Source organism: Falco peregrinus, chromosome 7 (assembly GCF_023634155.1).
Source record: "Falco peregrinus isolate bFalPer1 chromosome 7, bFalPer1.pri, whole genome shotgun sequence".
Taxonomy (NCBI): domain Eukaryota; kingdom Metazoa; phylum Chordata; class Aves; order Falconiformes; family Falconidae; genus Falco; species Falco peregrinus.
The window spans coordinates 91,077,372-91,221,550 of NC_073727.1; the positions used below are offsets into that span (position 1 = coordinate 91,077,372).

Here is a 144,179-nt window from a genome sequence, read left to right on the forward strand (position 1 = left end):
GGGGTAACAAAAAATCTTCCAGTTGAAAGTGGGCTGCATTGTACAGGCATAAGGGGTTTCATTGCCTACTCAGAACAGATAGATGTGGGGGCTTTAATGTAGGAAAATCAGGTGTTGAAAGGATAGGAAACAAACGACTGGTGGTTTCTGCCATTTAAGAGTGAAAGGGGCACATGACAAGGCACTGATTTCAGCCACGCTAGGCTGAAGGGTAGGGGCTACTCACATTAGTAAGGCTTTGGAGGACTGGGCTTGTAAACTACAGCCGCCTAGACAAAAAAGAAAAAGGGGCACCTTTTTCACGAATACCTAAGTCTGGTTTTCCAAAGGACCTTCCCCTCTCTATATATAGATATATCACTTGGGATACATCCACCCCTTCCAGCAGAGCCTTGGTTGACAGAGGGACTTTTTGTGGGCTAGCAGGGGAAGGGATGAGGGAGGCTGCTGGTGGGGCTGTGGCCGAAGCAGGACCTCAGCAGGCTGCTGGTGCGGGGCTGGCTTTACAGGTGCGGCTGGCATACTGGGGCCCACGCTATCCCACACTTTTCATTCCCTCAGGCACTTTCAAAACTGTTACCTTAAGCCTGTAGCAGGCTTTCAGCAGAGGTCTCCTAGGCTTTAAGCAGTTTCCAGCTGTATTTATGTGCTTTATCCCTTGAGTAGGATAAACAGGTTAGCAATTAACTCTAGCTTCCTGACCTCTAGCTGGATAACCAGATCTCTAATTATATTTTCAGTGGCAGTGAATCTCAAGAGTTGTGTGACACTATCTGAAAGTTTCCACTCCCGTGTAGCATCTGCAGCTCTGTGTGGAAACTGGCAGCCAAGGAAGTATTGGCAAAACAGAAAGCCAATTTTTTCCCTCCCCGGTACTTCTGCCTCCTCAGCACTTCCAGTCCTTCTGCTCTGTTCCTTGGAAAATACTTACCTGATAGGCAATTCCTGGCATGCCAGACAGCTCACATTAAGAACCAAAAGATTCTAAGGAGTATTTTATTCAAAAATCCCTTTTCTTTAACAGGAACCTTGTGGTAGAGAATATTCACAAGTCTTAAGAAAATGGAGGCAATGACCAGCCCCATGTCCTTCATAGGGAGCGCTATGTTGGGAGAGAAGGTGGTTTTATTTCTTGGTAATGCCACAGAATTATTTATGAAAAGGGAAAAAAAAGAGAAAAATTATAAGGTACCACATACTGTAGGAGCATAACTGACCTTCAGAAAGGTAATATAGTTGGACGGCCAATGCTGGAACTGGCAAAGCACATCTCAAAAACAGTATCTGGATGGCCTAAATGCCAGAACCTAACAGTGACAAAGCAAACAAATTTGGAAAATCATCTTGCTGTCACCCTGTATGCATGTAACTCCTGAAATAAAACAGTGATCTAATATAAAGGAAGTATATGGATTTACTCTGACAGCAATGCCAAGCATCCATTCTAAACAAATGCCACACATATTATCTTTTTAAAAGGGGTAAAATACACAGCAAATTAGCTGTGTTCACATCTTCAGAATGAGTGCTTGTTGCACCAGCTTTTTCTATGTGGTTTCCCACTGTGGAGAGAAAATGTGTGCCTGAATCTGGCCCCTCTTCTTACCTCATTACCCATATGAATCATCCTTTCTGAAGACAGATGTGGAAGAACTGTTCAAGACCTGTACCAAACCAGCAGAAAAAATAAACTACTTCTTACTTACATATATCATGATAGTTTATTGTAATAGAAGGTGGTTTGGATTCACACCACAGACACTTCCATACTTCAGGCTTCTGTGCTGCAAACAGATTAGTTTGGAGAGCTGCACTGCATGCCCCTGCCATCAGGGCAAATGGGCATTGGGACACTGGTAGATTCCTTCTCAAGAAGGCAGAAACTAAAGTAAGATGTCCACAACAGAGAGAGATAATAACCTACAAATACAAAGGCCAAGAGAAGAAAATACAGTTTACGCGTCAGCTGGAAAGTTAACTACACAGGTCTTAGAGGACCATGGCACAGTCATTTTAGAAGTCTCATTTTCTTTCCCTCAATGGAAAAGAAACAGTGGCAGAGATTAGTTCCCGCTTAGATTTTTACCTTCTCAGTTGCTTCCTCGCTTCTCATGAGTGATCACCGATTCTGTGCAGCAGGAGCCAGTGGATTACACACACGGCACCAGCCAAGTTCTTACTTTGCCTGCTCTACAGCTACTACTCCTCCAAAGCAAATATAACAAACAGAAAGTTGTAGTGGTTGCAAAGCACTTAGGGGCAGCCCCCAGCACATTTCAGGTGGCCTATTATGAGCTCCAGGTAAGGTATGCCTTCATATCTCTGGCCATTTCACTTTCTGGGTTACCTCTACACGGAAGAAGGCAGCAGGCAAAGCAGACTACAAAACACAGCAGCATTTCATGGAAAGAGAAAAAGCAAACATGCACCTGAGGCTATAAAGAAGGAGGAGATCACAGAAAAGGAGGAGAAGTAGCAGTCTTATCCCATCTATGCAGTCATGATATTTTTTGCTCCCCACAAATTCCTTACTCGGCCTGTCTCATCCACATAGCATTACAGCTTCTCCTTCAGACACAAAGGAGCATTGTGTGTGGTGCTTGTGTTCTCCATGTGCGACAAGGCAGACTAGGCTCCAGGCTCCATGGGTAGCATTTTCCAAAGCAGCCAAGCTGTTGTGGTATAACCCCAGCCAGCAACTGAGCCCCAGGCAGCTGCTGGCTCACTCCCCCCGCAGCAGGATGGGGGAGAGAACCAGAAGAGTAAAAGTGAGGAAACCCGTGGGCTGAGATAAGGACAGTTCAACGGGGAAAGCAAAAGCCATGCACATGCAAGCAAAACAGAAAAAGGAATTCATTCGCCGCTTCCCATGGGCAGGCAGGGGCTCAGGCATCACCAGGACAGCCAGGCTGCATCACACCTAACAGGTACTTGGGAAGACAAATGCCATAACTCCGAACATCCCCCGCTTCCTTCTTCTTCCCCAGCTTTACATGCTGAGCAGGACGCCACGTGGTATGGAATATCCCCTTGGTCAGCTGGGGTCAGCTGTCCCAGTCATGCCCCCTCCCAGCTCCTTGCCCACCCCCAGCCGCCTCGGTGGAGGGGTGGTGTGAGGAGCAGAAAGGGCTTTGGCTCTGTGTCAGCACTGCTCAGCAGTAACAAAAACATCCCTGTGTTATCAACACTGGTTTCAGCCCATACTAGCTACTCTGAAGAAAATTCATTCTATCCCAGCCAGAACCAGCACACAAGCATAACAGCAGAACTGGGACACAGAGGTTCACATCAAGAAGAGTCTCATCCAGATGTTACCTTCATGAGAAGGAAGGAGAAGTAGGGGAGGGAACAAATGGCTAACCTACTTTACTGGAAAAGAAAAAAGCCAGACTGAAGGGGGCCATGACAAAACCAAGGCTGAAAGAAAGAAATTCATAGCAAAGGTTACCCATGCAGTGACTCTGGAGAAGAGATGCCCTACGGGCCATAGCTGCTGGAAATGGGCATCTCCTGTATTTGTACAGAAGGAAACCAGTGTGATTGCTGTGTGGAAAACAGGTGAGATGCCTTCAGAGATAGGTATACCTCAAGCAGTGTGTAGGAAAAGAGGAAGAGAGAGGAGACCAACTGAAATTTTAATTGGTCTTATATTTTAAAGCAGTGAAGTAATTTTTTCATGGAAAATTGTGGGACAAAGACTTGAGGAGGGGCCTTAAGCATCCAAATAAACTGTGTGGAGAATGTACTTAGGAGTCAGTGCATGTAATACAGTTTAGCAAGGGATAAACTATGCTGAGGCCAGACTTAGAAGCACAGAAGCACCTATGAACTTCATGTCCATTCCTGTGCTGAGCATCCAACCAATACAGTGTCTGCTCAGCTCACATGGCACAGCTGGAGCCATGCAGCTGCCTGCCTGTCTCCCATGTAGACAGAGACAGCCACGTGAGGAACAAGAACACAGGAACAAAACTGTTGCAGAGCACAGATTCAGGGCACAAACCATTCTGAGTGCTCTAAAAGGTTTAAAAGAAAAAATTACTATTTTGTATAATTTATACCTCAAAGAACAAAAAGGTGGGGATGATTCTGTTCTTCGAATGCCTGAAAGACTCCAAATCAGGCAAGAACAAATAAGTAGGCAGGCTATTCGAAGCTGAGACTGAAGGGTAATATGCAAAAAGAGCTGTATCATGAGTGAGACAACCCAACAACCATGTCCTCATCCTTTCTAACCTGCATCTAGGCTAAAAAACAGACCAGACATCCCTCCTGCTTCTGAAAGTTTTTTCCATTTTCGTACTTGGCAGAGGTCAGAAAGATTAGAGAGGTTAGAAAGGCTGAATTCTGCAACTACCTGACCGACTGCAAATACTTTTTCTGCTGTAAAGCAAAGGTGGGGGATCCAGTGGTTGCTGTTGAATAGCCAGCCGTAACAAATAGTGTGTGCTCTCCAAGAAGCTTCTTGATTTCCCTGTCCCTAGAATGGAAAATAACTGCTGCATGGAAGTGTTGGCTTTTTAATGGCAAGTGATACATACACCAATATTCAGATAGTCTGAAGATTACTACTAACCTTTTGGGTAGTTTTAGAGATTTATTTTACCCTTTCGAGTTTGTGTGTTAGCTTTCATAATCCCATTAACAAAACTAGAAAACTAAAAGTGATCTATACCTAGATTAAAGGTAGCAATGAAAAGTGACACTCGTCTATTGACATGATCCAAAGATGTCATCACACATACTCATGCTTTTAATATATAATAAAACAATACTTCACACATTTATGGAGTGGAATAAATCCAATCTATTACTGGTGCCTTTTAGTTTGGTTTAGTTTGTTCAAGAAACAATGATTTAATAAGAGCCCTCCTCACAGAAAGCATGCAGGTCTGAATTAGGAGTGTGAAACTGAATTTATGAAATAACCTTGGAGGTAAATAATAGCACATCTCAAACCAGGATTCATCACACACCTGTATGGTAGCAAATGGAAGTCAGCTTCATCACACTTAGAGTATCAATCACTCCCAGGATGCAAATTCTGTGAGATTCAGAAAGATTACTTTACATAACCTGCAGAAAGTAATTGAATCAATGTAATAAAAGCTTCAGCACAGCATTGTACAGCCTACAAGTGCCCTTAAGAACACACTTTTTGCACCATTTTACATATGAGCAGAAGTATGGCTGTACTAGCCCGTAGATGTAGACATACCAGCCTTCATTCAAAGATTTAGTCAAAGCTTTCAGTAATGAATGTTGACTTTTTTGGTCAGAAGAAGTTTATCCTTCAGATTAACAGCAAAATTCCCATGGTCTTCACTAGGGGTGGGTCTTCCACCCTAAGTGTACTTTCAGTCCTCTGCTTCTTTCTAACAACCACTGGCATTCATGAACGCTGCCCAAAGGACGCTCATCCAGGAGGACATGCGGCCCCATCCATGTGTGTCTGCTGTCTTGTCTGGGACTGCTGCTTTGGAAGTGTCCCCCAGGGATGGAGGTAACTTCATGACCTGCAGCTCTCCATAGACCTGCCCCTGCCTCTGTCTCTGCATAGGCACCCAAAGGCAACATCTGGATTTCCAAGCAGCCCACCACCCAGGAGCTAAGCTCTTATGAAAATCCAGCCCCTGGGTCAGGTATCAAATTCTTTTGAAATATCTGTTCCAAGAGGTTGGCCAAACCCTTCTGAATGGCTGTCTTTGGTGGCCATGCTGGGCGCTGGGGCAGGGGGAGCTGGCACAGCATGGTTACCCCAGACACCCATCACTCAGTGTGGTCTGTGTGGCAGGCAGAAAGGTAACCAGGTGTTCTGCTGTGGAAGGCAAACACTGCAGCCAGAAGGAGACAGACTGTCTTATTTTTAACTTCTACTACATAATATAATACTTAGGTTCCATTTACTGTACGTATAGTCCCCTGTTTACTCTGTTATTTGGTAAAACTGTATCATGGTAAACCCCTGTATCATGTATATTGCAAGTGATTCCTGACACCAGGATGCTTTAGAAAGAAAGATGCATATAAAATGCATAGGAGAAAAAAATGAAGATCTCTTTTTCATTCTCATGTTTTTTGCTCTCATCACAGAAGTATAAGCACATATACATAAAACCATAAATCTTAAAGCTCATTTTATATGCTTTTTATATATTAAACAGAACTTATTTACCTTCAGTTTCTTATTTTACTCCTTTTGAAAAGATATTAATATGAAAAAGTTTCAAAATGGGGCATTCCACTGCCACTTCTTTTCTATTGCACTATTTATTACTGGTTTGAGACTGTAGAAAAGAAAAAGGATGCAAATGGAACTTTATTCTGTAAGTCTTTGGGTCAAACTCAGCCGCCTACCATGCTGATCAGATTTCCTTTTTTTAATTTTGGCAAGGGCTAGATATAACCCATCTTCATATTAGATCTTGCAATATAATCCTTGTTATCTATGCCCATCTACACCTGTCAGCATACAGCTTTCAATTTTTCTTTTCTCGTCATTTATTTCTTTCTTTCCTTTTTTTTTTTTTTTTTTTAGATTGACACATACAATCTCCACCCTAACTGATGTATAAAACATCAGGGTAAAGATAATAAACTTATTTTGCCTGCATAAGCATTTTGAAGTGAACTGTTTATTTTATAGGGGTATCTGTTTTCCTGAAACAAGAAACATTGGAAACAGTTAAAATGTTATGTTTAACGGTGACATACTATTTAACTTTTTATAACTTCAAATCCTAAACAGCACGCTGAAGAAACACTGGAGAGGGACAGGAGCTTTCCAGCACAAGAGCAGTCAGATTCAGGCAGCAGCTCTGCAAAGCCTGCAGGGGAGCACAGGGCCAGCGAGCTGGGGGGATCCGGCTCCTGCAGTCACATCCAGAGCTAATGGAAGTCACCACCAGCCCCGATATAACACAACTGAAAGGCTCACTTCAGCACAAAAAAACCTTACAGGCGTGCTTAATTCAGGGTATGTCAGATCACTGGCATCATCCACCTGCTGGAAATTAGGCACATATCTAAATCTTGAGAGGCGCATAGCACTCATTGCTGTTACCTTTCCATCAGGGCGGGAGGACGTAGGGCTGCACTCCAGAGCACAACAGCAACATTCATAACAGCCTTCATTCCTCCACAATAATTCTTCTTCCTATGTTACACAGAACAGTCATTTAATATTTGTTTCTAGGTAATTAATTTTGGAAATGCCCTTCATTAATATTGAACAGATCACCATGTGTTCTGCATGTACTGCAGGCACCCGGGTAACCTAGGGCTTATGCTGTGCAAAGATGGAGATAGAGGAGCTATAGGTAGGACGGAGAGAATGCAGATGTATAAGATTGTTTTTAAAATGTGAATGAACTGACAAATCTAATTTTACTCAGTGCAGCAATGGCTCATGTCTACTTAAGAATTAGTAGACACAGAACAGTCTGTTGAATATTCAGTGTGCAACCAAAACTTCTGCCTTTGCCATGCCCTCACTGAAAATTATGAACCATAGAAGGCCAGAAAAATAATAAACCTCTGTTCCCAAGAGTTACGCCCACCCTACCCACCACAAATTGTCATTTGGGAGCTTGACTGAAAAGCAATTGAGGAGGAGGAAGACAGCAGTCAGACCAGGGTGGCCATACAGCTGCTGCAGCTGCTCTGTGCCCATTCACATGGACAAGTTGGGCCACTGGAAACTTCTCCAGCCTATTCCAGCAACCTCATGGCTCAGAGAGCCAGGAAGGTCAGGGTGAGCGCAAGCCCTCTTGACAGGGAACAATATGACTTTATCTGGTGTCCGTGGCACATCTACACCAAGTTTTGGGGCACCCAGTGAGGATAACTCAGAATTGCATTGCACAATGCTGTTCTTTATTCTCCCCAACAAAATTAAAAGGTGATGGTTTCTTTTGCTTCCAACCAGAAGAATGTAATGAGCTTGTGCTCCAGCAAATAACAGGTCAGATTTCCTACCCTAGTAAGGGCTAATTTTCAATGACGAATGAATTGTTCCACCCACGTTATGAGGGAGGTTTTGGGATGAAAATAATGCACACACAATGTGTGGTTATTATCTATCTCTGCCATATATGCAATGTAACCCTCTTAAAAAGCATTTGATCATTTGATCAAACTCTTCACAAGGGATCACTCAACTTTGGACATCCAGTCATAGTCAAGTGGGTCTAGATATGTGATCACACAAGCACATTTTAGTTCATATACGCAAGAGAAGAAACTTAATTCTGACATGCTGCAGCTTTTGAAGGCTCAATTATTCAACCTTCATACCCCTCAGACAGATGGAATTCAGGAGGAGGAAAACTTTATTACTTGTTTTAAACTAAATGTGTCACTGGGTAGGAGAATTAAGTCCCCCACTCATAATTAGCTCTGTAGCACCATTTTTTTCTTGAAATAATGGCAGTAATAGGCTGTTGTCTTTTAAGAGGTGCTCACCAGAGGTGTATGGGGGCATGTCCAAGGCTAGCATGTCCACTGCTACTTGCAAGTCAGAACACAAATGCTGAGAGGTGGCACCCTTGGATCCTGCACCAGGTCCCTGAAGGAGCTATGTGCCTTTTGGTGCCTCTCCCTCTATCCCCTTTCAGGCTTATATTCTGTCCTGCTTCTGGCCCTGATGCTTCCCTCATTCTCTTAATCTCAACCCATTCCTGCTCTACTTCCCCCTTTCCCCTCCTTTCCCTTGTCTGAACCCCCATCATCCCTCCACCTTTTTGCACTTCAGCTGGTTTCCCCCTTTCCATACCCCAGCCTCATCCCATAAGATGAAACATGTAAGATCACAAGAGAGTTACCCTTACTGCAATTGCTTTACCCAGAAATACAGAAATATAAAGTCACCACAAAGACAGGTTGCCAGAAAAACCTCCTCCAGCACAGTCGCTTGGGATCTCTTTCTCTATCCATGAACTGGTCATGACCAGGTGAGGGGAGAGGCTGAAGCATTTGAAATGCATATAGAGCCTGTAAAGACCACGTCTGGCCCAGGCTAAAGAAGCAGCTGTAAACAGACATTTCCAGAAATATTAGAGTTTAGTTAAAGGCACTTCCCTGTCCTACAAAATTCTGAGTTTCTGTACCAAAGCATCTTGTGCTAGATCTTCCCAAAGAAATAATTGTAATAATTGTTTAGGATGTTCAAATGTATAATTTTCCCTTAATTTCATTCACTGAAATGGTTGAACCATACATCTGACTGCTTCCAGTACAGTTTGCCTTGAGTCAGAGACTAGCTGGAAAAAAAGCTCTTTCATTGTTAGAAGTTTGGCAAAGCTATAAATAATACTGCCAGTCCTGAGCATTAAGAAACTGCAAATCAGGCCATGCACAAAAAGCCTCATAGATTAGATCTAAAACCATTATTTTTTCAAATAGCAGTAAAAGCAGGCACCTGCATTTGAGGTGGTTTCACTTTCCCATTGCATTTGCAAGGCTTCTCTTGCAGATTTTGCAACGTTGCAAACTCAAGAAGCTTTTCATTTGAAATGAAAGATAGGCTGCTTATGTTTTCACTTGTCTCCTGGATCTTGATCTGGATGAAAACATCAAGCACTCAAACACTCAAATCAAGACAGATGACAAAACTATATAAGCAAGAGGAAGCAGAATCTTATGATGAAAAGCATCAAGGAAGTATCTATAGCTGGTAGCACCAGTGTGTCTATCACGCTCCTCGTATCTCTTACGATAAAATTCCAGCCAATGAATCTTGACTCCATGGTTAGTTATGTGCTCCTGTTCACAGCTCCGGATAACATTTAACGGCATGACAAAACAAGTGGTTTAAGGGCAGCAGTACTCAGTATAGTGAGAACAGAGTTCAGCTTTTTGCCCTGATCTTCCTGCCTTGCAGTATGCCTATTTTCCTACCTAAAGCTACGATAAAGTTGTAACATTTCTAAACTAGCAGCTCCCCTAACAAGTCCCAGTGAAGTCTATAGGGGTGCACACGAACACAGGGATCAAGGATGAGCCAGCAGCTGGCATGAACAACACCTGAGAAGGGTCACATCTTTCTGGGGGCAGGCTCCACGGGGATGTATACAGCAGCAAGCACACTTATGTGCAGCCCCAAGCATGCCAGGGGATCACTGGTAGCTCCAGGCTGCAGCGGGGACAAGAAGCGTGCTCCTGGCTGCCATGTCAGCAAGGATAGACACAGCAGAGCTCGCCGGGCAAGCTGCTTCCAGCAATGCCACACTTGGCTGCCCCGGGGAGCAGAGTGAAACTCCCTGGAAGAGGGACCACAAAGGGATGTTTCCTGGGTATGCTGCTCTCCAGTCCCACCCTCCTGCTCTCTGGGGCTGTCACGCTACCTGCGCTACAGGCACTTTGGCTTCTGCTGACTCTTTTCCCATAAAGTGAACCTATGCATAACATAATATGTGCTGACTTGATGTCCGGAGGATTGGTTATGAGAAAAAGAGAGACACGGAAAAGACAATTAGTTGGATACTTGTTCCTGGACTCCTATATTCCTGAAGCTTCCAGAAGAGTTTCCTGAATATGTACCTAATCCCCCCCCCGCCAGACAACTTTCTAAATGGCACACCAACTTTAACAACTGTAATGCTTCCCAGGGCATATATTGCATGGAACTGATATCACTGCCAGCAAGATATGGTCCAGCGGTCCGATAATAATAAACTGAGCTATATAGGCATAGAGATGGAAAGAGAGATGCAAAATGTACAGGGCAAGAATCCCAAATCTTCTTTTTTTTAAAAAAGGGGAACATTTCAAAGTGAGTATCAGGCACCTGTTGTTATGTGCTAAAGGGGAAATCTTTCCACCAGATCCACAGGGCAGGTCTGAGATAAGCAGCTGGAATGATAAGTTATCTCTGTTGTGATTCAGGAAATATAGATGCTTCAGATGCTAATGGTGTGTCAGCAGGGAAACAGACACAGAGCGGACTGGGGTTAAGCAAGCCTAGGAAGGTGTTTATTCATGTATAACATTTGCAGAGAAGGTGACTCCCTACCTCGCTCCTGGCTGCCCAGAGGAACTGCTTATAACCAAAAATATGCTTGGAGAAGTCAAGCAGAAAGGTCAGGCAGGGCGGGGGGGCGAATCCCAGCCATGACAGCCCTCCCACCAGCACTGGCGCTCCCCACTGCCGCAGGCGCCCCAGAAGGAGGGCAGCCCCTCCGCCTGCACTGGGGCCACCACCCCTAGGCACAACCCGCCAGGTCCCTGCACTGGTGCCAGCGGAGGGGCTGCTGCCAGCTTCCAGGGAGCATAATGTGCTGCGGCTCAGAATTAGAGGTCACTTGCGCATCCTTTCGCACTGGGCTGGATCGACTGTTGCTGAACCGTTCCCAGCAGACATTTGTCCAATCTATTTTCAAAATCCTCCCACTGCCACTCTAGGCAATCTATTCTTGTGCTTTCCAAGTGAAAGTTAGAAAGCTGTTCTTAATGTCTAATCTAAATCATAAGTCAACTTTAAAAATGACAAGTACAGTTAAAAGTTTCAAGATTTTTCCTAATAATATATTTGGTTTTCATTTTATTTCTCTGTTGGTTGCTGCACATTCAGGGTACTTTCAAATCGCTTTTTAAAGCATCCCTCTAGAATCATGATGTATAGAAACCGTATTTTTTATTTTTCACAAGAGCTGAGATTGTCATTTAATTACATAAATCCAGGAGTAGGAGATTTAAGGAGAAAAAAAAAATTGTGATAAAGTCCTGTGAGAGATGCCAACACTTAATTTAGCTGTAAAAGGCTTTTTTTTTTTTCTGTATGCCTCACAGACCCATTGCCCAAAAATGTTCTGAAGTGACAGCAATGTCAAGCAGAAAAGACATCTCACCCATAACTAATACAGAAAAATACCTCAGGTGTGGGAGACACGTATTCCTGTGTATACACATACATATCCCTTCATTTACCTCTCATCAAAATCCACTTTAACTATCCCAATCATATGAACACAGCCTTTCAGTAGACACTTCACATGATCACACTCAAGTAAGTTAATAGCAAGAGGGGTAGCTTCCTCCTGCCTCACCAAAGATAAGCCCGTAGAAAACTTCCCTTTGCTCTGGTGCTTGAATTCAAAAATATTATTCAGAAATAACTGGACTCACATTCTGCTTCAAGGTTTTCGAAAGAGCAGCCTCGAGTTGCTTACCAACCCCAATACAAATGCAGAAACCCAATGAAAACACAAATAGGAGCCCTGGTCTTGTACGTCAACAGAACCAGATACGAAGGAAAACTACACTGCCTCAACTTTCTAGATACACATGGCTGGGCATTGAATTGTCCCTGGAGACGACGTCATTCAAAATTTACATCCTCAAAGCTTGTTATTTATCACTGGAAATGCCTAGCTTTTTAACTAGGGTGTCACATTAATTTTGCTTAACTTTAGCATCCACAGTGTAGTCAGCTATATCTGAGTGAGTTACCCTAGGCACTGCCTTTCATCCCAGAGCAGACGCTTAAACACAGCAGATGAACTGTGCCTCCTGATGACTGCAAATGGTCCCTGCATTGCAGACATCTGAAGTTAGATGACTGGATCCCCATCCTCGCTGCCTGCATCCCTCTTTCCAAAACTACCCGGGGAAGAGAAGAGAACAACTCTTGATAAGAGAAGAACTGCCTCTGCTTACCACTTTCTGTCAGCAGGTGCTGACATGGCCCCTCCAAGGTGGCCCCTTATCAGGATTGCAATTAGTGGAGTACAGTCCCAGGCTGAGGATTCCCTTGGAAAGCTCAGTATCTAAAAATCAGGCATTGCAACACCGAGCCTCAGCTGTCTTCTAGGTATCTAACCTAAAGTGCATTCCTGGTCTCTTTTCTGTACCTTCAGCAAACATAAGGGTGGGAAGAGGGCTAGTGACTATCCTAAGCAGTTTAATTATTATTTTTACCACATTACATCTAACAACTGGCATGCAGCTACCATCTTTGCATGTCTCCAAATAAACAAATTTATATATATTTATATATATGTAGCATATGCCTTTTTCTTTATGGACATAATAGCAAATTACATTAAAATCAAAAAGCACTATCTCTGGTCTTGGTTTTTGCAGGCTAACCTAAGACAATAAATATGGTCCAATGTAAGGTCCAGGAAAGTTACATTTCTAGAAAAGAGGAACGATCCATATTCATTGTGTCAACCATGCACTTACAATGTGAAGGTATGTGATTTCCAAACGGCCTGTTTCCACTTTCCTATGTCTACAGGACATATAGCACCATGCTGAAAGACTTCAGCTATGTCTGGAAGAGCTAGCTCTGCTATGGTACTTACTCCATCAGAAGCCTGTCCCTCTCAATCCATTCCCCGCTCCTTGGACTTTTCTCTGTACTCCACCATAGATGAAAATCCTTCCTGTACCTTTCCCACTATGCCCCAATCCTCCCTGCATGGCTCAAAGAAGTCTGACTCTTTTACCCAGCCAGTCCTAGGTACTCCAGCTCCCCACACAACTTCTTGCTTACTCAGAGTGCCCTCAGTAAGCCTTCCTTTTGTCTTTCAGACAACAGGATCCTCCTCTCAATCCTCAGACCGAGTCATCTTTTTCACCCAGCTCTAATTTTTTCTCCAAACCATTCCTACCCCACTTTTCTCATTTTCAGATCTCCTAATCTGAAGGTCAAGTCACAGTTTTTCTCTCCCTTCCAACTTCCAGAGGTGAACCCAAACCTGTGTTTTCATCTTCTCTTCCCCTTCTTTTTTCATCCTGTTCCTTCCCCTCCACCTCCGTGCCAGGGAGCTTTGCTATGTGGCCCATGTGCCTGACACTAAGGAGTCTCTCAGGAAGCAGCACGGAGCAGCCAGGAGGGGAAGATGCAACCTGTTGCACTCAGTTACTGAGGGGCCATGCATGCATACAGAGAGGTGAGTGAATGGTTTGTCAGGGAGGACAGAACCTCCAAAGATGCCTGCTGCTGCATTGCTGCATACATCCAGCTTGTTTGGCTGGAGGTTTTTCCCAAAATCTTTTTAACTTGACCGAACCAGCATAATGGCTTTTCTTTGCACCTTGGAACTTAAATGTCATGATCTTCATTCTCAGTCCCAAAACTCTGGGCGACAATAGAAAATTTTGGCATTGTTGATACAATCTAGCAACATTATAACCAAGATTTTTAGCTGGAAGCATCAAGCAACTATAACAAGGGGCAGATCTCCCATTCCCACTTTTAATAACCAGGATGCTTTTAGATAGGAGGCAAAGAGAAGAGTGAGGTCTTCATCTGTTACCCTTAAAACCAAAGCATGTGGAATTTTAGCATTTTTTCAGCAGCCATGAATATGGACCTCTTCTAAAATAATGTATGAACACTGAATGTTGACCAGACTTTTCTGGATGTTTACCAAATAAATATGTTGGCTTTGTGTTAAACATGGCTATAAGAAAAAGCAAGAAAGGAAATCATGAGGAAGAAGCACAAGAAGCCCTGCAAGAAATATTTGAGGACTGGTAGAAGCCACTACAGCCACTGAAGTGCCCTTGAGTAGTAGTCCAGCCTAACCGTGGTGTACCAGCCCAAGAAGTTTGAACAAGCAATGCCAAAACTTTGGAGCAAAAGGACTAAATCAGAGACCCTTTTGGCTGCATAAAGATCTTCTCTTTTGAGAGGAGAGTGAATTGTCATGAAGCCATGGCAGGGAAAGCAGACTGACACAGGGTCCCCCAGGATTATCAGTGCCAAATGCGAAAAATACTGTCAGCTCAGGAAATGCTTTGCTGACACGCCTAAGATAAAAATCGTGTATTGCCAACCACCCTCACCACGCATCCCAAAACGTGTCATATGGCCGAAAGTACTACAACTGATTTTGCCATTCCTCAGGTTCTGGTGTGAATTGACAATGACTCTAACATATAAATTACATCATCTTTTAACTTTTTGTGATGTATAACATTGGACAGCTTTGTCTGGGACAATCCATCATGAACTAGTCTTGTTGACATTTTGGATTCTCTCTTCTGACCTTGTCCTTTCAGCACAGGCATAATTGTGCATATGATAATTTGATTCCCAGTTAGGCAGTGATTTTGCACACCTTTGAGTTACAGAATAGCTAAGAAGCCAGTTCTCTCTATGACTGCTGAAATGAGGCACCTTGAACCAATTTACACTGAAGCACAGTCCGGTGGTGTAGCAGTAAATAAAAGTGGGTAAACTCACCTCTCTTGGTGTGCATAAGTAGGTTAAGCCTTTTTAGTTGTATTTACTGTTGACTATACCACAGGTGCAATCTCAACTGGAGGCTCCCTGCTGAGGAAAAACCAACCATATGTTTGAGCAGCAGACAATGGGGGCAGGGGGGAGGGGGCAGTTGTACAACCCAGTCCTCACCTTACAAAGGGTCTAGCAGGCAAAGGGGAGGGATCCAGGCTCATTTCTGCCACCCAGCTCACATGCAGAGAGCCTCCCATTTCAGCCAAGGAGCTCTAGGTTCAGGAACCATCACTAATTTGCCCCTACTTACATATCAACACGGGGGTTTAGGGATTTTTTTAGATATGTAACACTTTAGCAATCATCTAGGGTGATGGGCAAATCTTTTTTCTTGAAGAATCGACTTTTCAGTGTCATTTCAGTGGGAATATACAATTATTATGGTACATGAATTATCTGAGCTGTTCCCTTCAAAGAGTGATTGCCTTTCACGGGCTGTGTGTGGGAGCGGCAGAAAAATCCCTGCTGTTCTAACCAGTGTCGGCACCCCCAGCATGTCAAGCATGGCTGCAGAAGCACAACCATCATTTCACCTATAGCAGGGCTCAAGCCAAGGTCCCTGACCACTCTGCTCTCAAAACAAGAGTGATTTAGCTTGTTTCAAACCACCAGATTTAGACAAATGTGAGAAAATGTGCTGGACGGCAGATATCTAAAATTACATTTTGAGCTATCAGTCACCCCAGCAAAGAGAGATATCCCACCAACATCCATGTCTGCATTTTCAGGGAAGAAACGGCTGTGTCAGCTGCACCCTCCTTTCAATATAAAACTTCTAGACTGGTTATTAGATTGTCACAACAAATAGGCCGTTACACTCCTAGTGTGATAACTGGGTAACTAGATGAGTGCAGGTGTGTTTTAGTTGAAGATCACAACTTCACAACATCACCCACTCACTTAGGCTCTCTTCAACAAGTTTTTCAGCCCCTTCAATCCTGCCACTAAGGCCAATGGGAGGAGATGAAGGGACAGACGTCGATTTGACCAGGGGATAAAGTGACCTCCTACAGAAACAGTTATTGTAAAGCTGGAAGGAGCAGCAAACAGCGGGAGCTCTTCGGGTAGCTACGGTTTTTTGCTGCTTGCCACAATATTCTTTTGTGTTGTTTCTGGATCTGCTCACTTTACATATGTTTTTCAACTGTTTCTGGCTGGAGGTTGTCGTTACTGGAGTGTGGATATGTTGCTGGCGATGCTATGTAAGTTTACAGACTGCTTGCATGCTACTAACTTCCACTGCCCTCAGCTCTGTTGTCCCCTGTCAATCAGACTTTATTTGCCATCAAATTTAAAATAAAAGGTGTATGTTATTTATCAGAAACACTAGCTGCCTGGGGAATAGTGACTTGGTTTTAGCATTGGTCTGGCTGCATGGCCTAGGCTTCACACCTGAAGGAAGGGTGCTTCTGGAGCTCAGGGAGGCAGCCCAAGAACAAGACAATTTCCTTATCTCCTCCACACCTCCTCATCTACTCCATTGCTGGAAGCTGCTACTTAACATAGCATTAAACGTAAATGGTTATCAACCCAGTCCAGAAAGTGAGGAAGAGACACTAATAGACAAGACATGGATGTTTTAGACAAATGCTGAAGTTCATGGAGGGGTCATAATAGCGCAATAACAGAAACTGAGTTTCAATTGAGTTGAAAAAGCAATTATCTGGTACTATGGAATGAAGTGAGAACAAGGTAACGTGTTAGGATGTTATGATTCCTCTTTTTCGTAGCTTTGTCAAGGTGGGGAAGGGTTTGCTGTGGCCTTTGCATTTAACCGTGAGGCCATCAAAGGCCACCCCAGCTCTGCTGTGCTCATCCTCTCCCAAAACAGCCTCTGGAAAGCAAGGCTTGGTTTAACCCTGGCCTTCTCCGGCCTCTCTCTGAGAGCTGCCCGGGAGGCTCAGCACAAGTACAGACCCGCAGAAGGACCATTGAGGCACCGGCAGCATCCCCCCACCAGGCCAGGGATGCTGCCGGGAGGATGAGACCCCCAAGGCCGGCAGCCCTGGCATCCTCTGCCCCATGGGTGTGCAGCCACGCATCCCCCTCCCACACTCTCCCGGCACACGCTCACGCCTCTCCTTTTTCTTCTTCTTCTTTTTTTTTTTTTTAATTTATTTTTCCCTTTGCAGAAGTCGAGGTTAAAACCCTGAAACCCGAAGCCCTGAAACCGAGCTGCGCGGCCCCGCCGGTGGCGCGGCCCCGCCACTCACACCCGTGTCCGCTCCGTGGCCCAGGCGCCGTCGGGAGTGGGGGGGCGGAGGGCGGGGGGAGCATCAGACGATCGCAAACAGCAGGCGGCTGCCCGGGGCGCCCGTGCCCCGTGGGTTACACGTGGGTGACCGCGGAGCCGGAGGACCGAAGGGGCAGAGGTGGGACGGGGGTTTCTCAGCGATTCCCTCCCGAGCAGGAAAAGGCAGAAACCCGCGTGTCTGCGGGGGGAGGGAGGGGGAGCCGCTGAGGTTTTATTCTTGAGAGAAGCAATTAAACACGAATTAGCTTCACCCGCGCGGAGGGCAGCTAGCCCCCTCTCCACGTCCCTGTCCCCTCGGGGCGGCCCGTGGGCAGCGTGGGCGCCCGGGCCCTGCCTCAGAGCAGCTCCGGGCGGCGGGCGAGGCGCTCCCGCACCCGCAGCCGCTCCCGCACCCGCGCATCCTCCGCGCCCTCCCGGCCCCGCCGCCGCGTCCCGGGCCGCGGGCGGCAGGCACCCCGGTCGGAGAAGTGGCTGACCCGGAGCTGCTCCCCCGCCCGCTGCCAGCCCCCGCCGAGCCCCGGGGCTGCGAGCAGCGGGCCGGGGTCGGGAGCGCTCCGTGCGGCCGGCGGGCGCCCGTGACCGAGCCGAGCTGGTCTTCCCAGCCTGCATTTTAATCCTGAAATCTGGAAATGGAAATTGTTTGATGTATGAGGAGACGTTATCTAATTAGGGCGTAAGAAATTTAATCTTTCCAGCAGGCAGGTCATATAATTAATGTTAATTTAACGCTCAAATTCTCAGTCATTAATTTTTATTCTCTTAAACGTGGTTTGGCAGGGGCCCCTGATCCATGGCAATGGATTTTACTGAATGTAAGAGCACACTTGGTCTTTGGAGTGAATTACTGCAACCCTTCCTATCCCAATAACAAGATCACATCATGTATGCATTATTAAGCCATGTAATTGAATGGTCCATAGTTTGCATATCAGACTATTAAAGTAATGTGTTTTGCTTTTCTTCCAACACGTAATGTTAAAGCCTTTGCGAATATTTGGTGATTCTGATAATTATCACCAAATTACTACAAATGTTCTCTTCATTAACGTGATTTCTCTCAAGCATTTTTTTAAAATGTGAATAATGCATTAAGTGGTGACTTGTAAAGTGTTTTTGAAATAAAACTTGTCAACTACAATTCGAAAATGAGAGCGAGAGAGAGAGGTTTAACAGCTGCACGGGAAGAGAACTATTCTCCTATAAGATTGGAAAAAACGACTTGCCTTTTTTTCCTATTTCAGATAAGTGACTGTACACCTTTAAAGTTTCACTTCATCGGGAGCAAAAGTGCATGCAATCTAAAGAACTGTCGATTGCAGATGATACAGAACAGATGGAGGAACAAAGTTGGAGCTTTTCCCTTTACAGGGAATAGATGGGGACACAGGCAGACAGACAGAGAGATTGATTTGAAAAGATACTGACCTCTCTCCTTCAGCTGCAATTTAACTTGTCCTGGAAAAAAACCACAAGTGAAATCTGCCTCCTCCCCTGCCTGCCTACTGCCTCCTGCCTCCCCCCGCCCCAAGTTCGCACTGTCATCTGAACAAACTGCTGCGCCGATCTCAGAAGGTGAATAATTCTCAATTAACTAAGTAACTAACTTTCTTTGTGCCATCTTGAGTCACTCACTTAACTAAATCTTAAGCCTCTGAGACCCTTCATTATTGCCTTCCCCCGCCACACTATTTTCAAAGTTCAATAGCAAGGCAACAAAAAACACCGCTGCAAAATAAGAGTCTCTTTTAAAATTAAAGAGCTGTTCATTTGCATCGGAAGAAGTTTCCCCCCCCCCCCTTTAAATTATTTAGAGAAAAAAAGGGGGGGGGAAACCGCTACGAAACCACCCCACAAAACCCCACGCAGCTCATGTCAGGATCAGTGTCACGGATGCTCTGCGGGGTGCGAAGCCACTGTGACCAAGTGAGTAGGCGCTGGATCAGGTGTGGTGTTGGGCTGTATGACTCGGGGCAGCCCGCAGCTCTACGTGTTTGCTGCTCCGCAGCCAGGAGCCCTCGGATCCCGCCGGGCCGGCCCCGCTGCTCCCCGCTCCCCGGCGGCGGGCGCGGTGCGGTGCGGTGCGGTGCAGTACGCAGGCCGCTCCGCTGCTCTCCGCGGGGCCGGGGCCCGCGCCGGGGCGGCCCCTCACCCCGTCGCGTCCCGCCGGGAGCCCGGGGCAGCCCGCGGCGCGCTCTTATTTTGGTTGGGAGCGGGCAGCGCTGCCGGCTGGAGCCGGGAGAGCGGAGGGAAGCGAACTGTGCTCCTCTGTCTGGTTTGGGGTTGGGTGTTTTTTTCTTTCCCTTTCCCTCCAATCTCTCTCCCCTTCCCTCCTCACTATAGCAACCAACGCCAGCCTGACAAAAATGCACCCTCTGTGGACAATGGCCCAGCCTTCCTACTCGCCTCGCTCCTCTTCTTCCTCGCCGAGCGAAAGAAAGTTTCCAGCCCCCTCCCCTTCTCGCCTCTCCCCCCCGGGGCAGGCTCCGGCGCAAACCCCGGCGCGGGGCGGCCGCGCCACGCTCAGCCCCGCCGGGACCGGGGCGACCCCCACGTGGGACGCGGGGGGGCACACACGCGAGTCGCCCCCCAGCCGGGGGCCCCGCTCCCCCCAGCCACCCTTGCCAGCGGGATGAGCGAATTCCCTCCTGCCGGGGGGGTCTGCCCCCCGTTGCACTGGGCTGCAGGGGTTTGGGGCTGGGGAGGGGTCTAGCAGGACCCCGCACCCCGGCCGCCCCCAGCCCCGTGTCACTGCGCGGCTGGGGCCGGAGCGGTGCCTCCCGCAGCCCCGGCGGTGCTCAGCCCCGGCCGGCTCCCGGCTCCCGAGGTCGCCTCTTTGGTGGCGAAAAACAGCGTCCCCAGCCCGGAGCAGCCTCTTCTTCGCACCGCGAGTGGCGGAGCGGGGCAGTGGTGGCCAAGAGCCCTCTGAGAAGGCGTTTCGGGAGAAGAGCCGGAGTTGTGCCCAAAAGTGCCCCGAAAGCTGAAAGGGGGGAGGGAGGATCGTGTCCCCCGGCGAAGCAGGGACACAATTTATCTGAGCTCTTCCCGGGGTGTCTGCTCGTCTCCATCAGACGTGATCACTGAACGAAACAAACAAAAAAGCAACTGTTAGATTTGTCAGAGAAAGCTGGGCACTTTTCTCTCGCTCTTCCTTCCCAGCCCTCCCCCCCCCCCCCTTTTTTTTTTTTTTTATTTTTTTTTTTAATCTGTTGCTGTGTTTCGTCCTGCACAGTTCTCCGGACAGCGCAGGCTTTGGAAAGTCCCGGCTGAAACCGCTCTCCCGTGCCGGAGAGGCTGGATCGCCTCCCCTCTCCTGCCAATTCACCTGCTTTTCACGCCAGAAGAAACGCCCTTCCAGCTAGATCGCGGGCGGTCGGTTCCCAGCCAGGCTTTTGAACACTAAATTGCGAACTCCGCAGCACCAATCGCATCTGGGTCTGTCTCCGAGAATTCAATAAACAAGCTGTATTAACTCCAACCAGAATTTATCTCGTAGACTGATGGAATTTGTCTTTTTTTTTCCTGCTTCTTTTCCCCCCAAGGCCTCATATTCACCACTCAAAATTTAGCAGCCTGCCTTTGATAAATTACTCAAAGTAATCCCTGCAACAGCTAAGTCTGACTGGTTGACGTTGTGTTAGAAGTCTTCATAGCGGTATCTGTCTATAAAATATTCACTTGTGGACTACAAAGGGTGGATCATTTTTAATGACAAGATTCAGAACTGCAGGATGAAGGGAAAAGATTAATATCCGTGAATTCAAATAATGTAATTCAAATACTGAACTTAGAACATTATATCCGACTAGTTTAAACAGTGATGCAGATAAAATAGCAGAGTCTCTGATGAATGAAGTGGCCGGAAGAATAGAGTTGTGGGGAAGGTTGGAAATGAACATTAATACAAACTTTACAGGAACTTTTTTTTTTTTTTCTCCTTCTTTTAATTCCACACCTCTCTATCTTCTGGGATAATCAGTATTCTAGCAAGGCAAAATGTATATGATATTAAATATATGTGCAAGTATATCTATATATGCAGGTAGAGAGATTTCTTTCCTCTAGAGATAGGTGAAGAAATCTATTTAGATGGCGGATTTTAATTTCAATGGGTAATGTGAGCTTGTGCAATCAAAGTTATCAATTTCTGTCCTTTTTGTTTAGATTTCTTAGTTAAATGTGTTTGTTATATCTACCCCGAGGAGAAGCAACTTGAAAGTGTAGCTTTTGAGTCATCTTATAAATACATCCCTGAGGCTGCGGTTCTTGCAGCTTTAAGCAGTTTTCATTAAAGCAGCCAGCTGCCTCTTTGTGTAGATTGGTTTTTTTTAAAGCAATCACTTGTGAAGCCCCGGCCTCAGTTTTGTCTCTCTGCAGGCCCTTAAAGTTGAAGTTTCATTCATGTCTTGGGTCTCTCCACCGAATCAAGACTCCTTGGAGCAACACTGGAAAGAGCCACACGAAAGCGGAGGCTTGAATACCTCATAGAGAAAGGTTAAAAAGGAAGCAGAGATCAAAACAACCCTATCTCACAAAAGGTGCATTAAATGCGCCCCAGCAATAAGCACAAATCTTCCAAGTTGGCCTTTAAAGGGAGCACCAGGAGCCTCACGTTTATTGCACCCAGCAATTCTCTGAGCAACTCGCCGCGTCTTTGCACTCCTGGCGCATTTCCTCCTAAAACAACATCTAATGGGAAGATAATAGAGAGGCAGAAAGGAAGCGCGGGGATTCCCCCCCCCCCCCTTTCCTTTTAGCTGCGTGAATCTAACTCAAGGCTTTGAGACCAGAGTTTACAATAAGCTCTTCACTTCTACTTCGAACAGGCATATGCGATACATACTACCCCCCCCCTACAAGCCCACGCACTCAAGCGCAGGCAAGAGCGTGTGTTCGCAGAGCGCTGCCCCAGCCCCAGAGCCGGGGAGGCTGATGAGCAGCGCCTGGGAGCCGAGGCTCGCTAGGAACGAGCCGTGCTCGTGTGTTGCTGCTGGAAATGCAGCTTTCCCTCCGGCACGTGAGGAGCTGAAACGCCAGGGAGCCCAGCACCTCGCAAGCCGGAGCCCGCCGCAGCAGCCCGAGGCGGGTGGCGGGCAGGGGACCCCCGGGCGGCGGGGTGGCCGGGCGTGGGGCGGCCGGAGGGCTCCCGGAGCCCGCTAGCGTCCCTCTGCATGCACCTGATGTGTATGCAGCACCTCGCCTCCCAGCCAGGAGAGAGCTGGAGTTAAGTGGCGCTCTATGTATTTTATAGCGAATATTCTCGAGTAGCTGCACTGCAATGAAGGAGATATCAAGGAGGCCTGTCAGTTCAAAGCTTTTGGGGTTGTTTGAAAATCTTCTTCACGTCAAAGTAAGCAGCCCTAGTATTTGAACAGCTGCTTTGAACAGTGAAAAGGGCTGAGCTGAATCAAAACACTGCAGTGTCTGCCCAAGACACCGCATCACCTTCAACCTGCTTTTATACGAGCAGAAAAAAAGGAAAGAAAGGCTGGTGAGACCTCTAATCCCGCGGGGTCAGCTCCGCCAGAAAGGGGCCCCATGACTGTCTCTTTCACATCCCGAGCGCCTCGGACCCGAGCGGTGGCCGGAGTCGGAGCCCAGGGAGGGCAGCGGCGCGGCGGTCGGGCGCTCGCTGCCCGGCGCTCCCCTCCGCGGGGGGAGACGGGAGCGAAGGATGCTTAAGGAGCGGTATTAATGACAGGGCTAACAATGATGGGGAGGACGAGGAGGTGGAGTCTGCGGCGCCTCTGAATGCACCGGTCGCGCTCCTCGCTGCTCCCAGCTGCGACTCCATAGGCGTGCGCTCAGCCGGGGAGGGGGCAGGAGGGACGGCGAGGGGCTTTGCTGCGGGGCTCGGGTTTTGTCCGCCTACTAATGCCGTGTTGCTACTTCGGTAATTGTGTGATTACCGTTAGCCTTTGAGATCTGCCGCTGGGGCGGCAGGCGTCAGAGGCACGCAGGACGGTGACGGCAGGCATCACCTGCCAGGCAGCCGTGCAGGACGGAGGGTCGGAGGTGGGGGGGAAGAGATGCACGACCGGGGCAGTGCCGGAGGGGGTTTCCCCCCAAAAAAAGTGATGGCTGGAGCTCGCTGACCCCTGTATCCCGCCTCCTCGTCGTGGCGAGCCGCGGGGAGCGCGGCGCTGCCAGCACCCCACGGGGACCAGCTGTCCGTGGGGTGCGCACACGCCGTGGGTGCCGGAGCACCGGCGACTTCCCTCGGACGGTCACCGGGGTAGGTCCGTGCTGGCCGAGCCCCGCATGCCGGAGGCACCCGCGTGACAAGCTAGCCCTGAGAATGACGAGTGGCGTGGCCCCTCGTGTGGCGTCCACGCACAAACTTTTGGCAGCGGCCCTGGAGGCGGCGGGCGGGAAGGGCGCCCCGACAGCGCCCCAGCGGCCCCGTGAGCGGGGCGGGAGGGCTGGCCCGGACGCGGGGAGCAGGGCGACTCTCCCAGGACGGTCCCCGCGATGCTCTGGTGCAAGCCTGCTGCGGACTTCCCGCGTTGTTGTGTTTCAACTCACTGGTCTACACCTAACTGGGAGGAGAGAGACAAGAAAATGAGCATCAAATTATGAAATTCCTGGATGCTCAGTTGCTTCCACACTGGAAACAAAAGGCAGAGCTTCACTACAGAGGCACTGACTTCCCTCCCCGCGACACTCGCGGAACAGGCAGTATTGTTCTTCCCTGAGCCTGCACCTCGAAGAAAGAGGGGCAAAAAAACCCCCAAAACAAACAACCCTTAAGAAGAATCTCCACTCTTTCATGGACAAAGTTTGTTGTTGTGTCCCCCAGTCCCGTCCCCCCCTTCTCCCTCCTTCCCTCCCTCCCTCCTCACCCCCCGGCAGAAGGAGCTCTTGATACGCCGCTAAACTAACGAAACGAGGTAACTCCTGCTGCGCCCCTTGTCTCAGGGCACTGGATATCCTGTTTATGCTGCTTCTGTGTATATGTTTATGTGCAGGAGCCCATCCCCCCGCTCCTCCACACCCCCACGCAGAGGAATATTTCCAGGCAAGGAGCCTTTCCAGCGCTCATGTTAAATACGATGATTTATAAACAACTCGCAGAAGAAAGCTGTTTCTTGTTAGTAGTAATAAATTCCCCGGTCCGCCCTATTGTATTATTCCGATGAAGAGAGCGGGAGCCCGCGAGGCGCACCTACCCCCGTGAGCAGTTTATTTTCGAGACAAAGCTATGGCTTCCAGCTCAAAAATGGGCAGTGAACTCTTTTCGCCGCGGCCAGCCGGGCTCTGCTCATTCCTAGGCAATCCGGATCCAGTTCCAGGGTCTCCTTCCTTCCTGTCCGGGCCGCAACTTCTCCCCCGCCCCCCACCCACACCCCCCCGCCGCTATCCCTCTCTGTTTTTCTAATTTTTTTTTCTTTCTCCATCACCCCCGCTCCCTCCCCCCAGATCTTCCGTACCGATGCAGAGCCGCTAGCGCTGCTGAGGCGGACCCGCGGGCACCCCGTCCCCCCAGGACGGGACAAGCAGAACAATGCCGCCGCTGCGGTGCCGAGGTGCGAAGCCCCGACACCCCCGGCGGAGCGGTGCGCTCCGGGCAGCGCCGGCAGGCCGGGGCCGGCAGGCAGGGAGGGGGACGCCCGCTCCCCGCCCCCGGGGGCGCGGCACTCCCCGGCCCCGCCGGGGGGCCGGCTGCGGGGCGGCGCTGCGGGCGCTCGGCCGGGCTGAGAAAGTTGGGGTGCACCCCGGGCGGCACGGTCGGGCTCCGCGCAGGGACCCGCGTCGGGGTGCGAGCAACAGGAGCCGGCGGGCGGGCCGGCAGCGGCAGGCGGCTCCCGCCAGCGGCGCGGTGCGGTGCGGTGCGGGCCGGAGCGGTGCGGGCCGCAGCGGAGGCGGCCCGGCGGGGCGGGGCCGGCGGCGGAGCGCGCCCCCTCCCCTCCCCTCCCCTGCCGTCCCCGCCCCTCCCGCCCCGCGCCGCCGCCACCGCCCCCCGCCCCGCGGCCGCCGCTCCCCCGCGCCCCGTTCCCCCCTCGGAGTTGGGTTCCAGAGGGCGGGCGGGGGCGGGGCAGGGGGCGGGGCGCCGCCGCCGGGTCGCGCCAATGGTGGGTGGCGGCGGCGGCGGTCGCCAGGGGCGCCCGCGTCCGTCAGGGCGCGGCCAGCCAATGGTGTGCGGCGGCGGGGCGGGGCGGCCGCGCGTGCCTTCGCTGTGGGCCCCGCCGCGCGGGCCGGGGGGGCGCGGGCGCCGCGCGGCGCCCGAGGCGAAAAAGTAGCTGTCAAATGCGCGGCGCCTTTAACCGGTGCGATCAGTGCGGCTCGGCGAGTCATGGCGACCGCAGCCTCCAACCACTACAGCCTGCTCGCCTCCGGCTCCCCCATGGTGCACGCCGAGCCGCCCGGCGGCATGCAGCCCGGCGGCGGCTACCGCGACGCCGGCGCCCTGGTGCAGGCGGACTACGCGCTGCAGAGCAACGGGCACCCGCTGAGCCACGCTCACCAGTGGATCGCGGCGCTGTCCCACGGCGGCCCCGGCGGCGGCGGCGGCGGCGGCGGCGGGGGAGGCGGCGGCGGCGGCGGCGGCGAGGCGCCCTGGTCGGCGGGCGCGCTGGGCCAGCCCGACATAAAGCCGGCGGTGGTGCAGGCGGGCGGGCGCGGCGACGAGCTGCCACCGCCGCAGCATCCGCCGCCGGGGCGGGCGCCGCACCTGGTGCACCACGGCGGCGGCGGCGGGCACCACGCGGCGGCGGCGGCGGCGGCGGCGGCGGCGTGGCGGGCGGGCGGCGCGGCGCACCTGCCGCCCGGCATGGCCGCGGCCAACGGCGCGCAGGCGGGGCTGCTCTACTCCCAGCCGCCCGGCTTCACCGTCAACGGCATGCTGGGCGCCGCGCAGCCGGCGCTGCACCACCACGGCCTGCGCGACGCCCACGAGGAGCCGCCGCCGGGGCCGCCCGGGCCACCGCACCACGGCCCCGAGCACCCGCCGCCGCCCCACGGCCCCCACCCCGGGGCGGCCGGGCCGGCGCCCGCCGCCGCCACCGCGCCCCCCGGGCCGCCGCCGCACCACGACCCGCACTCGGACGAGGACACGCCGACCTCGGACGACCTGGAGCAGTTCGCCAAGCAGTTCAAGCAGCGGCGCATCAAACTGGGATTTACCCAAGCGGACGTGGGGCTGGCGCTGGGCACCCTCTACGGCAACGTCTTCTCGCAGACCACCATCTGCCGCTTCGAGGCCCTGCAGCTCAGCTTCAAGAACATGTGCAAGCTGAAGCCTTTGTTGAACAAGTGGTTGGAGGAGGCGGACTCCTCCTCGGGCAGCCCCACCAGCATAGACAAGATCGCGGCGCAGGGCCGCAAGCGGAAAAAGCGCACCTCCATCGAGGTGAGCGTCAAGGGCGCGCTGGAGAGCCATTTCCTCAAGTGCCCCAAGCCCTCCGCCCAGGAGATCACCTCGCTCGCGGACAGCCTACAGCTGGAGAAGGAGGTGGTGAGAGTGTGGTTTTGTAACAGGAGACAGAAAGAGAAGCGCATGACTCCCCCGGGAGGGACGCTGCCGGGCGCCGAGGACGTGTACGGGGCCAGCAGGGACACGCCGCCGCACCACGGGGTGCAGACCCCCGTGCAGTGAACTCGCGGCGGGGGCGCCCGGCCCCTCCTCCTCCTTCTCCTCCTCCTTCTCGTCCTCCTCCTTCCCCCAACTTTTGATTGTCCTCCTTTTTCTCTTTTTTGTTTTACTTTTTTTTAATTTTCTCCTATCTTTAAAAAAAAAGACAAAAAAACTAAAAACAAAAAAACGCTCAAAAAAAAAAAAAGAAAACAAAACAAAAAGCGAGCGAGCGAGAGGGCGAGCGAGCGCGAATCACAGCAGACAGACAGACAAAGCACCTGCACCGGACTGTCCCTTAGACGGTAGCAGGTGCGATGCTGTATTTCGACCTTTCCAGGCGAGTGCCCGTGCACCGGAGTGGAGTGAGTACCGCGCACAGGCAGGCAGGCACCGGCAGGGCAGCGGCAGGCACCGGCAGGGCAGGCGCAGGGCGAAAGCGGTTCGCACAAAACTCCCTTGCTCGCTGGCGAAAAAATACGGCGCTGCCCGGCCGGGGAGGGGGCGGGAGGAGGGAGGGGGGGGGGGGGGGAGCGCAGCCGCCTCGGGTCCCCTCCGCAGCCCCCTCCCGCCACACAAAGGCAGATTGCATTGTGGAATGTCGCTCGGTATTGGCACATGCTGCTGTGTTTATTTTCTGTGGATCCCCTGTAGGAATATACGAAAAAAAAAAAAAACAAAAAAAAAAACAAAAACCAAGAGAAAGGAAAAGCTATCCCTTTTGATGTAGACAGTATTTAACCGTACCAATTTGCACTGCAAGAAAATCGAAGTTTACATAAACAAATTGTTTTTTTCTTCTTTTTTTTCCCCCTTCCTTTCCGACCTTAATTTTGCAAATGACTTGCATTTTCCACGGTGAGCGTTAGTCAACCAGTGACCGGTCTACAATATGTTACTGTGTTTCAGCCTTTGCTTTATGTGTATATGTGAACTTTTGTTATAAACAAGTCTTCTTAAATATGTGTAACGCTTATTTTCTCCTTTTACCGTAGCAAAAAAGAATGCATATATCTGTATGTATGTATACATATGCATGCGTGCATAGACGTACATATATACACATATATATAATATCTATATACACATATATATGCACCACCAGCTTCCATTCTCCAGAGACGTGACTCTCGTAATTGCTTAATGTATGCCTTCACGGCAAGAGTCGAGTTCGGAGAACGGAGAATAATGCAAATCGACAAAGTAAACTTCATTTTCGGGCAGTGTGTCCAGGGGCCGAGGCACAGCCAGAGGGGGAGGAAAAAAATATATGCAGCCCTTCCAGACTGTGCCAGTGTGGGCGAGCAAGGCCCAATGTGGGAAAGGTGGAGACGAAACAACACCTTTCCAGAGTTTTCCCGGAGAAAGTGGCACTCCCTTGAGAGGGAGAGGGGATTATTTAGCTTCACCCCCACCCCAGCCCCCTGCCTTTCCCCTCCTCCCCCCGAGGCTCCCCGTGCGTGCCTTTGGCATCCCCGGTCCCACTGCCCGGGCAGCCCGGGAAGATGTCAGCCTCCAAACTTTTTCATTGAGCAGTTTCGCATCAAGGCAAGAGCCAGGGAGAGCCCGAGGAGCTGCTGGGCCCGAGGGGGGGTGGCCGGGTGCTTACACCTGCGTGTAAACACGCTGCCTCCTACTCTCCGCAGAGACCCTGTGCGTTCCTTCTTTGCTTTTACTTTTCGTATATTTTTTTTCCTGTTTGTATCTAGCCCACACACACACACGTACGTTTTAACTTGGATAGCCTTGTGTCTTTCACTGGGGAATGAAATGAAATGGGGCGAAAAAATATGCCATTTTTCAATGCAGTTTTTCCCCCCTTCGTTAGTAGTTTTAAAGTGCATTTTGTGACATTATCTTGATGGGAAACGGTTAACTTCCCCCCCCCAAAAAAAAAAAGAGAAAAACCCACGGGGAAAAAAAAAAGCAAAAAATAAGGAAAACAAAAAGCTCTAAAGGGAAGCAGAGGAGCGGGACCTTGGAGCAGCGCATGTATGTGCGTGTGTCTGCGTGCGTGTTTGTGTACTTATGCACACACACAGCTATGCATATACATTAGAAGAACTTTAAACTATGATAGTTATAAATTCATAAAAGGATCGTTTAGTCAGCACAAACGGGTGCTATAGAGACAAAGCATTTTTATAATCTAAAAGTTTACTTAGTTGAGTGTTGGACAATTATGGAGAAAAAACAGTGAAGCATTCTCTCGCAGAACTCTCCTATAAATATTGCATTCAGTAGCTAAGGCTTTAGAGTATGTTTCTCATTGTCTTTTAAAGCGCCTGTGACATTGAGTTTTCTTTCCTTTTTTCTTTCTCTCTCCCTTTCTTTCTTTCTCTCTTTCTTTCTCCTTGGTAAGACAGATGATGATTTCTAAACGGCACATGCATTAGCCTTTTTCCTAGTTTTCCAACAATTGTCACAAAGATACGGGCACCAGGCTTTTCTCTTTTTTTTTTTTTTTTTTTTTTTTTTTTTTTTTTTTCCCCATGTATTGAGCTGCTTGTTATTTAAAGTGTTGAGGACTAGCGCCTAGTGAAGTGAATCATATCAGGGCAGATCCAGTGGTAAAGGGAGGAAATGAACTTTCAGACACTTATTAATACGTGCGTAAGGTCAGAAAAGGGAGTCGAGAGAATGTTTGAGAAAAGTCTCAAACTCCAAATAGGTTTACTAAAAAAAAAAAAAGTTACCACGCAAACCTTACCACTATGTATATATGTTTAATATTTGTCCTTTGAAATGCAGAAATAGTTTCAATGTTTTCTTTGTCTATTTTTCTTTTTTTTTTTTTTAAATGCTACCCAGGGAAATATTTTCATATCATTTTTAAGTGGCCTGCCTCAATGTATATTTATTTCTTTTAAAGCAAACAGGTTCTGGAAACTGTTTTTCTGTAGCTTTAAATGAGTAGGTGAACAAAATCTATATGGGATGTAATTTTTTTTTTTTGGTTCAGTCTCTTTAAAAATACTTTGTTTTGGTACATTTGGATGTGCTTGTGGGGAAAAATAAAAGCGCAGAGATCCTTATATATTTATGTTAAAGTAATATTTTATTATCTACATAAAACAGAAATGCACAATACCTTCATAGTTTGTTCTAATTATTGAAAAATCTTTATTTTATTTTTAAAGATAGGACAGATTTGCAAAGTTCTTAAGATTTGGAGGGAGAACACCGCAGTACTTATACTGAGTTGAGTTCTGTGTAACAGCACCGCCATTCCTTTATATTTCATGGAATTTTTGGAATAAATTTGATGCCTATACAGAGAGGTTCCACGCTCATAACTTCCAGGGTCTTGCAGGAATTGAGGAGCGGTGTTGGCTGTGTCTCCCCGCGGAGGAGCCCAGCCGTGTGTTCTGGAGCCTTGGTGTGTGTGCGGGTAGGGGTGTCACAGCTCCTCCAGTGAGTTGCGTGTTCTGGCGGGAGGCGCGGGGAGAGGCTCGGCTCTCCTTCTTCCCTTTGAGAATTTAAGGTCTGACTTCTTACAAAAAGAAAAACAAAAAGGCGGGGCTTAGTTATGGGGAGCACTGTTCGAAAGAGGGAGGCAGGACCCGGGGGCCCAGCGGGGCCGCGCACCCCGGGCCGGCCGGGCGCTCCCCGGGCCGGGCCGGGCCCCGCGGCGGCGGCACCCAGCCGGCAGGGCCGGGCCTCCGCGTCAGGCGTCTGCGGCTCCGTGCTCGTAACGACCGGTCGGTTCTACTGGAGGGGTCCCGGCTGGGGACCCGCGCGGCTGGCGCGGCGGCGAGCGGCATCAAACTGAGCAGCGTTCGCACATGCGGCGGTGCGTTCGGGTCTTTTCTGGCTGGCTCGGTTTGCCGAGTGCAATACCCCGCTCTTCTCCCACCCCCACCCCCTTCACGATAGTTTCTGGGCTTATTAGATTTAATCATCTTTTCTAACTCCTAGTCAATATTACACTCATCCTGAACAGATTCAGCTAAATGATCTTATCAATAGTTTCGAAGGGAAGTGACAGAAAGAAGAAGTGTTTTGTGACCGCAGACGTGCTGACGGGTAAAATGTTGAAGCTGGGTATGGATTTGAAAGTCCTTGGTCAATAGCCCGCGGGACTGGCGGCGGAAAGCGAGCAGCCTCTGCCCTCTGCAGGACACTCGGGTGGGCGCCGAGGGAATATTTCGGGTTTGACGACTGGGCCGTGCTACCGGCGAGCGCTCCCGCGCCGGGTGGGCAGGAGGTGACGGGGACGGACGGTGCCGTGCTCGGCGGGGCAGGCCCGACGCGGCGGGGATGACCGCCGGGAGCCGGTGGCGGGGCGGCCCCGCCGCTGCTCGGGGTCGGGCCCCCGCTGTGGGCGCCCGGGGGCTGCTCCTGCGGGGCTGTCCGGCCGGCGAGCAGCTGAGCGGGCGGAGGCGACTTCTCTCGTCCTTCCCGGCTTGTTGCAGGGAGGCCGGCCGGCCGGGGGGTCGTTTCCCCCGTTTCCTTCTATCTTTGTTTTAAGAGAAAGAAGAGGGAGGGGGAAATGGAACCGCCGTCGGATACACCTGCCGGTGGATGTCAGGGTGCGCGGCAGCTCCCAGGGCTCCCCCACCCGCACTGCCAGCAGGGACTCCCGGTCGTAGATCAGATGTCCACAACAAAATCCCCCCTGTTTCCTCCGCTCGCTCCCTCTGATGGAGGCCGAAATTGGCAGGCGGGAGGAGACTGTGTCCCGAAGCCCTCGAGTCATGATTGCCTCCCGCCCGGTACCCAGCTCCGCGGGGAAGAGAGGCGGCAGTCGGCGCCGCTCGCCTCAGGAAGCTCCCGCCGCCGCCCAGCCCCCGGCGGCGGGCGAGGGAGGTCGCGGCTTGGAAAGAGAGAAGCGGGGGAAGGGGAAATAATCCGGCAAAGCCCCAGGTTGCGGAGCAGGCCGGGGTGGTACCTCGCCAGCTGATGCTGTCGGGCTGGGCAACCTGCGAGAGCCCCGACGGGGGCAGAGTCGCCCCCCGGCGCCGCCCCGTCGTCTCTCTCACCCCCCTCGGGTTTTGTTGGCGGGAGCTGGGGGTCGTCATCCCCGTCCCCTGCCCCGTGACCCCCTCCCTCTCCGGTGCCCCGTCTCCCGGGCGCTCTTCTGGCCGGCGGCTCTCCGCGAAGGTCCGGCCGGACGGGCCCGGCTGCCTGAGCCTCCCCAGCCTCCTGTTCCCGGCCTCGACCCTGGCCCCCAGCCTGAGGCCGCCCCCCGGCTCCGGCTGCTCCGCCGGGGAAAACCCGCTCCCCGGCTGCCTGCCCCTGCCCGCCGGGGAGGCCCCAGGTCTCGAAGTTGTCCCAAAGCCCCGTTGTTGGGGGTTTGATGGCTCTTTGTTTCGGTGCCGTCGGTGCAGGGTTTCTCCGGTGTGGAAGGAAAAGGACGGGTGGCCCTCCCTGGGAGGGGAGCCGGCGGCCCCCGGTGGGCAATGGGGCCCGGCGGCGGCGGGGAGAGCAGCCACCGGCGGGCGGGCGGGCGCGTCGGGCTTAGTCCGGTTTAAACCTCAGGGCTTAGATAAAGCCGTGGGGAGGGTCGTGCACGCGGGGTGTCCCCCAGCCCGGGCAGCGCCTTGCAGGGCAGGGGGTGGGAGCAAGGGGGAAACTGTCCGCGGCTTCTCGGAGGTGGACAGAGCAGCGGCGGCCTTCTGCTGCCTCAAAAACAGAGGCTGGGCGTTGTGGTCTCTCTTGGAAAACGTGGCTTTCCCGCGTCCTCTGCTCCTACGAGGATTGTCTTTTTATTTTGTGTTTAGGGAGAGACGAGGGCCTGGGCTGCCGCTCCGGCTTTAAGCTCGGGATGGAAAAAGGAAAAAACAATTTTTCAGAGTTGCGCGCGCTAAGTTGATATTTTGTGCTCGGGGCACGGCCGCTTGTCGTCGGGGCTGTAGGAAGATGCTCCGAAGAAGGCGCGTTTCACCCTGGCTCGGCCGGGCGGCCGGGTCACCGGGCAAGACCGGGAGCAGAGGGTACTTCTTCGGGGGAGAACAGTTAGAGCAAAACCAAAGCGTGTTTTAGTAGATACCGTAAAGTAATAAGCAAGAACTCCTTCTCAGACCCGACTTCTCACCAAATTACAAACCAAACAAGTGGGCTTTTCCGCAGGCGAGTCCGAGCCGCAGTGCGTGGATTTGCATGCCGCACCCGGTCCCAGCCCGCAGCCTGACCCACGCTGCAGGTCTCCTCCCTCCTTGCGAAGCCCGTGTAAATACCCCCGAAGCTGGGCCAAGTGTGCCGGGGTCTCACGCAGCACCCCCGGGGCCGGGGAGCCCGCCTGTGCCGGCGCGGAGCCCCTTCCTTTGCACCTCGGCCCTCCCCCGGCCCCGCGGCCGCCGCCGCAAGGCCGGGCCTCCTTGCGGGACTCAGGGCTCGGATCTTGCCTTCCCGTCGGCCGGGCAGGGAGCGGGATGGGGCCCGGGCAGCGGCGAAGGAGCGGCAGGAACTCCTGGCAGGCACTGCCCAGCAGGCGCGGCGGGGTGGTGGGCGCTGCGCCCCTGCCCGGGGAGGCGGGCGGCCGGGAGCGGGGGCGCCGGGCCCCCTCGCCCCGGGGAGGGGGCGCGTTTGGACGGGGTCTGCCCCGCCAGGGGAGCGCCGCCGGGGCGGGGCGGGCGGGCTGCCTCCCCCCGGCCAAGGGCGCCGGCCGTGGGGGCGCGGGGCCGGCCCGGGGCGCGGCTCTCCCGGCGGCTCTTAGCGCTCGCCCGGCCGCGCCGTGCGTCCCCGGGCATGGCCGCGCAGATGTCATTTGTAAGGATGAAAAAGAGAGTAGGCCCGTAGGAAGTTGGCGGCCGATGTTGCTTCCCCTCCTCCTCCTCCTCGCAGGGCGGTAAATCCTGGCAGCTCGTAAAAGTGATGGCGAGACGGCTCTCCCCCTCCTCTTCCCCATCCCGTCCCTTCCCGTCCCGGGAGTTGTAAGAGGCGCTCGTCTAAAAGTTAGGACTTGTTTTTAGCCAGCCTGACTCATTCATTAATTCTCTTTCCCTCCTTGATTCATTCATGTCTACAGTCATTCATTGCCAAGTCCATGGAGGAATCAGCTCCTTGGTCAGTAGGGGAGACGTACAAACAAGGATGATGCTATTTATTTCCCTCTGCCTGTGGATTTCTAAGACGTTCAAGCAGGCACAATCATTAAACTAATTTGTATTTGATTGTTTGGGCGGACGGGGGTGAATTTTATTGCACTAAGCATTCAAGCACGCACGCATCGCTGATTACCAGTATACATTAAATAAAGTTGTTTGTACACATTGTCTTACCACATATAGGCAGTCTTATTATTCTAATTACTCTAATTAGTGTATTGAAATGTTTTCTACTTGATTTGAGGAGACAGTGATTAGTTCTATTACTTCTTTTAACTCTTATTTCATGGAAAACTGTTGATGCATGTTCCAATTACCTTGTTTTTCTCTTTAATATAGCACGGGCCAAAAATATGATAAAATGATACCGTTGGTGGGTAGAAACATTCATCCGTTTTCCCTTTTTAAAAGAACTTCAATTTTTTATAGATCCCACCACCAGACAGACACTTTCTCCACCCCCGCCCCCCCCCCCCCCCCCCCCCCCCGGCCCTTCCCAAACCGTTCGCAAGTAATTATTTGTAGCCAAAGCAGCACCTTTCTTCTTTACAATTTCTTCTGCTAGTGCTTTGGTACCTCATGGTTGTAGCATTTAGCCCCCCACCCCCCCCAACACACACGGACTGAGGTATATTTCATGCGAATATATTTCATGTTTTAAATTAAGGTTACTATTAATTGATAAGATCAATTCATCAAACATGTTACTTCGATAGGGACTTGTAATTAAAACCTTAATCCCGTTGGAGACTTAATTTTTCCTTAAACACTTTCTTGAGGGATTCCACCTCCCCCCACTCTCCCCCCCCCCTTTCCCTTTTCCGTGGCGGTTGCCGCTGTCAGCACGGCGGAGGCACGACGCGGAGCCCAGAGCCCACCAGAGCAGGGAGGTTATTTCCTTATCAAAATACCCATCTTTCCTATTGAGCCAATAGAGGTTTTGTGTGGAGTTTTGGGATGTGTGTGTTTGCCTTTTGTGTTGATGTGCCGGCCACTTAAACCCAGCCGGTGACAAAGCAGGCGGCGGGGACAGAATCTCGCCTTCCTCTCACGTTACAGCTGGGGAGACTGGCTACCTCTCGGTGATAAAAACACTGCTTTTATTGTTGGTGTCTTCCCTCTCCTCTTTCCTGCTAGTTTGTTAAATAAATACGAAGGGGTGGGGAGGGGAGTGGGAAAAAAAACCCTAACACAAAAAAAAAAAAAAAAAAGAAAGAAAAAAAGAAAAGGGAAAAAGAAACGCAAACCGTCCCGTAAATTCTTAGAAGTCCAGGTCTGGAGGGAAATCTACGGAGTTACATGGGCAAATACTGGGGCTAGGCTGCTTATACTTTTAATATTTAAACTGGGATTATAGGGGATCTGAAGACGCCTTCCTAACCTTTGCCAATTGCCTATGCAAGGAGAAATCCCGCAAGATGCACAAAGGGGCGAGACGGCTTCCCGTTGCCTCTGACAAGCGACCCGCCGCTGGTGCGGCTGGGGACCGAGCTCCCCCAGGGTCGAGGTGGGGGGCGCGGGGGGGCAGGCGGGGACAGCGGCGGGGCTGGGGTGTGCGCCCCCGCTCCTCCTGCCCGCAGAGCCTCGTCTCGCCCCGCACCGCGGACCAGCCTCAGCGCCCGCAGCCCCTCGGCACAGGGAAGATGCTGTCGGCTCCGACTCCGGCTCCCGTCTCGGCCCCGGCCCCGGTCCCGGTCCCCGTCCTGGCAGGACCGGGGCTGGGGCTGGGGCGGCGCGTGGAGTGCGGGCGCCCCCAAGCGGTCGCCGCCGCCGCCGCCGGGACTCCCCCGGGAAGGGCAGGGGAGCACCCCCCTCCTCGCCGAGGGGTCGCGCTCTCCTCGGGGCTGGGCTCCGGGGCGCCCGGCGGAGGGGTCGCTGGAGGCCGCGGCGCCTCTGTGGGAGGAAGGAAGTCGTGAGCACGCTTGTTGTCCTTCCCCTCGGGTTTTTGGGTGGGCTTTTTTTTTTTTTTTAATATGGTGTGGTTTGGTTTTGGTTTTGTTTTATTTTAAATATACACACAGCAGCAGCAAAATCCCGCGTTAAACGCGCTGCTTCTCCCGCCGTTTGTCTGGGATTAAAAGAGCCCCAGCAGCGCCCCGGTTCACCCGCCAGCCCCGACGGCCGGGAGCGAGGGTGTGCTCCGCCTCCCCGCGGCGGGCGCAGGGCCGGGGACGCGTCCTGTCCCTCCGACTGGCCGCCCCCCTCCCAGCTCCGCCGCCCCTGTCGCGTCACCAGACGAGCCCATGCCACCCCCCGCCGCGCGAGGAGCCCAGCCTGGCGCCCGCAGACCCTCGGCCGCCCCCGCCGCCCGTGCAGAGGACCCCGCGCGCGCCGCCGCCGCTGCCGCCCCGGAGCGGCGGGTCCGACTCCGCGGTCCCAGCCCGCCGCTCCCCCCGTCCCGCTCGGCCAGCGGGGCCGCAGGCGGGGCAGCGGGAGCGGGGCGGGTCCCAGCGGCCCCGCAGGCTGCAGCCCCCACCTCCCCGGGCGCCTCTGCTGGCGCCTTCCACGCACCCGGCTCCCTTCTTCGGGGCGGGGGGGTGCGTGTCTCAGACCCTCCCTCTCACCACACGTCTTCTGCGCCGAAGCCAGATCGTTCCACATGCCAGACCATCACCAAAGGCCTCCAAAGAAACCGACACCCACACCTGAACCCCCTTCCCCTTTAGGTGAAACCCCCACACCCCAGGACCCCCATTTCCTATAATGAACCCCCCATACCCCAGGGAATCGGACATGGCCCTGCTCTCCGGTGGGACCGTGTGGTGCAGGCTGGGTGGCACGCTCGCTTTTCACCCTGTGCCACGGCAGCCCCCCAGTGCCACTACGACACTGTCCCCAAGCCACCTGGCAGCTGCCAAGGCTTCGGCTCCTTATGGGATCCAGACCCCAGCAGGAGCGCTGGCTGGTAAGCCCGTACAGGTTTTTGTCTTGTGTTTATTTTAGTGCTACCGGTTTAGTAACTACTGCTTGCCATGCTGTGTAAGAAGGCGCTGAAAATGTTGAAATATTGTGAATATCAAGAACCCAAGTAACTCAGACATTCTGCTACAGCAGACTTGAGTGCACTGAAAACAGAAGTGACATATCACGATCCCAGAGCCTATTGCTAACTCAACAAGCAAATTCAGCTGAAACAAAACAAAACGCCCAAGAAAGATTACGTTTTAGGAAGAAATAAGCGTTTTGCGCAGAGCTAATCACACTACAGACAGCCATGAGCAGGCATGGGAGAAAATAATGCATTTTTCAGCTGAACACCACTTCTGGACCTGTTCAGGTAACAGAAATAAGATGTCATGCATACGGCTGGGGCTGGAAAGGCAAGCTGTGGCTACCTGGGCCACTATAGACTAAGCCTGTGCCAGCCCTGGCTGTGGAAGCGCCTCTGTTCGCAGCAGGCAGAAAGCCACAACGAAGGTTCAGCCTCTAAAGGGAAAAGCTGGCTTTGTTTCAGGGACCCTTCCTAAACTGGCAGAGAAGTGAGGATTGATTTATTTGCTAATAGGTCTGGGGAGCTGGAGAACATTGACCTTTTGCATACTAATTTTGCTGAACACCCTCAGTGTATAAATCATATCCCAAACTAGACAGTTTTAATTTTGGGTGGAATCTAGGCCCTTAAGTTCAGCAGTTCCTTATTACAATCACGCACATCTGGCCCTTTAAGTTGAGCGAGAAAGAGGATGAAGAGCCCAGCCTGGCCAAGTGCCTTGCGGAGCTGCTAAGGGAGGGAGGGGATTCCAAGGACCTGCGGAAGGGCAGCTGGTGCTGCGACCTCTCCAGCCGACCGTTCAGAAATACAGGCCACCGGCAGCAGGGGCTATCCGTGACACCTATCCGTGGGGGTGGGCTAGCCTCCACTGCCTCTTGCTTCCCACGGGCTCTATCTATCCACAAGACTGAAATCGATCTCCCTCTTCCCTGCCTGGCCCAGCGCTGTGACTCCGCGTTCCTGCCTGTGCACAGCAGGGGCTCAGCCCCCAGCGCGGACCATAAAGCAGTGGCTCTGCCTCAGCTGTGCCTCCAGTTCCCCGTGGCCCCAGCCCAAGGCTTCCCACATCCTGGTGCTGCTCTGCTGCCAGCCTCGGACCTGACGCCTACCAAGGTCACATCAGGTTAGCGGCAGGAGGCGCTCAGACCTACTCGTCCTAAACACACGGCTGCAGGCTGTTAACAGGCAGTGGAAAGCCCTGTTGGTTAGATGGCTCAAACATAACTTGAGATTGGATTCAGTAGCGCCCAGAGACCCTGGGCTAAGGAGGGATGCACTGTGGAGTTTGCTGTGACAGCCGCGAGCGCTATAAAACGTGGCAGCCTCATTGAAATGCCACAACCCCAATCTGCTACCCAGTACAGAAGAGCACTCTCTGTGAATACAGCCCATTTTCTTATTTCTGTTAGTCCTCAACAAGAGGATGTGGCCTCCCTGCCTCCCCTGGATGGATCCTGCTGTTCTGTGCGAGTGGGGCCACAACAGGTACCAACTGCCCAGCAGATGGAAAGATGCTCCTGCTGGAGTTCCCTCACTCTTCCAGATTTAAACTCATCACCTGTAGGAGGAGACTTCTGGCAAAAAGTGTTTTTACAAGGAGACAGGTGCTGTTCTGAGGGAAAAAAGATATGCTAGGGGGCAAGGTAGTACACTTTCTTTCTTGCAGAGAGGAGTGTACGTTTTCATTTAGTCTCCTACAGCACTTCAGGAAAAAAATCCCTTTATTAATAAAACTGCATTCAACAATTTTAGCTACCTCTAACGTACAGATCTGATGTGTTACCACATTGTGGTAACATTGAAATTATGGTATGATACATGCCACAGATCAACTGCACAGACAAAGATGATCCATCTACTGGTGCTTGGCATTAAACTCCTCCAGTCCAGAGCCACAGCTGGTTATGGCAGCTCTAGCTGCCAGGGTTCAGTTCCTGCCAACTGAAATATGTAAAAACTGCCTGAAGACAGTATATCTAGGAAAATGCAAAAATGTGGGTCATCACCCCACCCCCTCGCAACTGACTGTGCCGTCAGGTGACAGCACCTCATCATTAGCTGGAGATGGTTAATCTCAATCTGTGCCTCCTTTCCGAAGATCTGCCACTTTGAACAGAGAAGGCACAGAGGCAAACGCCTCTGTGCCTTTTGGAGAGCAGCAGAACACCCAAGGATCAATACTTTAACTTGAAAGCTGCTGTTATTCTCTGAAAAGACTGAATTATTTAGAAGTATATATATAAAAAAAAATCAGAGCGCCATTGTAGGTGTCTAGGTTGGAACTGGTACCCACCATAATTCACTCTCACAAACCCTCTCTCTTAGTCAATTCGCAGATAATGATTTACTCTTGCATAATGTTTAAGTTCTCTGTGAATCTCATTAGTATGAGCTACAGTAAATACTACCTGATCACACACAGATGGGAAGTGAATTACAAATTTAGTAATTCATCCCCAGGTCAATCGGCAGGCACAGCACTGGCAACGACACAGTCCAGGGCACCCACCTGATGGCTCTGTACATACCCACCACATTCTTCCCCTTCCCCAATCACTTAAAAAAGATGAATATCTTATGCTCAACACCATGTAGTGGTTACAGACCTTAAAGAAAAAACGTCTGCTGGAGGAATGAAAGTTTCTGCAAAGCATCCTATCTGGTCTATCAGTACATTTTATGGAGAAAAATAAATATAAAAATGCTGAAAACATTATGTCATCACCTTCAGCAAACTCTCCATACTATCATCAGACAATTTTGCACATAACCCCTTTGCAATTACTAAACAGAGGTGACTGCAAAAACAGTACAGATTTCTCTAAATAGAGATACTGCACAGTACATTCTTTAAAGTTCATCTCAAAGCGCACTCATTTTACATATTTTTAAAATGCCCAATTAAGCAGTTTAGCACTCTGACATTTTGCTGCAGTCACTGCAAGGGAACAGCTGCTTCCAGCATCATCATCCCGGGAACAGGTGTTCGAAAGCGACAGCAGACACCAGACCCAACCATCTTCAGCAGTATCTTGCAGCAAGAATGAGAATTGCTTACATCAATCACACTTTCTTAGATGTAATACAACTTTTAATTCCCATTCCAGCTTTCATTAGCTTTGAGCCGCTTTTGATAGTTTTTAGCAACTGTTGAAAGGACTAATTTAGACAAGGTGCTCTTGATTCTTCTATGAGAGGCCTCCTGCACTGAACTAACAGGTGCCCGAATTGTTACCTTTACTATAGATACTGGTACTGGAAGAAAGAAACTATGTGGATTGCCGATCACATCTATCACATTCAGCATAGTTTTAAAATATAGACTATTTAATGCCTACCATCTTAAATTTTTTTTATTATTTTTTTTATTTTTGCCTGTGGTGGACTCTGAGCCCTGAGCCTGCAGCCAGTTAACAAGGCCAATTCCAAGCATGATCTAACCTTTCCACAGGGGAACCGCGTGGACTGTATCATGCGGGTCCAGCTACACTCAGAGACCTGTTGGCCTAAAGTTGGAACTGAAATTGTTTGTGCATTTGCACCCAGACAGATGGACATGACCTTGTTACAAAAATGCTCCTGCACTTAATTTTAACTCCTAAAGATACCTGGCGGTTCAAAACTGCCTGGTCACTGCGTCAGGGCATTTGTATTTCTAGCTCTTCAAAACTGCGAGGGAAAGCATAATGTTAAAATCTGTCTGTAATAATGAATTCCTGCATTGTGTATGATGACATTTGACTTTACCAGTGAATAAACGATTGCAGTGCGCATGGTATCAGATCTACAGTGTCCTGTTTACATTCATCCAAGATTGCCAGTTGCATCTTAAAGTAGCAGAGAAATGTTCGCATTGTTGAATGTTCTCACAGAACACCAAACTCCTCCCTCCCTCTGGACATACAACATGTAAAACTATGTGAGTACGGAGAACGTGTAACCGCTTTCACTTCCTCAAATAATAATGCACTCCTGCCAATTAATAAAGCGTATTACAATCTCTCAGGCACCGAAGCCTGGAAATCTGAAATATTTTGAAATCTGGCCTTATCTGCATGGTTTTTAAGCCCTCTGCATGATCAGAAGTGCCACACAGAGGAAGAAAAACCTGACAATTTTCAGTCTTACGCATGAACTTTCAATCCTGTGAAAACAGCACTGTGAAACTGGTATCTGTCAGAATCAGGGCCATCAGAAGGGACATCTGAAACTCTACTTAGCATGTATCAAGTCAGCTGCATTTTGTCCAAGATGCACAGAAGCTGGGTCCAGTCTCTCCTTATGCTACTTGATAATCAGAAGCGCCAGCAGCTGTAAGTTGGTGCTGGAAGGTAGTTTCAGCACATTTGAAACTATACTGGCCTGAGGTAAAGGTGTGATACAAAAGCCAAATGCTTTGGTAAGATGCTGGAGATTAAAAAGTCTTATGAGAGATGCAAGAAAACAACCCAGGGTGTTCTATTTGTTTTAGTAGAGGTGTTGTCTTAAGCAATTAAACAGGATCAGGCAAACCCAACACTTAACCTACCTTGTCTAGAAGAAAACAGGCACTGATCAGACCAACACCAATTTCCGACCCAATAAACAAATTCTTCAGTAATTTATGAAAAAGAAAGACAAAGTCTAGCAAAGCACTTACTCATTTCCTGTTCAATACTTGGGTTGTTCCAGACAAGTCAAGTCCAGCAGATCACCCGTCCCCTTCTGGTTCCCATTTTCAAAGCTGCAGAACTCTAAAATTTTTGCTAAATTTATCGTTGTTATTTAAGTTCCACAACATTTAAACACAACTGTATCACTACCTTTATAATTGAAGGGATTAAGAAATACATTATGCTAACATAATTTGCACTAGAGTAGGAAATTATTCTTGAAAGAAATTCAAGAATTATTTTTTTCCTGGAGGTCTCTCTTTACATTGTAATCACCATATTTTGCTTTCTATTCCGTCTGTCCATATGCATCTGCTGTCTCTTGCTCTGTACTTAGATTACAAGCTGTTTTGGGCAGCAAAGCATCTTTTTTGTGTAAGGCACTTAGTTCTATGTGCTTTCACAGGGCTGCTTATTAAACAATAACACATTTTCCTAAAAAAAAGTTCTCACAAATTTAAACATACAGGGTAGTTTATTTCAAAATGAACAGTGATAAAAATATGACCAAACTGTTCCTCTGAATCCATCATATTTTGTGTTTTAATTCATTGTTTTTTAAAATGAATGCACAGAAGGTCAATGAATGTAGATAAATAATTTATTTTTGTTTTATTTATTCATTATTTTATGTACACTTGGTATTTTGCAACACTGTCAAAGGGAAACAAATTAAGTTCAAAGCAAGATAAATATTATAGGTGGAATATATTTTAACACATTTCTGTCATCTCTGAATTAGCAGACACTGACAATTCAGTGAGGTCATTAATTTCAACTTCTTTATACTGGCAGTAACAGAATAAAACTACAGAACACAGTATTATGACATCTTAAATTATTCAATGTGTCAGAATAAAACAGACTTAATTTACTAAATAGAAGTAATACGTGTGTGAATATGTAACTTTTTAAGAGAAAAAGAAACTATTTTTGAGTTAGCAATATAAGGCATTAGATGATTTTTCCATAATAAATTAAATTGTTTATAAATATTGGGCTAACATCTCTTGTTTTGTGTGTGTTCAAGGAAACCCTTACCTTATACCACAAAAACCTATCAAGTGGCATGAGTCAAAGGTATTCAAACAAGGAGCCGCCAAGTATCCATGCCTGAGCTGTGTCTGCATAGCATAGGCACAAAGACCTTTGGGTTTACACAGAGAGAGAAGATGCAGTAGTCAAATCTGAACAGAAGTGATACGCTAACAATGTACCTTCCATTTACTATTGGTCAAGCAGAATACCAATGGGGGAAAAACCCCATGATTTTGAAACATAATCAAGTACTGTAAGTACAAAAGAAATCAACAAGCCTCAGAGGAGAATATTAAAAACAAATACACAGAAGACGCTAAGGTCTAGCTAGTACTAACACTGCTAGTACACTAAGAGGAGCACAAAACAAAAAAATGGGGTTAATGCTGAATGTGTACAACATTGAATGACAACACAGAGAACAGATCTGGGATCCAAGATTGCACTTACAGACACAGCTCCTGGAATACTGACTATATTTAGGACAGCAGGGGTGCAAAGTAGTGGATGTTAGCTTTATGGGCCCATGCAGCTTAACATCAGGAAAGAGTCCTGAAAAGGCATCCAGGAACGGCCGCCTGTGTCTCTCACTTTTGGTTTTGCCAATTGCTGCCTTTGCCATGCTTCAAACACGCTCTTATGAGCCTTTCTAACCTAAACCTTCCAACGTCTGTTTCTCAAAGGACCTTAGTTAGGACATTTATTGAAGCCAGTTACAACTTGCATGTTCCTGTACGTTCGCAGCCGCATTTTATACTTTATGGCTGGAACCACCATTACTAGGTGAAGATAACCAACCTCTGTTTGGACATCTCTGCAACACAGTACTGAGATGAACCATCTAAAGGTTAAGGAGCCTGGCAACACAGTCAAGAGCAGCCATCCTCATTTATGCTAATATGAATTAAAACATTTGTACAACCAACGTGCTCCCACCTGCTGCTTGTTACTCCTTTGACTGAAGTTAAATACCCTCTTCCTTCTGCTGGCTTTAATACCCAACCTGGGAGGGTAAAAAACCCCCAACTTTAAACACTCAACTAATAGAAAATAAAAGGTTTTCTACTTTTAGCCAAGATATTTTGTAGGAGCAATCAGATACAGTCCAATTAACAGAGCAAAGAAAGTGGTGGTCTTTGAGAGCAAAGAAAGTGGTGGTCTTTGGTGGAAACAAGAGAACCTAGGGCCTAACAGGGAGCACCAAGGGGTAAGTGACGTCTTGCTCTGAATCCACACGTGCCAGGGCAGCACGCGCAGTTCGAGAAGCTAGTTTCCAGTAGAAGTTTTATGTGGTCTACATAGCCCTCAGCTTCTCCAGAGATCAATTCAAGACCTCAATTTAAGACTGATCTTCTGATCTGAATTACCCTATGGAAGAACCTATGTACCCAGAGTGAAGGGACCCTGGGAGACTAGTTTCCTAACTTTAGTACCTACCCAAGATAGTTAAAATTAGATGATACAACTATCCTCCAGCTATAGAAAATGTGCTTAGAGGCAATTATCCCTTTCGTCCTTCTTGACTTGTTATTAAAAAAAGGCATAATTTGCTTCTAGTGCTTACTGGCATAGCATACATAGCAGAGCCATTTACAGACAGTGTCCAGAACTGTTCCCTCTATTGCTGCTCTGCCACCTTTTACAGAAATTAGTCCCTCTAAAAGGTAACCCTGTAGAAGTTTGTTGTAACATTACTCAAACTCCTACCATTCCAGCAGAAAACAGAGCATAGTATTAAATTATAAATACCATGCAAGTATTCTGTTGCTGGTTATTTAAGGGGGGGCAGGGCAGGGAAAGACCTATTATTTTTAAATAAATCCAGATGTTGGCTTCAGGTATTTAAATTTGAGGGCCTGGAGATGCCATTCCTTCTCACCCACACAGAGGAATAAATGTGAGCAGGAAATTTCCCCAGGCAGTTCACGCACCTCACTTGCAGAGATCAGGCCAGCTTCCACACACCCCAGTTACACGCTCTGCCTGGTAAGGAGATGAATGCAGAGTGCCACAAGGCGCTGAAGAGCTGCAGTGGCTTTATGCTCACCAGGAAGATCCAGAATGAGACCATCACATTGATTTGACTAAGATGGCTCAAGGGACAGCTGGTAGTTACAACTTGTCTGTATGCAAAAGTTAAATCAGAAAGCGTCAAGTCCCCCTGCAAATGCACCAATTCCTGGTTATTTTAATTCACTTTCAGTAACTACTCCAATGTAACTCCAAGCACAGACTACCCATTAGTTTCCAAATTACAACCAGAACAGCTGTTTTTAATTTGCCTCTGTTAGTTTCAGAACAGTGTATACATGCAGAAATCTGTGGCACTAAAGAGACTGAGGTCTGAGAGAGCCCATCCCCTGACGGTGAGCAGATGACGGTACTACCCAACAGCTCCTGACAATGGTATAATAGTAAATAAATACAAAAAAGATGGGAATTCACCACAATTATAACAGTAGCTCCCTTACAAGCTCAGACAGTTCAGTGTTTCATAAGCTTTGTTCTCTTTTTCACCTGAATTCAAGTTTTCATGTTTTGATACTAGGAACAGTTAACTGCTATACTCAGTTTCCAATAGAGTAAGCAGAAACAACTAGCATGTAAGCCATGGTAATCCCAATTTATGGTAAGATCTATGTAACTAAATACTAAAAATATGCAAACTAATCTGTTCCTGATGTTTTATAGACAACACAGTTTCTAAGCAGAAACTGCTGTCAGTACCCAACAATAGGGATATTTATCTTAGTCCTTGGTCTTTCAGACTTAGGAGGGATAGTAATACTTCCGTAAATTACTAATGTGTTTGGCACATGCATGTCAAGAACACCACCACCATTTTATTTTAGTAAGGTACATTTAAATTTTCTTACTAACCTAAACCAAGGAAAATGTTACTTCTCTTAAAATAATAAAAAAAGAAAATTAACAATGAGCTTGTGACTGTTCTCAACATCACAAGTTTCTTAGAACAGGTATTATTTCTTTTCCCTCTCCCTACCACCTTCAGCGATCAGTACACTGAAGCAAACGGAACAACCAAAGAGCAAGACTCAGGTCACAGAACATAGAACACACAATAATGGTTGAGGTTGGAAGGGACCTCTGGAGGTCACTGCTCAAGCAGGGCTACCAACCCAGGACCATGTCCAGACAGCTTTTGAGTATCTCCAAGGATGGAGATTCCACAGGCTCTGTTGGAAGACTTGTGCTAGAGCCTGGCCACCCTTACTATAAAACATGTCATCTTGTGTTCAGACAGAGTCTCCTGTTTCAGTTTCTGCCCATTCCCTCTTGTCCTGTCCATGGGCACCACTGAGAAGGATCTGGCTCCCTCTTCTTCATTCCCTGCCTCCATCAGGTATTCCTATACATTGACAACATTTCCCCTGAGCCTCCTCTTTACCATTTTTACCCCAAAACTGCAGGGTTTTGTCTTCCAAAAAGGACCAATTACAAACGCAATTAAGTCTTATATGTGTCTGTGTGTGCACACACAAAATCATTTCAGAGTTTAACAAAAAATGCAGCTGGGCAGTGGTAGGTGAAAAAAATATTTTCGTGTAGTTCATAAAAATGAAACAGACATCAAGAATTACTGTATGAGCACATACACAAAAGGTCACTATGAAGTGCATCTAAATGCTAAATCTTGACTTAAGTATGAGCATGCAAAATTATACGGGAAACTGAATTTCTGGGAAGGTAACAGCTGATTAGAACAATGCAGTTATTTTCCTCATGTCTATAAATAGCTCTGGCCACCCTTTCATGAGTTTCCACATAAATCTGCTTAAGTCCCCTTTGTTCCTTTCTCAACTTTCTTGACATTTGCATTTCTTCAGTATCCAAGGGAAAAGAGAGCGCTTTCCAAGAGCTGATGCTTTTTTATTTGTTTGTTTTTAGAAAAGGGGAACAAAACATGCAAGAGAAAAACGTCGTTCCTCACAAAGGATCCCCTCCAATTTAGGATGTCTCCCCCATTTATCATTCTTAAACAAGAACAAGACAGCAAGAAACTACAGCTACATAACTCAGCGTAACACCGCTTAGTCGATTAGCTAAAAAGGAAAAGCTCACCACTGCCTGCTGTTACTGAGGCTGAAACTTCTTAAAAAGAGCCACCTCTTGCCAAGGCCCTTCTCTGAAGATCATGAAGATTTGTAACACACACAAACTCACGCCTCAGCCCTTCCTAATGTCAGTTATCACCAACTGTCCCATGCCTGGTAATATTTAATAAAGAGCCCTTCTTGGATTTCATTACCAAGTCAGAAACCTAAAAATCATAGAAATCCCCTCAGTGAAGGGCAAATAACTTCATTTGGGAAAAATGCTGACTGTGTCTAACACAGCATGTACAGACACGTTAAACCAGGAATTTCTAGCCTAGTCATTTCAAAAGCCACAACTTACGGAATCATTGCAAAAGAGTAATAAAGAACATCTAAATCAATGTATAAAGTCACCCCCACACTCCATATAATAAAATGCTACATTTTATCTAGTTCTTGTAAATTTAGTAGTCCTGCAAATGTAACATGGGAAACATATCCCGTAAGATGCAATAAGTACACACAATAACCAGGACTAAACATACGCTTTTTGCAAATGCACAGTGGGTAACATTTCTGATGACAGGAGAGCAGTTAAACTAGTCATAGTCTTAATCATAGCAATATGAAAGATTATCAAAATAGCTGTGAAATATTAATTATGTTTGCTTATTAATTTCATGTATTTACAGAACTATACATATAGCCAGTTAGGTACATGAGATGTCAGAACAGGGAAAGGGGATGCATTTCCACATTAAAAAAAAAAAAAAAAAAAAAAGATATTCTACAGGTACTGGCAACAGACTCAGGGGCAGAAGTAGATCCTGGCATTTAAAACACTGACTTTTCAAGTTGTCAGTATCTCTTCTAATTTGCTTCTCTCCGTAAGGATTTTGGAAGATTTTGAGCTTTGGGAATGGATGTTGTTCTGGTCTTGTTTTTTGATATTCCAAGACAGGTAGTACAGTGCTGGATGGAATTAATCTCAGTCTAGTATTCTAAAGCCAAGTATCTAACCTGAGCTAAATCATGGCTTCCACAGCCTTCAGAGATGCTCTCCAGAATATGATACATTCTACTTTCCTTAAGTATCTACCTCAGGAGGAGATTATTAGCTCTCTAGATTCCTCAAACTAGATTTCTAACTTTCGGATAGCTGACATTCTGCTCACTGTGTACCACAATTATGAGAAATCTTGTATCCGGAAAAGCTGGCATGAGAGCTCCAAGGAAAGAATCAGGCAGTAAATACAGGGCTATTTTTTCTTTTTTTTTCTTCCCCTGAAACTTGGAACTCCAAGTACATGGGAATTATAAGGTCCAAACTTCTATGCAAAACTGTTCTTCCTGCTCAGTCATGTAGTTAATCATGTGCATAATTAAAACAACAGAAACCTCATCCATTTCTGTAGAGCTACCTAGCCAGACAGCTCAGAATTATGAATACAAGTACACTATTGAATGAAGCCTTCAAGGGTTGGGAAGATGCTTTCAATGGCAAAATAATCATATTAATTTTTTAAATGACCAAAAGAATGACATATCTAGCTACATGCCATCCCACACCGATTTCATACAGATAGTATTGAAGCTCCCATTCAGTTTAAGAACAGGAGCACTTCAGAGAAAGCTTCTTTTTTTCTGGACACATTAGCAATGTTTTTTTTTAACATCTATTGCCAAAGTGCATCTTTTACAATGCTTCAGAAAGACAGACAAGATTAAAAAAAAGGGAATATCCTTAAAAGCAGAATTTATATAACATGACTGAGGGATGGTCTAGTGTTGCAGATGACCCAATTCCAGGATGATTTAAATTCCTCCAACCGAGGAATTGCCATCATTCATTTTGGATTCAATGAAACTAGAAGTTTCCCTCTATATGACTGCTTCACAAGGAGACAGTCCACAGCAGTTATTGGACTTTGCATTCACACTCTACCATACCCTGTAATACCTTTCACATTTAGACAAACCAAAAGGCACTTCGGCAAAGCAACAGAGGAACTCAAGCACACCTCCCACAGGCTTTTCCTGCTGCATGGGTGGAGAGGAACTCAGTCTCCAGGTACAGTAAAACAAGAGCTGAAAACAGAACTGCTATGAAACATCTTTTGCTCTTACATTCACGTCACAAAGTAATTCCTACATGAAAACCTTTGAGATTTATACATAAAAGTACCTACACACATACAAAAATTTTTCATGTATATACATGTGTGTGTATATAATTTATACATACATATGTATAAATAGATATACACACAAGTATAAAATAACAGAACTAAAAAGACAGCAATCTACTGTTGCTTCTTTGTGATGTATAAGGAAGGTCTAAAAGCATGTTCTCTTTATCCTGGATATTAGAAATGTCAGGTCTGGTCTGTCTTCTCATTGCTGGAAGGCTTCTTGGGTGTACAAAGCCACACCTAAAACAGCTTCTTACCCTCTGACTGAAGGTTAAAGCCTGCAACTATAAATGGAAGTCTTTCACAATTATTTCTCAGGTATTTGAATTATGTGTTAGCAATAGCTAATTTTTAAATAGTCCAAACAAAAAGTAGACTTCAATTTATCTTTCAAGTGACAACAGAGAACTCCTGACAAAACCAAACAGAAGGCACAACATAAGAAAAAAAAACCCCTTTAGTATGGAAAAAAAAGTCAACTTAAACCTCCTTTATACTACCTAAAAAGCAACCGAGAATTAAATCCTTTACACATACATGATTACAAAAGCACTTATTTGATTCACTGATGCTGTAGAAGTAAAACTGCATTATTTACCAAGTTTACCAGTTTGAAGGCACAATGGCTATCACTTCATCCACATCCCATTCTATTTACAGTGAAAACCAAAGATACATCTCTAAGAAAAAAAGGAGATAAACACAGATGCACCCTGAGAAGTGAAATTTCACAACAAAAACATTAGTTTTGAAATACTGTTCTTTGTAAACTCCCATTACCTAAACCTGTGTTCTCCTAATAACTAGAACATTTATATGCAATTACAATGAAAAATATTACTTGTAAATAAATAAAAAAAGTTACAAGTTAAATTCCCAGAAAATCAACCCAAACCTGATTGAAAGAAATGAGGTCTCACAGAATTACACCAAAGCTGACATCAATGTGGTGGGGGAAAACAAAGGTAAATCAATCTATAAAAATCTCCAACAATGTCCAGTTCTCTGATTTAAAAAAAAATATATAAAAAGGAATGGAATGGCATAATCCTGTTGGAAATCCCATAGTGCCATCTGTGTGGAGGAAAATTCAAAAAGCCAACTGTGCATGCCCTTCTTTGGGTTTGGAATTCCCAAAAGATTCTGTAAAATTTAAAAAAATTGAAGAAAAATGTCTTCCTATAAAATTGATAAATGTTTTGTAGCTGATTCATGACATGGTTTACAAAGTATTGGCACCAGCACAGAGTTCAAAGCATTCATACAGGAGTCACAGACATTGTCAAATCTTTAATGATTTGTAGCAGTCCTCTAGTAGCAGTCGGTTATTTACTGTGTAAACTGAAGTATTCTTTGCCAGTGATCTTCAGTGTAATCTTTTATTTCTGCCAGAAAAATATTTTCCTTCTTATTCCAGTAGCTAGTAAGTGCCATCAATACAAGAACAGTGGAACAAATATCAAATGGCAGCATGTATTTCGTGGTCCGTACTCATCAACAATGGCTAAAAAGGTAAAATTCTAAACTCAAACTGTACATAGCAACATACTCTATCAGTGGCACTCAACAAGGAAAAAAAAAAAAAGAAAAACTTCATCCAAGAAAGTGCAAAAGGAAGAAACCTCCAGAATTTGTCCATCAACACAGTTTTCCTTCTCTAGAGGCTAAACAGTGTTAAAGAGAGACAGTGCAATAGTACTTTGAGCGATCGCCTTTTGGAAAAGCAAAAAAGACCCCACAAAACCAGAAAAAATCCAATACTAAGTTTGGTGATTATTAAATCACCAAATCATATTGTCCTTGTTACAAACCCACTATATTTTCATTGCTGTTTTACCGAACAAAGATGTTTGTTTTAACACTTGACAGTAGATTTGATGTCAGTGTAAGGGACAGTCGGTAATTTATTATCCTACATTCTATTTTTTACGGTACTCTGCATGAAAAGCAGATGTATCACAAATCAAGTCTTGACCGTGACAGAAATTTGAAAAGAAAATTGCTCTGGGGTTTTCTACACATTACCAGTTACAACACTAAGTACCTGGCTCAAACTTTATATCCAATACCAAGAAGCAGCTGGCAATTTTCCCTTTCATTTCTGCTCTAAGTTCAGGTGGAAGGTTCTTGCATTTATCTGTTGTGTCACTTAGGCTGGACTTTAAGACATCACTACATCTATCCCAGGTGGAGGAAGGGAGAAAAATGCATCAGGTACTTTTGTCTTCTTCATTTTTTTGGAAATCAATTGTGTCTTCAATCCATTCTTATACAAGTTGAAGAGGTTTTTAAACAACTAATTATAGGTCAGATCATAACATCTTATGCTGCAGGCCAAACTAGTATGCTACAGTATCTGTGTACGTATATACAAATAGAACTGTATACATTTACGTATACACACACAAACATACATGTAAAAAGGAAGCACCCATCTTTTCCTTACTGGTAAATATTGAACTTCTGCTTTCACCTGGATATTAACATAGTTTATTGTGTGTAACACCTTATATAAAGGGACATTTAAGAAGATGTTATTAATTTTCTTCTCATTAAAGCCACATATATGGCTGCTATAACATACAGTGCCACCAATTAACACAGAGTAAAACAATTCTTAGGTACAATATCAACTCTTTAAGAACTCCATCATACATTTAAATGTATTTTACCCATTTGTGTAGATAATGAATATTTTCCACTATTTCACAGTGGATTTATAGTCTTCTTTAAAAGTCAGCACAAATTTACAGGAAACAACTCTGTCAAACAAACTCCACAGCAGCATATGTAGTGAGTCACTGGGTGAAACTCTTTTTTATGAACACATTAGGGAAGTTGGCATTCAGTTCCAGGACAACTCTACTATCAATCTGTGAACAGAAGGACACATCGAGTAAAGAGAGATCTTTACAAGACTCCAGCAATTTTCTTAAAGATGCAGGGCTTACCATCCTCGTCCCTGTTAAAAGAACAACAAAAAAAAAAACAAACCCAAAAGAAATTGTAAAGTTACTGAGAATAGTCTTTTTTGTGTTTTTTTTTTAGCTGCTAATACTATGTCATGAAAAAAATGCTACCATAAAATAATTTTTATTTAGATCACGGTCATTGTTTAACCCCAGCTGGCAACTAAGTACCACACAGCCACTTGCTCACTCCCCTTCCCACCCCCAGTGTGATGGGGAGGACAATCAGGAAAAAGGTAACACTCATGGATTGAAAATTTTAATAATTGAAATAAAATAATATATGGTAATAGTAACAACAATTGTAATGAAAAGCAAAGAGAAGGAGAGAAAGAAAAAACCAACAAGTGATGCACAACACAACTGCCCACCAGCCACTGATGCCCAGCCAGTCCCCGGGCAGTGATCGGCAGGCCCCAGACACACCCACCCCCCACCCAGTTTATACACTCAGCCTGACGTTCTGTGATATGGAATATTCCTGTGGCTAGTTCAGGCCACCTGTCTGGGCTGTGTCCCCTCCCAACTTCTTGTGCCTCTCCACCTTTCTCACTGGCAGGGCCTAAACAACTGAAAAGTCCTTGACTTTGTATAAACATTACCTAGCAACAACTACAAACATCACTGTGTTATTAACATTATTCTCATACTAAATCCAAAACACAGCATTGTACCAGCTACTGAAGAGAAAATAAACTACCCCAGCCAAAACCAGGACAATTATTTCAATTAGATTTCAAATTAAAAGCTTCTCCTCTAGAGGCAGCGCAGAATTTTTACCTTTAAGACAACTATTGTATTTTCTTAACTCAAGTGCTTAAGTAACTTAATCATTTTCTATTGGGGTCAACTTTACAACTTCAGGTGGAAACTTTGAAGCCAAGTACTCAAAGCCACAAGACCTCCCAATGACCAAATGATGGGCTTCAGCAGCAAGCAACGCAGTATGCTGCACTTACACTCTCACAGCTCTCCTGCTGACCGCACTGGTGGGTCAGCACAGCACAGGAGCTATTGGGGGCTACTGCAATTCTAAACACATCAGCAAGGCTTCCAGGACTCTACAGTGCATGTGGGTATTACACACATGCAGGGGCACCTGTTCAGACTACCAGTCATACCTATATATACACTAAGTGTAACAGAAAACACACTATTTACCCTTGCTATAAACAAGACCATAGTGACTGAACTTGTAAGTGTCACACAGGGTCAGACTAAGCATGGGATTTGGCCAGAAATCAAATAAATAGGTGTTTATAAGCATGCATCCACACCCCCATTATAAATCTGATGGAAATCTAGTCAGTACAGTCAATGGTGCTTAACACATGATTCAGCTGACTCCGCACTGGTGTATGATTCAGTTGCCTGAAGTGCCTAGCGCCCCTTGGGGCTCCTTACACCGTGTAGAACATCAGCGAGCTGGCACACAGGACACTGTACCCAGAGAAGGAGATCCATGCCTTATTAGAACAGCTGGAAGCCAGGCAGGTTACTCTAGGCAAGGAAACCAAGCCTGGATGTCTACAGTGGGCTGAACTGCTCATCAAGCTCTCCTGGCTCTAAAACGAGTTTATACATCCAACATGACCATGCAAACCTGCTGGTAGACACTTCAACTTATACTCATCTTGAGCTGAACTGCACCCCAAAAAGCCAACTAGTCCAAGATTTTGTCTATGGCCAGTGCTAATGCTGCTCACCAAAATAAAACCCCAACAAACAAACAAAGTAGAAACAGATTTTTAAAGCAGCTTTTCACTGGTAGATCTTCTCAACTGCCCAAAATTATCACTTTAGGGATTGTTGAAGTTACCTTTCATGAACGCTACTACTTTTCTGAACTTCTGTATACTTATAGCCTCTTCACATGAGTTCTACAGTTTAATTATATAATGTTAAAAAAAGAAAAAAAAAATCAGCTTTAAAACCACTACCTATTAATTGCAATAATTAAGGGGCAATGAATCATAAAGCAGCAGTGAGAGATCATTCCCAGTTCACTACTTCCACATCACTCATAATCCTATAGATATCTCTTCTGTTTCCTCAAGGCTGTGTTTTCCAGACCCTTTTGCATCTCAGATGACCCCTGTTGTCTTCTTTCTGCACTGATTTACTACTTTTGAAATCAGATGACCAGAACTGTACAGTGCACTAAACACAAAGTCATTAATTGTATAATGAACTCTTACGGCATTTTTCTACATTTCTTTCCTAAGGCATCCTAACTTTCTCTTTGTCTGTTAGAATGAAGCTGAGCAATGAGCTGATGTTTTCCAAAAACTGTCCACAGATCTTTCCTACAAAAGAGTTAACTAATATAAAGTCACCTCTCTATATGCTTAGTTAATGCAACTTGCACTCAATGGAACAGTTTTCCTCCTGCTTTATCATCTGTTCACTAAGTATCTTAAGATCATTCTGCAGTTTTTCAGTATTAAAATTCTTCGGCTTGAGATTTTTCTACCCTGACTACTTGTGCATGACACTCTGGTACAGCATTATTCACCCCTTTGCATGGATTACTTATAAGCTGATTAGTACTGACCCTTGGTGACCACAGACATACAGTGTGAAAAGAGAGGATGCATTCTTGTCCTGCCATCTTTCCCTTGAATCACTCATAAAGACAGCTAAGTTATAAAAGCAGAACCTTGTCTAAAGCTTTTGAAAAGTCCTCTGTGGACTGGATCAGTCCTCACCTTCACCAAGAACTCCAAGGAATTCTAAGACTAGAGAGGCATAACTATACTATCCTCACAGGGATGCAGCTCTCTCAAAATACCATAATGGCCTTCATGTCCACTGACTGACTGACTTTCTTATGGTTGCAACTGGTTTACACAGACCAAAAGACAATTTTACTGTTTTGTAGCTTCCAAACTGTGCCCTTCACAGAAGACTGTGCCATGTTTGTAACGCTTCACTCCTCTAGCACTGAGGCTGATTTAAGTGCAGATCACACACCAGGAGTAAGACTTCCACAGCCCTGTATTTGAGCTCATTTAGAACTGCTGCATAAATACCATTTAGTCTTAACAATTTATTATTGTTCAATGTATTGATTTGTTCAAAAGCCTTCTGTATTGGCATTCTAATTTAAGGCAGCTTTCCAGGCTAATCTCCTGGAAAGAACGGCTCTGATGTAGCAGCCTACTTGATCCCCCTTGCCCTGAACACTAATGAACGGACAACAGTCCTCCTCCAACGACCTTCTTGTATCTGAGTGATCCTTCACAACTGGAGTATCTAATAACCCCAGTAACTCTCTTGTAAACTTCTAACGTATCTGAAATACATTTTTAGCATTCACCTTCAGCCAATGGCTCCTTAATATCTCATACTGCCTTACTATGATTTTGTTTCACTTTCTAGAGTTCATCTTCCTATTTTCCTTCTCTGAACGAGATTAATTTCCAGAAAAATGCCTCTGTTTTCAGTTGTCTCCTGTACTTTTCTGCATAAACAAGGAGGTATCTAAGTGTGGTCTTCACTTGTTCCATGGTAGGTTCTCAGATTAGTTGCTTTGAGACATCGTTTAACATCACCCCAAAGCAGTCTTTGCTATCATATATAATCATAAATTTTACCTCACTTACACGTAGGTAATAAGATAATAAACATTATTATTGCCATTTTTAATACCTTATTATTATAGAATCACTGTCACAACTATCTGGTGCTTGATGAAACAGTCCTATGGCCATACATAGAAATTCTGTAATACACTTTACTTATTCACTTCACTTGATCGTAAGTTTTATTATTGTACCACTGTCCTACCATCAGGATCTATTCTACTATTCCAACTGAAACTCTAGGAACAACACATTATGCTACTCATCTTTTTTCCACCAAGCCTTAAAATTGCTACTGCATCAGTACCCTCATTTAAAGCCACTCTCATTTACTCATTACAGCTTATACGCCTCAAGATCCAAATGCGTGTTTCTACAGAAATGCTAGATCTAGATGCCTTGCCACAGAATTTTTGTGTAGGATGTTCTGCATTCCTTCCCACCTGAACTTCAACAGTTCTCCTACCATTTCAACTAACATTAAGATTTTTAATAGATTTGTAACTAAGTAGGCCATCCTAAACTACATGTTTTACTGCACCCATTTCTTTTTTCCTCCTCAGACTTAAAATTATATGTTAGAAAAAAACTTTTTCTAAAAGCTAAGAATGCCAGCAATCTGGCTGGGGTTTTGTCATTAATACCAGAGGACAAACAGACATGATCCACAGTCTTACTTTCATTTATACAATGTACAATTAGTGATATATCTTTCTTAACAGCATATTGAAAAGCATTTCAGAAATTTAATACAGCACATTCTCTTCTGCTTTTGAAAGACTGACAATGTATTCTGCTAGTTACCTACATAGTGCATTTTTCTAGAATCCAGAGGCTTTTGGACCTTTGTTATTTACTACAACTTTTCCTACCTGGACTAGTTGTCCATTTTTCAGAATAAATACAAAGCCAATACATTAAAAGCTGCTATTTCATTTTTTTTAGTTCATTCTCTGGAAAAATTCTCTGGTATCGCCTCTGCAAAAGGCAATTCTGAGTATTAATTTCTTTCCTAGAAAAATTATGTTTATTAGCTGTAAATGCTTTAATTTATATCTAATCAGCAATCCTGGCGAACTGGGGAGAGGTCCCAGAAGATTGGGGGTTAGCCAATGTGATGCCCACCTAGAAGGGCAGGAAGGAGGATCCAGGGAACTACAGAGCTGTCAGCCTGACCTCGGTGCCAGGGCAGGTTATGGAGCAGGTCGTCCTCGGTGCCGTCATGTGGCAGGTACAGGACAACTGCAGAATCAGGCCCAGTCAGCATGGGTTTATGAAAGGCAGGTCTGCTTGACGAACGTGATCTCCTTCCATGACAAGGTGACCTGCCTAGTGGGTGACAGAAAGGCTGTGGATGCTGTCTGCCTGGACCTTATGCTTAAATGTGGTGCTTCGGGATGGGCTTGGCAGTCCTGGCTTAATGGTTGAACCTGAAGATCTTAAAGGTCTTTTCCAACCTACATGATTCTATCACATATGTAAGTCTTCAAATTCTAGACCCGTTCAGGAAACCTGTGTATGATGACTATAAAAACTGCCAGAGCACCAGTTTCTAGGGCAAGGAATACTACTACTACTACACCAAATAATATTTAAGAGTAGAGACCCTGAAAGTAACTAGCACTACTCCCTCAAACATTCTTACTTTTCCTTTCCTCCCCTAGACCAGCCAGATTAGTTTTTTATTCTTTACATTTTATTTGATCTATTGCACACAACTCAAATTCAAAATTTTAAAACGCTACACATTTTCATGTTTGAATTGACTAACTTACATGTTGATGCTCTCAAGATAAAGCTGAAAATTTTGACAGCTGGCAAGGGGGCAGTTAGGTTTTCTGTTGTTCAGGAAGGTGTGGGAGGTGTTGGTATGCAGATAGGATTTTTGTGGTAACAAGGGTGTCTACCTTTCATTACTCTTTTTGTGAAGGACAAACAATCAGGACTTTTGAGGAGCAAGGTTAAGATGATTTATTCTTCACCCTTGCCAGCAGTTGGTAGCTCCACAGCAACAGAACTGAGCAGCTGCTATGATGTACAAGAAAAGGTTTTGACACTGCCAATTTAAGTTGTCATCCAACTCCTCACGTTGGTCAATGCTGATCACAGACTGAAGACTAGTTTTTTAACTGCAGGTGTAGATGTGTCCACTTAGCTTTTGACAGCACTGGATGAGGTACTCCATCACTACAAAACTGTCAGATGATCACAGCTGGATCATTCTACTGCAGGGTAGAAACCTGCCATGTCAGTCACTGGAAAAGATATGGGCAGAGAAGGAAATGATACTTGTAAGGAGGCAACTCAGTATGTAATGGGCAAAAGAAAGCTCAGAACTGTGGTTTGAAGAAGCACACCCTCACGTACTCAGTGACACATCTGCATCATGCTTCCTCTTCCAAATTGTATTATAACACAGCGGGGATATGGATCCAACCCATGATTTATCTTTTTAAACAGAAGTTTACTTTCCAAAGTATGTTTTACACACCAAAAACACAGCTACCCATCAAACAATGCTTTACATGGACCAGTAAGTTTATGAAGCCCTTGAAAACTGGCAATTTTCTAGAGTCCTCTGATTACCAAACCATAATGGTAAAGGACAGATGGGTAGCAAGCCCCAGGACCTACCCCCTGAAAACAGCATCCAGGGTACAATAACATTCATTTTGTAATACTTAAAGAAACAAGACACAGTTCAACCAGATTTATTTCAGAGGCTTAGACTCCTCTAGTCCCGAAGCTATTGTGATGATAAATAACCTGTAACTGAAACAAGAAGTTTTCCCTGAGAAGTTTATAAGTTCTAACAACTGCAGAGAGAAACCAGCACAGTATTGTCAACACTGGTGACCACAGTGCAAGGTAAGACATTCTGATCCCTACTTAGGTAAAGTGTCTGCATGCAGCAAAACCCCTCAAGCTCTTACACAGCTTTGTTGAAGCAAAAGAAGTTCTCTTACAGCATGCACTGTTAACCTAGCAGCAATACTTCTACGCCCTTCACAATGCATGTAAAAGCCAGACATTTCTGTACTTGGGAGATGACAAAGGATATAATGAAAGCACCACTCATTCATTCATATCACAGGGAAGACCCACTGTTCAAGGTGACTCTTGCAAAGCTGAGCACTGACCTCAGGCCTTGAACAGCTTCAGGCCTGTTGTCACACTTCTTCAGAAGGACAAAAACACATTAAGCATTTATGTAGCTTATAGTGACTGGATGGCCCTACATCAGCTGCCAAAAGTTAGAGCACACAGAGATTTATTACTTTCTTGGTACTCGTGCACTGTGAGAGACTAGCTCTTCAGATAACAGAGACTTCTGCACTTACATGGGAACACCTGACAACTCCAGCTCCAGATGACCCGATGTGGTTTCTACTTGACAACTCTTTCTTTTAACCACAGACTGTAATGGTTCCCACAATCAGACAAAGAAATGAACACAGTTTCCTTGCTGCTGCCAAAAACACGGGGTAACTCCATCACATATATCACATAACCTAGTAGTGACTCCTTTACAGCAGAAAACAACCTTTTTTTCACCATACTAAGTACTCCTCTGAAGGAAGAAAGTGAGGTCTGGAAGGTCGGTATTAAGGTTTTCAGTAAAATCTTGCAGGTAATTCAACTGTATATTCCCTGGACAGCATTTATCTGAACCTAACACGTAGTCTCACTGGGAAAGGTTGACTACAAATCCACTTGACTCAGGAATACTCTTAAGCACCCAGGGAACAGAAAAAAAAATAAATCCCTTTTCCACATTCACATATTTTTACACAAAAACATCAATAAAATGTCAAACTGAATGAAAACATGAATTCAAATACTGAAGAAGTATGGCAACAAGCCTTCACTGCTGGTAGAGAGGCAACAGAAGTAGTAGACTATCTGTAGGCTTAACACAGCCAAGGTATTCATTTTGGGCAGCCTCTGGTGTAATGAAAAGGTCAGACCACTTTGTGAGCAGACACAACGCCATTGTAACAGAAAAGCATGGAAGTGGGTGGCCAGGAGAACATACATGTTTATGAAAGACTTCATTCACTACACTGTTTGGAAATTTTTCATGTCTGAATAGGGAAATGTGCCCTTGATCTAGCTACAAAACAGATTCCCTTAAGGATAGGCAAAGCACATTACCTCCTGTGGACATCTACATCAAATCTCTACAATTTGCACTAGGTGGAGTTAAGTTTTTATCTGTTCATCCCCCTTTCCCATGTTGGTCAGAAGGCAACTTTCTCAGTCAGAGGTCAGTCAAACCATATTTCACGATAGAATAGTGTACTAGCTATACTGGAGTGACAATCCGAAGCCATATGGTAATATTTTTTGTAACCAGATATGCCATTAAACAAACTTGCTTGGAACATTATTCGAATTGAGGGCCTTCAGTTCTTTTCAGCATCTCTCTCAACCTATATATAATATTTTTGTTAAAATTAAGTATTAAAAATACACAGTGCAGCTACTTTATTCCCTTTCATTTAAATCTTCCTTTTTCAACTAACCCTGTGAAAATAAGTCAGTAAAAGCATAAAGATAGTTCTCTCATATTGAGTCACAAATATCCCTGCTGTCCTACATTATTTAAAAAAGAAAACCTCATGTTCCACCACAAAAGTAAGTTCAGTATCATGCAAAACTACTTTTCTCAAAGTCCTTACTCAAGAGTCTATATTTACTTTAGATTTCTAAAAATATTTTAAACTATAGAATCTGCAGAGGATTAGAAATTTCAGATTTGCTATGCTTTTTGCCCCTCATCAGTTCCTTTCCACCTCACTAGGAAGTCCAAGTTTTGCTGTTAATTACCTTTTCCTCTTTAATGAGTCAAATTCACTTCCTGGTAAAAGTGACAAAGAAATTCAATATTGCTTGGTGTATCTGTATTGCACAAAAGCAGAAATCTGTTTCTTGATCACAGACTCACACTGGAAATATACTTTATCAGACTTCACAGAAATAAAACAACAAACAGAAGCAGAAAGAAGGATAAGAAATTGGATCTTCTGACAGTCAAAAAAAAGATTTCAATTAAAAAACCCTAATGGTCACGAAACTAAAAGTTATTGGAAAAATCTTGCACTTAAATCTCAGTTTAAGCAATTCATACTAGAGTAGTCAAATTACATGGTTGGTACAAATCAACTGGATTCTGAGTCAGAAGCTCACTGTGAGTAAAAACTCTGCAGTGAGTAAAACTTCCCTCTTTTTATATGCTAAACCATAATTTTAAGAAATAATTATTTAGAAACATGTATAGAAGACATTTTGTCTTAAGGACTCCTTTTTAATTGCAAGGCTTTTGAGACACAGTAAGATAAATACCGATATTCCCACATTTTCTTACCCAATATATCCAGCTGCTGTAAATGCGTACAGTTAGCAGCAAGCTCCTCAATGTCTGTGTCACACACAGACCTGTTGGCCGTAAGAAAGAGCTTTTGCAAGTTCGGGAGTTTACGTGCAAGGTTTGTGAAACAGCCTGTACTGCTCTGTAATGTAGGGCACCAGCCAAGATCAAGTTCTTCCAAAAGCTGGCAACCTGAAGCCAATTCTGCTATTCCACTTTCAGTTATGTTTTTACATCTCCATAAATCCAGACTGCGAAGCTTTTTGGACTTTGCTCCCATCATGCTTGCTATAAGATCATAGTCTTCAATCTGCAAGGAAAGCAAACACTTTGTTATGTATACCATCTTTCCAGACATACCTAGGTGTTTTAAGATTTACTTGCTAACACACCTACATATTTGTCTTAAGCATTTGTCATTTCTAAAGAGCTCTGAAAATTATTTACTGTAGAATACAGTGAGGTCTACTTTTACTAAAGACAAAATAAATTTCCAATCAACTCCCAGACACAGGTGTTTTTAAATTCACTTAATACTAAATATCAGTGAAAATGCAGTGAAAAGCTTACTTTCATTGAAAATCCCTTTTTTTTTAAATAGTAATTTTTCCTTTAAAAGATGAATAAAACTGTTTTTATGACCATAGGCACTGCAACCATAAACACATGCAGATTGAGGAATGTGCTTATTTCTGTTCTAGGTTGATCAGCTGCTGCATCTCCTTATGGAAGTCTTATTAGTTACCTTGGGCAAGCCAAAAAGACTGAAACAGGGTCTCACTATACAGGCAGAAGGAATAAAATCCACCATCAAAAAATGTGGGAAGACAAAGACTGTTGGAAAAGCATAGTCATACTGACTTCCTCTTCTGCCCATGAGTCAAAGCAGGGAAGGCTGAGATAATTCCGCTTTACTTGCTTCTTGGGACAAACCCAAGCACAAATACAGGGTGGATGAAGAATGGATTGAGGGCAGCCCTGAGGAGAAGGACTTGGGGGTGCTGGTGGACAGAAAGCTCAACACAGCCTGGCAATGTGTGCTTGCAGCCCAGAAAGTCAGCTGTATCCTGGGCTGCATCAGGAGTGGCCAGTGTTGAGGGAAGTGATTCTCCCCCTCTGCTCTCGTGAGACCCCACCTGGAGTACTGCATTCAGCTCTGGGGCTCCAAATCTAAGAAGGACATGGACCTGTTGGAGCAAGTCCAGAGGAGGGCCACGAAGATGATCAGGAGGCTGGAACACCTCTCCTATGAAGACAGGCTGAGAGAGCTGGGGTTGTTCAGCCGAGAGAAGAAAAGGCTCCGGGAAGGCCTTCTAGCAGCCTTCCCGTACCTGAAGGGGGCCTACGAGAAAGCTGGAGAGGGACTTTTTACAAGGGCATGCAGTGGTAGGACAAGGGGTAATGGTTTTAAGCTGAAAGAGGGTAGATTTAGATTAGATACAAGGAAGACATTCTTTACTGTGAGGGTGGTGAGGCACTGGAACTGGTTTGCCCAGAGAAGCTGTGGATGCCCCATCCCAGGAATGTTCAAGGCCAGGCTGGATGGGGCTTTGAGCAACCTGGTCTAGTGGGAGGTGTCCCTGCCCGTGGCAGGGGGGTTGGAACTAGAGAATCTTTACGGTCCCTTCCAACACAAATCATTCTATGATTCTTAAGCTATGAGGAAGGTCAGCTAAGCCTCCGTGATGAGCTATCTGGCTTGTGTACCACCAAGGACAGCCGCAAGCCAGAATCCCCCTACACACAGCTCTGACACACACATGCAGTACAGCACAGAGTAGTGTCCTGCAGGAACTGCTGCAGGAACTGCTGCTGTCCCTGTATTCTCTTTCTTTAAATCAATGAGTGTGCCCAGCTAGTCTATGACTCAAATGGTTTTTGCTGAAAATATTTCTCTCATGATTATTACTGTAGGGCCAGACACAAGCATTAATCTGCTAGGAATGATGATTTGGTCTGAATAAAATAACTAAGTCTTGGTTACTATTTTTGGAAAGAAAAAGCGATCATACATATATAGAATGCTCAGAAATTTAGGAAGAGGCTGAAGAACTATGAGAAAGCCTATGAGCTATGTTTTAGGCCTGCTAAACCAGTACGCAACCCTTTATCATATGACTGAGCTGCGTTCATCTCAGACTTTTTGAAAGAACATAGTATACTATCAGCCTGGCACTTAACATGTCTTTGTGAAACATAAACCCAGACTGAGTTCCAAAGCAAGTGTGTGCGCACACATACACCCACGCACATCCCGCGTGGTGTAAGTACTCACCATGACACAGCTGCCCAGGCTGAGGTGCTGCAGCTCGGAGCAGAAGTTCAGAATACTGAGCAGGGCTGTTTGCTGCCACAGGGGAACACATCAGAAGGAAATATGGAAAAGTGAAACAAAGAGAAGAGGTCAATTAGACATTAAAGGCTGTCACTGCATTTCCTGAAATAGAGCACAAAACTCTGTTACAGACACCACAAATGCCACTTAATGAGTCCCTGGGTACTCTACCCATTGATTGGCTTAAAGCAACAGTAATCGTTACAAACCTTTATGCAAGTCACTTTGGATGTGGTTTTGCATTGCCCTGAAGATACCTACATACCCATGACCTATCAACTCATTTCCCACAGGAAAGCTGCTGAAGAAGTGTGGCAAGTTCAATAAGAGGCAAGGCCAGCCTGAAAACACAAAGGGCTGGTGACATACCCGAAGAACAGCAGAGGCTCTGACATTCACTGATCAGCGGCAGTCTGATGGAACTGCCAATATAGCTGCACAGCATCAGGACCAAGCTGGTGACTTTAATGTCAAAGGAGTCTCTGTGCTGACAAGGATGCTGACAACCATTGAGCACCTGTCACTACTAGCATGCAGACTGAAACAGATATAACGTGTATTTTACAGCCATGTTCCTGCCATTTAACATGGCCATTCTTCTCAGTAAGTACTGAACATTGCTCAGCCTGAAATTAGACTGGAACATCAAATGCATCAAGTACATAGCTGTTCTGTTCCACAAGGGAAACTTCACAGGTTTAGGTGTGTTCCTAAGATACAGAAAAGACACTTCTGTCTTGTTTGTAGCCATACTTTGTTTTGTAGTTGGAAATACACGCAGTGCAAATAAGGATGTAGCCTGGGATTCACATCACAAACAGCTGTGCAATAACATCACAAATACTTAAAACATCACTTTGTTAGGACTTTGTAATCTGTATGAGCTTGAAAATGGGAGTAAGTTTCACAATGTATTAACATCTGTGGATTATTACAGAATGTATAACAGCTTCTAGCAGAAAAAAACCCAAGCAATAAACAAGGGGCAAAATAATCTACTGCTATTAAAGGGAATTCCTATAAGAACACTAATCAACATTTGTACCCACCGTTAGTATAATTTATACAGTTTTTAAAAAATATGTTTACTTGTTTTCAGAAAGCTTACAGTTAAATGCTTTACTTAGTTTCCTCAGTTTGTTATATGAGACTAATAAAATGAAACTTGGCAGGAAAACGATCCTTTGTCCTACCACCATGAAGAAGTATATGATCCCTTGCATGAAAAAGGCTGGCAGACACAGAACAGAGACATAGCATGGGGTATTCATGGAGACCATTTCAGACATCTAATTTAGGTATCTCCAGGGAGCAATTAGAGACATCCAACACTTGACATGTATGGAACCTCAACTTCCAACTTGGCCTTCTAAGATTTGATTTCCCAAAGGCAGCCTAAAAGTAGACACTATGAGTAAGCCTTCCTCACACGTATCTTTGCAGAGGCCTTACAAAGCCACTGCCCATTTGCTTGCTCTACTTTCATTCATGTTTTTAAACAAAAATGTAGCTAGGGAATTAAATACAAGAGCATAAAAAGTCATTATTAAAAGATAACACTTAAGAACACTTTAAAGCCAGTAAATGTGTAAATACCCAATATGTTTTAAATAATGTACTTACTAAGCAAATACTTCATTTGGATCTTTCAAGCCGAATAAATGAGTAACTCCAAGAGAATGAGACAGTCTTTACTACTGAACTCAGTGAAAGCTATGAGCTTTAGAACCTATTCAGGTGCACAAATTAAAAACAAGATCCCCAAACCCCTCTCTACAAATCTTAAATACCGGAGCTAAATAAATCAGTCTGACTGCACACACAGTTCCAGCCAGGGCTTCTGTAGGTATTCGGGTGACTCCACAGGCAAGCTGAATACCTTGCTGCATTCCACCATGTTTTTTTAGTAATGGTTTCCAGGCTGGGATATAAACATTGGCCTGAAAGGATGATTAGAAGCAGCAGTATCTCTCCTTAATTGACATGAACAGTGCAAAAGTAAACAGTCACACTGAACAGGTTTGTAGGATGTGAGATCAATTCCATACTTTCTCTTCTTCAGACAGAGGTGAAATAGGTAGGAAGACTAACAGTCATAGTTATCTTGATTAGGTAACTGAGCTACTTTTGTTAACTTGGACAGCAAACTGATGCATCTCTCAATACTTTTTTTAGTTCCTCTCTAATTTGAGACAGTCCTTTTTGTATTGATGTGCAGCAAGCTCACATTTTCAAAGGTCTTTTCACAACCTATAAAACCTGAAGTATTATTTAAACCAATTATTTTTAAAACCCCAAAAAATTTAAAAAAACCATTATGAGCACGGGTAATAGAAAGGAGCTTGGTAGAACACCATGTCGTACTACCACAAATCATGCCAAGTCAAGCCCAAGAATGAACAACTGCTTACTCAACATTAATTATACTGCCTATTTGAATTCTTCTTCTGGGGTGCATACATGCCTACATACAACAAATCAGTTTTCTTTCAGAAGCAGTGTCTGTTCTTCTGTAACAGGTGGGGTTTGCATATGTCAGGAAAGAAGAAAAAACCCTTTGTGCATGCCTAGTTGTGCCTCTGTCAACTAAGAATCTAGGTGGCAAAAGACATGAAAATAGCAGGAGAGAATGGCAGCTCACATGCCTTACATCAGAATACATATGCACTACATATAGAAGGACTATCATTGTAATAACCTGTTTCAAGCCACCTGTACAATTCATCTCATTTGCAACACAAGATGAGCGGTCCCTATTTAAGCAAAGGAGAAGAGCAAGGAAATCATCTGACCCTGAAGCTGAAACATAGGCCAAACTTCAGATGTTCGAGTGCTTTACAAGAGGAGCTGAGGGGCCACCTAAACCCTGATTCTGTGAGCTTTTACCTGAAGAGAGTTCGATTTCACTTTCTCAGCCAAATGGAGACAGTCAAATCAAAGACTACCCATGTAATAGCATTCTTGAACCTAGTAGCCAAGACATGTATAGTTTGGCAATTTTTTCAGTTTTCCCTGAAAGGAAAAACTTTATAAAGGTAAAGTTTGGCTTTGTACCTGCTCCCCTTTACAGAGATTGAGAAAAGACAATAGAAAAAGAAAAGAAAGAAAAAAAAAATGTTTAAAATCATAAACAAAGCCACAAAAGACCACGAAACAAAAAAAAAATCCTGCTCCGGAAACAAACAAGAATTCCTTTGTCTTTGTGGAGTAAGGCATGGCATGGCTTCAGTGGTCTACATTTCTTCTGCCATCCAAGATGAAACAAGACCTACTAAAATAATTTTTATACAACAGCACAGACAGCAGGAAGAGTCCAAAGGGGCCAAATAAAATGGTCTACCCTACCTTCCATTCCCAGGCAAGGTGTTTTCAGATGAGGAAAACATACAGTGCAGGACTCTCTAAGAGAGAAGACTGACATCAAGCTCATCAGATGGATATGATACTGTTGCTAAACACAACCTTACAGAGCAGACTCCATAAATATTTTATGGCATTGCAGTTAGCCCCCAGAAAAGGGAAGCATACTGCCTGAGGAGCCTCTGAAGTCTTTATGAACGTGTCAGACAAACATCTGTCAGGAAGGACATCAACAGAATTGATCCTGCCTTGGGCAAGAGAAGAAATCCTTACTCCACATGAGACAGGTGAGAAGTCTGCCCAAATATTAAAGCCCTCCATTCTGTAATACAGGCCAGCACAGAAGACATTTATGTGTTGTGAATACTTCAACTTAATAGGTGACACTGGACTAACATGTATCCTACCTGTCTTTGTAAAGACCTTAGACATCCCACTTAAGTTTTGACTTACATATTGCAAGAGTATTGCTGGTCTGAACAGACAACCCATCAGTGAAGAAACCATACTGATGCCAGAGTAATACACTTGGCAAGATTGAATCTCACTTGGCCTTTTTCAGGACTTTTTGCATTCATGATCCAGCAGGAAGTGCAAATCATTTCTGATGATACTACGGTAAGGAAAACATCCAACAGATAGCCTGAGCTCAGTATCGGTTCAAACAGAACCCCCTTCTGTCCGTGGCAGATGTGGCTCACCTGTGAAAGATACAGTGAGTATTTGACCATTTACTCATTGCAGTTTCATTGCCAAGTGGTCCAAGATTTAAAAAAATAAAATATAAAAGGTTTAAAAAATACAAATGATGCACTGTAATATTACTATCATGTAATGGCTGCACAATAATAAAAGGCATGAGAGTAAGTGGACCACAGCGTGCCTCAAAGATGAAAGAAAGCTTAAGAAAAACAACAAAGTTTTACTTTTAGGGTTGGGATAGGGAAGAAAGTCTGCACCTTTTAATAAGCTTTCTTTTTACAGAGAAATCTTAAAAACTACTTTTAAAATTGTTACTTTTTATGCTGGGAACAAACAACGGGCTGTTTTTCCCCTTCTCAGAAAAACTGACATAAGCTGGGAATTCTTCCAGCCCCTCAATGAAAAAAACTTGAGAGCCTAAACTTTTCACAGGACTTTCACCCTTCTGCAATTTTTTCTTCAATTTTTTCTGTGAAGTGAATGCTGAAAGTAATCTTAAAGTCTCATTAAAGACTGCTTCCTTCCTTCTGTTTCCCTTGCTTGCTATGTTTTTAATCACAGTTACTAATTTGCCAGTTAACCTTTTTGTTCAAGAAAAAATGAATTATGCAGGACTTAAATTTTGGGGTTTTTACATTAAAAATTTAAGTTAGGGGTAGAAAAAAAAATTCCTTTAATACCTGCTCTCCCAACTGTACTATATGAGAGGACAACTAAAGTTGTATTATTTTCGCTTTTCATTGCCAAATGACATCATCTCTAGCCCTCCCTGCCCTATTCTCCTCAAAGCCTGATGTCTCCACTTACGTTCAAATACTTATATAACATCAGTTGCAGGCAGATATCAGATAACATGCCTACATTTGCAAGCTCACCACACTAATATTTCATTTTCCTACAAAATCAAAGAACATAACGAAGTTCCTAAAAACCACAGTTTCTTTTTCATATTTCAGTTACTTATCTCTCCATCAAAAAGTGCATCTTGAAGAGTCTTTGCAGCGAGTTGCCTTTGCATACAAGTTTATGAGGTTGTTATATTTAATAACAGTTTCTATCGCAGTATTTGCCCATGTTTCTAGGTAGCAGTTTCATCTTACTCTCGAGATCTATGTTAAAATATTGTAAAAAGTATTTGCTTTTAGGTTAGAATCAGAGTCTTTAGGACTATATTAACCAATCGTACTGGATAGCATATTTAGACAAGCTTATTCCACAATCACCTTTTCATAAGACAAACAGGAAAAGCATCAAAAGATTCAATCACTGGTTAGTAAAGAACTGTGGAACCCTAGAACATCCAGTACCCAATCACTAGCTGTCAAATGCTGTTTGTGTATAAATCAAATTTACATTTCTCAACAGTTAGCTAAAAGTTGATACAGCAATTAGGCAATTACTATAGGATATCAAATAGTCTGTATACATTTGAAACAATGCAGTTATATTTTGGGAGCCTATTTATCTGACAGAACACATGACAATATTATTCCATTTAGTAACATCTAATAATCTAAGTGAAAATCCAAGACAGAAAATCCAGCCTGAATGAGGAAGGGTAAATGTGGTAATAAGAAGGTAACTCTGCAGGGTACCCTTAAGTATTCTGTCTTCCTAATAGAAGTCACAGTCAATGACTTTTGAATGAATTCCTTAAAATTCTTGGAACCTGAGAAGCAGACAGAAAGGAGAACTGGAGAACTGCAGACTAAAGCTAGGCCAATGAAATCTTCCACACGTCCCTCCGCCCAACAATCACATCCATATTCGTGGAAAGTAATCCTTCAGCGGAGATATCAAAATATTCTCAGAACTGCACAGAAAGGTTCCTTTGTTCATGGATCTGGGCAGCAGCTTTCCTGTTGTTTCCCAAATGTTTAAATGTACAGCAAGGGAGGCCGGGACCAGCTGACTCAGCCAAACACACACACACAACTGTGGGAACAGATGAGACCAAAACATCTCAAACTTCAGCACACACATCATGAATGCTACTTCTATGGCCACAGGGGCAAAACCCCTTCCTGCACACCTGCTGTGTCCTGCACACACATTACTGTACAAAATGACCTTGTGAATTTTCCTTATAGGTAACACAAAGCCTCCAGCATGCCACAGACTAGAATTAACCTTTTGGAGAACAGTGAGACATACCACACATACAAAAGACATGAGAAGTCTGAATCAACATCTTTCTGCACACAGTCACAAAGTAAAGATGATATAGAAATTAGGTTAAGAACTCATTCCTTAAAGTAATAATGGAAAAGATCTGCCAAATTATCACAAGTAAAACCAAATGCTCTTAATGTTGAGCATACATGCACAAAGAACCCCATGGTGAAACAAAAAGCTGACAAACGGGAAAACAGAGAGGAAAGGAACCACCACTTGCTTAAAAAAAACTACAAACAAGCTCTTGGCAAATGAAGAAGAGAAATCACACATGTGGTACTTACCACTTGACAGTGATGTCTTACACAGAATGACATGACTACCGGAATTGAGTCCAAACGCTTTGGAAGGGCAGACTAGCAACTACAAGTTTATCCTTTTCCCAATTTTATATGAACACCTCAACCATTCACTCCTTTGGTAAGACCCATCCTACTTAAGAGCAGCCACATCCCGCTTTTCACCGAGGATGTGTTTCTGAAAAACGCAATGGTTAGTGATTCCATGGGCAGCAAAGTAGTTCTCCCCACTAAGAGCTAACGTAACAGAGGGGACACATGCAGGGACCTAAGAAATACATGCTCATTTAACACAAACATGTCACACACACGTGATCATCACCTGAAAGATGTGATTGCTTTTAAACTGGCTTTAAAATATCATCCACATCATATGTGGTCTCTGAGTTATTCCAGTGATGTGCATTAAGTCCCTGTGTACATGCACCAACTCTGAATTCTTACAAGTAATATTGCTTTATCAAACTCAGCTGCTTCATCTGCAAAACTGAACACCTGACAGGAACCTCCTAAGGGGAACACCCTCACTGCCTCTTTTGGGGCAGTTACATCTCCATCATTATCATTATCCTCCCTCAGACTACTCAAAATCAGACAAACCAATCAAAGGTGAAGGACGGAAAAACAGACGTAATGACGGCTACCAGGTGACTGGCAGCAAAGCCTGAGCAACAGCCAGAGAAGTTACAGATAGCAGAGCATTGCTAAAGCTGGGCACAGCCTCACCACCCAGAAAGCAAACCCTCCTGAAGCTCTTTCACCTCCCCTGGGGCAGGCACTCTCACGCAATGGCTGAAGGAGTTTTCCTGCCAAGCCCCACATCTCTCAACATCAATCCTTCAGACAGAAAAAGGCTGCTGTGGTCTACTGCTGAACCTTTGGATAGCGAGCCCTTCCTCAAAAGGCCAACCAAAGGAAGCATCCTGAACTGTCCTCTTCCATATGGCAGCTTGCCTTCTCTTTACTACAAACTGCCATCTACAACTTTTGCCAAAATATTTCAGAAAACAAAACTACTTCTCATTTTAGGAAGAATAACTGAGACACTTAACTACATGTCAATTCTGCTTTAGGACTTCCAGAAATACCTTAGTGAAAAGCAACTGTGCCATGTGTTCCTGTGTAAAGCGGAGACAAGGAATCTTGATGGCAGCACATCACTGGATTCATTTTCTTAAGACTACACTGTGACTAAGGTATCTTTGGAATGGCAATTTATTTCCGTAAGTAAAACTAGACAAAAGGAGCTTCTAGTAAGACTCCTTGAAAAATAAAAAAAACAACCAATCCTCTCCCCCTCAATAACACAGCTCAGCAACAGAAAGCTCTTCCCTCTAATTTTGGCTTCTAGTAGCAACAATACTGCAGAAACATTGTTATTTGTGTTGTCTACCAACTATTTGAAAATACACAATTATAATTTAACAGTCTTTATCTTCAGCCAGTGAAGTTCCATTTTGTACATATCACACACAAAAAAAAGTTTTACCATACTAGAACTACTTGTGGTAAAAAAAACCCCAAACCAACCAAAAAAAAAATAATCTTGAGATGAAAGCAATCTCATTTCAATCTGAGTGTCAGTACTGCTATAACTATTTGTAATTACAAACACCTCAAGTAAACAGAAAAGGTAATCTTGTCATGAGTGCCAGAAGTAATTAAAAATTATATAAATTCAGAATACTTCCCCTGCTGCCGCCTTTGGCATTACATAGCACAAGAAGAAAGCCAAAAATCAACTGTTTTGGGGGGTGGGATAGGTTTGGTACAGTCTGGGAAAGGACTATGTCAGAAATTACTTGGCATCTGCTATGCTAATACAGTAATTAAAAAACACATCAGATGCAAAGCCAGAATTCTATAAACTTAAAGCAATTCTTCTCACAGAAAGAAGAATGTAATACATTAATAATTCAGAAAAAAAAGGTATAGAAATGGTGAAATGCAATTCTTACCTAAATATGCTCCAGCAAAGAAACTGTAAAACATGTTTCTGGTCTTTTTTTTTTTTTTTTAAGACATCAGGATAATTTCAGTTATGTACTTATTGGTACTATGATACTTTGAAACAGTATGTTAAAAATACAAGGGAATTTGAGAGGTTTAGAGAGATGAGATGATATGCACGCTTACAAACATTGGAGAGTCATTGGTTTAACCAGTGGAAAAACACCCCACAAAATGCATTTTAGATATTTACACAGTGCTAGCTTTAGCTTTCAGGAAGTGTACATACCTGTTGGCTTCCCAGAAAGCATTCATTTTCAGACTACTACTAAAATTTTGAGTTCTAAGGATGAATACTGATCCTCAGAACTTTATTTTTGATAAATTATTTTTATCTTGGAATAGTACATAAACTTTCAGTAACACATGAACTACATAGTATACCATTTCTGGAAACTAAAATTGGGTCTAGAGGTCTACAAACCTATTCAAGTTGTTCATCATCTTTTGGTTTCAGCTATTTTCACTTCTTTGTATGTTAGTTTTCAGTTAAACGAAAACGTTACAGCAAATGGCAATCACATGCTAAAGTGGTGGCCAAATTTGTTTTATGCTTAAATCCTTCAGTTCTCTGAGCTATCTGGTGCCATTTTATGAGAAAGCAAATAGAAGAGGTCACCTCATCCTTTACAAGGTAGTTTTTGTGGCCTTTAAGAATAAGGTACCCACATAGTCCCAGACAGAGATAACTGCTCAAAGTCTCCAGTCATTTAATTCACAGAAATTATTATACCTCTTAAGCAAGCTTTCTTTGGCATTACTTTTCTCCATTTTTTCCAGAGGGAAAAGGCTAAACTTTCTAACTAATTGAATTTCCTGTGACTTAGAAAAGCATGTTATCGAGGTACAGCATATCAAGTCCTTATACACACCTCTATGTAGAGTACCCTATATAGTACCATATGTATCAAAGAATCTCAAAGTCTTCTGTATATCTATCCTCATACCATAGCTACAAAATTAGAAAGTTGCAATTATGCAACTTTTACTGACGGGGAAAGTGTGGCATACATAAACGGTGCCTCTCACAACCGGCCATTGTTCCCCTCACAGATCAGAAGAACAAAGCTCAGGGGTTAAGTCCTCAGTTAGTACCATCAGCACCAAATCACAGAATCACAGAAGAGCTGAGTGTTAGAAGGCGCTTCTGGAGCCTGTTTAGCTCAGCCCACCTGGCCTCTCCAACCAGACCATCAACAGATTTAGGAGCCACTCCCTTTCACACCTTCTCAACTGATGTTTGCAGAAGGGGATAACCCCTCACCCTGCCCTTTACTATCACAATCACAAGTGTATTTAAGTGATGCCTTCTGGATAAAGATATTAACACAGGTAATTTTCATTTATAGATTCAAAATAAATATGGCAGCAAAAAGACTCTCCTCTACAGTATAACACATAGTCTATTCTCCCTTGAGCATCCATCAGCTACTACCATGGAAGACACAATATGGGAAGACACATGATGAAAAGGGTTAGTATTGGAATATGTTTTTTTAAAACTCAGCTCCCCCCAGCAACGTACTTGGATTGTTGGACCATTTTTGAGATTAAATACTGGACAGCAATAAAACATTTGCCTCCAAGACTATGATAGGTTTAAAAACAGATGCAATACAAACACTGCATGAGCATCAGGTGAGAGAAGAATGAGTACGTGGAAATGAAGACAGAATTAACCTTAGTATTGACTGCAGGTGTAGCCTTTTAAAAGTCAAAAACACTTGACTCCTCACAAATGGGCACAGTGTAATTTCCAAACTGAGATTCAGGATGTACGCAGGGGCACCATTTTGTGTTCTACAGCTACTTGGCAGTGCCAGGGACACAGCAACACAGTGATTACTGAATTAATTCAATGAAAGTAATAGTCTCTGTAATGAACTGAATTACTGTATTTTGGTTTTGCTTCGTCAAAATGATGCCCTCCCTTATGTCTGCAAATGTGTTTTGCACCTCACCTTCATTCCCCCCCCCTCACTCTTCACATTACAGGCTCAAATGACCAAATTCAGCCCTATGAGCCTGATACAGGATAAGGCGGCACCATCAAGGCCCTGTGTATTACATGATTATTTGTCACCAGCTCAACCTCTTTCCAAGAATCCACTTTCTAGGCAGAGGCTTTCACTTCCCCCCGCCCCCATTTGCTTGCAACTCTTAATCCTAAAGATTTGTGCTCAAGCCAATGAAATTTCGCCCAAGCTGAAAACCCTCAGACAATAGCTCTCAGAAGCATAACATAACCCATAACAGGTTATTTCTGAAAAATCTGTAGAAAAAAATTTATGGCAGCATTAACTCTTTCATTGCTTACGGCAGAACAAAGTATGAACCATTACATTTATTACTAAGATTATTATGCCTCCTCTTGGTATCTAAAATATCCAGTGTTCTTGCTTACAGCTGCCCAAGTTCCAAATTTGTTCTTGGTCAAAAGGTATCAGAGATAAAATTTATAAATACATTTGATTTAAAATGTGTGCAAACCAAAGTCCTCTGTCCATTGTAATTTGATTTAAATCTAGTTAATTTTGTATTTCAACTATACTTGTACTCTAAACTTCAGAAACTTTCTTCACACGTTATAAAAAATACAGATACTATGCAACATGGAATATATAATCTTACATTAAAATTTACACCCAGCAATAAGGAGATTGTAAAATTCTCCTACTGTAATTTTGACTTTGGTTTCTTTAAAATACAATTTCGGCTGCATTATTTGTATGGATGGAATACTACATGGTAAGCATTAAATCAAGATAATATTCATACTCAAACCATAAAGAAGTGCATTGCCAATTATTATATGCAATAATACCTCCATTGTTCATTGTATTCTTCAAATATATCAATGCCAACAAGTCTTAAATTATGCTGTGAATACACTCTCAGTGAATAAATATTAAGGAGTCATATATCAGTAAATACCAAAACCACGAGCACAAAGATCCTCCAAGTACAACAGTGGTCTTGAGGTAGCAGAAATTACATTTACAAAATGCTGAAATTAATTTGTAACTTTCTTAGAGAAACTATTTCAAGCATATACATAATCAAACAGCCTTGAACTATGAAACCTTTAATAATTAACTTAAAGCACTGGGAAAATGAGCTACATTTAGTAGGCAGGAGTATAGTGATACAGGACATTTTTTTTGTTGTTGTTGCTTTTCAGCCTAGAACAAGTTACTGAAAGTCACTAGACTTTCCTTCTTGTAGTAGAGAGGTTGGAATAATTCAGCAGTGTTGGAAGCTTCAATTCAAAGGTCTGAAACTAATTTTGTACACAGAAACTTGCACTCAGTAAGTCAAGGCAATAACATTACACATGACCTTAATCAGCAGAGTTAGGACCAAAGAGCATAAACTCCTCCAGATAGTACAACCATGTTCCAAAGCAGCAATGCAGTTAAGCAGAACTGCCCATTTCATTAAAAATGTACACTTAAAGATTGGAGTTTTGATTGCAGAGACAATGGGAACATTTTAAAATACAAAACCTATTCAAAGAAAACAGCTAAAATAACAAGAAACTATCAAAACAATTGCTCAGATAAAATTGGCAACCTATCACGTAGTTAAGTTTGTTTTCCTCAAAATCTGTTTTTCTGTACCTGACAAAAATCATTAACAGTAGTCAATTTTCTGCAGAGAATTCATTAATTAGTATCACAGTAATCATATAAACAGAAAAAGTGCAACAAATACTTTAAATTTAATGTTAAAAGCAATTATTTTTTAAGCATTAAAAACAAACAAACAAAAAAAGGAACGAGTACTGCAAGACATAGTCTAAGTAAAGAAATCCAGCACCTGGGCAGGTACATGGGAGTTTGTTTTCATTTAAACAAAACACCATTTCTTTTACTAAAATTTTAAAACTGTACTTCATAAAGCATCACACAAAAACCAAAACAGCTTTATCACATACTGACAAAAAGGCCTGAGAATCTTCATCCCATATTCTATGTTATTTAATCACACGCCCAAATTCACAACCAAAAGAACAAGTTGTACTGTTTACCCAGATATGCTCTAACACAACGCTGCATTTTAACAGATTGACAACCGTGGAGTAGGAAAATGACCCCTTTTTCACTGGCATCATAAACAACATGCAGAGAAGGGCCCTGCTTTAAAAGTCTTTTCTTGTTCTCTTTAGCATTGCCTCTTCTTAAAAATATGATCACTTCAGTAATTCAACCCAAGTGTTTACTTTGATCAGCCATAACAATAAATTCATCAGATTGTTTACAAGCATAAAAGGCAGTCTCCTAATTTAATCTAATTCTCCTGTGCTTCAATTCCAGTGACTGCCTCTAATTGTGCAGAAAGATACACAGAATGAAAATTACAATACCCCATTGGAGAACTAGTTTCAGTCAACTTTTTACCTGTTTGTTCTCTGCATATTCATTCCCTCTTCACATTTTGGCAATTACTTTAAAATGTCCAGTAATATCAGAAGCACATCATCCCATTTTTACATGAAGGTGGTTAACACAGCATGAACAGGGATGCCATCTTTCTGTCTCAAAAGCTGACAACACACTGATACTTACGATAGGACCTGTAACTTCACCATTCTAGAACAAGATGTGAGAAGAAAATTTACATCAAGAGACTTGGTACTTGCTTTGTTTGGTTTATTTTTAATAAACACACCAAACCACTGATTTATTTAGGAAAACGGTGATCTAAATGGAAAGAGCTGATTTTTCTTCCCCCCCCCCCCCCCCCCCCCCCCAATTTTGAGATGGAACTTTTATGGAGGACATGACACACACACACCAGCTCTGTCCTACTCATCTTCCTTCTTACTTTCTACTAATAATCACATACTTGTTAGCAGTTAGGAGTTTTCCTTAGTGGATTCACAGCCTCAGATTCTTTTCTCCGAGCAGCTCCAACTGGCAACACTACAATACCAAGCTCCTGATTAAACATTAGCATTGTTCCAATGTTTGCTTCTTAGAAGATCCAACAATGAAGACTCAGTAGTAGAAGTTGCACAAAACCCAAGGATGCTACTATATTACAGTTCTTTGAGTTTTAGAAAGGTCTAAATCACTTCAGAGCATGCTTATTAATCTACCCTGTCCTTTTTGCACCTAGCACCTCTGTACCAGCTGAAGAGTACAGAAGGAAGAGCAGCCTGTTTTGTACAGAAAACCAAAGATTTGCACTATGAGAAGCTAATGTTAAGAAAGGTAATGCTAGTTCTACAAATTTGTGACTTTTGTTCTCTCTAATCCTCTAACTCAAATCCTGTGCTACATCTTCATTCTTTCCCTTTTACTTTTCTACCTATGATGTGCAACGTATATTGTTAAGTAGCTTCATATTAACAAGTAACACAAAAGCCACCCTCTCCAATTCACCTATTTAAATTTATAGAAATTTCCATGGTTTGTTAGGAACAATGCCTTTTGTTTACACTTATGTATAAAATGGAAGCACAATCTTAAGTGAACTTGATTATGAATGAATTTTCTTGTCAGCTACAAGCAGATGCATGTCCATACACAGGAAAGGCAGAAATGAATCTTCACGATTTAAGGGCTTTAAAGTCGGGAAATCTTTATCACCTACGTTCAATCTAATTTCAAGCTCTGTTCAGCAAAGTGATAGCTGAGAAGTGACAGTTACTAGTAATTTTCAGAGTATACCTCAGCTGCTGCACTACACTATTACAAGCATGAAGTTTCAAACTTTAGAAGTTACCTGAGTAGAATCAAGAAGATTATAATCAATCAACAGCAGAAAAAATATACAGTCTTTACCTCTGATACAATGATCTTTCTTGGATCTGAAAAAGCCTTGTGAATTAGAACCCACAGTCAAAATGAGGAGATTTATTCAAGATTTACAGAAAGACTACTGATCTAGAAACAGAACAGATACACCCAAGGCACCAATTCAGCTCTACAAAAAAGGCACTTAAAAGCAGGACTCATCAATTTATTTTTTAGCTTAAATAAAATAATAATTGTTTCAATACACAGAGCAACTACCATGAAGTAGCGAATTACTGAGGGGGACTGGCTTCATGGTGACTGCCTGCATATCCCACAGCAAGTGCCAATCATTCCAGGCAGCCTACCCTTTAAACACCTTGCATTACCAAATCATCATTACACCTGTCACCACTACACCAAGCTAGACCTTGGATACAAATGCACATGTAATTTACTAAAAAAAGGGCAAAATGCAACTAACTTTGAGGCATGTGTTAGATGGGAACTGCTTATGAATGAAATAACGTACTATAACTTCAGATGCCTCTGGGACATCCAGTAGCCAGACTCTACTGTTCCAGCTCTTCTATTACACTACAGCTTAACACCCCACACAGTGTCGTAACCTGACTTCTGCGTAGCAAAAGCATAAGCAGAAGTAACACACAGAAGCAAACTCTTCTTAAAATGTTTAACCTAGAACTAAAAGCTAGAAAAAAATTGCAGACATGTTTTTCCCCCCATTTTGGGGCTCTACTAAATCAGTAGCTTTTGCAACAAGAGAAGCACACTTGGTATGAAAGCTTCCATGTAAACCAGCATAGTAAGGTTGTAATACATGAGTAATGCAGATAGTGAGAAGGAATGGAATTGCTTCCAATTCAAACTGCTGAATTTATTATGATACAACACTTGTAAAACGTTGTAAACTACAACACTCTTCTCAACTGTGTATGTAAAAACATTCCATCTTAGACAGGAAATGTGTTGCTGCAAACAGTAATAACCCTGAGTCATGCAGCTGAGTAACTGTCTAAAGTAGCAATTTCTACACTGTAAATCAGAAGTTCTTTAAAAAAAAATTGTGTTCCACATCTCAAATACTTCTAATACACAAAGGCAGCAGGAATCTAGTAATTGGCAAGCCTTTCTAAAGGACAGAATGTTGAGAATTACAGTAAGCTACTAAATGTCGTAACTTCCCAATTGTATTGCCAAATACAGTTTGTCTGGAGTACACTTCAAAACAAGAGTTTCACATCTGTGATTATATTACATTGCTTAAAATAGCTGATGAAAGGTCACTGATCTTCCATACAAGTTAAAACATGCAGGCTTTTTATTTTTGCTAAATCCAAAAGCTATTTTGAAATCCTCCACTTTTTGAAACTACCTTTGAATTTACATGCAAAATTTTAATTCACTTCTTTGTTAATGAAAACAAAACAAACACAGTGTTACCAGGATTGAAAGTATTATTGCAAAGGTTAAAAATACTTGTTCCTACCTCCACTTTTGTTCGGTAGAGAATGAGACGCTTGAGGCTGGCCACTTTGGCTATGTGGTTGAAAGCCTGAGGTGGTATTTTATCACACGATGAGAGATTTAACTCCTGAAGATTTGGACACATCTCAGTAATGACCTCCAAGCATGTTTCATTGAGGAAATGGCCACAAGACAACTCAAGACGTACCAGTTCAGAGCCACAAACTTTCAAGAACCTGTAAAAAACCCCCACATTTTGAATGAAAAACAAACATACTTTCAGGTGAGAGTCCGAATACTGTCAAAACCTTAAGCATGTAAACCAGGAAATAGTTCCTTTTAACAATGAAAAGCCGACAGACCACAGCTCTTTTGTCACCTCATTAAATGTTATATAGAGAAAACATGACTAGGTAAAAGTAAATTAATCATAACCACTCTGAAGAAGTTACTTCTGAGTCAAATCTATACAAATCCAGAAGACACCAAATCAATTAGGTGCTGAGCTAGAGAGCAGTATTAAAAAAACAAAGGTAGTCCAAGAGTCAAGGCCATTTCATCAACGTTAACTTTATACTGTACATAACCTAGATACTATACAATGTTTTGTACAAAGGAATAGTTGACTACCTTTTAAGCAACACAGAAGGCTATGTAACACTGTACATGGCATAAGGAGGATAATGTCACTACAGCGGTCTTAAACAATGCTACCTTGAAAATGAATTGCAGAAGAATCATTGGAGGCAAGAACAGTACAGAGAAGGCTTTTTATTAAATTAACATATAGTCTTGAAAACTCCGTTTCAGTTTAGAAGTTGGAAAATGCTTTGTTCTTGCCATTTACTCTGAGACAATGAAGCAAAGGACAACACAGATAATGTTTCAAATGCTTTTAAACAGTCCCCAAAGCCAGTTTTGACAATAGCCTGCAAGTTTCCACCAACAATTTCATACTTCTCTAACTCGGAAAAATCTGTAAATGTAAAAATGAGGTTAAACAAATACTCGTAAATGGGATGGCATATTCAGGAGAAGAGTTTTAAGATTTTCAGAAAAATGTCATTTATTGCATTAACAAGTCAAAATCTTCTTCGAAGCTGTTCTAGAACACAGGGATTCCTAAGGACTATTTCATAAGACTTTCATTGGAATTATAAAAATTTATGATATTTAAAAGACAAAACATCCAAAATTTAGAAGCTTTGATGGTCTCTGCATGAATTACATCTTCTGTCAGAGATTGTGTGTCAGAAATTCAAGCTCTTTTATATCTAATCCAAGCTTTATACACACACACATATCTCCCTTTTTATTGCAAAGATAACCTTCAAATCGTAAATCAATCACTAGGCTTCTAAGTTTGATATTTAATAGGAGAAGAAACCCCTATGCTATGCTATGATTTTGTTACACTTTTACTAGTTTTTCCAGTAGAAAAAACTAGGTTCCTAACTATGGGCTGCAATGAGTTCCCCTTGTTACTTCCCAGAATAATGGAGCTACTTGTGAGACAGCATGAATTAGTTTCACATAATAAATATTCTGATCTGCTGTGTTACCAGTTCTATTCTACAAAAGTCTTCATGCAGGCAGAGCAGCTTTAGAACACTTTCACTGCAAAGTTAATATTACTTCTTGGGTTTAATGGATACAATAGAAATGCCAGAGACACATCAGGCATCTGCTTGCACAAAAACGCCTATTGCTACAACAGGTATTGGCCTTCCCAAGACATTTCTCCTGCCGAAACTTAAGATGATATAGCTGTTGGTCTTAAAAGCAAACACTTTCAGGGAGGCATTCCTCGACGACACGAACAGTAGCACAGGACTTGAAGTCAGTCTTTCAAGGTCCAAGTTTTCAAACATCCTTTCTTTATTTTTTCATTACTCCCAAGTCATACTTGCCATTCATCATTACCTTTCTTTCTTCTTTTCATGGTGCACATTACACAGCCTTAGTTTGATTATGCAGATCCTATGCAATACAGAGGGGAAAGGAGATTCCAGGGTGGCATCTCCATCCCTGGAGGTTTCCAAGTGTCACCTGAAACCTTGACTGACCTGATCTACTGCAGGGGACACTGGCACTTCAAGTGGGAGCCTGGAGTAGATGACCTTCAGAGGTCCCTCACATCCAACATTTCTATGAGCCTATGCAAACAGGAACAAAGAGGGGGTCTGAGACATGAAAAGGGAGATACAAGCCCCAAAGCCACAGGGGTTCTGCCAAGTATGGCCTTCAGATTTATTCTTCCACTATTTTTGCCTAACTGCAGTCTCTCTTTAGAATCTATTTTAGCTTCTAAACCCAGAGATTAATCAAAACACCAAGGACTTATTTGCTGGTTTCATACTGGATACAGTAAATTCACTTAGACTAGTAGGCCTTCTTATGGGAGTGTCAGAGCTGAAATGACACGACCATTCACAACGATTAATATCAGGTATTTAAACATTAAAGAGCCATTTTAGACTAGCAATAGAGTTCAACACTGCCATGGAAAAATGCAGGATGGAAACGCCCTGGAAATCAGAGTAGAGACATACGGATTCATTGCTTATTACCAATTGGCCAATTCCTCTATTTAATTTGTTGATGAAAAAAGCTGTATTGCTAAAGCACTCATTATCAGGTTTTTTTGACTGGTGAAATTTTCCATAAAACACTGTCAGTCTCCATTTATTATACCTCTAGCTTTTAATTTGCTAACAGATAAATATTTTATGAATTATTCCATTACAATAATAGATGGTAGGTTAACTGCCATATAACTTAACAGGGCTTGGCTGTTACAAATGTTGGTACAAAACTAACGGTTTTCTCCTTTCACCACTATTAAAAGTTAACGTTACCAGGTCAGGGAAACACTCAGTCAACCCCCTAGTCTCAGAGAACTCCAGGCTCACCAGCTCGAGAAGTTATTAACCTTGTAACATTTTATTTAAATTCATTACATTTGAAACACACAGGCAGAGTGAACACAGGAACAGAAGAGCACTGCACTTCACGGCTTTGCTGACTTTTTGGGAAAGGTTATTTAGGAGACATTAAACAGAAAGGTAAGGGGGATAAAGGACATGCAGCAGGGTACAGGAACAGGCTGACATGCATAAAGTAAAAAGATGAAGAGAAACAAGAGGAGGATTTGAGGAAGTTACCAAACAGCACAGGGCAGAAAACATCAGGCAAAACTGCAGGAGTTCTCTGAATGATCAAGACACCCCAGTCTTTGCACTAAACAGGCTTGTCAGGACAGAGGTATTCACTAATGTCTTTCTACATGGATCTTCAAAGCCATATAGCTAAGTTAAACATAGGTTCTCATGCTTTCAGAACAAATGTGTCATGGCCTTTATACTTCTGGGATTTAACAGACACTGCATGCCTGGTTCCGATTTAGCTTATTTGAAAATAAACCACCCCACCGAAAGCACCTTCTACCCAAATCAACATTTCTTCACATACCTCTCCTTTAATCACTAAGGACTGACTGGTACCTGTTTTTAGTATCTGCTTTCTGCACATTCATCCATCCCTTTAGTTTTGCTTTTATTACCATATTTTATACACACAATTTCTGAAATATTTCCTTTTGTCCCTTCATGTTTGTTATGAAACATAAGGAACCTAGAATAATGTGAACATCTACATTTATTTTGCTAGACACTGGACCAGGCCTTTCCCTTAAAGGTTATCTTCATTCTAGACTGCTATATTTCAGGGGTTTGTTTGGTGGTTGGTTTTTTGGGGTTGTTGGAGGGGGGTAGGGGGCATTGGTGGGGTTTTTTTGGTTTGGATTTTTTGTTTTGTTTCCTGGTTGCTTTTTTTTTTTTGGTAATAAAAAGAAGCAATCTTACTTTCCATCACCCGCTACCTGCTCTGAAGAACTGCTCCTTATATTCCCCTGCTTCAGGGGGGAATTATTTGGGAAATAAGTTAGTCCTAACAGAATCCTTCTGATGCTATTTGCTCATGCCTATGCTAAACCTGTCATGATCATAGAATCACTTAGTCTGTTAGCAACTTCCAATCTTTTAATTCATGTCTGTATGATAAGCATATCCCAAGAGCCAACAAAGATCCAAAATTAAAATACCAAGGTACAAGAGATAGCACCCTTCACGCCAAAACTGTCTGCATAAGACCTCCCAAATGAAATTCTCAAAATAGCTTTAGATATATGCTTATGAGGGTAACTAAACATATCACATTTGCTGGAACTGCAGTGGATCTAAAACCTACACTTCAGTTAGCTTAGTGATCCTCACTTACTTGATATCCTATGGTTCAAAGTTACTGAAAACTCTACAACAAGCAAGGATCACAGTCCAGTGTTGCCTCATCTACTAATCCTTCCTAAACACAAATAGCTACCTAGTTTTATAGTCCTTTATTACCCCAATAGGTTTCAATCACACTGATTTTACCAAATCGATTTTCAAGGGAAATCTCAGGTACTCAATTTGTAGTCATTGACATAGCAACCTCTGGATGTAGTGCCCAAAGGCAGGTGGGGCAGGGGAAGGAAACAACTTCCATTTATGAATAACATAGTGTTGCATAAGTTGTGGGGTTTTTTTAGCACTTTCCCTTGTAGTATTATTTTATGTTAGCATCCAAATCAGGAATGTTACCTCCATTACTTGACAGATATAACTGCCCTATTTGCCTAGCCCTACCCTGGTATCTCCCTCTTAGGAACAGTATTTCATGAAAACAACCATTTCAGCTTGCTTCAAGCCAACTACACACTCCCTCCTCCTTCGTCCTTTCCAGAGCCTACCACCAGACAAGAACAGTGTCAAACAAACATTTGGCTTTTATTCCTCCTCACTTCACTTCTAAGATCTTGAGGTCTTCTCTTTCTTACTGTAGCTCTACCTATATGAGTACTTGCACAACCTTGGCGGAGGACTTCATAATCCCAACCTGTCTTGCATTTAACTCAATGGCTTGCGGAATTACATTTTAATATACTTCTAAAAGTTTTGTTCAGATATTTTTATATTCACAGTGATGGTTTTCCTTTCAGGACTGCTGCAGCAGCATCTCGTACAGATAACTGTAATAAAAGTGTTAAGATTGGTATGACTGGAGAACAAATGGGTATGTGCACGTGTAGAAGCACGAGAAAAGAACAAATGACAATACAAGGGCTAGTATAGCAGTGTGTGTTGGTGGAAGTCAGATTAACAGGTCATCAAGATCCTTGAACATATATATGTGCACTTTCTCAGGACACGCAGATTAGGAGATGGAGGACAGAAGTGGCACAGGACGGTGAGACTACATGCTAGATAAATTGCTTTTGATACACCTCTCAGTTGTCTTGGTGCACATGAGTATGCATGCTTGAGAGTAAGACTGAGTAAAGTAATTTTGTTGTTAAAATGAAGTCACCTTCCCTTCCTCTAAGATATTCTAATTGTTACAACGTTATTTTCTACTCCAGCATGTATTGCATTCATCAGCAAATCTTAAAAACATGGCATTTATGTAGGGAGAAAATAAAGACCTGATCTTGTGCTTTCTCAACACAGATTAAACTGTTTCAATAAAAACATGCAAACTAAACATCATTACTTAACCTCAGTTTCAGTAATCCTAGGTTTCACTAAAAAAAAAAAGAAAATTAAAGCAAGAGACAGTCACGATTTTTAAATTGAGAATGTCACACAACACCTATTTTCTGTATTTGATATGTTTCAGTAATTTCTCTGACCTTCCTGCTAGTCTGACTCATAGCAAAGCTATGTTATAACATAATATATATACATTATAACAAATCAAGTTAAACATTGTCAAAGTACACTTCTATTATACAGCAACTAAACCCTTCAAACATTAACAGCAACAGAATTGTTAATTCCTGGATGTGCTTGACATGCAAACACTGCATCAGTAATCTGAAAATAAAACAATATTAATTCATTTTCACAGTATGAAATATTAGAAGTAAATAAAAATCCTAATACTAGAGATATTTAAAGCAAAAGAGCTAATGACATTATCAGTGATACAAAGAAATTTGAATGCTGAACTCAGTTTTTAAACTGTAATTGTCCTTGAGCTGTTTAAACCTCAGAGTATTTATTCAGCATCTTGATATTTAGTATACCTCCAATCAACATGCCTCACTTTTCTTAAATAGGTCTTGCCCTCCCACACTGACACTCCCCTGGCATGAAGAAATTCACCATACCTCTAATGCCAAGAGAAATACAGTGTTGCTTATGTAATGCTTGCTGCGAGATCTTTGCTTATTCTCTGTCACTTTGCATTCCAGACACCTGAGACTGCTCGGATACTCATTTGTCTCACTTTTTCATATACTTTTAGTTCAACCTAAACAATAAAATTTACTTAATTTATATTATATGCTGAAATGAAAAAATTATGATAGTTATTTTCAGCCCTAGAGGAGTAGATGTTATCAATAAGTTAAAATACCTTCAGCTTTGCCTCGGGACGTTCATATGCCTGAAGCATTCTGTCTTCTCATGATAATACAGCATTTTCTTCAGTCACAAAATTACTTTTTTTAAAATTTCCTACTTTAATACATTTTTGCAAGAAAATATGTATTTTCAATTATTCCTTAGAATCATGTCTATATATACGTTTTAAAGCAACACACAAGTGTATACATACTACTTCTTTTAAGACTGTCATAAGAAACCACAGGTAAGAACATTTTTGAAAGATACTTGCCAAAATAAAATTTAAGTAGCACTTAAATGTGCCCTGACTTGTAGAAATTATAACCTAAACTGTATAGTTGTAAGAATAAAACTGACTCCTCCAGTTTTGAATTCAACAGTGCCAACTACAACACCAAATGCTGAGAAAAGTGCAAAAATAAACAAAAAGCAGGTCCTATAAAAGCGAAACGCTGTTATCTATGAGGATAAGGTATTTTGGGTCTAGCATTTTGCTGTTTCTGTACTGCAGCAATCTGTAGTGTTTTTAAAGTTATTTAAAAATTTTAAAAAAGCGTAACAATCCTTCAAATTGTTACAACTATTAGGCAGAATTCTCTACACCTCCAAGTAGCTGGCTTGACAGCCCTTTCTGGTCGCTTTTTTCAGCGACTCATCACAAAATTTATAAACCTGAAGTATTACAACAAGCAATTCAGGCTCACTTTGACTCAAGTTACAAGAAGACTCTTTGACCAATTAAATCTAAAAGACACAGCTTGGTACTCTATAGGCACACCTCACTGCCTTACTTCAAAATTTCCTTTGCAGAAAGTGATAGAGAATACCAAGACCAGAGAGGGAGCCAAAGGGAGCAGAATAAAGAGAAATCAACAAACTAATTCAGAAACATTCATGCAGCAGGCAGCAAGAGACTTTACACTAATATACATAGTGGTACACGTCTTCTACCATTATGTATAAAGACAAAAAAATACATAAATATAAAATTTCTGCAAAGGACAATTAGAGTCTGAAAATCTGATTAAGTTACTAGCAACAGTCAACATCAGCAGGTAACTGATAAAAGCAGCATTGCACTCCCCAGCCAACTGAGAACCTCCCCTGCAGTAATCGTTCTGAAGAATAAACAGGAAAAAAATTTATGTGTGAAACAGAATTCCTAGGGAAGTCAAAATACCTCCATTCTTTGGAAACTCTGTTTTGCATAGTATCTGCAAAAAGTCGGGCTGGGTGAGGAGCATCTAAAAGTTCAAAAGGAAAAATTGTGGGAGTTCATGACCACACATCTTGGATGCTGCAACATCCACACGGTGGTATCTTAATTATAGCCAGCGCAACAGAACTAACAGTACTTGACAGATTTCACCTTTGAGGAACAGCCTCTCCTACCAGGAAGCTATTTGTTTATAAAGAAAATTATGTTAAAGCTTTTGAAAAGCAAGTGTTGTTTTAGTAAGTCTCCTGTATTAATAGATACTTCCATAGCAAATGAGCAGCAAATTCTCCTTTCCTGAATGCCAGCAAACTTGACAAACTTGCTGATGAAGAATGTCAAAAGAAAAATTTGTGTTTGGATGTTTTACTAGAAGACACTTCCACAGAACAAGGAGTTGCAAAATTTCTGTATTAGAAAAAAAACCACTTTCAAAACCAGACCTAGTTACAGTGGAGAATTTTTGATTCAGAAATGAAAAGTCTGAGCAGAAGTCACACCTGAAAATTATTTAGCTTCCAACTTTTTTTTCAAAAATTTACAATTGAACTGCATTTCCCATCCCCTGACTACATGTATCTCTTCCAAGAAATACAAGTTAACTTCAAAATTGTATCAATGTCCAACACTCTTCCCCCTTTTTACAAAAAAGTATCACGTGTTACAATGAACTTAATTTGACCATGTTTATTCACAGATTGAGTCAAACAATGAGTATTTATTATTTTAGAAATGCCGACTACACCAACTGAAAAGTTGTTAATTCCCTGAATTTGAACACTCATTTCTTTCAAGACCACAAACATTTTTTAGCAGTTCTGCATGTTCAAAAAAAATTATGAAAACTTTTAAAAATTGCCATGAAGTTGCACATATTTTAAGTTTTTGTAAGGCAGATTCAATAGTTAAGCATCAGGAAGCAAGCACTTCATGATTTCAGAGTCGAATTCTCAATTAAAGCCTGCATATTTATCTTCCGTATAATGAACCTAATATGAAATCCAAATTTAGGATAAATGTTTGTACCCCATTCGACAACTAGCTGACATCTATCTCCTTTTTCTACCAACAAGCACAAAAGAGCATAGGGCTCTTGGATTATACTGGAAGGTCAGGAAAAATAGAAGTGACATTCTCATCTTTATAAAGTATTTCTTCAAATTATTTTACTTCCCCAGGGAAGGCACCCAGGCACCAAAGGAAAGAAAATGCTTGAATACTTGATTTAACCTTTTTATTCAGAAAACAGATGAGAGTTAAGACAGGTTTTTTTAGATATATTAAACAGTTCTGTTTCTTATGAGTCAAGTTCTGCTTTCACCTGCCACTGCTGATTACTCTTAGTTGAAGCAGCAATTTTTGCTTAAATGAAATGCATTGATACATGCTGTTTAACTAATGCAAATGAGCAAAGAAGCAAGAAATGATATCTTAAGAAAGCAGAGAACACTGCTGTTATACAGAGAAGAATCCCTGCAAATTTGCTATTTTAATGACCTACAGCACAGTCATATTTTCAGCCCTGGGAAGATGCACATGCAAACCCCCTGTTTCCCAACAGGACTAATGTTTTAAATCATTTTTATGAAAATATTTGCATTTACATTGCACTCCAGTGATTACATAGGGCCCATACCTTGTAAGCATGCACTGTAATCAGTTTATTACTGCATCCACTCTAATACAGTCCTATTGATGACTCACCTGTACAAAGAACAACCACAAACATTTTCTTAGCGAGATGGACTTTTGACAGCTTGGTTCTAGTAGAGTCTTTAGAAGCCCAGGAGAAAGCAAAACATTGCTCCCCCTGGAAGAAGTCTTTCAGTCACAGGCAGCCTGTCACATGCAGACTACATACCGAAACAGACTTCTGTTGCTTTATCTAACATCTCTTACTGTTTTAGCTGTTGTTTTTTTCTACACCATAACAATCACAGCCTTTATAGTAAATCAAAGACATTTCTTGTCTTTTAATAAGGTTCAAAATACTTAGTGAAACTACAGCAGCTCTGCAAACAGAGCTTGTGATAACACTTCCGTATATTTAGCACTGACCTGCTAAATCCAGAAACAGAGATGGCTCCCCTGTTTCCAGTCCAAGATAAATTCAGCCACTGGATGAGAGTGCAGCGAGACTGTAGGTATTCCAGAGATGTGTCATTAATTCTTGCCCAGTAAGGTTGTAAACTGAGATGAATGTACTGTAGAGGGTCACAGCAATGTTGATATAGTAGCTTACAAGTCTGTGCTAGTCTACACAGGTCTGGTACTGTAAGGTGACTCAAAATCAACTGGATGAGCTATATTAAAAACAGAAAAGAAAAGTCACAGATGGTCACACAGTGCTCAAAACATTAAGAAAAAAAACTGCAAAAGAATAAGAAAAGATGTCCTAACTTCAAAGAGAAGTAAGTCCTTTCACTTAAAAGTAAGTTCTCAAATCATTAACTATTAAATAGGACTGCACTGCCTCCTCAATTTGACAATATTGTGACATTAAGCTTTCAAATTAGAAGTTTCTTTACCCATGCTAATTTAAACAGTGATATCTATGTAAACACTATGTTTACATGTTTCCCTTCACAATGTCTGCACTGCCATTGATCAGAACACTGAACTGGCATCCTCTTTCTTCTCTGGATTTGGTTTTTCAGATGGCAGCATATTTGCAGAGTACATGGAAAAAATGTACCATGTCCCAGTTTCCCCACACCTTGAACTGATTTTAGTTTTATTCCTCTGCTCCCTGTTTTAAAAATCAGTGATTTGTCTTCTACCTTATATCCTCTCCCATCCATGCTGGACTATGCAACTAGTTAAAAAATTTAACATATTCAGATCTTCTTTTACAAAGTAATCTCCTCCTTTCTGTAATACTAGAGAGCACTTTTGTTCTACGCCAGAGTCAAACCTGAAAGGCAAATCCCCTTTTTACCTTTACCAGACTGAATCATCTCTGCTTCAGAATAATCACCAGCCCTTCAGACTAGCACCACTATATATGTTTTCATAATGACTTACATCTCACACTCAGAAATTAAGAAATATCCCATCTCCTATCATGCTCTTGTTTTCCTTTCTCAAGGAAAATCAACACACACAGACACATAAATACTCACATAAGGAAATAACAAAAACTCTTAATAAAAAAAGATCTCCTTAAGCTTAGAATCTGAGAAAATAAACGCACTTGAAACATGCAATCTAAGACCTATTTTACCAGGGTTGTCTTTAACAGCTCTAAGTACCTGCACTCAAGTTATGTAACTAAAATTGACTGTTTTCAAGCAGAGTGGGAAATGGTAACTGCTGAAATTAATCACCGTAAACAACAAAAAAACCCCACCAGACACCACACCCCACAAATCAGCTTAGACTGAAGGCAGTCTTGTGGCCCTTTCAAAATACCATGTTTCATTTTAACGTTTTAAGGATTCTCAAGACAAAACCACCAAAAATCAGAAAAAAATGCTTAAGAAAATGAAAATGAAGCTTTTCATGAGATCCAAACAGACTGTACTTCCAATGTACCAGTTTATTACGCAGCTAGCTATCGTCTCCCCTTCTCCCCCCTTCATTTCTAGAAAGAAAAAGAAAACAAGCCAACTTCCTGCAAAATGAAAAATGTTACTTCCTACTCGGCTCCAGATTTAGCATTTGAATTTCAAACATGATCTACAACTCTTCAAAAAAACCCGAAACAAACCCAAAACCCCCCCCAAAACAAAACAAAAAACCCCCGCCCCCCCTTTTTCTCAAATGCCAAAATACACTGTTTGCATATACTCCGGTTTCTCTCAAGCTTGATTTCAAGCCTTCCCACTTCCCTTCTCCTCGCTTCTCCTTTCCCCTAAAAACAGCCCAAGCTTTTTGTCTCTGCGGGTAACTGGAACTCTCACCTCAGCTTGATGCAGAGGATCTATGTAGACATTCCAATGTGACAGCAATACATATATATATGGAATACATATGCATATATAATAACTGCAATTAATGTATTATAATAAAAACGTTTGCTTCCAACTGACATTTAGGTTGTTGGCATTTTGGTATCCAAGAAAGAGCAAAGTAACTAGGAAATAGCATAGATATAATCCCAAATTAGTATCTTGATTATTGCTTGGCTCAGATCCATACTTAAGCTTAGAAGTTGCTTAAGTTTTGTTTGTCATTCTAATAGCAGATACCTAAACATAGTCATTTTTCTAAAACCATCAATACACTTTAAATAAATTTCAATATTCTGAAAGACATCTTCAAAATATTTTGCAATCTTTCAGCTATTCCACACCTTAAGCCACCTAAATATCTATTTTATGAATGTCTTTTCCCTCAGATTTTCCCATAATTACTTGGTAAGTTTTCTAGAGCAGAGAGCTCAACAAGAAAGGCTGCACTGTTAGCTAAATTTATGTCTACAATTAATGTGGCATAATAATGTCTGATAAGAACAAAGTAACACCAATTTTGTTCAATTAAAGATAATGGTGGATAAAACTACAAATACCTCACCAACATCCCTTTACACTAACTGATGACTTCAGCGAGTATTTCATAACATATTGTCCTGGTTTCAGCTGGGATGGAGTTAACTTTCCTCTTAGCACTAGTACAGTGCTGTGTTTTGGCTCTGATGTGAGAACAATGTTGACAGCACACTGATGGTTTTGGTTGTTGCTGGGTGATGTTTATACTAAATCAAGGACTTTTCAGCTCCTTGGGCACTGCCAGCAAGGGGGCTGGAGGGACATGGGAAATTGGGAGGGGACACAGCCAGGACAGGTGACCCAAACTACCCACAGGGATATTCCGTACCATGGGACTTCATGCTGAGTATATAACCTGGGGGAAGAAGAAGGAAGGGGGGGGGGGGCATCCAGCATTATGGCTTTTGTATTCCCAAGTAACTGTTACACATGATGGAGCCTGGCTTTCCTGGGGATGGCTGACCACCTGCCTTCCCGTGGGAAGTGGTGAATCGATTCCTTGCTTTGCTTTGCTTGTGTGCAGCTTTTGCTTTACCTATTAAATTGTTCTTATCTCAACCCTTGAGTTTTACATTCCTTTCCGATTCTCTTCCCCATCCCTCTGGGTGAGGGTGAGTGAGCAAGTGGCTGCGTGTTGCTCGGTTGCCGGCCAGGGTTAAACCACGACACTTGCAGGACACTGCAATCTTTCCACACCTGAGATGAAATCTCTTACCACATGAATGTCTTAATCAGAAAAAATAATCCTTATTTTTTACTGACATTATGCTACTTCATACTATCTAGAATGGAAAACCATAATGAAATGTCATTACTTGACATTAAGAATCAATTTTTTTTCTGGCTTTCAATTAAACAAAGACAACAGGTTCCAAATCTACAGGCTAATAACCATTAATCACTGTTAGTCTGGAGTCTGGTGTCTGTCAGAAATTCGCTTTTTATGTATGTGTATCCTAGCATAAAGTACAATTTGATACCATAATGAATATGTGACACGATGTGTTGCATTGCACTACACAGTGTTCATGGTGATTCCAAGAATGTTACAGAATTGAGTACCTGCTTTGAAAATTAATTTTGTAACAGTTTCTCACGAACAACTTTTTACTCTGCATTTATGAAAAATTATGGCAACCGTTATTTTTTCACACCTTATAAATTGATCAGTAAAACCAAGATTACTGGAAAAAAAATACAAAGGAGTATAAAGAGGAAAACAAAATACAATTTATACAAATACTGATCACCCTTTTAGGTTATGATGGACCTAAAGTACTTCGTCTCCCATTTCCAGGGCAAACATGGCACATGCCAGCTTTAGAGATGTGGCAAGATCAACACCCACTACAGTTAAAAACTTCAAAAATCAGAGGTTTTCAAGTCATAATTCTCACAATTCAACAAATAGCAGTATACAAAGTCATTGTGTGCTGTCTGAGCACAAAAAAAATCCTGATTCATTCCTAAGCCATGTGTTTTATTATCGTCGTAGTCCCTGATCGCAGTGCATTACATACATATTTATCATTAAAAAAATATAACTTCTTAAAAAAATAAGACATCTCGCCCACTGTAAAGTTCACTTACAAGCTCAAACAGGATCTCCATCATACTCTTCAATACACAGGGTGAAACTTACTTACCTACCCAAAAGTTTATCCAGCTTTTTAAAGCCTTTTTTCTGAATAACCATTTGTTGTGGTTTGAGGGTTTTTTTGTTATTGCAGGCAATAACCATTTATGCCCAATAAAATACTTTCTGTAGTTAGAGGACAATAACAGAACTTAAGTCAGAAAAGAATACTTGGATGCTGGCCAAAGCTGAATATCTGCACTTTCTACATGTCTACATGACTCCAATATGAAAATACATTGGCCTATACAAACCACTCATTCAGAAACATGCAAATGAATGACTTGCAATTTTTTCATTCTGTAGCTAGAGCTGCCAGGGCTTAGCTTTTAATTAATTAGAATTTATACTAAGACATGCTCAGACAAAGGACAAACGATATGTGCACAAAAAATCAAAGAGAGAAGGCAAGAAGAAGATGGTATTCTAGGGATTTTGACATTCCTCAACCTAGTTTAAGAAAACAGAGTCCTTAATTCCACGATCGTATAGCTTGCACCAGCAAAGGCATACACATTTAACAGGACACAAACACATGAAAAGTGGACCTTGCAACTGTTTGACAAAACACAGCCATTTAAGTCTCACTTCTCTTTATTCTACTTGCGTAACACACTTTGGAGGAGTGGGCTTCACATCACCAAGCTATAGGCTCTGATCCTCTCAGTAATGAAAGGCTGTAAAGGTTTTAAGCCCTTTCTTGATTGAAAGAACAGAAAAAGGATCTTACTGACAGACTGTATCATCAAATAATCGAGACTCCAGGAGGACTAAAGCTGGAGAGATCTCCACATGCCATCACTCAGAGCCTAGCCTGCTATAGCAACTGGCAGTGTATTGGCCGTTACCTGAAGGGAATCTTGTGCCATATGGCTATTAGCTGTCAAGATTGCTTTTAAGACCCTCATGATGTTCTCTTTTCAAAGAGAGGCATAAAATCTCCTTGATTATCTGAAAGCCTACAAATACTTGTTCTGGAAAGATGTAAGAAGTTTACTGTTGAGCAAAAAAGTATATGACACTTAAAAATGCTCCTGCTTATTGCTCTGACTTTTAAGTATCATTTAAGGGATGCAGATCTTACATGCAAGACCCATTTTCCTGGAACATAGGTGCCAAATCCACATTTAGCAGTGAAATTCACTTCCCCAGTACCCACGAACAGCTCATAAATCTTGTAGGCAGCTTTAGGAAAAATTGGCTTCAAGGAATGACAAAGATGTCATTTATATCTTTCTTATACCAAAATTTATATAAAAATTATCTTTTGGATGGCAGCATGCAGGACTCCTCCTGACTCTCTTCTCTGGAAAAGAAAATTTAGGATCTTGGTAGCTGGCACATCTTGGCAAGTCCCACACTGCACAAGTACACAGTGGCAGGTATGCCTCACCTTTCTCAAAGGCTTTGAATTTGCTCAGGCCTTCAGGTCTCAAGCATTCTTGCAGCGTCAACTAAGACTAAGACGTTACTCCTTCCACTTTATAAGCAGCACCAGTTAGTCAAAGATAACTGGGCAGACAGACAAGCACATGAAGTATCTCCCAGAAAATCCTCTCTAAATTTTAAGGTAATTCTGAAGAACTAATGAAGTACAGGTACTTCACAGCTACTAAGGGCTGTTTAACACCATCCACCAGCAAGAAAGGAAAATTCTCTCACCTAGTTCATCCAAGATTTCACACTTTCTTCTAAGGAAGTCCATGCCCCAGGAGTCAAGCATTTTTCTCTTTTGTCATCAGAAGCAATCTAGACTCTTACAACGTTTTTAGAGCTCACACTGCAGCAAGCCATTCCTAATGCCATTTTGAGGAACAACACAATCTATGAAAGGGTAGTCTGTGGAAGTTTCAGAAAGACAAGGAAGGCAAAAGAAAGGCTGGAGGAACTGCTGCCTGCTTTAAGATCAGCCCAGAAGACCATACAGCCCGTTTATTTTGTGAATTATGGAGGATAGCATGAAAAAAGCCTGAAACAGCTCAAATAAGGAATAGGCATTCATATGAAGACATAGGACAGTTACATGTTTGCAATCAACCAGAACATATTGATATGGAGAAATAATGTGAAATGGGGATAATGGACATGGATTGTGATTGTATGTGTCTGCTTAAGGAATGTGGGTATGGTGACTAGTCATGGGTGCGGTGACAACTACAGTTTTGAGGAGACGCCTGCCCCTCTTCCTCTAACAAAGGGGAGACGGGGAGACGCCTGCCCCTCTTCCTCTAACAAAGGGGAGACGCCTGCCCTTCTTCTTCTAACAAAGGGGCTATTTAAAAGAGAATAAGAAAAGATGAGAGACATTCAAATGCTATCTAGAGGGAGGGAGTGCTAAGTCTCCTTGCTGGAAAAGATTGGGTGGTCACAATCACCTGAAGAAGATCGGGTGGTCACAAGGACATGAATCACCTGAAGAAGATCGGATGGTCACAAGGACATGAATCACCTACAAACCTGCAAGACCACCACATTCCAGGAAACGGACTGATAAGCTAATTAACATACGAAGCGGGGTTTAGGTAACAAATATGTATAGGCGTTAATTGAATATTCATTTGTTCATTGTATAAATGTGAGATGGTTCATCACTTCGGGTATGCACGCTTGTGGAGGAGCGATCCCCCGTGCATCTGCGCGCAATAAACATACCTACTTTATAACTTTCGAGTTATAGAGTCTAATTCCGCACGTCAATATAAAAAGAAACACATTTTTAATGTAACGTATCAATCAAAACTAGAAGGAGTCAGTGATTGCCTTATTTCATCATTACAAGGTTCAAACACTTCTCAGAAAAACCTGACACTTGTCAGTCTTTAAGACAGCAAGCAGAATACTGTTCTCCCATATCTGATGCAACAAAAAAACCTGTCATGCTACAGAAGTACAACATTTTTGTCATTCTAATACCCAAATCTTCCAGCTGGACCAAGAACGTAGTAGACTGGGATTTCTGCTATCACAAAACCAGTCCAGAAATAGTTTTTTGTAGTTTTCCTGATAAATATTCCACTTGTATTTTCAGTTTCTTTAAATCAAAGCAGAAGAAAAAAATATATGCTTGTATGGATAGATCATATAAACGCATTCATGAAACCAAACATTAAAAAAAGGATAAAAAGGGAAGCTGGTACACAAACAGGAAAGCAGAAAAGCACAACAAAGTACATGAAGTTCATAGGAGTAACGGAACTACACAAATGGTTCCCAAATTACAATCTTAGTATGTATAATCATGAACAGAAAAGAGATTAATCAACCTCTCTGGTAGTCTATTATACCACAAATAAATTTATCCAGCCTTTTCTAACAAAACTTCCTAGACTTAAATCAAGTTTCTTCTACAATCAATTCCTTTGAATGACTAAAACCAACAAATTTTCAAACTTTCAAACTGTTATACATTTTACGATGTTCTGGAATCAGCTGCACCTTTGTATATGCAAAGTACTTGCTTTACTTCATTACTGATATACAAGCACCAACAGTAAAATATATTAAACATTATATGGACTCTGGGGAAAAAGAAAAAACCACTAGAGCTAACTCAGGATGAAGTTAGTATCCTCATTTATTATTCCACTGCAGCAACAAAAAACCCCAACAAACTCAAGAACGAAAAATGATTTAAAAGACAAGGTAGGCAGTAGAAAGATGGAGAGAGTTGTTACATCCTCTTCCTTTCTCTTTACCTCTTTACAGGCACAGCAAACTTCTACAGGTTACTAGGGCACACGGTCAACCAACCAGAGCTTTCAGGTGCCAAACTGGGGTACTTAAGAGACAAAAGATGTAAAAACCCCAAAATACTACTTGAATAGATCACCTATTTCTGAAAACCAGTCAGTGACAGTATCTCCCACTATCCTCCTTTCACTTTTAAGAGCAAGTCTGATTCAAGCCACAAGCACTGAGCATTTGATGAGTTACCACAGTAAACAAATATTTGCTTCTTTTGCCAGACTGCAGTACACTGAAGAGCAGGAACAACCACGTCTCTGCTCAAGTCCAGAGGTCTGACTGGCAATTAAAGGCTTCTTTCCACTATGTGCAAAACCTGTTTATTTCAGAAGAGGTGAAGACAATTACTTTGTCTCTCAATTCTTACTCTAATTAGGGTACTAGCCTCCATACCCTGAGCCTGAAATACTGAGCATTTCCTGGCCTGCACACAATATTCAGCGGACATACTTTGCATTCTTGTTATACTGAAAATTACAGGAAGGAAAATATTGACTGACTCTAAGCACTCCTGCAACTGCCCCACTGCCAGGGAATCTGAAAGGAGTAGTTTCTTCACAACTGTTTTCTGTGCTAATGATAGAATAAAAAATAGCAAACATAAAAAAAGAAGTCCAGCTGTTAACATTTTTACCTGCACTTAGCTGCATGGAAGAAGCTTATTTCGTAATAACATGAAAATAATATGGCAGTTTCAGGAACAAAGTTCTGGGGTTTTGTAAGAGAAGTAACAGGAAAAGAAACATTTAGCCTATTACAAACTATTTCCACTTCCAGATCTTGATTCAATCTTTTCATATCACTTTTATAGCTCTTCTATCATTAAGCATGAGGACTAAAATTACTGGAAAACTGCCAAGAGCTTCTAAGTTCAAGAGCTAGAATAACTGGTGTAAAAACTACGTGCAAACGGACAGATTACTGAGAAATAAAAGTGAAAACTATGCAAATAACAGCAAAGTGGCTCGCTATTACACATCCATGGAAGTAAAGAGACTTACATAATTGAGGCGCAACTATAAAATAACTGCAGGAGATTCACAAAACAATGCAAGGAAATCTAACTGGAAAAAACAACAATCTTGACCAGGACCCTATAAAGCACCTTTGCATCCCTAATGATCAAGATAAATACACTGAGTATAAACATGCTTTCCTTACCTCATAAGGCAGTTTATCAAAATACCCATTAGTTGGCCATTCCCTGAGGTTAACAATGCTGAACTGTTTATTAAGAGTGTCCATTCCACAGCCATACTTTTCTTCATCTTCATCTTCATCAATATCATTCATATCAATCATCGAAGTCTTAAGTGAAAGCACAGGCCTCTCTTTCACACCATGCAGTACTACTGCATCCAGTTCAGTGTAATAGTCTAGAAGAGAGCTGTTCACTTCCAGACGGATTAAGTTTGTGGGAAAGTTTATCTGTTTGATACAAGGTGTGAACTGCCGAGCCTGAGGACCATTCACCTTTGTAGGTGCCTCGGACCAAAGGATTTCCCATCTGTGAAAGAAAAATTGCACATACAGACAGCATAGCGATTAAAATCAAAGTTAGTAAAGCAATTCCTGAACACAGTAACAGGGCTTCTCTGTCAGAAGTATTTAACAAGTGAGAAACATGGTTGAAAAGACAGTGAAAATCATGTTTTCCTTAGATATGGTAAGTATCCTAAGGGTGAATTTAACTGGGCATACTATGACCTTAGCATATCTTCTCTGCATTGCTAACTAACAAAACAAGCTATATACTCAGTCACACATTTGTTAAGAGTACTGCTATTCATGCACAAGTTGTTTTTAACATCTTACATGTAAGGTAATCATAAGAAATGGATTGCAGATGTGTTCACAATGATGCTGTGTTAGTGTAAGTATGCAGGGAACAGCCTCGGCACATAATCCAAACATACAGTCAGCTGACCTCTTATTTCCCACAAAGGTTTTCACAAAAAAAGAAAAAACCCAAACCCACAGCTCAGACTCCTTAACATCAAACCTGATCGAATTGCAGCATTGCAAATTACAAAAAAAAAAAAAAAAAAAAAAGCAAGCAGCAAAACCCCAGAAACTTTACTTTATCTGTCTGGGCAAGCAAACTATTCCTTTTAAAAGTAATTCACTTTCAAATCACCAGAGAAATAAAATCTTCAAATCACTTTTGAAAGGGTCCTTTGCAAAAAATGTTAAAATGTCTACATTACTTTTAGTCCACTGACAGAAGGACGTTCAGAGCATGCATAGAACTTCCACAACTACACCCTTACTTTCACACACAGACCTCAAATCTCTTCCAGAAAATGACAGTGAAACCTACTGCCAACTGAGGAAGCTGGAGAATCAAGTCTTACAATCATTAGGTCTTCAGTGCTCCCAAACTTGCCAAAAGTTCGGAAACATGCTCTCTACATGGGTCCTCATCCAGTGAATGCATTTTAGAGTCCTTCAGTCACTGATGCCCACCTTTTTCTCCCTCGAGTCTAGTTAATTCCTAAAGAAGCAACCACTGCTGCTACTCCCTTCAACAGTATGCTTACAGTGATCTCTGCATCCTGTGTGCATAACCCAGGCACTTCCATATCTACCCCATCTCTTTCTGAGCACCCTAATTCCAGCTTCAAGGATTTCTCTCAGGCTGCTTGTCTCAGAAACACCGTATGTGCTTTCCAATTCCTCAGCACCTTGGCTTTCCCTGCCAGACACCACTACTCAGAAATTACAAGTATTCCTCTACACTGACATATACTACAGAACACACACACGGGGGTGTGTGGGGGTGTTATATATATATATAAAATTAAAAGTAAGTAAATAATCAAACATTCTTTGTTTTCTAGAACCAAATGCTTACACTTTGTTTATCATGACAAAAGACATATACAAGTACTTCCATCAAAACATAGCGCACAGTATAAATAAGGCTTAGAAGCTTGATATTTGCTACTATTTCAAGGATAGGAAAATTAATCTTTATTGGCTGAAACTGCCACGTCACAATGGACTTTTTGCGGTATGTGAGGATTAATTTTCCTATCCTCGAAATAGTAGCATATTTTCCTATCCTACACCATGCCATTCTCCACAGATACTTTATGGGAGGCCTGCAGAACTCTTATGTCAAAGGAGAGAAAAAAAAAAGTAATGAACTAAAAACAAGCAAGCAGGATTGGTGAATATATCGCACATCAGAAAGTACCAATGTAGGAGTGGACAACTCTACCCTAAGGTTAACAGTTCTTATAAGAGAGACTTACTACTAAGAGAAGATTTCATTCATTTAGGAAATGAACATCAGCTCATGGCAAAAAGGAACAGATGTAGTCCCACTGTCATGCCCTCTCACATAGGTCGATACCCTAAGCAAATACTTAATGTTAGCAATGCACATGACCTTTCTTGAACACATCCAGATCACCATCTAACATTTTGCTTAGACACTTTCATATACCTGCTCAGACTATCCTTAGGGAAACAAAAAGCTATTTTTTCACTAGTTTAGCACATGCCAGACCAACAACTTTTAACAGAATGTGTTTCAGTTATTGACTTCTCCTTTAGTGCCCTGGAGAAAGGCTTATCTAGCAGTAGCAGAACTCTGGAGGTCTAGCTTCATCAAATTGCAGAGCAATAACCTCATTCAGCAAGCAGTGTCTCTAGTTTCCGGTCTTTGTAATAAACTAGAGAGAAGGAAAGACACGTAGCATGACTTCACAATCTTGCGAAACTCCACATTATATATCAAGTGCTGATGAACCAGACCAGTGGCTATTTTCCACTGTCCTTGTCATACTGCTTTCTTTTCATCAATAGCCCACCAATCTAACTTTAAAGGACTCAGCTGTCAGTTTAACTGGAAAACCTCAAGTCTACCAGGTTGATTTGATGTTCTCTGCTTTTATGGTCTCTTCTTGTGTGTGGTGCCATCCCAATTGCTCTGAGTCAGGGATGGTGAATTCTTCCTGAGTATAAGCATACTCTGAATATACCCATTACTGCACTTGGAAGCTGTTTCTTCATCTACAATCAGCACTTTGACACTTAAATGGGCTACATGTAATCTGAAAGGGAGTGAAAACTCCACAGCTGGAAATGGATCAAAAAAGTCTAAATTACCAAGAGGCTTCACTAAGAACTGTATTTCTTCTGTTCTGGAGCATTTTTTGCTATAGTCACCCATTATGAAATCCTTCAGAAGACAGGTATTTTGACAGTCAGTCCTGGTTTGAGGGTGTGTTCCAAAATCAGCTTTCTTTCCTAACAAGGTTGCCTGCGTTTGTTCCAAGCTTAAGATTCTTGGTAAACTATTCAGCCCAAAGCAAAGAGAAATTGAATCCCAACAAATACCTGTAAAAACGTCAAAGGAATTTTCACACACACACACACCCACCCACCCCCCCCCCTCTGGCCAAGTTAATTAGGTAGCTCTCACAAAAATTAAGCAGAATCAGATCACTGAAGGTGGGACATTGTTTGTCCTCAAGTCTTGCAGATACACAGTAACAGCTGATCAAAGATGTTGCAATGACAGCGCTTTGATAAGGTTTCACCAGCAAGGCGTCAGAAAGCCTCAGTCTCTATACTGCCATGCAAAGCCTGAATGAGAAGTACGAACATCTGTATTATTTTCTCTACTGATTAATGGGAAAACTGAGTCCATTAAAGCTGAAAGGAAAAACTTAATTTTCTTTAGATTTCCCTCTACCTTATGAAGATAGCCAGGAACTCATTCTGCTCAAATTTCTGATGCTAAAAACTCAATATACCTATGTGATAAAAAATAAAAAAATAAAAAAATAATTCTCATTCTCCTTCCCTCACCGTGAAGGAAAACACAGTCCAGTGATTTTTAGGCTGAGGAACATACTTGCAAGGTTTGTGGCAAATGAGAGCACATATTTAATGTTTAATTTTTTGTTGGCCTAATGCTGTTGGAAAGCTTTTTAATGGCTAAGATGATCCCTGAGTAGACCTGATTACTTCTGAAGAAATTACATAAGAAAGATTCTTCATAGAAGTGGCTCCTAGGAAAAGTAACCAGATTTCTCTCCAGTGATACAAAACTATGCCTGCAATCTGCTGAGATTTCTTGCATTGTAAAATTGAGATTGGTGTAGAAAGCAAGTCTCACTCCATGTGATTCAATCACAAAAATTAAATTCCCTGTCCCAAAAAAACTTACAGCTGTGTTAAAAGCCAGAAGTGAAGTTTCATACAGAACAATGAGGAGAACATAAGGCAACTCAGAGAATATTATGACCACACATTTGCTGAAATGGCAACTTCTGCAACAATTATAATCATGATATGTGATTATAATACATCCCATCTGCACTTATCCAAGCAAGTGCTCAGTAAATAATCTTTAGGCTACAAGAAAACATCTCTTACCTGCTAACATGCCAGGGATGCTTTAGCCCACGATGTTCAACATAACCTGGAAAGTGCACCCCTGGCCACAGATGTTAAGTTGATAAATACAAAAGGCAAGGAAGACCGATCATGAGACCAGTATTGGAACCATTCTGTTCTAGGTGATAAGCAGAGTTCACAGCAGTCTAATACTATGGGGGAATACGCAGCAGATTTTCATTTCTACTTTGAGAGTTCAATTCTGGAATACCAGAAAGAGCAGACAGGACTCCCAAGAATGCTCAGGGCATTTTAAATACCAAAAGATATTTCAAATAACTGTCCTGTTATCCACATGAACTTTTTATGGGTTTCTCAGAAATGACTGTCCCACATGGACCCACAACTCATTCTTTTATGACAGTCATCTGGATGAGAAAAAGCTGTTCCCCTGCAGATGTCAAAGTAAGTTATAAGTAAGGATGCAAATGGTAGAATTCAAGTTGTGTGTTACACATAGGTGAGAAACAGCCCTGAAGGTCCCTTATCACACTCTAATGTGTTGATGGTATCAGCAGTGTTTTGGGTGCCTTCGTCTGAGATTCACAGGGAACAAAAGGTAAAGAACCATCTAAATGCTGCTCTATAAGCAACAGACTCACAATATTTACATTCAGTATACTGCCTTTCTGGTTTCATTCTATCAGAAGGGGGGATTTTTTTTTCCATCAAACTTTTGATCCCCATCCTGGCTGCCAGCAAACAAATCTGCACAATTCCCACCCAGATTGGCATTGTACTGCCTAAATACAATGAACTTCCCAACGGAAGGAGAGGGAGCCTTTTACTTTGCCCATCTTCCTTAGCCTGCTCCTCTGGCTGCAGCGCTTCTGCCTCTACAGGATTCAAGACCTTCAGAAAGAGAAAGGCTTTGCATCCAGCAAACACAGCTATGTTGGGAAATATTGAGCCAAGCCGTTCATCTACAAATCAAACTCTGAATTTTGCTCAAAAGAGCATCTAGCAAAATTCTAAACAACATGGAGAAATTAAATTAAATAGCAATAAATGGTGGGAACACACAAAGCAGAATGGAACTGCTCCCAGTCAAATAACCATGCTATCTCACCTGTGATAAATCACCTAACCAGTATTACACTTTATCTACAGAAAATAAGAAAAAAATAATCCCCAAACAATCTCCAACCCACTAATGAAGCAATCATTCCACTGCAGTAAGGTTATATGCTGTGAAACATCACCCAAGTATGGGCACACATCCCAAACTAGTTAGGAATCTCTGGTTTTGAGCTTTTATAAAAAGCACAAGTGGTGTCACTGTAACGTACATGAGATAAGAGAAACTGTCAAATTAAGTTAAAAAAAGACCATGACAGAAGAACATGGACGAATTTTTTTCTTTTATATACTAAATCTAAAACACAGAGTTATTTTTGTTAAAGGAAAAAGTTGAAAAACTTCTGAAAAATTATTTTTGACTTGAAAGCTCCCATTTAAACACACACAAACACTTCCTGTCTGACAGCAGCTAACTATTAGGTGCATCAAAATGTTTCAAAAGGGCTAAGCACTAAAGAAGCCATTATGGAATCACCAATAGTAAGCCTTCTGGTTAAATGAGGAGGAAAAAGAAACAGGAAAGAAAACATTTTCCCCATCACAGGAGCTAGCTATATCTTATTCTTCAATCTAATACACTAGGAGAAACAAAGAAAATTGTCTTGGTTGCGTTCAGCTCACATCACTACCACAAGCAGTGTCCTCATCACACCTGTGCAAAACCCTGCCTCTTCCACTGACTGAGGGACTCATCGTTCTCACCAAACTCTTAAGTACACAGAATGTGCACAACAGTCAAAAATCAAGGCTACACCAGTGTAATAACCCCAGCACAACACAATACAAAAAAGGGAGGTATTTCTTCACCACATAAACCCAGAAACTATAGGCTACGATGTTCCCATTATCTCTAATTATTAATTTTTGTTTGGATTTTCTGCACTCAGATAATTCCTGTAACAAATTTGTACATGGATACTAACATATGTTAGTATGGATTTAAGAAATTACCAAACAGTTCTCACCAGCCAAGGTGTGAGTGGCACTAATGAAAAGCATAAAAGGTCTCCGTGTGTAAAGACAGCAGTTTCTCTGACTTTTATGGTTTTAAAAATTGTTTTATGCAGAAGAGAGCAATGTAGTGTCTTCTGTGTTTAAAGCAGCAAAATATATGAGAGGACAGAGAATCCTCAAATTGCTGAAAGCTGGCTAAACCATAATGGAAAAAACTTCAAATTAACTGTCATGTTTTAAGCATTAGAATTATTAAAGAACAATTACATTCCATTCTGAAAAATAAATGCTTATTCCCATTCCATGAGAAGCCGACCCCAGCTCTAAAAAACCTCTAAATAAAGCCGATCTGAGATAGTGTCACACAAAGCTGTAACTGATAGCAATATTCAATGCACCAGTAAGAGAGGAACATGGCTACAGACCTTTTTCTGAACACCTGCATGAAAGAATGACTTATGCAAGTGAAGCATGAAGTGTGCAACTTAGCAACACATTGGCCAAATATGTGGGCTATAGCCATTTTTCAAGAACATATAAAGTCCTTTTCATCAAGGACTGCAATACACCAAGTCCTTACAGAGCCTCTTGTAGGTTAGAAGCTTTTGCACACAGCGGTTTTGGATGAGCCCATGTTTTAAATACTAAACAAAGTGAAAAAAGATTACTCAGCTGGACAAGTATAATCCACTAAGCATAACATTTAAACAAGTCTCAACAGACTTTCTCCCAACAGTTTCGACTCCACCATTAATTTGGCCTTCTTTTTATATCAAAGTCAGAACTCGTGAAAAGGAACCTTTCTAATGACCTGCCCTTTTTCACTGGTGTTCAGAAAGAAACAGTTCCAGAGTCAGCAGATAAAATAAAGCAGCACTTTAAGGATTTTAGGTAATAAGGTGATTTAAACTTGAGCATCAAAATAGAAAACAAGGTTCTCAGTGCCCTTTGAGTAACTGAGCCATGGCCTTTTTTAACAGAAGAAAATTGTATGACAGTTCAGGTCCAAAACGTCAGTTAAACACAGAATCACCTAAGATTATCAGCAGCATTCCACCTTCAAAAAATAATTCTTAGTTGACATCTCAGATAATTTTTGTAAGTGAAAACAAGGGACCAAGAACTGAAGCAGAAAAGAGGCTGTGTTCTTGCAACTCTTTATATTTCCCTCATAAAGGTGAGCAAAGGAACAGAGAAAAAAAAAGCTGCACACCTCATGTGGAGAAACAGTTCCTTCATCTTCCCTTCAAGACACCATGTGTAACATGTTTGTCTCTTTCAGAAGAACGGAGACAAACCATATGTGTAGTTCTGAACGGACAAATCTGGCTGAGGGAAGGTAAGCCAAAAGAAAAAAAGAAGTCCCTCTAAAACTTCTCTATCATCAAGACTGGCAAATACTGAAGATGCAGCACAGGCAATTGGTTCTGAGCTCACTGAGAAAACTTTCTAAACAAAAACATTGTTAACCTAGGTAGGCAGAACAGAAGATTCTCCTGTCTACAAATTAAAAAGTAGGGTCCCATAGGAACGTCATCCTTTTTTATGAAGGGGAAGTCTGAGCTCTCACTCTGACCACACCCCAAGCACAGTCATAAAGCACATCTCAAAATTCTATATTAGTATTTTCACTTCCATCTTCTTTTAGCTCTCCAGACAATTTTTCCCTTTTTTTAGTGCACCTTAATAAGTAGCTCCTTCAGCTAACATTTCTTGAGCTTTCCTTCAACACTCCTTAGTATTTACACAAAACTAAAAAACCCCATATTGTTTTAAGAACCAAAACCTAACCATACATTCTTATAAAATATAGCATTAGCTTATTACTCCAAATTATCTTTGTATTACACTGCAGCACAATATTATTAGTCTAATGCAACCTTATCAACAGTTACAGAAATAATCTCTACATAAATCTGTGCTACATCATAAAATAAAAAAGTAAAATTTACGTCATAAAATAAAAAAATAAAGTGAAAGTTCAGAGTAATTGGCCAAAAGTCATCTCACATTAGGTTCTAAGTTCAAAAGTTTCAAAAGCTGCCTTCACCACATATCATCCTATAAATAAGTTCTAAATTACAGTGCCAAACACACTCCTGCTTAAGTTCCGCAGCCTATTATTGTTTGATCTATCACTGTTCCTTGAATGTGGATGTTTACTTTAGAGCTATACAGTATATACTCATTAGAGAGCTGTAAAACAAACAGCTGCACTAAACAACAGTAGATGACAGAATCCCACAAAACATTAACTGGGAAATTTGATTATATAACATGACACTAGATTTTCTATGGGGTTTTGCATAAACATCAATGGCCTAGTATTAGGAAGCACAGGATATTAAGTTAGAGACCTAAAAGTATGCTTTTTAGCTATCTGTAACAGGCAGGTCAGGCAAAAAACATGCAGCATCCAAACTAACGCTGCTTATACCGCCAAAGTGTGCATTTTAAAATAATACAGTATTTGTCGGCATATTATTTTTCTACAGGATGCATTTTAAGTCATCTTTTATCAGTTCCTCTTCCTTTATGGGTTTGTTAGCATTTCATCTCTTTTTGACATATAGGGAATGCTTTGATTGCATATACTGATAGCTTTTTCTTATGTTTTTCCCCCGTTATGTGCTTTTACCTGCTCTTTCTCCTTCTCTGTTTCTATTTCCTCCTCACTAAGAGCTTCATACCTCATACACAGTGGTTTTCTTAATTATCTTACTATTCCCCAGGTCCCTATCTTCCTGCCCCGCCCCGCCCCCCAAGCTGGAATTTCATCAGGAGTTCTTACTATAAGGAAAACCAACAGGATCAAATCAGCTTCTTTTAGTCTATGAAGCAAATGTAAAAATGAAGTGCAGCTCACACCCTTCGATCAGACCAAAAACAAAGATCAGACAAATGGCATCACCTTTTGTCCAACTGTTCTGTGCTTCTGTTTTTGGCCTCATTTCCATATGAATAGTTATAGTGTCTGATTGTACTATACATACAACCTAAAGCATACAGAGAGAAGAAAGAGTTTATGGCTACATGAAGCAGGATGATACAGTAACTGTGAATCCTCAACCTCTTCTACACAACTTGCTTTTCTTATTGGAGAAACAGAACTGCCATTTCAAAAGTGATTTCTGTACATACATAATAATTACTGCTCATATGAATTCCAACACAGAAACTGTCATTATATAAATTAGATCTGATATTAGGATCTACATTAATTCCTACAAAAAAAATCCACATCTCTGAAGTTGCAATTAAACCACGTCACCACAGTTTTAAAAACATGCAGAAATAAAATGTTAGCGGGTCAGATACAAAACAGAGACATAGTAGGAAGTTTGCTAATCAGCATTACTTGTAGTATTTAATGTCTTTTAGGAAAGCATAAAGGAGAAAAAAAAATAATTACCTTACTTCAGCTGGTGGATTTTGTGAGTAAGGATTTGCAGAACATGCCAAAATCCTGACTACAGCTCCAGGATGATAAGTTTCCAGAATGTGCACCGCAGTGGGATAAACTGGTTCCTCAAAAGCGAGTTCCACATAGTCCTGGCTACAGAAGGTGGGTGGTGTCCTCTTGAACGGCATCCGAGCGCTAGGGCAACGATCCCACCAGGTCCCATAAGTTCGAAAGACAGCAGTCTGAGTAAAGTCACCGGAACTAGGGTACACATTTGGAATACCTGCTAAATTCCACATGGTATACGACATGCTGTTTTCACTACCATAGTGTGAGCTGAAATCCAACACTTCTTTGGCATACTGAACTATTTCAACATTGATAGGTAAGGCTCGGGTGTTTGATTCAATAGCCCTCCGGCTGTTCATTTCTCCTCTTGTTGCTGTCCTAGCTCGGCGCCGAAGGCACATATAGTAAAACATGCTCAGAACTGTTAACATGGGAAACACTGGTGACATCTAGATATGACTTAGGAAGATGTGAAAGGTCATGAGTCCTTTATAAGGTGCATTAACTGCTTGTGGTGTTTTGGAAAGGAGCTGATAAAACAATGAATAAACATAGTGAGCAGATAAAACATTCTTAGAAGGCAAACTGTACTCTTTCAAATATCCTCTTAAACAAAAAATACTGCTACTAAAATATTAATGAACTATTACATTTTATTTTAAGACATTTAGTTGGAGGCTACTAAGTGTGGCTTCCCATTTACTGTATTCAAAACAGAGAAGACTAAGAAGAAACATTAGCCAAAACTAGCCCTCGAGCACCAAAAAGACTAATGGTTAAATTCAGCATTATTTTCAGGGATTTATTAAAAGAAAAAAATCTTGCACTGACTTATGGAAACAAAATCAAGTATGAAATGAAATGTGGCCCTTGTAGTAAATAACTGTAGAAGAGCATCTGAAGGTACAGCTAAAATTATCTGTAGTTTCATTTTGAAATAGTTAAACTAGAACTGACTTTAAAACAAAGTACTCTGGTACCTAGTAACGCTGCAGCAGTATACAGCTCAACAAAACCTAAGTTACTTCACTGCTTTGTATTTTGCAGTAAGACTGCTCCCAGACCCAATTTATTTAATCTAAAGCTAGCTCAAGTATATCTATATCATCCTACAAACTGGAGAGCAAAAGCACCCTTCTAAGACAGCTCATATAGAAAGTTGGACAGCTACTCCAGCAAATTGTTCCCTATAATTTGTTCCCATAATTTGTGAATTTTTTTTCTAAGAGTGAGAAGAAAGAGTCGGGGCAGTTGATCTAGACCAAAAACTTAACCCATGGCTTCCTGTATCAGGGCACTAGCCTGAAACAGACTCACAAAAATACAGTCATTACCCCTTGAAGTTGTCCATGACAGCATTCACCAATGCTAGAGGGGTCACCAGCCTCCTGAAGGATGCTCAGAATTCATTAACAACATCACCTTCAAGTCAAGCAACAAAGTAAGTCTTCAAAAGAGTCCTGGGCATCAGAAGCAGAAGTCCCCACAGAAAGCATTTTCCTTCTAATAAGAGAAAATATTTTCATTTATGTAACAATTCAGTTAAACACAAAATGTACTAGATCTGCAATACTGCCAGGCCATCTAAAAAATAAACACAAAACATACTAATAATTAAGGATATTGATGTGTTTTATACAGTCTACATCACATCAGAAGTAAAACAAACAAGCAAGCAGGTTTAACAATTAGAAAAAGCCAAGGTAAAAGTAAGCCTCTTTAGTAAAGTCTTCTATTTACAATGAAGAAATATTTACAGCTGAATGCTGTCTTCAGCACACAAGTGCTGTATCATATTCCCTACTAATAAAGATCCTCTCACATATGCTTGTCCCATATTTATCAGCTGGTCTGTACCTGCATGACATAAACCATTAGATTTACTTACACACAGAAAAACATGGAACATACTCTCTGATTTCTGCCAGCAGTACACAACACACTTGGGCAATAACACCACACTCCAGAATTCACATCCTCCAGTATCACAAACTGTTTCTCACCAACTGGCCTTCTGATTAACTTGCTCACCAGCTTTACTAGGAAAGAATATGGAGTAATGCCCGTAACCCAATAGAGGCCAAAACAGGGATGACTAAGCATGTCTCAGAATAGAATACATGTTTCTTCAGCAGCCTGTACTGGAATTGCCAGTTAGTTTATCACAGGGTACATACTGTGGTAATCACTGAACCAACAGAGGCAACTTCTATTGCAGAACACGCATCAAACGACAACTAATGATGCCTCACATTGCTTGGCAGACAAACCACATATTTAATGTCTGCAATGGGTACAAGTAAGACCACACTTCATATAGAGTTTTTGGAAGCATAAGCTTAGAGTAGGGCCAAAAATTAAACAAATAGAGACGAATCAAAGTGACTTTTGTATGCCTCTATATAAATCCACTGTGCACATTTCTTGGACAAACTGCTTGTTTCCCATAGTCACAAAATGCTTGTACAAACCGCTCGCTCTCACTTGAACGCTGCCAACAGGGCAGCACTTGTGGTAACAGATAAGGACAGGCTGCACTATTTGACCCTCTCACTCGTGACAGCAAGAAAGTTTACTGAAGAAGTGTTCACTTCTCACTTTCTTGCCTCTTCTATTATTAGCTCTTTGTTCAGTTCCTGTCCTTCATTCAGTTTCACGTTGACATAGCTGTCAACAACATAAATTACTCCTGACATTCCATGCAGGAGGGAATGCATAAGATATGTTGGATTCGCTTCAAGCTCTCCTGGAATGCCAAAACCCAATAATGTCACATTTCCCCCAAACATCCTGTAGAACCACCTTTTAGAAAAGGCATTGTGGAAAAAGCAGCACAACCCCCAATCTCTCCTCCTTAAAAAAAACCCACCCAAAAGACCCAAAAGAAACAACTCCAAACTGAAAACTGTTATTTTATCTTTTCAGCATAGAGTTGCTTTAAGTTGCAAGTGAAGATTGCCAATACATTCTCCTTCTGGATTTTTCCCTCTTAAAAAGAAAAATCTATTTAGAGAATATGCCAACAGACATTAAACCCCAACAAGCTTACTCTGCTGTCAAGCCCTGGCATTACACATAGACCAGCATATACACCAGCTTCTATCTCAAAATTTCACCAATTAACACAGTTTGAAGGCTGCTCCATGGAAATTCTGGCTTTACAGAGCTCAATTTTAAGAGTCATTCAGCTGGGGCACTTCAATATCAGGTGCGAATCACTTATTTCACACAGGCATCCTACACAACTTCCTATCTGCACTGCAAACTCCAGGCTTCCTCTGGCCACAGCCCAGAGCTCTTACAGCACTGTTGTAAAAATCAGCTTGTCAAAGTGCAGCGTAACTGCTGCTCAGTTCAGAGCTGTACATCAGCTAGCTGCCCAGTTTAAGTCAGGTCCAACAAAGCAGATAATGGAAAATCTGCTGCATGATTTCAAGTTAGCAGAAACGTTAATATGGGTCATTCCCCCTCTACTGACTTGATGATTCATAAAGACTGCAAAAAACTGGTATCCCCAACGCTGATGGCACTTTGTCATTTTTGGCTGCCATTGGTAAACAGGCTCAAAAGTAAATAGGAAGAAACAGGGAAGAGCATCAGTTTTCCTAAAAATGTGTTAGTCTCAATAATACAAGTGGAGGTAAATTACTTTTAAAGAGTTAAACATAGGATTTAGTAGTTTATAACAAGTATGAGGAAACGAAACTATTATAAAAGAAGGATAAATAAGCATTAGGACTACAAAACAAATAGTAACTCTTAGCATTTTAGAAGAAGCATTAAGAATTGTGTGAAGTTAAAAGACCAATGAAAAATTGCTCAGGAGGTTAAAGGATAATAAGCTACTGAAAGAACTACATTAAACACAGATCAGTAGGGCCAGATCATATAGAGAGATTTTTTTCAGGAACTACCACAGGTCAAGCTGATTTCCAACTAAAAGGATTTGACTTTTTTTTTTTTCCAAAAAAAAAAATTAAAAAAAGGAAAAAGGCAGACTCAGGCCTATGCAAAGCATCATGATAAACACCTCTGGAGCACAGTTGTTCATGTAATGTGAAGTTTACGTGGAAAACTCCTCCTTCCCCCAAACTGCTGAATTATTTTTAAGAGATTCTATGCAACTTGCAACTATATATATAAGCCTATGCAATTATACCTTCCAATCTCTGCCACCACGTTTGGCCTGTTGTATATTATTCATTTTCTTTTGTACAGGCATAATTATGCCAAACTGAAGCTTAATAAAGGTTTCTTTAAAACTTTACCTTATTGTCCTCCTCCCAAGCAGCAGCCTTTCTTTCATATAAGAATTTTTTTTCTGTCCAGATATCATTAAATGGACTAATATGGTGCTAACACCAGGATCTTCAGCAACCACCACAGATGGCGTTAACTGTTTGTTTAGAAACAAAAAGCAATATGCTATGAACATACAGTGATGTTGTGAGGTGTTGCCCTATGCCTACATGCCCATTTTGCACTTCCAGGCTGGATCCCATCCCCAGCCTCTCTGGGGGCTGCCTGAGCTGTGCCCCCACCCCATCTCATGACCCACACAGACCCATCTCTCTCTGTTTCACAACCACCTCTCAAGCTAGCACTGCTGGGGAGCCAGATGAGTCCTGGGACTCATCCAGCCCGACACCAACCACTGCTGCAAGCAAGTGTAGTTTTCAGTCTGTTCATCACCCCAAACCAAATCACTGCCAGACACCATGAAGTCTGGCTCAAGGATGCAATGAAACTACAAGAGCCCCAAGTCAGACCAGCTCAAAGAGCCATGGAAATGCTAACTCTGCTTTTACAAGACAGACAGGACTTCAGAGAACCAGACTGGACTAGACCTGGAATAAAACTTTTGTAAGAGAGAGAGATATGCTACTTTCTTTCAAAATACATTAGAGCCCAACATATTATTTATAATCTCTCATATTCAGTCCATTATTTAATTGACAACTATCTCAATTATACAAATTCCCTTTTTCTATTATGATTAAGCGTTCTTCCCTTTCTGTACGTATAGCATGAAATCTTCTAAGACTGTAATTCACCATTTCCTTCTTTCCAACACAACTAACCTTGATAAAGGAAAATGTCCTATACTTTCTGTACAGACTTTATGGGAAGAGGCATTAATTAAACTAAAGCATTCAAAACCCCTGGAACTCTTCAGTTTATTTTGCCTCTTTTTACAGGGACTTTATGTACAGAAATCTGTTTTTCAGCTTCCAAGCAATGCATCTTGTTAATGATTATTTTACCTATTCATTTTGGTTGTTTTTGCAAATGCAGCTCTCTAGTATTTACAATTCCATCCCATGAGAGCAGAAACAAGACAGTTACACAGTTATTTACCAACCAGAGTGCTGAGAAAAGGTGGGAAATACACAGAAAAATACTGGGGATTTGGAGGGGCTACAGGTGAAGGATGCGTGTAAAAACATAAAAAGTAACAAATATTAAGCAAAGAAAAAAATGAAAGACGGCATATTTAATCCCTGAGCTGCCCCTGGCAAAGCATGTGTTAAACGAAGAGTTCATACTACTTCAAGAGAGGCAAAGGCTGTATACAAGTCATGTGTACACCAGGTTTGATTTTTAAAGCCAGAGAGGTAGTAATTCCTCTTTATACCAGCTTTGCTTATCTCACACTTGGGAGTAGTGTGCAGACTTTTCTCTCATTTGACTATAAAAGAAACATCAACACTGACAAATTACAAAGAATGTATAAATGACAAAAACATTTGATTGTATTATCTCTGAAGAAAGATTAATGCAATATAATAAACGTGTCTTAAATAAGATGGTAAATAGGAAATCACTTATCTTTGTACATTAATGCACAGAGGGAATACTGGATCCTTTCGTTACAGGCTAAACCAGAGTATTTTTACCACAGGTTAGCATCTCTCACTATTAATTACCTAATTATACCAACATCTACACTCAACTTGCTGAAAACAGAGGCTAATATTAATTAAAAATTAGTAAGGTCTTACAGCATATTTTAAATTCAGGCCCCACTTGCTGTGTCTCTTCCTGTAATGTGTTCTCGCACTAAAACAGCCATTTTACACATTTGCAACTTGGAATTATCAGTTTGAAAAAAACCTGGAACATAATGACAATTCTATCTTTTTAAAAATCTCACTTGTGTTGCTGGCATGAGCATCAAAACATGCAAAACCCAAGAATTTCAGATTCCTTCACTGACTGCTTGCTCCTGCCTGCTAGGACCAAACTCATCGCGTGGTTTAGCATCGGAGTATAATGGAGACAGAAGTTCCTTAGGCATCTATTACACGCTCCAGGTCACTGCCCTGGCTTGTGGGGGTTGTCTTCACACACAACAGAAATTTTCTTATCAATATGGGTAAATCACCAGGTAGGCCCTTTTAAAAATGACTAATTTTACACAAAGCCTACAGTTACCAACACTAAAGCATGTCATTCTGACCAGCTGTGCTTCCAGCTACGGGGAAACTCTCCTCCTCACACCAACAATCATAATCATAAAAAAATTAAATATCCCCATTCAATACTACTTTCAATATGCAGTGCAAGTGCATTCGTCTTCTCATTTTTCTCTTCAGAAGTCGCACTACCTCTGCAGGCAGCCATACCCTGTGCAGCACTCACCGGCTGCCTCCTCACCTCACCGCGCCGTGGCCAGGCCCGCAGCTGCCGCCCGCCACCCGCGCAGACAGCACCCCCGGGCGCGCACCGCAACGCGGGGGATTAAACACCCCAGCTACGCCGCGGCCCGTCCTGCCGCGCTGTGAGGGGGCAATGGGGCAACACGGTGTAACTGGTGTGACGGAACAGGGACGGCGCGGCAGCCGGCACCCCGGGGCCGCCCCTCCCGCCGCGCTCCGCCTCCTCCCCCCCTCCCCCCCTCCCCCCCGCGGGGTTTCGCACCTCCCGAGCCCACACGCCCTCCGCCGGCAAGGCCCTTCCCCCGGGCAGGTCTGGCCCAGGCCCGCGGGCACCAGTGCGGCACCCCCAGCCTGAGGCCGTCGGCGCTGCCCGGTGCCGGCGCTGCCTTCCGGGTTCCCTCCCCGAGGCGCACACAGGAGCCCGCCCCGGCCCCGCCAACTACCGCCGGTGCAAGGTCCGGCCCCCGCCTCCGCCGAGCGGGTGGGCACGCACAGCCGGCCGCGCGGCACCGGCAGCTGCACTGGGCTGCTCCCGGGCCCGGCGCCGCGTTAACCGGCGGCGCTGCCAGGCCAGGCAGGGACGCCGAGGGGGGAACCCGGCACCTGCAACCCCACCGAGGCGACCCCCTCCCGCGGGTGCATCCCGAAGGGAGGGGCCCCGGTAGGCAGCGCGGCCCCCCCGCCCGAGCGGAGCCGCCACCCTACCCCGTCCGGAGGGCGGAGCAGCCCGGGCCGCGCGCCGCCGCCGCGCCAGGAGCCGCCGGAAGCCCCGCACGGCCGCGAGGGCGGGGCGCCGTGGGGGCGGGGCTGCGGGCTGCGCGTGCCCGCGCCTGAGCGTGGGGCGGGACGTTGCAGCCGTGGCGGGCGGCGGGTACCCCTCGACGGGAGCGGTGGGCTCGGCCCGGCCCGCCCCCCCCCGGCCGCGTGTTAACCGCAGAGCGAAGCGCAGGGCGGCGGGGGGTCATTGCTGCGTTACCGTTTGTGATTCGCTCCACTCGGCCTGTTGTCGTTCTACCTCTGCGGCTGCGAAGGGCTGCGGCGAGGCGCGCGCTGCGACCTCCTCTGGAAGCCCGCCTGCCCTTGGCAAGCCCCGGCCTGGTCTCTCCCAAAGACTTATGAACCCTAGTCCCAGCCCTAGCCCCAGCCCAGCCGGGTCATGCTTCCGAGTCCCCGGCATGTCATAAGGGCTGCCCTGATTTTAATTGATCTTAATGAGCACTTGCTCCAGCGAATTGCACTGCCTCTTGGGTCCCTAACTAGCATATTGCAAAGGAAGTGTCATGGTTTGCCGCAATATCCTTTAATTTGGTATGCATGCCCAGGCATTTATGCTTTCAGCCTCTGCTTCCGATTCCAGCTCCTGCAAGGATCACCGAAATTACCACCGGCCCCTCTAGGCTTCTCACTGCTCCAGCGTGCTCCGTGCTGGGCGGCACCTGGGGCCATTCGGTTGTGGTAGAAAATGCAGATTTCAACCAGGTGGTCAAGAAATAAATCTAAAAATCCATAAAATATTGAAAATACTTGATATCTAAGGTACTATTTGTATAATGCTTTAATATAAATTCTATACATCTCTATGATATATATTAATATATAAATTTAGGATAGAATGCTGCTCTGTTGCCAGCTGTAGTGGCAGACAGGCCACTGCACAGCCCTGCTTTCCACAAGCAGGCACGCCAGGGTGACCAGTTTATAGGCAATTCGTATACCTGCATGCACATGCGTGTGTGCATACAGAAATACACATACATAGGTATGCTTTTTATATGCATAAGATGCACTGTACCATTTTAAAGTAACAATTTACGCCCAACTTTTAAGGCACTGCTTCTACGGAAGAGGAAGGTAGGCTCTTCAGGTTCCAGTGCCAGTGTAGTAGTGTGCCTTTCTTCATTTAGCCTCACTTCTGTCCTACAGGCCGGGGCTAGTTACAGAGTGCTTATAGAAGTGCTTTCAACAATCAACTTACCAGGCAGTGGCCACCTCAAAATTTGAATTCATAATGCAAAAAACCCCAAACTGGAAATAAGACTATCAGTAAGTTTGATGAGTCAGAAAATAAGTTAGGTATGAAGCTGAGTTTTTGTGTTTTATTTTGTTTATGTTATTGTTTTCATTTTTTGTTTTGTACATATCATATCCTCCCTTTCCAAATGAAATTAAGAGAAAGGGAACACTTGGAAGGCACAATTTATCTAAATTATTTAAGGCTTCTACTTTAGCATTAAATATATCACCTAAGAATAAAAGCATAAAAGCATAAAAGTTGCCATTTCTATTTGATACAAAGAAAAAGCAGGCAACTAGTTGACATAGCTGTACAGAGGTCTATGTTTGGCCAAATCATTCCTATTCTATTCTGTGTTTATTTTAAGACTGTATTGAGATTGAGTTCTGCATCAGTGCAGAAGATAGGTGGATACAAGAAGTTTTTCTCTCAGTCCACTCATCTGCCAGCTCACAGAGGCTGGAATTATCACAAATACATTGTACTTAAATTTAGCTTTTTAAAAGTTACGTGTTTGATGTAGTCTGCTAGGCTTATTCTATAATTCATGGGGAGATGTATACCTTCAGGTGATACAGCCTATCCCATTCACTCCTATGACAGGTGCCTAAGATACACAGAAGATACTGATGTTTGGAGGTATACCTCTCTCCACTTAGCATAGATCATCCCCAGGCTTTCATGAACACATCCTTACCAAATGCACGAATACATCCTTACCAAGCTAGACAAACTGCAGAACCAACTTAATTGTTATTCACAGAGAGGTTGTCAAACAGCAGGTATAATTTTAAAACTACAGACTAGTATTTATTGAAGGGGACAGAGGATGCTGAGTGACAGTGTCCTTTTTGTCTGGGTTGCTGTCTCAAATTCAAACTATGTGCATTCAAAATGTGCTCCAAATTACTGTCAAATTGTCATTCCACAGCCTTTGTAAAAATCAATTGATGATCTATTTTTATTCAACAGTTATACACATCTGGAGCTGACAGATAATTTTTAGTGAGCTATGGCACATAAACAATTTATACATATTTCTATATACACATCAGCAGTAAAACTAGGCATAGAATATGTTCCAGAAATGGTCCTGTCTGTGTTGAAAGGAAATACACTGGTAGAACAGTACAGGAAGCCTTCTGTTTGTAAAACAACAGTGAGACTTATCTTCTGTGTGTTAATCAAACTTTGTAATCATCAAATTCATGTCTTAACAGCATCCTGCTTCTCCTTCAGCTTTTGCTCATTATGATAAATAGTGCCATGGCTCGCCCATTAGGGGGAAATTGTACTGAAGTCAGTAGGAATATTGTTATTTCAAAATTAGGTATAAAGAGTGGAAAGGCCATATAACTGGTATGGTTAAATGTGATGAAGTTATGTCTGTGTCTATACCAAAGGCACATGAGGCAGTGGTATGGCTAGTGACATTTAAATTAGTTTTGACTCCCAAGACTGGCTGGGTCTTGGATCCACAGTCAGGTACTTTAACTCACTTGTCACCACAAGGTACCATTGTGACGATGGATAAAGATGTCCAGAGGGAAAGTTTCCGTAGGAGGTAGTAGAGATTCCACCACATCAGCTGTTGTGTTTGGTGGTTGGAGATCCAAGACTCTTTTATGTTCTGCACTCCCAGAAAATGTCCAGATCCACTTTTCCAGGCAAGGTGGTCATTGAAAAAGCATATGTAGCAAAGGGATTTTTAGTGAGAATGAAGAATCTGCTGATCAAGCTGTGAAGCTTACCTGAGCACTTGGTAAAAAGTTAGGAAACAGCTCCTCCTGAGAACAGGGTAGCACTTCAGTTTGGGGAAAAAAAAAAAAAAAAAAAAAAGAGGTCTCTGTTGCGATTTCTAACTTATGGGTTGAGAAAACATTTTGTAAATAAACAAATCATGCAAAAAACTACCTGGCTTGTAAGTCATCAGTTCCTGTTCCCAGCAGGAAACTGATCTGAATTACTTTATCACTTTGCAAAGCTTTGTATTTTGAAGTTTTAAACTGAACCCTAAAAAATAATGAAATAATTTAAATCAGTGAGTTATTTTTAATACAACAAACTTAACCAAGTGTTAACTGCAAAGCAGCATTGAGTGCATATGCCTAACACCGGTGCCATTGGTGTGAGTTGTTCTCTCTGGCTTCTCCTGCATCCCAGGATATTAGCCCAGCATGGGAAAATCACACTGCCTCTTGGACTGGCTTTTCTGCTTTTTGATATGTGAAATTACATCTATTCCTTGAAGTGGAAAAGAAAGTATACTAAGTCAATGAGACTCCTCACTGAGTAAATTTAAACATGTTTGTAGGTGTTTCCAAGAGCCAGGCCTAACAAGTTGTTGGTTTCTGTGTCAGCTTGAACTCTTGTTTTTTTCCAGAGCAAATTTTTTTATTCCCTGTGGGTCTTTTTTTCCCATGTAACAGTATTTTGCATAGCATCCTCTCTCAGCTATGCTTGATGAAAATGCCATACTGCATAGTTAATTGTATTTGCTGTATTTTATCTTTATATTCCTGTATTTTTATTAAAAGATAAAGAGCAGAATATGACATAGTACAAATATGTGCTTAAATTTTATACACAATTACTACTGCAGTATTTTATATGTATGTCTGCTACTTGACACTGGTTCTTGATAGGTCACACAGAATTTAGACTATAGACTCACTGGGGCAAAGGCGATGTCTTGCTATGTCTCCTCTGAAGTACCCAGTATACATTATCAAATTCTATAACAATAACAGCTTCAGCATTTGAATGGCTGAGCACTGACTGCCCTTACTGTGGAAGCACTCCACATGATATGTAATTAGGCTTTAAGAAAAAAAGCATACAGAACGAGAAAATCCTAATTCATCAAAATACACTATTACCTGGACATATCATGATTAAAAATCTTTCCTCTTTCCTTTTTGTCTTTCCTCAGAAATATGAGCAATAATCCTAAAGCCTGAAAAGGATGTGCTGACTGAAGTCTTCATGAGGTTTTTAATGAGGATTAGGGAATCTGAGATAGTAAAATCTACTGTATACAAGGAGGTTGTTGTGCAAGAGTATTCAGACAAGTTTTAAATCAGAATCCTTTGTCAGCAGCAGTAGGATCCAGTAAGGATAATATGCTAATTTTAATGAGCGATAGGCTTCATATAGGGATGTAAAGAGACAGAGATAGATACAACCTTATTAAGCTTTTCTGTTGACACTGCACAGCTTGTTACTGCATTCAATTGAAATTTTAGAGTGTGAATATAAAACCTGTATAACATTTTAGCAAGATATACAGTAACATTGAAACCTGAATAACAATTGAAAGAATAAGTAGGAAATTCCCTTAGCCCTTGGGCTACCACCATTTTTCTATTCCAGCAGACAAGTAAATGCTCTAGGTGTCTGCCATAAAAACTTTCCCAGAGGCAATTCTGGCAAATCACCTGCTTTCTTCAAACCGGACCCCTTGCTTTAACCTTCTGAATGTCAGATTTCTAAAGCTAAGTGCTTCTGGTGCACTGTCGACTGCTTCTAGTCTCTCAGCTTCCCTTGCAGCCTGCTAGGAGTGCAGAAGAGTATCACAGGTGTGTGTGTTCAAGAAACAAGGACAATCGATTCCTTCTTCATAACAACTAGAGAGCTGCAAGGTACATTTGAACAAGGTCTTAATGTAATTTCATGATGAAAGTGCTAATAATTAGCGGGACTCTGTGTGTTTTATCAGGCTTACAATATTGATTGGTAGTAATTGTTAATAAGCTCAAGTCTCCTTTATCATGCCAGTACTTTTTCTTTAGAGATGTATCAGCCATTTCATATTTTCTTGCGTAATGGCTGTATGAACTGACTGGCAGCAAGGAGCAGATGAATGGTAGTTTTGAGATAGATGTATTTAATGTCCATACTGTGTGGGTTTTTAGGACAAAACCCAAGGGAATAGGTACAGCTGCAGTGCAAGTACTTCAATGTTTGCAGATCTGAGCCATATTGATTTCAATAGAGATATGTCATTTAGCCTCACAAAAAGCCATTGCTAGCCTTTTGTCAAGCATCATATAACTATTTTAAACACTTTATAGTATGTTCACATGACCAGAGATATTTTTATAGGTCAGTTGTGTTCCATGGCTACAAAACTGCCTGTAGCTCATCCGCTGCTGCCACATTTCACAATGGCATTATCAGTCAAATCAGAGCTCAGCAGAGCTGAAGAGTTACTGACGCTAAACAGTAAAATAATTCCACCCAAGGGTTAGAAACCTGGAAAACTGTGAAAAGTACTGTGAAGTTCATATCACTGTCCGAATCAGGTCAATGTGAGCATTGTTATCAATGGCAATGAATGGAGAAGCTGGTGGTGGTGCTTTGCAACTGATGCCTTAGGCTTCCAACATCAAGGATCAGATATGCAAAAGTTTTCTTTCAGAAATAGTGTGTGCATCCACTGCATGCAGAAAAGCTGCTTTCAGCCATGTAAACATGTTTACAGTAAAACCATATGCTTACTCAGTACCTTTCTCCACTGCTAAAGATATCTTGCAAGTCTAAAAAGTAAAAGTGATGTATTAAAAGACAATGTAAGAAAATGTAGCCATAAAAAATTAAGGAGGCTTTAGTACTTGCTGTGTTTTATTAAAAAAAAAAAAAAAGAAAGAAAGAAAGAGGAAATATACAAAGCACATTGCAAAGCTTATTTTGTGATGGAAAAGAATATGTATTAGAATTCAGCACCTTATTTTGCTGCCTTCTTCTAAAACAAAATTATTCTTGGGTTTTAGTGAAGGAAAATCTGGGAGCTCTAAATGTATGCAAGCCCTAAAAAGTCATGGGAAATCTGCCACAACTTGGGCAGTTAATGACCTAATGACCTCTTGGTTAACCTAATGAGTCCTCTTCAGCAAGCAAGGACACAGAAAAGGAACCTATCTTCTCAAAGAGATAAAGTCTATTCATCAGCAGAAGTTCAGTGCTCCCAGAGCTGAGGATAAACAGCTTCAGGTCGTCCAGCGGAGTTTGTCATTCAAGCATTTTTCCAGAATGTAGAGCAAACCAGGAGAATGGATTGAGAAAGAGGGCTCATATTGCAAGGGCAAGTGTGTGAAACTGGCAAAAAGGCTCTAGTTGTGTTCTTTCTGCTTTTTGTTTCCAGCAGATAATGTGTAAGAAGACAGACTGTCAGTTCCCTAAATATATAAGCTTTAAGCAGCCAATTTCAGGAAAGACTTAATGACCTTCAGCTTCTATCTAGAAGCTTGTAGCCACCTTCCTTTTCCTGCTATACCAACAGCCAGAAGTTTCTCTGTGTATACGTGCTTGTAATATGCATGTGTGTACACACATACATGCAAGAAACACTTTTGATCTCCTTAATTTGTGAAAGTCCCTTAAGTATGGGTACAGTGCAAATACAAAATAACACAGCCAGATGTCTGACCCAAGCATATTCTGTTCAGGAGTGAATCTGCTACAGCAATAGAAACAACTGGACTAAGTCGCTTCTGAAGTATGCACGGATACCACTTTGGCATTCAATCAATCAGAATATAAAAGGCAAGATCTGGGTTTTTTTCATTCTTGTCTACTAATTATACTGGAATTTTTTACCTTCGTGAGCTCAATGCTCTATTTCCATCTTACAACTGGTCAGAAATAAGTGATCTGCTATGTACAACTAGGTCTCCAACCCTTGGGTCTCAGTTTATTTGCTAGCTCCCTTCTATTTTGCATATTTTAGCTTTTGAAATTATCATATTTTCTTGCAGGAATTTGGCTGGTTTCTATAGCTGGTGAAGAAGGTTTGAGATCTAGGTAATATTTACAAAGAGGGCGTGAACAGGCAGCAATATCAAGCAGCATAGTGTCGTACTAGTACACAGAGGAATCGTGACAGGCAGAACATCCACATATAAGTTCTCCATGCAGCATTGCCAGGGAGAAATACAGGGAAGTGGGAGTAAATGCTAGCTGATCCCAAATGAGAAAAACTAGGCATCATTTTCAAATTCCTTTTTCACATCTACACATCATTATTGCTTTGGAAAGAGGACTCATAGTATAACAGGAGCTGATGGTTCCTAGCTATAAAATTCCCAGTACTGTGAAACTTAAAGACACAGATATGCTCAGACTGAGTTAAGTACGATAGTCACACACTGCTAAACCTGCATGGTCAGTGATTTTATCAGCTGTGGATTGATTCCTGGTGTGTGAGTGAAAACTTATGTATAGTTTTCTGGATTAACGTAAGGCTTATAACTTGTTACTTTAACACTAAACAAGATTTCAGTTTTTGAGCTGTTGCATCTGATACCTCAATTATTCATCCTGGGAATTAATGTACAATTAGCACGAATTCCTGCTCACATGGAAATAGATGGTTATGTTAATTTGGATTCGGTTGCTGAAAGCATTCTGAATGATGAAAAGTCTGATATTTATATCTTTGTATTGGGTACAGATCAGACGGTGAAGGAACAATTTTTTAAATATGTAAATGTCTTCACAGTTTGTTTATTTTGTTCTCCCTTCAGTTTCAAGCTATTCTGCACATCTGCCAATGATTTCAATAATTATGACTAATACATAGGTTTTGACTGCAAATATATATGAAATACATGGCCTCCCTCTGCACTGATTTGTACACTTCTGAATGAGGGTAACTTTGTTGAAGTGACTGGACTTACACTATTACAAAGTCACTTAAGGAAGATCGTAGGTAGGTCAGTTCTTCCTGGAGCTTTTTCCTCCAACACGTCATGCCTGGGACTTGTTGGTGAGTTACTGGTACTGTATTAATTAGTCCATCCAAAACCAAGGTAACAGTGTGCAGTTGCTAAGACCACTGGAATATGTTTTTCATGGCAGAATGATTTCATTCCTAGCTTTTAAATACACCACTCTCACCAGAAGAGCAGCATTTAGTTTGAATCTGGTTGGTTTTGTTTGTTTGGTTGGTTTTTTTTTTAATCTATTGGTTTCTCTGCTTCTGGCATCAAAAGCTTTCCTTACTGCTTGGAGGACATAGCCAGGGATCATCAGTCCAAGTCTGAAGCTACAGTGACATCTGCAGCTCCTGTATGGGTTAAGGAGGCCTGGGATGCACAGAAAAATGCTCATGTGTGCGCAGCCCACTCATCTCCACACAGGGGACACCAAGTTACTAGGAATAACTGGCAAAATTAAACAGCTTTTTCTGCTGCCTGCTGTTAGCTTCCAGTATGCAGTAATGAAAGATATTCAGTGTTGTTAGTGAGACTTTCCCCTCTTCTATTATTATAACCCTTTAGACTGAGTGTTTTCCTGTCCCTGGCGTCCTGATGATCACTTATTCTGGGCACACAGTTAGTACTGAAGGTGGCATTGTTATTGACTGAACATACTGCTTAAGAAAATGTTGATTACTTCACATTCCTGAAAATTAATCCTGAACCCTTCCTGAACTATATTAATCAACTCCTTTAACTTTTTCTCCAGTGGAGAAGGTGGAGGCCAGCAATGTCATCGAAGAGCAGGTGCTCCTCCCTGCCTCATTAGCACTTTGCCTTCTTCAGCTGCAAAATCCTCAAAACCAGGAACGCTATTTTTATAGCTCTTATAAAGCTCCACTGGCCTGTCCTATCTCTGCAGCTATTTGTCTGCCTCTTCTGCTGTGTTAAATCAGAATCAGCCCCTTGTGACAGCACCCTCAAGACCTGCAGAAGAAATGGCTCTGGAATGGTGTGGCAGGTCTGAAGGAGATTGATGGCAGCTGGAATGGTGGGACGAGGGGATTAAAAACACCAGCTTCAGAGACTGAGGAAGAAATCAAGAGCATGAGGATGATAAAAGGGTAATATGGGGGCACAGGAGGGAGGAGAAGTGGGGGCTCTCATAAATAAGAGCTGGCTGGATTCTGAGACAGGAGGGTAATCTCAAAATGCCCATAAAGAGGATGCTGGTAACAAATGACTTCTTATTTTTTAATATGTGTGTTCAGACTACATTAGGAACACCATGCAAGGAGGCACTTAGATACTAGCAATAGAAGCTATATTAGAAAAAAAAAGGGGAATATTTTCTTCCCTGTATTTGTAATAATTATCTTCTGACAGTCATCTTTGATGTCAGAAAATAAAATATTATTTTGGATAACTCTGTGATCAGCAAGAATCTTTGTAGTCCTCTGTATGCAAGGTATATCTCACCAGGTCCTGGTGGTTCCAGAATCTGTGGAGGATTTTTCCTTCCATATATGAGGCAGCAAAGCCTGACTGGCCAAAGACATTACTCTGAAGCACCAGGCTGACCTTCCTTCAGATACTGGAATTAAGAATTGTTATTTCAGGCTGGAATGGAGAATCCTGTATTTGTAATGACAGTAGTGATAGCCATGATGACAATTGCTCTTTTATGATATTAAAAGGCAGGGACCTTTATTTGTTGATGGCAGAGGTATACAGCACAAGCTAATGCTGTGGTGATCCATTTTCAGCATGTAGGAAATGTCTCTACATACTCTTAGCATACAGTAATAGCTATGCATGCAAGTGGAAATCAGGTGCTCTAAGTAGTAACATCTTGGTCTGCTGCAGCCAGCTGAGTGACCTTAAATATCTATCACCTTTCTATATATGCAGATGCTCTCTCCTTGCAAAGGAGGATTAATGATGCTACTTCACAGAACTAATAAGCAAATGAATCAGTTAATATTTGATTCACAAGAGCCATAAAGCATTATACAGACATTGTTTGTTTTTAGTTCCTCCCTCTATCATGCTAACTAATAAGCAGTATCATTCACATTTATACTATTATTAAAATCACGTTATATTTCCCAGATGACCCAAAGCATCTTTCTGATATGCTTTTTCTTCCTTCTTTTCCACTTAGTATTTCTCTTCCGGGCTACCTGGATTGCAGTATCTTGATTCAATACTACACACAGGTTAGAAGATACAGGCACGTAGGATCATGCCCCACAAAAGTTGTGATCAAAGAGCTTTATTCTCCCCTTACAATATCTAATGATCTCTCATTTTTCCTCAGCTTCAGGATCTCATTCTTGAGACCTGTTTTATTGTTCTGGATGGAAAAGGTTTAAAGGATCTGACCCAGAGTTTGTCCTCCCACTTCTATAAAGCTGGAAGAGATCATTCTTGAACAGTCAAAGTGTACATTCACATTTGGATAGAACATACATGCTTTTTGCACCAACAAAGCTGAAGACATCATCAGCAAAGGGTGTGAAGCATCAGTGCTTCATCACATGTAACTTTTCTTGTTTAATACCAGAGGACATATGATGTTGTAAATATTTATACAGGTTCTTAGAGCCACCTATATCATAATGGGTCCATATTCAATAATGGCAGATCACCAATGCAAAAGCCTGTGCCTGTTAAAATGAAAGTAACAAATACACAGTCAAAATATAAATAAGAATTCTGATTTGTGTTCTTGTTTGCTTCTTTTTTGTAATTTTTATTTTTGGGGGGTTATCTGGTTATCCAGCCCATACATTCCTGAAACAAATTGGGTTATATCCTGTCCTAATACAACCATAAGAGTCCTAGGAACATAGTTTGAGGACAAGGCAGGTCCCGTTTAGATCTCTTAAACTGTTGCTGTATTTCCTTTAGGAAAAGAAATAAGAAATCAGTTTTTATTTCCTTCTGTTACATGTTATTAGCCTTTCCATTGTGAGATGCTTTCTTGAAGCAACTAAGACAGCAGTTCATTTGAAGCCTCCATTAAAAACATCTTTCCATAGTACTACGTGTGTCTTTCCAGTTCACCCGGTTAAAGAGTTTCTTTTTACTTGTAACTTTCCATCTGGAATCAGAGCATTCTGAAAAATCAGTTCTCACTCTTCCAAGGGTTAAATTTCTGCTAACAAATATGGACTATTTGATATGAAAACCATTATTGTTTGATATGTCAAATAAAACATTTGTCAATCAAAAGTCTTTAAGCACTGGGCTATGTGACATTTACTCTTTTATAAACTGAAAAAGTCCCTGGTGGCATGCTTTTCTTCCTCTAATTTAAATAGTGGTAGGAGAACAAATCATACTTCAGGCCAAGTTGATAACTGCCAGTCACGATTTCTGCCTTGTTTACTATAATGAGGAGGGTAATAAATGCATCTGACCATTTCAGCTGGCATTTGCATAGATGAATGATTTGTCCAGTCGGTCGCTCTCCAGTGATTTGGGCCTTTTTGTCAGCACAAAGAGCATTCAGTCTCCCTGGAATTTACAGCAGCCAAGCTCTCATTAGCAAACATCCTTTACCATGAATGATTCAAATAATTACCACTGAAATAATAAACTGTTTCACAAAAACATTTTATTTGATGGATCCAAACATCAACTTTTCTGAATTGTTGACATTCAAATAAGCCAGAGAGCTTTATTATTGAGCAACAATGATCCCCTTGTAAAAGGGTGGGCATTGTTTTACCTCCAGCAGACCTTTAAACTTGGCCAGATATCAAATGTGTCCCTCAAACTAGCCAACGTGCTGGGTAATCAGAGGGCACGTACCAGATGGAGCTATAGTAAAACTGTATGTTCAGGCTCCCAAATAATTTTCACTAGATTTACTTAGGATATTGTGAGCATAAAATTCCAGACTAATTAGCAGCAAGTTATCTATTTGCATCTACAGGAGTTGTATAATTATTAAATGCTTCAGCTTACACTGAGCTCTCAGTTCTGAGTTGTCTTCTGTAATAGTATTCTATGTGTATAATTAAGTGTAATTTGATATAGTTTTGGAGTTCAATCAAATGAGCAAGCAACAACTATATCCCATTATGATCTCCTCTAGTGCCTGGCAATAGGAATGATGTCACTGCATTTCCAAACCCATAGCATAAGGCAAAAGGAATTTCCTGCTATCACTCTCCTTTACCCTTTCTACCATGCATAATTAGAAAAGTTTTATTAGCTAATTTAGAGTAGGTCTATTTACTACAGATTTTCATAGGCTGCAGAAATGTATTCAGTTTTCATTGCAGCATTGTTTGTATGGGTATGTGTATGAAATTATTATCTTAATATCAACCAAACAGGTTTCAATTGCACATTTTATGCTTCTCTTAACTTCAAGGAAACAAAACACAACAACAGAAGGGGGAAATATTTCACTCATCCTTGCACATTCTTCATTGCATGATTTCACTTTTACATTAAGGTAGATTAGGTACCAATAATCTCAAACAGCCTAATACCCAAGACCTTAATGTTCAGAAATAGAATAACTGAGCCCTGATTTTCATTTACAGACCCTTTATATCCCGCTGGCAAGATAAATTTCTTATGCTGCCAAGGAGAAGTAGAGAGCTCTTAAAATATGTGAAAGTCAGGCCAGTAAAATTAAATACATTAAAACACATGACTGTTATTTGCAAGCTATAAAGTGTACTCCTTAAAATATAATGTCTGATGATAATTCTGAGCCAGGAAGGCAAATATTTAGAACCTAACTTTTCATATTTAGGTATTTGCAATAGGAGGCACAAATTCGTTTTCATTTTCATTCACCTAAGGATAATTTGCCCATTACAACACCCAAATTTGGGGCTATATATCCTCCTTATGCACCAAGCTTTGCGAACTGAATCCAAGTGAATAGTTACTTAGATAAGTTGTACACCATCTTTGAGCTTTCCAAATTTGTCCATGGGCATTTCTTCTTCCCGTAGCCAAGACCATTCAAAGTCTAGCCTAGTCCAGTGTTATTTTTTATTTCCTGCTGCTGTTTCTCTGATTTGTAGTCAGTACCCAGATGAAATAGACTATTTATCATTTTCCTTTTTGGCGTCTCAGGTACAACCAGAAAGAAATTAAGAAATCTCTTAATAATTCACTTTTGACAGATACATATTTTAAAAATTTCTAATCCAATTTGATGTTGACAATGCTAAGTTGGATGGAGTCATGTACAGATGACCAAGCATAAGAACATTTTCTACACCTCCTGATAGTCCCATGTTCTGATAGACTGAAAGGAGCTTGCTATCGTGCAGTGAAGAACAGTAAAAGCTCCATTATACTGAGCTCAATACTGCTTTCCAGAGCTGCCCATTTTACACATCAGCAGGAAGAAAACCTGCACACTCAAATTTAATTTGTATTTTGCTTTCTGTAGTCTTCTGTAGTAAGTAGATCACAGTTGCCATGTTGCCAGCATGCCACAGATGAATTTGCTGTTTCTGCCACCCTCAAGCAAGACTTTAAAGTTGACTTAATTTATGAGTTATTTAATCTCAAACTGCATACATCTTAGATATCACCACAATTTAGATGGCAATAAAAACATGCGTGGTTTCAATGAAAAAAAAACCAAGCCAGAGTTTAAACCAGAATTTGGAGCTCCAGATATAGATGCCTATGTTTAGGTATATGTTTAGGTTTAGGAGGCAGGTATCTAAGCTTCTGTCTTAGTAAACAGAGACCCTGTTAATATTGTCAGTGGACCATGGAGAACAAAGTCAGGTCTCTGTTGACTGTAGCATGTCCACAGGTTACAAAGGAAGGTTGATACCTTCATCCCCTGTAGAAGCCTCCATGTAGACACCTAAGTCTCAGTTTAGTTAAATATAGGAACTTGGTGTTATTTGAGATGTTCTGTGGTATCTAAGGCATGTGCACAGAGCTATGAGCAACTAGCAGCCCTCTGGACCAGCAGCTGAGGCTTACTGCAAGTGAGGTGCTACTAAAAACGATGTCTACAGCTCTAAACAGAAATATCTTAATATTAATCTGAATTCTTCCACGGGTGTCCAAATCCAGAAATGCTGAAAAGCCCAGCTCTGACAGAACTGGAACACCCTGAGCAGGGTTGTCTTTAAACATAGGCAGAGTAGGTGTCTTCATAATGCTGCACACTGCTGCTGGCAAGAAAATAGCGTGCAAAGGACCATTTATGTACACCTCAGCTTCTTGGGCATCTAGCACCTTCCTCACATCTCCCCAGTCATCCTCCCCTGCTGCTGCAGTTCCTACCTTGTAGTAGACTATGAGATCTGGTCCCAGTACAAGAACCATTTACAGAAAGAAGTTTTATTTATTTTTCCAGCTCACCTTGTTGTGCTTAGACAAGCTACATGATTTATTTCATGAAGATATTACAATTCCTTGTAATTGTAAAATGCAGCTGTAGCCCATTGGTGAAATAATTTCTAATGTCTTATGTATGTGTTTCTTCCTGCGTTATTTATGGCCATTCTTCACTTCTGCAACATACAAACATAGAAATACTATGTAAACCTAGTGAAATGAGTAAATCAGGCCAGTAGTAGTAGTGAAGGTGCCATCTGTAAGTACTGGTATGGTGGATTATGAGAAGTTTCTTTAGATCACCTTCCGTATTACCCTTCATTGTGACAAGGAAATCCCAACTAACACTTACAGAACAGAAAAATGCAATTTTATTATTTTTTAATCCAATGCTCTGGCAAGGGTTTTAGTGGTAGATTTAAGATTCTAAACACAAAACCCTTCTGTGAATGTGTTTTGTTTGTGTTTATATTATCTATAGCAAAATTGGTTAATTAAAAATGGACTTGCACAGTACCCAAACCCCGTCACTCTGGAACTGTTGATTTTAGAGTTTAATTCGGAGTATTTCAAGTGATATTTGAGTGAAGCAACAATATGTAGCCTGTAATTTTGTCACAAGCAGATATCAAATCGTTCTCTGTCTCATATAAAAGGGGTTGTTCTGAAGGTGCAAAATATTACAGAACAAACTACCTAGCAAGTCTGTTTTATGACTTCTGAAAGGGAAAAATTATCAATATATGTTAAGTAATTTCCTATCCTTTTAATTCACTGGGGAGGTTCTTCTTGAAAATTGTATAGTATAACCACTTGTTATGGCAAAAGTAAACATTTCATTAGAATTATCCCGTATTATATCTCCAGTCATGGTTAACATCAGTTAATTTTTAGTGATATCCAGAGTAAGTTGTGGGTTTATTCTGACATACATAGTTTATGCTGGATTAAATGCTTGAAGGACTTAAGGTGTAAACTATTGCATATAATGTGAAGGATGTCAAGGTAATGCAACTTTAGAGTTATGCTCCAAGTTTTCCATTGTATTACATCTTACTCTGTGTCTGGCTATTTGTACAGGATGTTCACATTTTTATCAGTGTGGTCCTTTCCTGAACACTCTGGTCTTTCTCTAGCAGTATATTTAGAAGCCGTCAGAGTTATGAATACACTAAGTACATTGGGTGACTCTCAGTTTTGTGAGACTGCTGTCTGCTTGACCTCTTTGGCAAAGCTTCAGCTGAAGAACCAAGGGAAAAAGGAGACAGTTCTCATAAGAAGCAAACTCCTCAAACTCCTCTTTTTCAAGGTGGATGCTTTCACAAATAATGTGTGTATAACCAGAGGCAAAAGCTCAGCTTGCCATCTTCATATAAACAAACATTAGTGTCTTACAATCTGGGCAACAATAAGATTCTAAAAAGCTGCTTTCTCTTCCTCTGTGGGTAAGTCACAAGAAGTGACCATTTATGAAGTCTGTCCTTAGATCTCATGAGCGTGAAGTCTGTGTTCTCTGTGTATACCCATTTACTGTTTAAGAGTTACAAAAAAGCTCAACGAGTCCTGAAAAATAAATAAATACCAGCTACTGAATTACCTTGTAAGTCATGTCCCCTGAAATGCTTTGTCTGACTTCTCCAGAGGTGACTCATTTGGCCTGAAATCTTCTTGTCAGTGGGCCAGATACTGGTTCCTGCCTTCTTTTACATTCCTCCTGCAGAGCAAAGAGCCTGTGATGATCTCTGGCAATGCCTCAGGTGCAAAAAGAGTAAATCAGCCCCATGGCTGTGCCTTTACCACAGAGCAGGTGCTCTCAGGGGCCTGGCTAGAGAGCGTCATAGCTCCTTTGCTTCCATGCAGTCCAGACCTCGGTCGGACGCTAAGCCAGTTTAGGAGCTGGGAAGCACTCTCTAGTGCCACAGTCTTAACATTTCCTATATTTTTACTGCTCTTATGCCTGTGCCAGATAGTCTCAGATGAACAAACGTAGCCAAGAAAAGGAGATGGTGGCTTATGGATGGGAGAAGATATACTTAATGTGCAAAGTGTGCATACTGATGCAGACCATAACCAATGTGCAAGGTTGTCAAAGCAGAACAGCTACAGATGGTGGGGAGCAGAGGAGCCCCTGTGGCCCACAGATCAGCCAGAATAAGAAGGTGACAAATTCAGAATATTATTTTCTTTCCAGTCCAGCACCCAGTACTTTCTCATCAGCTTCTAGAGCTTGTAACCTAACTCTGGAATTAGAACAGTACTGGAAAATAAAAGAGGATCTATGTAAAAAGCTTAACATGGAGATACTATTCCTAATCCTTAACAGTACAAAACCTGATCTATAAGAAATGAAAATGCAGCCTATTTATCCTGCAGAGGCCTTCAGCCTCAGAAAGGTAAGTGCCTGCAGGGAGTCCTCCCTCTCCAGCACCAAATTTAAAGCTGCTGTACAGCTGCACTCGCTATTTTGCAGTGGCGAGAGCGATGTTCTGCCTTTCCGGGCTACAGCGCTGCAAGCACAGGTCGAGCTCCTTCTCCTTCCCTTCCATCTGCCCCCTCTCCAGGTGAGCAGAAGCTGCTGGGCTTTCCCTGGAAACCTTCCCCTCTCCCTGAGCACCTACACTGCAAGCTTCATAAGTTTGACTTCATTTTGCAAGAGACAGTAAGGAGTTAAACTCCTTCTGTACTAAATGAAACTGTACCAAAAGGATGTGACTCCCACATATCCCAGACTTTCAGATGCTGAGCATATTTGCTTGAATGAAAGCCCTTTTGCTATTTTTCATTTGATGGAAAAGTGCATTTCAGAAGAATCAAAATCAACAAAGAGATTACAGAGAGCAAATATAACACTGCACATATTATAAGGGACAAGTACAGTAAACGTGGATGGCTAATTAAGGAAATTCTTGAGAATGTCTTGAAACAGGGTTGCTATAGACATTTCTGACGAGCCATCCTTTAAAGGCATTGCATTTAGGAAGAGTAATGGAAAATCTTGTTCTTTCCTACTGGAACTGCTTTGTCAAAAAGCTGGCTTCATTTTTATTATTTACTAAGCTTACTAGTGCTTAGAGTTTCCAGCTGTTAATCTAGTTGCTTAAAAAAAAAATTTAGGACAGCTGCTGACTCAGATTTCTTGGAGAGGAAAGCAGGAGGAGGTACTCCTTTCAGCTCTCTCCAGATCGTCCACATGACATCTGGGTCTCTTCTGGGCCAAGTGGTGCCTCTGCAGATTTCTGATGTAATCATGACTCCTTCCATGTACTTCTTCAATTTGAACTGCTGGAATAATATGAAACCTGCACTGCAACCTGCTAGAGCAGTTTTTACAAAACTGAGGGCTTCATGTAACATCCTGGAGGGTGATGTGAGAGTGCAAAGTGGGTGAGAGAGTGCTGGAAAACCATGCCAGGCAAGAGGAGCCAGATCTAATGCAATCTCCTCCATACTGCCTTTCAGGAATGGACCTGAAAGTGAATTCAGCAGGGAAGGAACCTGTGCCTTGTCTGTGAATGAGTTGTCTGCAGTGATCCAACCAAAGCCAAGAGGGGGAAAGCAATTAGCAGGGTGCATAACTGGGACCCAGAGTGAAAACTCCTTCTTTGGTACTCATTCACTTGGTAGTATGGACAGACTCCTATAGACATGCGAGAGGTTGCTAGCATAGGACAGAAACTGAAGCTGCACGTCCTGAATCTCAGCCCTGTTACTCAAGCACTGGATAATCTCTTCCTTGTTTCATCTACTGTGGAAACCACCATCTCAAAAAAAAAAAAAAAAGTCGACAGGTCTGTTTTCTTATTTAGTGTTTCATACTCTCAAAGGAGTAAAACTTCTTCCTCCTTGCTGCGCTCACCACTTTCAGCTCCCCATTTCTGTCTTCCAGAGTTACAGCAGAAAATCCATGCACAGAATGGAACCCCATTTCTCACATGCTAGGTATGATTTTGTGACAAAATAAGCAAAGCACTAGTCCTTCCCAGGTATAAAAGGCAGGGACAAGGGGCATTATGAGGCCATTCTGAGTAGGATATCTTTGATAGGGTTTTTCTGATTACTCATTGTAATTTCTGAGAAAGAAACACAAACACATTATCTGAGGAAAAGACCCAGGGCCATCTAAAATAGAGCAGAATGTCATTATCAGAATCTAATGCACTCTGAGTATCAGCAAATATTTCGACTTATAGGACAACTTTGAGAATTTAAGATGGTGTGGGATTACGTCTGCTCCAAGCTTTTTTGACTCCAATGAATATAAGGTCCATCTAGCCCAAGACCCTGTTTCAGCAGTGTCCAAGGGCAGATGGCTACAGAAAAGTATGAGAATAGAGAAAACTCATAGTGATATTTCCCCAAAATACTTTCCTAGCAACCACAGATATGCATCTCAGGGGCTTTCTGAGCCAGAGAGAGTGTTTTGTTTTAACAGCCCTTGGTGGATTTCTCTTCCATGGATGGGCTCCAAAACAGAAACAAGAAACAGTCAGGCACTACGTTTACCTGTGTGAATGCAGGACAGAGTCAATGGAGTGAAAATGTCAAGAAAAAATTTAAGCTCATTTTTCTTTGTGTAAAATACACTTTTTCATGCTGACAGTATCACAATCCATACTCAACTGAAATTTTATGTTTGTTTTGTTAATCTCCGTAATACAGATACACCAGAAGAGTTGGACTCTAGTAGTGTAAATTGCCAGAGCCTTTATGGTCAGTGAGCTTCCCCAATACACCACCAGGAAATTTGGCTCACCATAGCTTCCTCTGCTTGAGATTCCCTTGATAAACAAGGCTGTAAAGAAATATTGCATGTATTCTTGTGTTGCAGATATAAACGATGGAGGTTTTTGAAGAGAACTTGCTCAAAAAGCATCAAAGAAAAAGAACTGCATGCTCTATGTTGTATTTAAAGAAGTTAAATATATTGGATAGTCTTGTATGATGTTAGATAGCACAATTTCATTCTGTTCAAGAAAGTTTGCTATCCAACTTTATCAGGCTCTCAGTATGATATTTTAAAATCTATCTAAAACAGCAAGAATACAGATATGTACAACACCATGAATATAAATGCAAGCCATTTAAAATATATCTAAGCGAGCAATCCAGGAACAGCTGATCATGCAGGAGAAAAACAGATAATCTGAATTTGTCTATATCCATGTCTCTCTCTGTAAATATCTATCTATGCATACTCATAAATATTTCATCTGGATCTATTTTGAATTTGGATTCAGCTCCTAACCTAGATAGGCAGAGTTCACAAATTGCCTGTTCAGTGATCCTGCTTTGTTTTGTAAGTGCATAAGGATTTGACTCTCACAACCAATACAGAAGCAAAAAACTTCAAAGGAAAAAAACCACCTGAAGGACAATACCTTCAGTTCTGAAGAGTCAAACACCCTAGATTCTTGCTGCAAGGTGCATTATGAAAGGTAGTCAATTCACTGCTCAATTTCATATTAGAAGTATTGAAGTGAGGGCCTGGTTTTCTAAATAGCCATTTCTATTGACCTTTGCAGAAGACCATCCAGGGCACTCAGTTATAATATGTTGAGCACCTCCCACAGCATGTTTGTTCTGTGCTTGGGAAGACTTGTCTTAAATCAGGAGCAGTATCCATGAGATATTTTCATCCCCAGAAAGTTTTTTTTAAAATACCTAAAAATTAAGAACACTGGCAAGGTTTTTCTGTTTGCTTATATAAAATTAGTTTTGGTTGGTATGAAGTAAGAGAGAAAGAACTCTGGCCACATATCCTTAGCTCATCTTTTCCATAAGCTTTTTCTTTGAAAAAATACCTAGTGCAACATATATATTCAAACATCTGGATCCAGGAACTACAATGTTTTTGCCTATGAAAAGAATTTTACAATGAAAATCATGGGTTTTCTATATTCTGTTAATTCTGAACTGGTTTAGGCTAAGAAAAGATATTTGAATTTCTTTCTGAAAGATAACTTTTCGGGTGGGGGTAAGATCATGAAAGCAGGAACTTAACAATTACTGGCTGCTCAAATATAGTTACTGCATGCTACCGCAACCTTACAGCAAAGCCCTTCACCCCATGTGCCCAGCCTGACTCAGACAGGCAGTGCCTGCAGTGCTGCCCTCCGACACGCTGCCGTCACCAAGCTAGCGCCTGCAAGCTCGCATGCTCTCACCCAGGCAGATTGCCTCAACAGGAGGAGAGGCCAGGTGTAGATGAAAATGTGGCTTTCCATTGCTACAGAGGAAATAGGGGCTTCAAGGCTCAGTACAGGACCATAATGTTGCTTTAGGCAATTGCTTCTCTTTGCGTCACTATTCCTTGACTGTGAAGGTGAAATAAGAGCATCTAGACATCAGTGTAACATAAATAATGACCATGCTTATATGCTTTTCTATTTTCTCAATTATATGATCAACCTGAGAAGCTGGAGCCACTCAGGCTGTGGATTTTATATGGTTTCTAGTGAAAGGGAATGTGATGCACAAAGGCTATCTGGAAAAAGGAATAGAAATTCCTCCTTGTTGACTTCTGTTAATCTTGAGCCTCAGTAAACAAATTTTTCTGAAGAATTCTAGCAGATCTGTAATTTATGCACCACATAGATATATAACAGTAATCAAAACTATCAGTATGTGGAAAAACCCCTTAGTTTTGTCCTCATAGAGCTTTACAGAGAAAAGCACTTCAAAAAAATTACCCAGTTGTCTTTTTATAGACCGATTTTTAATGAACTTTTTTCTCTCCTTAGACTTTAAAACAGTTGAAAACAGACTGTGTGAAATGTACCTCCTGTTACATGGTACTACCAAGCTCTTGAGTAGCTGAAATGGCAGCATGCATGGGTAGCCGCAGCAGAGAGGAAACCAGGCAAATGTACACACAACACAAATTTCATGAGTTTAGGTCCCGATTCAGCAAACTCCCTAAAACATGAGCTTAATATTAAGGATACGAATAGTCCCAGTGAAGCTTGGAGAATTATGTTCCTTCTAGTTAAGTGCCATATTCTGAGGCACATGTACACAAACAAAGCCATATAAACCCCCATCAATCTTTCAAATAGCTCCTGTTGACAGCTGCTGAATGCGGACAAGTATGCCCAATGCCATTCTGGCTTCTGCCAGTATTATTGCTAGTGTCACCCCGGCGTTAGGCCAAGGGAGCACTGGCAGCTGCTCTCAAGGGCCAAAGGAGACAGTAATGAACAGGAGGGAAGCAGGCAGAAGGGCCACACGGAGCTGTAAGGAGCAAGGGGGAGAGATGTGTCGGCTGCAATAAATCCCCTCACTGGAGCCATAAAAGTTGGATTTTCCCCTTAATGGGGCTCTCAGTTCCTCTGTAATGTGTTCTGAAAAAAAATACAGCATTAGAGATGAAGGAAGCTTCTTGAAGATCTAGGTTGATTCAAACTAATTTGACCAGACAGTTTCTTCATTAAGACAACATTCTCTTAAATCCACAAAAGAATATTGATTCCAGTATTCTGTTCCTTTTAAAAGTGTACGGTCTCTTCCTGAGCTTGTGTATGTACACTAAGAGAGGAGGACTGGAACAAACATCTATCACAGGAATCTGTGAACAGATACTTGCTGTGGGGTTGTAATTCACCATGGCATGGAGCAGTTACACAGGTGCCTCTAGCATCCCTGTCCCCTTAGGGAAGGATTAGCCAGGGCCTCTACACTCAGACTCAATCTAATCTTAAAACTGTAGATATATGTCTTGAACGTATGGTGTGAAGAAACTCTGCCCTTGCTGTATTACCCTTGTTTTCAGAGGAGTTTAGGTCTATGTTGTCACACTCTGCTTTTACGTGCACATCCGCACCCTGTCTCCACATCCCAGCATCATCTGGACTTAAACCTTTGCCTGTTTTGACCAAATTTGACAAAGGAGTAACCGGCCCAAAGACACAAGCTCCTGCAGCTCTGTGAAAGCAGGCAGCTGCCCAGAGAAGAGAGATCCACCTGAAAAAAAAAAGTCAGGTGTGTGCTTTCAGCCCTCCTTTGGCACTGGAGAATCCATGTGGCAGAGGGAGGCTCGGCGTGCCCAGCTGTGGCAGAGGCCCACTGGAGCAACCCCCTTAGTAGACACTTGAGAATCCAACCAGAGACATCTATAGGAAACCAAGCTCCCTTAGTCCTGCCAGACAGGGAGCCACCCTGCTTCCAACAAGGAGAGCAAAGCACTGGCTGGAAGATAATGATACTTGTTAATTGTTTTAGTTTTAGTTTATTTTTACTGGTAAAATCTCAGCACTCCTTATAGCTGTAGCCTTCAAAGGTAGGTCCTGGGATCCACCTGACGGTGCTGTTCAGCCTGCCTGCTGTACAGCCGGGGCGAAGATAAAAGCAAGCATATTCTGCACATCAAGCTGGTTCAGTTCCAGCACTGAGCGTGGACCTGCCTGAGTGCAAGTGGAGCTGTCAGCTCGTACAGGCTTCACTGTCAAGGGCTGTGTCATCTGTCAGTGTCGGTTCCAGCTCACTGTACCACATAGAGGCGATGCACTGGTGCCTCCCAATTGATAACACGCTGCCAGAAGCGTGTTACTTTCTCATCTGTCTTCTTGTAGCTGTCAAAACTGGAATGCATTAATTAGTTTGTTCTTGTGAATTTTAGTTGTTCTGAAGACATGTAAATTTCAAAGTAAGACACACACGCACACACACCCCCTGCAACAAAACACCAGGAAGGTGCCAGTAGCGGGGTCACAAATCCTAAGTGGCAGTTACTATGAGTGGTAAGTGCTGGCTACAAGAACTCTGTCTAAGTGAGTATAATGATGTGGCTAGTTTCACCGCATTGCTTCTAATGAGACTGAGCTGCTTACGGGGGGCAAGATGCAATGACAGCTAAGGAAAGGGAAGAAAACGAGGCACCAACTAGCAAAGTCAGCTGGGTCAAGCAGGCTCTGCTTGTTGTTTGTGCAGGGGTTTTATTTCTATTTTACATGTTACTAAGAGTGGAGGAAAAGTTCAAGTGAGCTTTATTTCCCCATATTTTGCACCTCATGAAAGAAATACTGTGATTTCAGAAGATTTTGCCAGCTCTTTGGGTTTAAGATTAAATGCTTCTCACTCTAGCACTTGGATAGACAATGCTATCTCTAAGCAGGACAGCAGTCCCATTGAAATTTCAAATATTAAATACATACATTTTTATTTTACATGAGTACTTGTATTCGCTCCCTCACTTTCTCCTGGTGTCAGCAAAGAGGCTTAAGGTAAAAGTTTCAGAAGCTTCCTAAGTGATGCTTCAAAAGCAAGTAAGGGACTGGGGAGCCTGCACTGCATGGAGAATCAGTGGGGTCTTAGTGCAGCTAAGTATGGTGTAGCAGTCCTTGAAATGGCACCACATGAGCACAGCCTTGAAACCAGCCTTGCCAGCAGGTATCAGAAGAGCTTGCTAGCTCCACCACAGACACACAGATACCACCAGCAGAGGCAGACCCAGGTGGATGCCATCACAGCCTGGGCTGGAGGAGCTGTCAGGATTCTCCACACCATTGCCAGCATGGGCTGCCACATGCTCTCGTGTTTCTAAGCTCAGCCAGTTTCAAGGGTGGGTCATTAAGCTCATGCACCATTTAGTATTTCTGAAGTTTCCATCCTAAGGAATATCACGTACAAGCTAACTTCAACTTGACTGCTCACTTTCTACAAAACCCTATAACATAGTCTACCTATAGGAAACCATGTACTAAAAGTTTCAGTACTGTAATTCCTTCTCCTAGAAGAGCAATTTTCTAATGCTCTTCTAGACATGATTTGTTTTTACATTTTCTTTAAAGAAATGTCAGAATAATTCCCAAGAATTCATTCCCAAATAACCACTTCTGAAAACTCAAGATACCTCCTTTTTTGTCCCAAATTATGCCAACCAAGGACATACAAATATATTCAGCCAGTTTAAAAGGTGGGACTATATATTAACAGATAAGACAAACCTGCTTCCAGGAAATCAGATCCTTTCTTTGCTTTTGCACTGGTTACAGAAAAGGAAATGAAGCCAAAATTTGCAATTCAACAAGGTTACTTCAGTGTCAATAAAATACCTTTCATCAACGCTTTATGGCCATTGTACTTGGATATCCTCATTTGCATGCATTTACCTCATATGGCAATGCACACTTTCCTAGGTATGTGTACATCTTTTTTAATACCCGCTGAAAATGTGGCTCAGAATCAGCTGTTTCGTGGTTTAAGTTCATTCACTCACATGGGTAATCCATGGAAGAACAAGAATTTTAAATGCTCCTTGGAGAAATAAATAGCTGCTTTATGTGTGTTTTGGGTATTTTAGGTACTCACATAAAGAAAAATAAATACCATTTATGATCACTGGTTATATACGTGTAATAACCCATTTCTGAAGTCCCAAAATCTCATGGCCTGGCACCAGTATCCCAATGCTATGTGCAGGAATGGAGGTCTATGCTTTTTAACAGTGCTTGAGTTCTCTCAGAGCTGTTGCTGTTTTCCGCAGCTTCAAAGCCACCCAAATCCTGCCAGAACAGCAGTTTGCACACACAGTCAGACCTGGAGCTGGAAGAAGGGGGGTAAAAAATATTTGCGCTATGCCAGGAGAGAAGGAGCAGCCAGATGCAGCCTCCTTCGTGCTGCTCTTTGCTTCTGCACTCGGGCTGTCACTGCTCCTCTTCTCCTCGCCAGCAGCCCTGCTGCCCGTCCCCAGCAGCCCAGCTCCACGCAGGGTAGGGGGCAGTCAGGCTCCTTCCTGAGCATCTGCTTGGAAGTGGGACGCAGGAACGGCAGCAAGCGGCATACCCCCTGGCTATGGGGCTGGGCGTTACCCCCTCTAGGTAGGAAGGAAGCGCCAAGCCCAGCTGGGAGGCTGTGAGCACCGAAGGCCTCCCTGTGGGCCTGGCTAGACTTGGCCTGTTACAAACATCTACATTTTTATGCACTGCAGTGATGATGTGGGGCCTCAATGTTGCAAGTGCTTGTAAAAATAAGCAACAGCTACTGTGGATATTTATCGCCTTATTTTGGGAATCTTACCTCTCAAGCAGCAGCAAACAGAGCCATTTGAATACAGTTGCTGGCTGTGATGCACACGAAATCAGAAGTGTTTGGTGGACAGGCTGTCTCTGATGTTAACAGCCCAACAGGACTTTCTGGAGTGGGTTGTGGCAGAGGTGCTCATGAGGAGTGGCTGCCTGGCCCGCAGTGAGCAGCAGCCAGCTAGCTGGGTGTTTTAATGGGATCCCTGGTGCTGATAGATGACAGCCAGGGCTGTGAGGCTGCACCCGCGTCCCTCGTGCATGGAGTAGGCATGAGGGCAGGACATCTTACCTTGCCCCCATGGAGAGAGTCAAGCTGGGGGAGGCTTCAGCTCTCAGCTAGGTATCACACTGTGTCTAAATAGGCTCTCTTGCATTTGGGAAGCCAGCCAGAGTGCAAAAATCCTTTCACCCTGTTAGTGATCACTCGCATCTCCACCTACATCAGTCTGTGGGGAGAGAGCAGGACTGAGCAAGGAGAAGGTCAAGAGGAAGGCTGGGAGGAACAGATATGACCTCTCAGCACTGAGTGCAAACTTTTCGGCTCAGTTCTCTCTCCCAGGGTGCCTGGTTGTAGTTTGGGATGCTCAGGTGACATAACCTTAGGGACTCTGCTCTGCCACAGGCTGCCATAGCCAAACCAGGGACAGCAAAGTGCCACCCCGAGTGGATGTCCTAGAGCTTCCTTTAGGTCTTGTGGGAATCCTGAAGTCTGTGACTATCTTCTTGTCCAGAGTCAGTGTCAAAATTTACCTCTTTGTGCAATGGAAGATTGTAGACCAAAACATGCTGGAAAAGTCCTCTTCAATGGGATTTGTGGGATTTCAATGGACAATCTGCAACATGGAAACGGTAACAATTACAGCTAGATTAGAGATAATCTCTTCACGGTCAAGTTGTATCACATAGGTCAGCTATCAATGACATAACCAGGTTTTTTATTGTAGAAGGTGGAAACTAGATTGCCCTAAAACAGCCCCACCTCGCTTCCTCCCAGAATACAGAGGTGTATGTACCCAGCTGTTAGTTTATGATAAAGTTCTTCAGGAGTACATTTGCCTATGAATACTTAAAGAAAACTTCTGCTTTCTATGGTGGATAGAAATTCATACTTCTATTCACACTTTTTTCTTAATGACCTTCTGCCATAAAAGCAATTTGCTTAGTCCACTACAGGTGATTTTGCATAATTTGCAAATCTAATTTTTATCTCCACATCTCACATTTGAAAATCTTTTGCCACCATATTAATTTAACATTTTTATCTTTTACCCACCAAGACAGCTCACCGTGACCTTTAAATTCACTTACAAAGGATAACCCATTGGTTAATCTGGACCAATTGGCCTCAGTTACACACTTGGTGACAAACCATTATTTCTACCCCAGTTCTTTAATTGGCCAGAATGCTCTTTTTTATCAGATATATTAGCTGTCAGAAGTGCCTGCTAGCCTTTGCGTACTTCCTGGATAGTGTCCAGGTCATTAAAGCAACATCTTCTGTTCAAGTCTGGAATATTTATCCTGTGCCAAAATCCTAACTTTCTGCCTGCTTTTAATTAATTAAAGCCTGAAGAATGCTGGATGGGTCATTCTACAGGCGAGCCTTTTGAAATGGGAAAGCTGATACGAAATCTTTCATGCTTCTTTTTCTTTTACTCATTCAGCAGTTTTGCTTCACAAATCACAATTTTATACTATTTAAATTTCATCTGGTTGAAGTATTTTACTTTTATTTCTGCTGAATTATTTTGCACTACAGTAAGGCAGGCACGCACAGTTTCATGGGCAGGGAGGAACAGCATGAACCAAAGGGGCTGTAACCCCCAGCATATGATGGGGGAGCAGCTATACCTTTCCATAGTCATCCCCCCACCTCTCCAGGGATACAGTCTCATCATGATTGCATACTCTGAGGATCAGAACTGGGTTTTGAGAAAAAATAACACCCCAGAACTATGGCCAGGGTTCCCGCAAACCTCTACAGACCTGCCTGCAGGAAGCAGCCATACAGCTGAATCGCACCTCGTCTGATGTGGTGGAACAACTGATACAGCTCTTCAAGGTGCTTAGGCACTACTTGTACAGCTAACATGCATGACCCTCATCCCTTTCTATGTTTAATGTCTAACAGAGATACCGGTAACATTAACAGCCTTTCACTCTTTGCACTCACAGAGCAGCAACATCAAGATTTTGCCTGCCTTGGTGCCATAAATATTCTGTTCACCAGCTAAGGAGACCTGGTTAAAATAATCTTTTACAATGAAAATTTATTTATTATTTCATACCACTGTGGTTATTGCCATTCATACTCTGTATTCTCTGTCAGTGACTCACAACAGAATCAAAAGATTTCTTGAAAGGAGCAGTGGTAAGTCTGATGATCTCTTTATATCTGTCATGGTTTAACCTCAGCTGGTAACTGAAGTACCACACAACCACTTGCTTACTCCCTGCCGCCCCTGGTGGGATGGGGACAGGAGTTGGAAAAAGGTAAAACCCATGAATTGAGATAAGAGCAATTTAATAATTGAAACAAAATATAGTAACAACAACAACAGTAATAGGAATAATGATGACAGTAACAACAATAATAACAGTAATGATAATAGTAATGAAAAGGGAGGTAACAAAAAGAGAGAGAAGAATAAAACCCAAGAGAAACAAGTGATGCACAGTACAACTGCTCACCACCCACTGACTGATGCCCAGCCAGTCCTCGAGCAGTGATCGGCAGCCCCCAGCCAACTCCCCTGGTTTATATACTCAGCATGATGTTCTATGGTATGGAACACCCCTTGGGCCAGTTCAGGTCAGCTGTCCTGGCCCTGCTCCTTCCCTGCTTCTTGTGCCCCTGCTCACTAGCAGAGCATGGGAAACTGGAAAGTCCTTGATTTAGAGTGAGCATTACTCAGCAACAACTAAAACATCTGTGTGTTCCCAATGTTATTCTCATACTAAATCCAAAACACAGCACCATACCAGCTACTGGGAAGAAAATTACCCCAGCCAAAACCAGGACAATATCAATGTAGTAAAATATTTCTCATTAAAGACATACCTTGTAATGCCTCGTAATATCTCCTTTATGCCAGTCCAACATAAAATTCCAAAGTCATCCATGGTAGAAATGGATTTTCAGTCTTCAAAGTATCCCACGTTTACTCCAGTTTTGTCAGTGTGAATTTGAAAAAGGGCCTATCTCAATGAAAATCTGTTTTATTACAAATACTTCTTGCAGCTTCACGTTTTTTCGCCTTTAATATTAACACTATGAAGTGTAAGACTAATCTCTAAAGGTATGCCAAATGGAGATGTTATTTGAATGGCAAGTGATGAAAAATTAATGTAATACTTCTATTCTTGCTTCATGTTTTCGGCTTATGAAGCAAAATCAACATGTTTTTAAAGTAAATTTTTCCTGGATTTGTGCTTCCTGTGCATGTTCCTTTTCATATTTATTTCCTAGTTAGATCTGGATGATCTTTGAATAGCTGAAGAACATTTCTGGGAGAGCAATGTTCCTGCTTCGCCGTTTGATCAGGATCAAGCTTCACTGTCGTTTGGATTTTACCCACAAAAAAACTGGTTTTCAGGCAAAACAACAACCCTTAAGTAAAGTCATGGGAGCTGCATGACCTGGATGAGGCATAAGGGCTCCACGAGATGTGCTCCCTATTGAAACCTGCAGTGACACCTATCAGCAAGCCCTTCAATCTCCAGTATATAGTATGTTTAAATGCTGTGTAAATATAGCTTTTGCACTTCCATTTATCTTTGTTTTGCTTCTGCTGCGGTGCTGCCAAACAATGCTGGAGGCCACGGGGGGGCTGAGTGTGCAGGCTTGTATGGGAGCACATCTGCCAGCAGGCTGATTGAAACGTTCAGGAGGTAAGCAACGGCCTCGCTGATGAAAA

General features: G+C 42.5%; 2 protein-coding genes across 10 annotated transcripts; one reads left to right on the forward strand and one right to left on the reverse strand.

Annotated features, from left to right (window-relative positions):
- Positions 1-25,545: 25,545 nt before the first annotated feature.
- Positions 25,546-27,524, forward strand: POU3F2 (POU class 3 homeobox 2). The gene has a single exon (XM_005236886.3). It carries the CDS (start codon positions 25,792-25,794, stop codon positions 27,091-27,093), a length of 1,302 nt encoding a protein of 433 aa, XP_005236943.3. The 5' UTR covers positions 25,546-25,791; the 3' UTR covers positions 27,094-27,524.
- A 14,817-nt stretch (positions 27,525-42,341) lies between these two features.
- FBXL4 (F-box and leucine rich repeat protein 4) lies at positions 42,342-114,982 on the reverse strand. 9 transcript variants are annotated; one of them, XM_055809635.1, is made up of 10 exons: positions 114,899-114,971; positions 111,803-111,930; positions 108,869-109,037; positions 107,475-108,064; positions 97,778-98,123; positions 88,805-89,049; positions 79,107-79,320; positions 63,250-63,321; positions 60,972-61,284; positions 42,342-52,012 (listed from the first exon to the last, which is right to left on the reverse strand). In XM_055809635.1, exons 4-10 carry the CDS (start codon positions 107,981-107,983, stop codon positions 51,849-51,851), a joined length of 1,863 nt encoding a protein of 620 aa, XP_055665610.1. In that variant the 5' UTR covers positions 107,984-108,064; positions 108,869-109,037; positions 111,803-111,930; positions 114,899-114,971; the 3' UTR covers positions 42,342-51,848. The 9 variants fall into 9 exon arrangements, with proteins under 9 accessions (XP_055665610.1, XP_055665611.1, XP_055665612.1 ...); XM_055809636.1 differs by lacking the exon at positions 114,899-114,971 and adding an exon at positions 114,456-114,870; XM_055809637.1 differs by lacking the exon at positions 114,899-114,971 and adding an exon at positions 112,845-114,219.
- Between the last annotated feature and the right edge of the window lie 29,197 nt (positions 114,983-144,179).

Bases quoted from the DNA above. Each gene is read 5' to 3' on its own strand.
- POU3F2 (XM_005236886.3), top strand. From the start codon at position 25,792: ATGGCGACCGCAGCCTCCAACCACTACAGCCTGCTCGCCTCCGGCTCC.
- FBXL4 (XM_055809638.1), bottom strand. From the start codon at position 107,983: ATGTCACCAGTGTTTCCCATGTTAACAGTTCTGAGCATGTTTTACTAT. The intron at 89,050-97,777 runs GTAAGGAAAGCA...TTTTTAATATAG, and splicing joins TTGATAAACTGCCTTATGAG to CTCATCCAGTTGATTTTGAG. The intron at 79,321-88,804 runs GTCAGTGCTAAA...GGTTTTTTACAG, and splicing joins TCTGTTTCTGGATTTAGCAG to GTTCTTGAAAGTTTGTGGCT.